Here is a 144,179-nt window from a genome sequence, read left to right on the forward strand (position 1 = left end):
TACTGTATAAGAACATACATTTTTTTTTTTTAATGAAATAAGAAATTGATTGCAATTATTGAAATACACGTACCTTGTATTTTAATTCAAATGGTTCTTAATTATCTTAAAAGCACCCCAAGAAAAAAAAAGACTTGTTCCAAGCATTAATTTTTAAGAAAACATCAACTGTAATTCACTAATAGTCAAACTCTGTAATCATATGGAAACAAGGGAGTCAAGGAGGCCAGTTCAGCAGGAAGAGGGGACGCTAAAAAGCTGTCCCTCGAACTCGCTATCCCGCTATGACACAGTTGTTCATGAGCACCTGTTCTAGCTGCTGGATTGACCGTAACAGGCAAACAGACAGACTCTGGACAATGAGCACTACTATACAAGATGTCTCAAACAAACAAAGGTTTTACTATTCAGATATCTTTATTATATACTTCATTTCTCTCATCAATAAACCCACATTGACAAAAATGTCAAGAGCATTTATTCAACACAAAACAAATGAAAAGGAGACATTAATGTTTGAATTGTAAATTACAAATAATATGCTGTAGTTAATAACAATTAATATTGCTAATCCTCTCCCAGATATAAAGTCTTAAATTAAACATCTACTGTGGATGATAACAAAATTGTATTCATAATCCTGTCACTATATTATAAAATGTAGTGAAATTTCTACAACAGTCACTCACTGTACATTATATAGAAGGAAGTTACACAACCACTGTATTTTTTAATCTTGTAATTATTTTGCAGGAAGATAATAAGCTTTAACCTTGTTGACAAACTCTTTAATATAGAGACAAATACTCAAACACATGCATAACTATATGGGCTATAGATTAAATTTGACAACTGATCATATATTTTCAAAATACCAGTAGTGTACATGTATTAGAAAATCTTACGTAATTTATAATTAGACTTCAAATATAATAAAACTGTAAATAAAACAAGAGGTGTCTGGAGTACTGCAAAAGGAATCTTTTAATGTATTTCAAAAGGACTTGCAGTTAATTTCTGCATTCCGCACTCTTGATTGATAAATCAATACTAGTACTGCAAATGGTTAGAGACAACTTCTGTACAAAACCGTATCTACCCATATGATTGGCTTTAAGAGTTCAGAAACAATGCTCATTCAAACCAGGTGGAAAGTATTTGATTGTCATAAATTATTTCGCTATTACAATGCGTTTGTGATGTGCAAAGGGAGATAAATCTGGTTATAATTTTTATTGTGTCTCTAATATAATGTGACATGAGATTTTGACACTAATGGAAACAGCCATCTCACTTGGATTAATAGATGTTATATAATATCTTTATCAATCAACCTATCAACAAAATATACACTCCAGCTATCAAGCTCAGTTTTGTAAGAACAAAAAAAATCAACAAATATCATAGAACACGACCAAGAGTTTTAACAGTAGATTACACGGAGGAATGTATACATAAATTCATCTTAAAACAAAATAAGTGTATAAAAGTAAACAATACTTATTATGCAGGACAAAAAACTTAGGGAAATAGAGTATCTAAAACAAATATAAAAGTTACCCATCATATACAGGTGCAAAAATGCACCAACATTTCTCTTAAAAAGATATCCCAAAACTTTAACAAGAAAACAATTATCTTTGTGCAAGTTTTCCAGCAATAACTATTCAAACAGCTCCTATAAAAATATCATGGAATGCATAACAAAAAAAGTAACAAAATCACACAAGAATTATGTAAATAGTACTAAGGAACACTCTATATCCTAAATCTGGCTGGATTTCATTTTGTATACCAATCTTAAAATATGCATATCAGTGTAGAAGTCACAGAGTAATGGTACTAATAACCTTGTATAATACATTAACAACCTTAAGGTAACAATCACAGTTCTAAAACAGGGAAATAGTCAAGATTCACTCAATTTGGGAGGAAATCTAAACATGTACATATATTAAGTAGAGTACATTTACATGTATTAAGTACATGCATTAAGTATAAAATGTTCAGAAGTAAAGAGCTGGAAAACAAGGTTACACTGTAGTATATCTGTGAATTTGAATTGTGCCTTTTTTTTATCACTATACATAGGCGTCGGAACCGGGGGGGCTTAGCCCCCCCACTTTTTTTTTTTTTTACAAAGTTAGACCTAACCATTAGGCATATAGCATGATAGAGGGTTCAGCCCCCCCACTTTTTCTCACAGGAAAGATTATTGTTCCAAAATTTACCTTGAAAGATTGAGAAGTTGGATTCAGAGGCATACTAGCCCCCCCCCCCCCCCCCCCCGGGATAAAAAATTTCATGATTTGGGGAAAAAAATTACTAGCCCCCCCCCCCCCCCCCCCCCCCCCCCCGGATTAAGAATTCCATGATTTTGGGAATTAGTTTTTTTCTCAATATATCTGAGGATTAGTCTACCTCCCCACTTTCAATTTGCTTCCGACGCCAGTGCTATACTGTGGAATCATTAATTTTCTTGGGGGTCAATTTTCGTGGATTGCTAGAATTTTACAGGCTCGTGGGGACGTAATTTCGTGTATTCTCTTATATCTACAAAAGGAAACATGACTTTATTACTTCAATTTATTAATTCGTGGAGGATGTAAATTCGTGGATAAGAGCTACCCACGAATTCCACGAAAATTGAGCCACCACGAAATCTAATGATTCCACAGTACATGCTAATACTGATAACTTTAATTTCCAAACAAGAATCACATAATCACATTATTAAAGATGTAGTTATCTGCAGCAAATAGAATACCTGTTTAAAGGTGTTTGAACACAATCATTATTTTTTTGAGATTCCAATGTATAAATAAACATCATGAAAAAGGGCATTTCCAATGAGTAACGAAGATATTTTCAACAAAACACTTGATATTTTAAGTACAAAGGGAAGAAAGCATCGTGCCTCTGGATGAACACAAAGTCAGAAGTAAGGGTAAAAGGAGAGTTTTGTTCCAATTCACTGCTCTTTTGGAAGTTGTTTTATCCACCATCTTTAACACTGTGTAGCCAGAAAGCTAGGACTCCAGTAGTATATGCCAGCGACAAACTTGATCCCCCTTGGACTCCCTCATGTCTGTCCAGTGGGACTGCTCCTCCTCTCCACTGCTGTTTAACCCTACAAATCATCATCATCATCATCATCATCATCATCATCATCAAAGGATTGATTCCCTGATTTTTTCTTCAAAAAGTGTTTCATTATGTTAATATGCAGCAGCATGTACATGTAATACAGTAAAACACGATTATAACAAAGTGCCAGGGACGGGCGATTTTACTTAATTATAAACATAATTTGTTATATCTGTTTAAGTTTAAAACATGTAAAAAAGTCTCAGAGAATGAAAATGACTTCGCTGTAAGCGTCAATTTGTTATAAGCATGTTTGCTATAACCATGTTTTACTTCATAAACTTTTTAGTACGTATCCATATTGGATGATAACGCAGATATAAGAAAAACCCTTACCTAGGGCAAACCATCCAATCATGTCCTTTTTCTTCATGCTCCGCTTGTTGTAGACGGACACCATTAGAGTGACCTCTGCCAACTGGAACAGCGCCACCTGGAACATGAATGCTTCCTTAAACAATGGATTTGGCTGACCGCGCCGAATGGATGTCTTGCTCCGGGCCACTTCCTGTCCAGTCGGAGACATTAGGGTCAATTTGACATAGGTATCTGAAATAAGTGCAACAAATACGAAATTATGATTTATAATTGTTCTCAAATCATCGAACACTGACTTCATTAATGCAATGACTAGCGTCTCATTTAACTGCCATCATCTTAAATAGTGAAACAAAATGGTAAGACTGCAGATCTATATAATGCGTAAGAGATGCCTCAGTAAGAAACAGATACATCAATCATTCATACAAATACCTGTATAGGTATTCAAATAAGGATCTCTGAAAGTGTCCTAGTTGTTTTACCCATCTGTTTACTGTTTATCTGTCAGTAAAACACGTTCACATGATGTTCAATAGAAATACATGTACTGCAGTTTCTTGCCAAATGTTAAGGATTCTTTGACATTAGTTTTACTGTAAGTTATGATTACACAAGAGATCAAAGATGTGAAGATTCTGATTTATGGTATAACTAAAAATAACATATACCCATTACATCTACAGGTATCTAATCTGTACGCAAACCATAGATAAGAGCCATTAGAGCGTTTTGTGGTTTCCGCAGTAGAGAGAATTCTTTGAGGAGTCTTAAAACCATGTTTCCTCCTTACAAATGAAATGTAATGGTGTGTCTGTAGGCTGTAAGGAGTGCATGGAAAATGCAATTTCAGAGTAGAAAGGCAGACAATTATCGCAAATTAAATTTGGTCAATCAAAGGAAGGTGGAGTTCTTAACCTTCCTCTGCCTTCAAAGTAACAATTTTGTCACTCTACAAATTGCTACAACTCAAGCTTTTTATTCAGGGTCCCCTGCAGACTGTGCAATATTTTTTATCATTGATGTTGTAGATTAATTTTTAATTCAAGGTTACTAAAAGTCAGGAAAAGATTACATGTATACCCAACAATTATCTTTCAAACTCAACACCCTTAAAATACCTAGCATTCTGTCCTGTTTTCTAATCAAAATAGTTATCTCTCTTTTGTATAGATTGATTTCAATATCCATTAAAAGTTGTCCTTCATGCATTGAGGATGTTTGCATAATCAATACATAAAAAGGTGCCATTTTGACATAGCTCAAGAGATTTTTGGTTGGGATAAAATAATCAATGGGAGCACTCTATGAGCTGAGATGTGCTTTCTTATTGTGTGTGCCTACAGAGAAGTTAATCAGTTGGTGCTTGATGGTCGGTAAGTACCCTGGCCCTGTAAAGGAAGCCTCTACTCATGCACCGTGTCTACCCTCCTAAAGACTTCACTACTGCAGTGAGATGTACACTCCAACACTACTCCTATCCCCAACATGCATTTGGCCCAACAAGCTACATGTATTTTTAATGACAAAAACCTAAGCACCTAGCTTTTTAGTGCTCTGACTTGTCAGCTTCTGCAATACTGAAAATAACATCTCAATTTTATCTCTTCTTTCACTTTTATTACATTATTTTATTCAGTAAAATGTGAACAAAATAACTATTTGAACAAAATAACTACCGGTAATAGCTTCCTTGCACCATTCAAATGTTGCCGAATTATGTCAAATATTTGTTCTATATAAAATTATGTATAGGAAACTGGAAGCTATATAAAGTGTAGTTTGGTGTTAATGATACCAAAACACACAAAAATCGATGGAATGTTGCTAAATTTACATGCAATTACTTGTTCTTCCTAAAAAAAACCCCAACAAACAACACATGTTTCACATACTAACACAACCTACTGTCTTACCTGGTGGTCTGGTCATAGCCATGTTCTTGAAGTTACTTCCCTTGATGACCTCCACCTGGAGTCGCCCAGTCGTTCCGTTGTAGGACAGTCCCAGCAGAAGTTCCGGCATTCCACCATGCTGCATGGACTGGGTGGAGGAAGCACTGTCACTGCGAGATAAACTGGCCACGTCAAAGCGCGAGTCTCCCGCCTACAAATATCAACGTTCATACAGTAATAACTGGCCACATCAAAACGCAAGTCTCCCACCTAAAAATATCAATGTTCATGCACAACTGGCCATGTCAAAATGATCGAACTGGCCACATCAAAATGTTTGAAAAATTTGGCGCACATGGTATACCGGTATATATAAGATGTGCATATTATAAAATTAAAACTTTTCTATTTATTTCAAAAATTTAGATATATGTTGCCATATATCAATTAAAACAAAATTTGAGGCTCTTGCTCGTATTTATTATCAACTATTCCATGACAATGTTGTGAAAAACATTTCATGAAAATTCACCATACTGTTTTATATAAATGTAGATAAAGATCTTACACTCAGGTTACTTCTAGGCTCCAGGATAATCCAGTGTGTGGAGGTGACATCTAGATTCAGTGACGCAAACCCAATGATTGTCTCCCCTATCATGCGCTCACGACGCATCCTCTCCATGCCATACAATCGAATTCTCATCCCCATGTCATGGGCCTCCTCTGTACAGATTAACCAAACTCACATTGATAGTTTCATTATCTTTGATAATTCTCTTAAAATCCAAAATATATATACATATATATAAAAAAACAACAAAACTTGAATTTCCATTTTTTCAATATTCATGAAAATCAATACCGGTAAGTTTGACAAAAAATTAAATGGAGATTAATAAGGAGCAATTCCATACCTTGTGGAATTTTGTTGAAGACAAAGTTTTCATTGAACACTGGGTTTTCCCCTGTCTTGATCTTTGTCTTATATCTCTGTTTCTTGGTTGGGAGGAGGAGTATTCTGACCTGGGTACTGCTGGCCCCGCCCCTCTCTTTACTGGGGATGTCCTGGGCTTGATGAATCGTGATAGCCATCTTCCCTTTGGCTGGGTTGTACTTAAACGTCATCTCCAGACTGCCACATTTTGATATCAAAGATGGCTCCTCTCTGTCCATGTCACTGACGTCAAACAGGTGCTCCTAGAAAATAAAAGTAAGGACACATATACTACAATGACTGGTGCTTTATTACATCACCTTTCCACCTCTACCTTATATATCTCAATACAAGTACAAATATATTACTAGTACCTGCAGCGAAAAAAATCAATGGAAAATGAAATTCAAAGTAGAAAGTATATTAAAAGGCAATAACATCGCAGAAAATTACTAATTTAGTTTCTATAAATAATTAAACTGAATAATACGACTGTATGGAAAACCTATGTAATTATTTATAAATTTGCCCGGAGATGTTAAGCCATTTTCAGGTAATTATAGGAAAATTAACAAATTTGTTTGCTTTATATTTCCATATGAAAATTCCAAATACATGTGTACTGAGTATAAATTTTCCAGCTGTATCACTTTCTATTGAAAATATTGCTTGTGGTCAGAGTTTTACGCTTCTTACATCATCCTCATCCTCGGCCCCGGGTAGCATGCTCTCGCTGCGGACCGAGGACATCCCCTCCTCTTGAGTTGACATCCTGTCCTCCTGGTCGTAAGCCTTGTTTTCATACACCAGGTGTTGCTGTGACCCTGTGGTAGAGGTCGTGAGGGACTCTTGTGACCCCTCCCCGTGTTTGACCACTGGTCTGACTCTCTCCGGGCTCACTGTACCCCCATCCTCCTCTCCACTGGATAATGCTGCTGGACTTTCCGATTTCTTCTGTTTAATCAATGAAGCCTGACTCTCAAATGTTGAACCTGGTTAAAGAAATTTTGAATATTAAGAAAAGAATTATTTTGTAATTGTTGATGAATAATTATATTATATCTTAATGAATGAAAATAACTATACATGTATGATCTCAAAAAGTCCTTTTGATCTCCCGATACATGACTGTCAATGGAGAAATCAACCAAGTCTTTGACATGCAAAGGGAGAAAACTCTTTGTAATCTGATTAACAGGCTTTCCCAGCCAAAGAAAGATAATTCATTCCTACTGGCTCTGAATATACAACTAAGCATTGGAAATCAGAAAATAATCACTAGTGTGATCAAAGTGAGAATTCTCCCTTGTATAGTCAAATGGGGTTAATAATTCCCTTTATATCACAGTTTGCTTCCTGGGTCAACAAGTTAATCTGATGATGTAATTGAAGCTGTCAGAACATAGCTTTACAGCTCACTCCCTTAGGCACTTTATAGATTGAAAAAGCAAGCTCCCATCCATTTGAAATCCTTCAAATTTTCTATAATTGCTTTATAAATCTCTTTTAATGGTTTCATATGGACAGGTTATTATCTGTTATAAATGGAGCTTAGCAATTGCAAAAGACCCAAGCTCAATACAAAGTGTTAAAAGTTTTTGAAATAATGAGTGGAGAATAATGGCTCTTCACAAATTTCAGTGAACTCATAAATTCATCCGTCATACAACACACAATTCTTTCTGTAATATTCCATGGACAATAAAGAAAAAATAGTTGTTTTTGCTTCATAACACTGGTATGCTTAAATTTATACAACCTAATGTATCAAACAATGTGTTTGAGGTGATTCAACAAAAAAAAAGGAAGGCCAGCTCCCCATCTCACCAATAAACAGTTACACTAGATCACACATGTCAGCAAAAAAAAAAAAAAATTCCATCAGAAAAAGTGAATAAATATCCCTAAGTTTCTATACTTTCAGGTCTAATCTTCTGGTCAAGTACATCAATCATGCAAGAAAATTTCCTAATTATATTGTTAATGAGATTTTATTGAATCCTGAATTTATACCGATATTAAATACTACTTTGATACTACATGAATTATTTCTGAATATCATCAAGTCTTTGACCAATGGTCAAAATGACCACGAATTATTGATTTTTCCAAATAGCTGATCGTGAGACTGACTGGGATTGCCAATTCGATACACCTACTCTTCTTCTTTGCACCAGTGCTGTGAGATTGTCACTCTGTCACAATAGCAGTGATATTATCATTTACCGTGATTATATATGCTTACTTCTTTTCCTTGCCCGGTGCTGTGAATTGCCAGTCAGTGAGTTATTGACTGTGATCATGCTACCTCTTTTTTTTTGCCCCAGTATTTTGAGTTAGCAGAGATTTCTTCTTTGCACCAATGCTATGAGATAGCTGAGATACTGACTGAGATCAAACTTACTTTTCTTCTTTGCGCTGGTGCTGTGAGATTTACTGATGCTCTGTCGGGTGTCAGAGCGCTGTATGCTGCCTCTTTGTTTAAGCGTACTCTGGTAGCGCTTCAGAACCTCATCGTCGCTATCACTTGAAGAGCTGTCATCATACGCATAAGCATCCCCTGTAAAAATATACAAACTGTCAACATACGCATAGGCATCCCCTGTATAATTATACAAACTGCCATCAAACACATAGGCAACCAATGTATAATATACAAATTAACATAATATGCATCGACCAATATACAAATTGTCATCATACGCATACCAGTAAGCATCCCCTGTAAACACATCAGTGCAAACATGGACAAATCCAAGGCTACTTAACGAGGCCGGGTCTAATTTGTTCTGCCCTAGATTTTTGGATGAAATTTTTTACATGAATTTCTACTGATATAATTATTATTTTAAGATTAAAAAATAAGACATTTACCACACGGTTTGTTTAGGGGGTCATCTCAAAATTTGTTAATCTTTAACATAGGCCCCTATGGGATTTTGCATGAAATGTATCAATTTTGCACATTTTTTACATTTTTTAAAAACTTCTGCCCTAGGGATTTCTTTTTCTGTTCTACATATTGAAGTTATTTCTAAAAGGCATCAAATGGTCAAATAAAAAAACCCTTTTACCTCCTGGTTTGTTCAAGGGGTCTTATCAAAGTTGAATTTTGTATGCCCAATTTCCCAGATTTGTCAGGTAATGGCTATTTTTTATTTGACAAAGGTGGAAAAGGTGATCTATATAGTATTATTAAAACATTCAGGCATATTTAAGTAATAAAAAATATATAACATCACATATTAAGGGTCATTAATATAAAATACATGGTTACTGTCTTGAAATATATGAATTAAGCTATATTTAGGCGGGTTAAGAAAACGTGACAGAGGGTTAGGCTTGCTGAACCCTATTCACGTTTTCCACCCGAGCCCAAATATAGCTTATACTTCGAGACATTTATGTTTATTCCACAATATAACATGAATTTTACGCATCAAACGAGCTATTTTTAACAAACTTCGCTGAATATCTGCAGTTGAAACTATCACGCCATGGCGTCAACCAAGCAAAAAGATGACGTCACAATACAAATGAAACGCTGCGCGAAAGCGTGCGTACTCGTTCTGTACTCGGCCTCGTTAAGGCTTTAACAGTGTGAACATGTAAACCATCATTACAGTTATTACATGTACTTGTTTATGTGAATTTGATACTTCTTGGACTTGTCTTTTTCTTTTCATACAATGTCATGTAAAACACATTATAAAAACAATAAATTACAAGTAAATATATTAGTTTCATATCCCTAAATCATGATACCGAGTTCTAATGCTATGTTTGGACTAGCAACCCTCACATCACACACTCAAAATTTCAATCAGTTTCAAGTTATTTGTTTCTTTATTCTAAACATCCTCAATATGAATCATTCATTAGTTATACCGGTAATTGGTACGAGGTATGTATTTGGTAAGTTACCGGAACTTTTGCCATTATCTTGGAAGAAATTGGTGTGAACTGGAACATAATTCATCAATACGTGAAACCCAGAACAATGGAAAGAAAAATATCAGCAAGATATTAGCATTCCAATATTGATAGCTCTCTGAAATGTTTAATTATTCAGGATACTGACAGGGGCACCTTACATCTCAGACAGATTATGACAGAAAAACACAACGAAGGAATTAATGTGTACAGACAATATAGTTACAGTCTTTCATTGAAGGCTTCAGGTCTTCCCTTGATGGTCTAATAGAATTAATATTGGAACATGTAGCAATTACCTGGTAATTGCTTCTAGTATTAGAAAGTGGTAGGCTTCTCAGTACCCAAGAAATGTCAAATTTTATTAATTTTAATACCTGTACAAGAATGTCATCATAAATGAATGAATATCGGCGAGATTTGCAAGCTACCTCTTGTAATTTCAAATTGATCCATAACATACTAGTATTTGTACAACAATACGATTTGCAATATTTATGACTCCTTGCAAGATGCATTTTGATGAAATTCATAGGTATGAAGCATAACTGATGAAATACATTTTAAATTTTTAGAGCTAAAGATAAAGAAGAGAACCATAATGGGTAACATTGCTTACCGAGGCCAAAACAATCCAAAAACATTGCACACTGTAAATCATTCATCTGATTCACTTCAGAAAATGTGCGAGGTAAAATGATTTATTTTCAGTTATTTAGTTCATTGCAATTGAAAATCCTTTGATAAATCTTCCTTTTTATTCAGTTTCACTTGATCTCTGTTTACAATGACCATATCCATGAGGGTCACAATAACACCTTCAGGTTAGGCACAACCTTTATGCCAAGGATATGAGAACAAGATATTTCTTCTTTTCTAATGCATGGACAGACATAGCATTGAGATGGACAGAAAGATTAATAGACATATATATACCAATTGATATGGTGAAGACCCCCCCCCCCCATTTCCACCCTTTTCTAAACCTTTGCATTAGCTGTGATAATCTTAATTAAATCAATTTGAAAATTATCAAGTCCTTAAAGTTGAAAATAAAAATTGTTAAATGAAGAAAAATTATCCAATCATAATAAAAAAACATCAGGTGCAAAATTTTATATGGTGAATAACTATATAATTATAAATTTTCAGATGATGTTATGCACGTTTTCTAGGAGCATGTCTCAACAAAATCATATCATGGATGTAGCTGCAGGTCTGTAGCTCCCGGTCTGGAAAAATTCGGATGGACGGCCTGGGAGCTACAGTGCCTCCCATAGTAAAAATCTGCAATTTACGGCGCACAAAAATGCGCTAGTTTTGACTTATCATGGATGTTAAATGTCTACAGACATTTAACATTCTAATACTCTTTATCCTGTTATTTTTCTGATGTCTATATTTTGTGATTTATGGAACATTTCTTGAGTGTGACAAAAACCCCACATAGAATGTCATTTTTTGTAAAAGATTGCAAGAATTTTTGTAATATTTATCATACGCACAAAACAAAATCACCAACCCATATACAGTGCTGGTTTATCTAACCCCCCCCCCCCTTCCCATCTACCCAGTATTTGTGGGAAGCCCAAATAAAGCTACAAAAACTGAAGGCTAATCAAATAGATGTCAAGCAACTGCATCAGTTTTTATCAACAAATAGTACACACATGATATTTCCCTCAAGGCCATCTCAGTTACTTTGTTAGGATCGTGAAGGCCATTGCATTAATCCCAGAACAGAGTATTGGAGAAAATTTGCATTAAAGCAACCTACTTACCATAGATTCTGAAAACTGATAACAAACTAGAGACTAGCTAATTAGGTCACCGATTAGACTGTGAGCTACATGACCCTCAGCAGATATCTATATGTTTAACAGTCAGAATCCAAAGATTCCTTTTTCATTCCTGCATGCATCAATACTACAAACAATTTCTTTTACTATAAGCTACTAGGACTTGATAATAACTTAAACACATGAACAAATTGACCACTAAAACCTTACTTTCTTTGCTCTTTTCAATGGGACAAGACCCATTGGTCAATTTCCTATTTCCACCAGTATCCTCTTTGGAATCCGTTGTGACTTTGGTGCCATTGGTGCTCCCATAGTTTTCTGATTCCTGTTTTGTCCCTGACAGGGAGTCACTACAAGACTGGGACTTCTGGACACAACAACAAAACAGCGAGGATTTCCCCTGCCTAGCTCCACCCCTAACGTCTAATCCGTCTAACTTCTTACGGAACATCCTCTACCCAGTCCACAGTAGAAGAGCTATTCCAATTTTCTTTCATCAGTTGAGATTAGATGTACATGTTTGATGCAGCTAGTGCACTCTACCAATTACTTGCAATGAAAGCCTTGGCAAAGGAAGAAGCTGTTGAGAGTCTGTCATATAATGCACTGCAGTCTTGTCAGACACCACACAAATCAGGGCCTCCAGAGAGAAAGCAGTCACATGCAAAGATCCAATACGGCAGCTTATTTATGTCTTCCATAGAAAACCATAGCTAGCTTTAAATGGTCTTGGTGCTGATAAGCAGATTTGACATTTTTCCTGTTTACAGAGTCGGACTTAATCCAAGGGAGCATTAATGGTGTTCTGCATCACTAAAGTGAAAGTTAAAAGTGAGACGTGGGGACAGGAATTGAACTTAATGACAGAATCACCTCAACTGGAACCTTCTCCATGAGGGTGTTGTAAATATAAAGCTAAGGACAAGTTTTCATTAAATTAAAACTTCACATATTGTTCTCAGTTTAAGTTCCCCATACACACAGTATAAGTATTTGTATAGTCTTCTTAAATCCCTTGTCTGGAATCAAAGCCATTAAAAAATAAGATTTCACATCAATCCTTTCCACAAAAATTTTGTCTCATGAATCAAAACAAAAATACAGGCACTGGTAACATCACATGACACACTGTTTACTTGATCCGGTTTCTCATAGTTTTCTACGCTGACACAGAAAGTAATATACTGTAACAGTTAGAATTAACAATCACTCTTTGTCATAAAACCATTGACTGATTGAATTAGCAAAATCACCCAGGTTTAAACCTCCATTATAGAAAAATATTAGCTTTAAATATCCTCTACACAAACAGCCATAACGATTAGTGAACCATGCATGTAAATATATAAAAATGTTCCATTCTTCTCACTAAGGAATCAAAATAAAATACATCAGAGTCCATGCTTTAGGTCTCAGTCATATTTCACAAAGAGCATATTGTATCCATCTGTATTGATCTCATATTCCACCTGTAACTGTAATATTTTAACACGTCAGACACAATCCTTAAATATCTGTATATAATCTCACAGACATTTATCAAATATATAACTACTGTTTTCTTAGTTAACACTGGAATAACGTCCCTGCCTCTGGCCCTGCAAGCTTTTAAGTTCACTGACACATCGTGTCGGAAGTCAACTGTTTCTCTATCCTTTGCTGAACACAAAAATCCTTGGATTCCCTTGATACCTGTAATAGCCGCATCAATGTAGAGAAAATTCTGGTTAATGATCAAGCAGACCTTCACTCTCCCATTTTCTCTGATGAGATAATTCAATGGTTCCACTCACCAAAAGACAATTCAGTCACTGATCAATAGTCTGTAGTATATCAAACTACAGTCCTCGTACACTGTGATACAGATAACGTATACATCCACAATACTACCTAAATTATAGCTACTACGACAGTAGTCATCAAGCAGGGGTCTGAAATTGAAGCCCAGTCCCAAATTACTGGGAACTTAAGATGCTTTGTCATCTTAATTAATTACCATGCACCATGATAGATTCTGTTCACTCACAATAGGGATATAAAATATTCATTACAAATTATATTCGAAGTAATGCAGGGGTGTCAAAAATCCAATCTTTGTGAAATAACCAGTCATTTTACAAATATCTGAGGCAATCAGCTTATAAAAATCAATAAATCTCAATTTTAGAGATTAATTATCATGATTATTTTTCATTTTTTGCTTTTATTATATGTCAGAAGTGCATTCCCCATGAAATACCATAAATAATGATCACATTTTACAGGAATCAACTGAAGCAAAAAGCTTATATTGATCAATAGATCTAAATTTAAGAAATTAATTATCATAATTATACTTTTAGTTGCTATGGGTGTCAGAAATCCATTCTTTGTGAAATGCTGTAAATAATATAATGACTACGTATTAAAAAATATAAACTGAAGCAATAAGCAATTCAACGATACAGTGGCCTCCGGGTATAACGAGATCCTGGGGACATAGTTTTATTTCTTGTTATAACCGATTCTTGTTATATTCGAGGTTGGTATTTCCCAAGGTGACATGTGATCGTTGATCTTTACATTTCAAATAACGTTTATAAACAAGTGATAATTAAATAAATACCTATAATTTATTCAAACTTTGTTGAAAAGTAACATACTTACAGCGTATTCATGTTAAATGACCATGAAATAATTACGTGTACAATCTTAAACATGTGTTACTTTCACTTCAAGAGAGACAAAAACTGTGTGATTGTCAGTAGCTTTTTCTTTATATATATTCCTTGGTAAGTTTCAATAACGTCAATCAGTTTTAATTTTGTAAAACACTTAATGTGGAATCTTTGATGTCTGTTTTTTGCATGAAAAAGGTTTGAAAATCGTTACCGCATTTTATGCATATTTTGTAGAAAATTTTCGAGTTTTTGCCACCTTTTTCGGTTTCTGTCTGGTCATCATCTTTTATTTCACTCTGAATATTACTAACTTGTATCTCTGTCGATATTTAATATCGTAACCAGTGAATCAACACTTACATAATATGGGAAGGCCCAATTTCGGTAACGCTATTTTTAGAGTCACACGCTTTTCTCAACAAGTCCGCTAACTCTTCCAAGCTTTCTAAATCTTGTTCTTTTTTTAAATTATACTAAATGTACTCGAAGTTAATCTATAGTCCTTTGCAATTTCACTTTTAATTTTTTATTCATTGTTAACTATATATTTCTAAATAAGTCCTATTGTTTCTAGCGGAATTACTTTCCTTTACTAGGAGTACCTTGTTATATCTGATAGCGTTTACAACTAACGGGCACAAATTATATCTGAATAAGTCCTATTGTTTCTAGCAAAACTGTTTTCCTTTTCTTTTACTTCGAAGCCATGACTGTGAACATTGCAATAAAAACAACTCTGACATAATTATTTCTGAATACTTTTAATCTATTGTCCTGTGTGTACATACCTGTGAAAATTTCATACCGTTAGATACCTGGAACCAGCGGGTGTAATGCAGCGTGTACCTCGTTATATCCGATAGCGCGTACAACTAACGGGCAGAAATTTTTACCTCATAATATACTAAGTCTCGTTATAAACGATCTCTTTGTATCCGGTATTTTTAATAAGGAAATAATAAAGAAATAATTTTGGACCACACAATCATATCGTTGTAAGCAGTACCTCGTTATATCCGAGCTCGTTATACCCGGAGGCCACTGTAGATCTCAATTTTAGAGGTGAAGTATTCTATCTTCTTGCCAATTAACATTTTTCAATAAGCCACAAGTTAAAAATCAATATACCGGTACATGCACATGCTACACATGCATAATAATCCTTATTGCATTCAAAATTTTTATATGCTTTAGTTTTAAACTAGCTTAATTCTCCTGAAGTTTAAAAGCGTGACAAGGAATGCATCATTCTTAAGACAAAAGCTGTTGATGGTTTATAATGATGAGAGAGTGGTGGTACTTTAAATACCCCACTGAGAGCTGTAAAGACCAAACTGGGAACACTACCACTTAGTCCAGGCCTGTAGCTCTCTCTCAAGCACTCCCAAGGCACCCATATACCGACTAAAAACAACATCAAAATCAACTAAAAAGATGGAGAGGCAATTCCAAAGTAAAACAAACAATAAACTCACTGCCAGCTATTACCACTAGTAAAAAATTTTTTGTGTACTATCCAATTTTGACAAATGTGTTCAGGAGTGCTTCAGACCAAAAAATAATTCTTCATTTGGATTACCAAAAAAAGGAAGAGAAGTCCATTTAGAATGTAAGTTGAGAAGCGGAGCCAATATGATAAGACACAACTTCACCTGTTTAGTAAATTCCTGTCAACTAAAAGACTAGATACTGGTTACTAAGTTGTTATTTTTATACACCAGAATATTTCTAAATAAAACATAAACCTCATTATTCAAGTTTAATCCTTTGTTGTTAAAACTTAATCCCCTCACTTCTGCAGGGCAAAACTTGATACATATATATACAAACTTCTCTTATAACAAAAGTGCAAAGGAGGTATTAGGACAATATTAATCGTGTATCAGTAAGTGGGCATTTCTTTCCTTGAAATGGTCTTTTCAGGTGTCAAATATTCAATTTGGATAAGTTTCCTTACGTTGAGATACCAGCACCCAAGCTTTATCTCATCATTTACCATTACACTCGGAACTCGGTTGGTCACATGATCAAATCCTATGAAGCCCAAGGGGCTTCTAAGAAGATTTGATCATGTACCAACCAAGTTCACATCCCAGTGATCTTTTTAACATGACTGTTTAATATTTATTCAGTATTGAATACCCCTCCCATTTGCCTGGATCATTTATTACATTCTCCTCAATGCTCTACTCCCAAGTCTGTCCGTGTGTCACTAAATGCTGGGTCAATGTCTATTTAGACCTGTATGTCACCACACCTGTACATCAACTTACCCAGTTCATTCTTCTTTTTGCCTTTCTTTGGGTTATTTTCCAGACAGGGGAATCCCCCACAGGCGGAGAAGCACAGGAGCTTGTTCAGGTAACAGAAGAAGATGATGAGGATGACCAGGAAGAGGATCACAGCTCCCAGGAAGGCGAGGGCCTCCGTCGGCACTGTAAATATAACCAATAGGGTCAATCACGTAAATTAATCGAGACAATCAATAAAGTACAATCATTAATACCTATGGCCTCCGAAGGCGCTGTAAAATGTAACCAATAGAATCAATTGATCAATCAATAAGAGGCCAGGGCCTCTGGCAAAAAAAGAAGTGTATTAAATTGGTAAAAGTTCATGGTCTTTGTCAACACTGAAAAAAAAAATTAAAAATCTCATTCCTTTATTTAGAGTTCAGGTTTTGTCAATAATGCAAAACACAATAAACAAGTGAAAAGCTGTCAATGTGACAGCAAACCGGGTTTTCTTTTATGTAAACTGTATCCATAATCCATGTCAACCCGTATCCAGTGAAATGGAGTACCCTATATGCAACATTTTGCCAAAAAATGACTAAGTTCAAAAGCTAGTATTTTTTACATAAATTATCGGAAATCAAAATGTTAGCAATTACACACCTCTGATATATGTACAATTGATCTGCAAAAGAAAAACTTCCTATCTTGAAAACTGTAGGAGGAGTTATCCGTACAATGAGGGTACCCTATATGCAATATTTTGCCAAAAAATGACTAAGTTCAAAAGCTGGTATTTTTTTCATTAATTATTAGAAATCAAAATCCTAGCAATATGCACACCTCTGATATATGTACAATTGATCTGCATAAGAACAACTTCATATCTTGAAAACTGTAGGGGGAGTTATCCGTACAATGAGGGTACCCTATATGCAATATTTTGCCAAAAAATGACTAAGTTCAAAAGCTAGTATTTTTTCGATAAATTATCGAAAACTAAAATCCTTTTGCCAAAAAATGACTAAGTTCAAAAGCTGGTATTTTTTCGATAAATTATCAGAATCAAAATCCTAGCAATATGCACACCTCTGATATATGTACAATTGATCTGCAAAAGAACAACTTCCTATCTTGAAAACTGTAGGAGGAGTTATCCGTACAATGAGGGTACCCTTTTGGCAGCCGCCCGCCCACCCAACCGCCCGCCATTTTCACCATTTTAATAACCGGATTTTTCCGTTGGAAAACCCGGTTAAAAATCAAAGTTACTCAAATACAACCCGGGCTCTCTATAAGCAATAAACAGGGTATATCATTAAAGGCCTGGGCCTTTGTCCTAATTGCAGATTACAATAACAGTCAATCAATTTCAGACCATGTCTGCCATAAAGTGTAAATATACATACAGAACTCAGTTTTAGCACATACAAAAATTGTCACCTTTCTTTTTATATTTCACAAACAGAGGCAGGTTGCTTATCTTTAGATTACTGGTATGTATTCTGTTTTCCCAAAACATAAAACTGAACAATGTTAAAGTAACTTCCATGAGATAAACATTAATAACAGTAATAAATCATTGCACTTTAAGTGATTATCATCTGAAGTATGGTTGTATTTTTTGACAAATATCCTTTATCCAACAATTCCAGAAATAAGTATCTAAGGATTTAAACTATTTGTAAAATAATAAAAATTGCCCACCAGTGAATGTAGTTTCCACCGAATCAGTAACACTAATCGACATGGTACTTATTACAACTGTACAAGGATTCAGTTATTTATAATACAAATCTTATAGCTCTGAAGAGCAATGCCATCTTCCAACTTAATAATACATGGCAATCGACTTGACAAAATACAATCTGTTGAATGCTTTCATGAGGTTTGTAAATACATCATGACAGATATGAATAGATGCGATAGAAATATTGAAAAGTCCCCGATAATACCACTCCAGTCTGACAAGGCCCAGGACAAGATACACAGCTGTCAGCGGAGGTACAAAGGGTCGCTACAGGAGTTATTGATCTTGGGGGCACAATGGCATGCAGAGGGTGATATACTGTGTCTCCTTTTGATGCAGTGATTATTCTATAACTGCCACATCACGTGTGACAGTACAATCATTATTGTTTAAACAGATTCACAATTAATTACAAGTGACAAATTATGTGGATTTAAATGAACTGACTTGAAAGACAAAAGTTGAGATAAAAAATGTCTATTTTACATGCTTTTGTTTTTTTTTATTTAAGAAGTAAAATATTCATATAAGTCATGTGCGGATCTTAGGAACGAGGGTCCTAATCCCCCCCCCCCTTGGAAAATTTAAAAATCTTAAAATAACACAGTAAAAATAAGCCTTTTAACCAAAGGCAATATAAATATATTTATCCTGCATTAGTAGAAATTTCACTTAACATTTATTTCAACTGCAACAAGAAGGGGGATGTTAATAATGTACAACAAGTCAACATACACCAAATAAGAGGCCCAGGGGCCACACCACTCACCTGCAGAGTAATAATAGCTATAACTCAATCAAATTAGCTTTATGGAATCTAAAACAAAATATCATGATGATTTATTTGAGTAGATCTTGTCTAAAATGATTTTCATTTTTTTCCCACTTATTCTAATGTTAATTAAACATTGAGATTCTTTTGTTGTTTCTGTTTTTGAGAAGACATTTCTCTCTATTTATTCCTATGAACACAATGACATTAATCCATCCCCCCCCCCCCCCCCCCCCGGGGTTCGACACTAACCGTAGCCCGCTAGCGCTGGGACAACTGAAACTTGTGGTTGGGCTACCAAACCAGTCATAAAGGTTGTCCTGTGGGGCTACTGAAATTTTAAATACCATAATATCACTCAAAGCAATGTGTACTGTTAGTATTTTTAAAAATGTTATATACAAATTCAAAATATTTGCTACCGAGAATTTGAATCATCGGTGTGAGATAACTTGGTCTCTCTACTATGTTATTGTTCGACTTTGTCAAAAATCTGGATTATCAAAGTGTTTGAAACGTCAGTAAATTAACAGAGAATGCAAGCAGTGCACCGACGTAGACAACTGATCTAGGAAAAATATGGCATTACCTGGCGGATCAAGAATATCACCAATGGTTCTACCGCTGTTAACGTAACCTGATGTCAATTTTCTTTAAAGATTTGGCATTATTGTGGGTTCTAACTCTTTTGAATCTCTTTATTCGGGGACAATAGATGGATTCGCATGATAGAAATCTTGGTACCCGTACTTTTTTTGAAGTAAAAAATTGACAGATAAATATAGGCCTACTTGCCTAAATAAACTTTGTTTTTTCCGTTAAGGTGAAAAAATCATTTTACTTTTTATTGATTACAATTTTGCTAAATAATACAGCCAAAATGCAGAATTTGGCGTATTTATTTCCAAACCCCTCCCGCACCTACCCCCTCGTCGTTCCGCAACTCGGCCAGCAGCCTTTGGCTGATGGGCTACTAATTCACGGACAGGGCTAGTAAGAAATATTATTTGGTAGCCCTGCAGGCAACCATGGCTTTTAAGTTAATGTCTACCGCTGCCCCCCCCCCCCCCCCCCCCCCCACCTTAAAATAGGGATGCTTTGTGTCAAGTTTAGTTAGAATTAGCTGAATGATTCTGGAGAGGAAGATGAAAATGTGAAAAGATTACATCTGCGACAACACTGACAATGACCAAATTTTGATCAGAAATGCTCCCTTGAGCCTCTGGCTCAGGTGACCTAAAAACTGTTAACATAAAACCATTGTATCTATAGGGTATCACAACATGCAACAAATCAAATTAATGCTTAAATTTGAACTAAATTTTGTTCCATTGTACTTCAGATATTCAATAAAAATACCAAGTCTGAAGCAAAATCATTTGAGAGCCATTTTGACAAGAGCTTGAACTTTGGACAATACCTGACAAACCACGATTTGATGAACGTGGGGTCTACTGATGGTTAACTGTCTAGTCATTGGCTAATAGATATGAATATATTGAACGCAACAACGCTTGCCCAACTTAACCCTGGGCCATAAATTTCAGTTTAAACAGTGTCAATTTCACTCAGGAGAGCAGTTCTTGGGGGGGAAAACCTTCTGATTTCAACAATCTATGAATATTCATGAGCTTCTCTTAGCAAATTAGAAGAAATGAAGTTAATATTTGACAGCTTGTTTTGATGACCAAACTATATTGTAACCTCCAACCAAAAGTCCAAGCTCTTGTTAAAATGGCTCTAAATACCAGTACTTAACTCTCATGCTTGTAAAAATAAACCTCACAAGTACTGTACTATAAATTAAAACTCTGGGCAAAAAACAACAATAATATACAAGGTACATGTACATATCTATGTCACAAATGAATTGACTATTTTCCTCTCAACAAAAAAAAAATCTCTTACCTGATCACTCTAAAGAACTTGCAGGGAATCAAGCAAAGCAAACTGCACTACAGTACTTATATAATACATACATATACAAATAACAGATCTTGTATGGTTCAAAACACACTATATTTATATAGATACATACCCCAGTTGGCAAACACTAACAGTATTAAAGAAATGATATGAACAGAATTAAACATTTATAAAAACCATTAAAGAAGTACATGTATTAAAAATCTTAATTAATATTTCATATATAAATTAAATGTGACTTAATGGAACTTTTAAATACAGTAAATACAAGGATTTATAACATTTCTACATATCATACACACTTGCCATGCATGTGTCTCTTGTGCGATATACCGTAAAAGGTAAATATATATTACTCATAGTTACTGTCTTGAAATATAAGCTATATTTGGTTGAGAGTAAGAAAACTTGACAAAGGGCAAGGCTTGTCCTCTTCACGTTATCGACTTGAGCCCATATATGACGTATATTTCAAGAGAGTTATCATGCATCTTGTTTATTCTGCAACAAGATATCACATTTTACGCCTAAAACGAGCTATGTTCATCAAATTTCACTGCACCACTGCAGATGAAACCATGATGCCATGGCAAAAACAAATAAGCAAGAAAGATGACATCATAATAAATCTGAATGTCATATAAATGCACGAGGCTTTACTGGGGCATTGAATGATTATAGCTTTGGTTTATTGGGCTACCTTTATTCGGTCAATGTAAGGGGTAGTTGCAGGATAAACTAAGTAAACGCTGGCTATGTATTTTTTAGACGGTGGCTATAAATAGCCACGGTCTATTGCTACGGTCCTGACCGGAAGAGTATTTCTCACGGGGACCCTAGCGGATAAGGAACGATAACTCTGTTAGGTATGCAGTGTTACACGCAATGTTTTATCTATGTGTCGATTTCAGTATGAGAACTAATTTTAATCTTTTCAGATGTTTTAAGCATTATAGGTGCTAATTATTTTGTACATATATTTAAATAATTTATGAAATTGTGTTTTATTTTAAATGAGCCGTTACGCTGTCTGCTTACGCGGTATCGAAAATTTATGCACCAACTGCCACTTGTGACGTTAAACTCGATCTGTATCAGGACTGCATAAACTATATCACTGCGATAATTGGCTAACAATAATCGCTTCTTTTTGTATGATGTAAACAATTGTAGGAAACACACTGTTTAAACAGGTTTGCCATTTCATATTTCAGCAATTATGCTTCATCGATAAATTCAGTCATTTTCAACGAATTAATTTAAGTTGAGGAAAAATATTTATTTTGATGTATCTTATTCCAAAGAATTCACAACAGATACTGACAATATTATTGAATATAACATAAATTACATTTTATTGAACTTTAACCGATCAATGGCACGCTTTCTTCTACAAGTGTGCATGGTTTTTTTTTTTTAACTAACAAAAAAATTGAAATTTACTATACAAATGTGTTTAATTTTGGACTGACCTGTGATTTACCTAATTTTGTAACCAATTCAGTCTATAGGAACATTAATTTTATTACAGGCACCTCAATATTCATCAGACAATATTTACTACTGATGTTAACGCTTTACTTGCTGCTGACTTTCTCTCAAACACGCTAATCGATAGACCTCGGATTGTAAAATTCACGTGCAAATCGAGTCGTCATTTTACAATATATATATACATGTATAAACAAACCACATTTTACGATGTTTCAAAGAAATAAGGAATTAAAGACATATGCTGTAAAACGTCTTATGGATTTCACGCCGTGTCAGCTCCTATATCTCTAGTTTGCAGCAAACGCTAGCTTTTTTATAAGAAACAAGAGGCCAATTGGCCTTAACGAGCACCTGAATAGCATATATCCAAAACACAAACTTGTCATGGAGTCTCATATATGCATCTAATTAATTAGGTTTCATACTGGAGTAGAAAAATTATAAATTTGTAATGACAACCACATTTAATTCAAAAAGAACTGTGAAACCTATAATGTTGGTGAAAAACTAAAAGATCTGGTCTACAAAATAATGAATTCAGTTTTCCTTTCAGGTGTGTGGGAGTAAAGAAGATAATTTTTTAACGTTATATGCATTAACATATATACATCCATTTTGGCCCTGCCCTAGAGTCAAAACCCATACCCCAGGGGACATGAAAATTAAAATTTCAGTAGAGGACTTCCTGGTAAACATAATTATTAGTCGGGTTTTTTTTATACAGATGTGTGAGAATAGAGAAGAAGATTTTTAAACATTATATGCATTAACACTTTATTGCCATATTGCCCCCTCATGTCCTGAACCCCTGACCCTGGGGCCATGAATTTCACAATTTAGGTAAAGGAGATTGTGGATATCATAACCATGTATTCAGTTTTTTGCCCACATGTGTGGGAGTAGAGAAGAAGATTTTTTAAGATTTAAATCATTTTTACTATATGGCCATATTGGCCCCACCCTAGAGCATGAACACCTAACAAAAGGGTAATGAATTTCACAATTTTAGTAGAGAGCCTCATGGACATCATAATCATGCATTTAGTTTTTAACAAAATAATATATATGGGAGTAGAGAAGAAGATTTTCTAAGATTTAATACATTTTTACTATTTGGCCATATCGGCCTCACCCTAGACCCTGAACCAATGACCGGGGGGTCATAAATTTCACAATTAAGGTAGAGGGCTTCATGGACATCATAACCATGCATTTAGTTTTTAACAAATATATATGGGAGTAGAGAAGAAGATTTTCTAAGATTTGAAACATTTTTACTATCTGGCCATATCGGCCCCACCCTAGAGCCTGAACCCCTGACCCAGGGGTCATGAATTTCACAATTTAGGAAGAGGGCTTCATGGACATCATAATCATGCATTTAGTTTTTAACAAATATATATGATAGTAGAGAAGATTTTCTAAGATTTAATACATTTTTACTATTTGGCCATATTGACCCCACCCTAGAGCCTAAACCCCTGACCCAGGGGTCATGAATTTCACAATTTAGGAAGAGGGCTTCATGGACATCATAATCATGCATTTAGTTTTTAACAAATATATATGGTAGTAGAGAAGAAGATTTTCTAAGATTTAATACATTTTTACTATATGGCCATATTGGCCCCACCCTAGAGCCAGAACCCCTGACCCAGGGGCCATAAATTTCACAATTTTGGTAGAGGGCCTCATGGACATCATAACCATGCATTCAGTTTTTTCCTTACATGTGTGGAAGTAAAGAAGAAGATTTTTGAAAATTTGGCTTTTTTTGCATATTTGGCCCCGCCCGTGGCACCCCAGGGGTGGTAGAGCCATAAATTTCACAATTTAGATTCTTCTTACCATAGAGATGCTTCACACCAAAAATGGTAACGATTGGCCTGGTAGTTTTCAAGAAGAAGTTAAAAATTGTAAAATTGTTAACGCACGACGCACAACGCACGACGACGGACGAAGACCAATTGCAATAGGTCACCTGAGTGACTCAGGTGACCTAAAAACAATCGGTTCAACTCATGCAATATTCCATATACATTTATGGTACATAGTGAACGGTAATGTAAGATATAATAATTTTGTTCACTAAACAGTTTCTGACGAATTTTTTCACAAAAAAACCCTGAATAACGCAATTTGATGAGCGAAGTACGAACTGTGTACAATCCATATGCGCCCGTCTCTGCTATTAGAGAACCTTTTCTTTGGTTTTGGGGGATTTTTTCACTATCAGATAACATTATTTACACATGTACGTAAATATCGCCCCTTTTGTTCTCAAATAATTTTTAACTCGCGAGTACAACTCTATTGTGAGCTTTCTTCGACATTTGTTTCCATTTACAAATAGGCGGGCCTATATAAATGCGTCAGTTTGTTGCGACTCGGAATCGAAATACACACCAGCTAGAAAGTGTCATCACTCAACGAAATGCTACATTGACCGAAGCGTATACATCTATTCTACATGTATATTTGCGATAAATAATGAAACATGAAGGCAAAAAATGTGCTTCATAGATGACTGTAGTATTCTGCTGAGCTACAGAACTATAGCTTTCCGGAAATATTGCCGGGATTTTCGAACTCTAGCCTTAGATATATTGTATAGTACATGCAAAGAATAAAATGAAATTTATATACACAGATGAACAAAAAACATGCGTTTAATTTGTTTGGATTTTGTTTGTTTGGTGTTTTAAAAAAATAATTTTGAAAAGCTAGAAAAGTTTAATGTAGCAAGTAAATTATGCCTGTTAAAGTGTACTGAGAAGCGATAAAATATACATGTGACTTTACTAAATTCATTCAAATGATTTCAATAAATCTATAGCTAAATACAATATATAAATACAAATATACTTTAAAACGTTGATTAAAGCTGCTTGGTCCGATTTTTTTGTTATTACAGTATCAACATTTTTTCCATACAAACCATTTATCTTAGAAAGTTATGGACTTTCTCCTATTTACACGAGCAGAATCAGTCTCCTTTCAAAGTTAGAAATATTCAAAGTAAATAAAAATAATTTCTGTGTGGGCAAACGAAAAAACAAACCAAAGTGCATCACGGGAATTTTTGGAAAAGGAAACCGCCTGGTTTCGTCCCCCGGATGATTGTAGTTACTAGTATTCAACTCGCATGCTATGCATCGATTGTAAAGAAAGCAAACTTCAGAAATATTAGCGAACAAAACACATGTTTATTTGTAATTTGTCTCATTATTTCGACCTTTATTTAATATGATGTCAAAGTCGTAATACAAATATGACACCCGTCTTGTCGTCAGGGGTGAAATTTAACATGAGGCGAAATAACGCGGTACCCTTTTATATCGTTTGTTTGTTAACAAATTTTGTACGGTTTTTTTCTTCATTGAAATTTGGCATAATTGACTAGAAAAAAATACTGCAAAGTCTATTATTATAAATATACTAAGCATAACCATCGTTTAAAAGCGTGCATAAAATTTGATATAAAATCAGACCAAGCAGCTTTAATGAAACTGCCGCGACTGAATATTGTATGATTTTTTTTTTCAAATTTTTATTCACTTTCGTTGTGAGCAAATGGAAATAATCCACCACTTAAGTCGAAGATAAAATATTGATTGACTCTTCTGTTTCATGATGACGTGCATTCCTAAAGCAATACCAGTTTTATCAAACAGGTTCTTGTAAACCATTCCGTTTTCTGTATACCTAAATGTATTAACTGACTATGAGGACAAAAGCAAGTGTGATGGTCCACGAGACTGCAACTTTTCCCCCGTGAAGAAATTGAGGGAAAATGCTGTCGAGAGGGACAATAAACATACTACATGTATGCCTAAATAGTTAGTAAAAACCTGATAAGTATTTTATCATACCAAAGCCTTTTTTGTTCTCGTTACTTTGAAAAATCTACAATATCTTTAAAGCACAATAATCCAATCCACACTTTTCAAAAGTTGTTCCCCTTTGCGGTGTCAACCCAAAGGTCAAAAAGGAAAAACCAAAATTCCTCTTCTTTATACAATATGGGCGTACTGTGATGAAATCGCTTTGGATTTGATTTATTCATTCAATATGTGGTGGCAACCCACAAATTTAATGAGTCATTCTGGGGCAATCAAAATACATAATATGTAGTACATGTATTAACGAAAACGGAGTTTTAATGTCAATATTATATAGATGCAAACATAATTATAGATACAAACATATAGATACAAACATATAGATACAAACATATAGATACAAACTTCTATACTACAAAGGCTACTGTGATAAATCTATGGGGTTTCCCCAAAAGATGACGATAAAGAGACACAACATTTGTAAAGTGTGGATTGTAATCACAACTACGATTTCCACAGAATTATTCATGCGGGAAACTCACGACCAGTTGTGCGAGTATGCGTAAAGTATTCGTACATGTATGAGATACTGGCTGTGGATTTTCGACAACAATAATTACCATACATGTAATCTGTCACTTTCGAACGGCACCACCGTCTAACAGTACTTTCAGTACTTTGATTCTGCATTGTCGCTACCTTCATAACCCGCATGAATCACGAAAAAAAGCATTCTATTGTTTACATAACTACCAAAGAAGCATAATGATTCTACTATCTAGGTAAGTACAGTCAAATCAAACATTCCAAACCAATGCCTGATTAGTGCAGTGAATCGAGAACAAAAAGAGAAAATAAAGCAGGTGCTGTAAACTTCAGTTAAACTGAGTTTTACTTATTTTACAATGATTGATAACTTCAACTTATATTAAATTAATATCTCTTATTTGCATGAATATAAGTGTAAGGGAGTCATTGACGTGGGAGGAAGCCAGAGTGCCTACAGAAAACCCATGTGTCTAAGTGGGTGACCTGTCATACCCTTCCACATACAACCACTGCCAATCATGGGAATCAAACCTGGGTCACATCGCTGAGAAGCGAGTGCATTGTCCACTGTGCTACTTTGGACAACCCTGTGAAGTTCTTATTATTATCAATTTATTCTATTAAACTGAGTTACAGTATATCAATTTGATAAATTGTATGCAACTTTTCAAATGAAAGTAACAATTAATGCCTCTATCTGTCTATTGAATTTCACAGCATAAAGCCCGTTTAATTGCTCTATGAATATTTGATATTCATTTCCCCCTGTGAAGTTATAACTATCGCTATTTATTTATCATTTAAACTGCATTATCAGATGGATTTCTGAATTCTAAAATTCACCACTGTTCCAATTTAAGCTAACATCCAACTCAATGAAAGCAATGGTAAGAGACAAACTACTATGATTTCAACAATAGTTGTTGAATAACATTACCAATTTTGGTGGATTTTGTTGTTAAGTTGATCAACAAAAGTTAATGTTCGTATTGAAGTGCAATTTCTACTAACATTTTGTATTGATAGGAACATTGGCCATGAAATTACGTATCCTTGAAACTGTGTTTTTCATTGAACCCACCAAAGTTGATACCATACCCAAGATTATTAATGAAACTACAGTACATGGAGCTCTTCAGCCTTTCAAGTTGAGAGCAACAATCTGCTGCATACCCATAATATGAACTTTTCATCTAACCATGGTTATATGAACCATTTGGGTCAGAACAATATGAAGGGTCCTTATGTCATTTATTTAACACTCAATCCCTAAAAAGCACATTTCATTTTTTCCTTCTTGACTTTTAAGCCCACTTCTGCAAGTATGAAACTTTCACCATTGGTCATAAGACCAAACACATTGGTAGAAGGTTGACCGTCACCAATGACTTTTTCCTTTCACCCAATCCCTTTTATCAATTTTTGTGAGTCAGAGAGTAAATAAAATGATTACTATCAAATGTAGCAATAAGTATCTAATAGCTAATAGCTAAACAATCACAGCTAAACATAACTTCTAAGAAAGGTCTTATAATCTTTAAAATCTAATAACCATTACCGGTATACATGAACTTCAATGTAATTTTATAGTTAAATCTGATATGTTGTGAGCATTTGATAAACAAGAAATGTTTTAGAGACATAAATGAACCCTGATGTAGCAAAATTGAAATGAGTCAACTTGAATGGACAAGCAACAGGTTCTTCAAAATCACATTCAAAAAGATGTTTCTGTGTGATATACTACAATAGTACTAGCTAGATTATTTCTACTTGTGTGAAAAGTACAAAAAGCATCTACAGACTTAGTCCTAAATACCTGACGTTTTTCTGGCTTTTTTAACGATTTTGATATTTACTTGCCAGTAAATATCAAAATCGTTAAAAAAGCCAGATAAACGTCAGATATTTCGGACTACTACAGACTCTGCAGACAGTAAATATGTGCTAGTTAGTTGTTAATAAAACCACACTCCATAAATCAATAGAACAAGTGAAATAGCTTTTAGTATGGTGCATATTATAATGAGTTTTAACATATGTCAGGTCTGTCCCAAATTAATTGATTTCTCCAAATATCAAGTAATTAGTACATGTACATTATAGACAATCCAACTTGTGTATACTATACTGGCGTGCGACCAGTTCTCGCCGAGTACCATTTCTGAATTCTCGCCAGTACATTGTGACGTCATGTTATCAACACATAAAATTATAGACGAAAAATGACGTCACAATGTACTGGCGAGAAATGGTACTCGGCGAGAACTGGTCGCACGCCAGTAGACATATAATTAGCAACCAAGTTTTAGTCTGGAAAAGGATTATTATTGCCCTTTAACATAATAATTACAAATTGAATGAATAATCTGATTTTGCAATGTATTGACCCATGGAAGACTATTATATGATGTACAAGTATGCAGAATTTGTCTCGCTGAGCATTAATACAATGTACATGTAAATAAATGTTATAAACATAAAGAAAGAGGGCAAAAACATTATCCATCAGATGGCATAACCAATTAAGTTCTTAACACGATAATTAATGTGTGTAGATTAAAATAAGTGTAAAAGCCTATGTGTTACACATTTATAACATTTTGAAATTTATTTTCAAGACATACCAATTATTATTCAGTAGCCACTCGCCACTGCATATATAGGCGTGGGTGACAGGAGCCTGACAGATGATAAGAATCTCTTTGATTAGTATCTATTTGTGTGCTGCGTTATCTAAATAATCTACGTTAATCTGATGATGTATTGATTTTAGTATGTCACCTTGCATTTCGACCATTTTCTTCGTTTAATGATCTAGTACTGCAAAAAAATACACAAAGTTTAAGCATAACTGAAGGAATAAAATATAAATAACACGCTCAAATACTAAAAGAAACTTACGAAAGCTCATAGTCTGCAAACGAGCTCAATAGGAAAGGGGACCTCCGACGTCGTCTCCATTTATAAACAATATGTTAATTTCCTGGGTGCGTTCGAGACACCAGTAGTCAATTCGTACCCAAGCGAACTCGTATCCTGGAGAATTTGTACCCAACAATGAAGAAGAAGAAGAAGAAGAAGAAGAAGAAGAAGAAGAAGAAGTTAGAATGATATCATTACATGTCTTAAAGTTTTTTCATCCACAAAAACTTCATCAAAATGCATTAATTCAGTAATATAACGTTATACTTTGTCCCGAGTTTTTGCTTCCTCCACTTTTCGCTTGATATTTAAATAATAATAAATACCTTTGTGCTCAAACTAATTTCATCCACTAATATGAAAAAAGTACAGATTATCTGTTTTCAAACTCCCCTCTACCGCTTCGGGTTTCAATACACATCCCAAAATAGAAAGTCGACGGGGATTTAGCATTGCATCAGCCATTAATATGCCCGGATGATAACGTTGAAAAATTGCGCGAGGTGTCCTGAGTACTCCCGAATGGAGAAAAGGTGTAAACATTTCTCATTGTAAATCTCCGTAAGAAATTTGTTTTCGTTCCTGTAAACTTTTATGAGTGAAAAGGGATAATTTGTTAATGAAGATATCTTGGATATTTTCCATTTCATCGATTTCAACTGTACTTCTTTCAAAGGTATGTGCATTTTTATAAAAATCGTCAAAAAGTGATGGAAGCAATAACTTGGGACAGACTCGAAACTACGTGTTTGTCAAATCTTCAAGATACAATATATCAATCATTTCATTTCATTTTGAAAGAATCAAATGTTCATCAGTAAGTGTGCGATGGTGTTCGATTGTACAACTCTTTACAACTTCAACAACTTCCACATTTTGGTTAAAACTTAGTAGTTATTTTGGAGTCTTCAGTCTTTGTTTGTTTGTATGTGAATATGTATCTAAATCTAAACAGTAGTAAATCAAATATGTATTCCAAAATTACCCTGGTTTGCTTTGGTTTAATTAATTTTGATGTAAATAATCTATAAATGGCACCCAAAGCCGCAGGCTTAAAGAGGTTCGATCCTCTGATTTTGGGTAGCCATTTTGGATCACCTCTAGTCTGCAAATTCTGTGTCATACATGAATTCTAATTATAAATTCTTTTTTTACAATGCCAAATAAACTATATTGAATAAAATAGTGGAGGAAAAATTATATATTTAGAGAGTGTGGTAAGGGACTATATTTTGTGGCGGAAGGTTTTTTGGAAGAAAATGAACATTTTTCAGTTGTTTTAGAGTACTGTAATTTTAGCTTTCTTATTTTCCGTGCAGACCAAATTTTCAGATAGTTTATGCATTGGGATATCTTTGTGTTGTTTCAAAAAACATATTTCAATATTTCTATCGACAAATATTGGCATATTTAAGTGATATTTCATAAAGGTAAAGAAAAAATCAACTCCAATTTTCCCCTAAAATTAGCTTATTTCATGCCATATCTCAAAATTTACATTATAGACCCATACTTTTGGTTTTATTATCTGAATATTTAAGTTTCTTTTGACAAGTCTGTCATAATTTGAGAAAAAGTTTGAGACTTTTAAATTATTTGATTGCATGTTGATTATGAATAATGAATATGAATATGAATAAAAATAGTGGGGTTTTTTTCAGTGCAAAAAGGTCAAATTATCAATAAGGTGATTTCTTTATGATAATTTTATTAATTCTAAATGATATAAATTTGTATTTGATACCATGGTTAATTTCGATAAAAAATCATAGAGGGAAAGTTATTTATGTGCAATTTGCACTTTCAGTGCAGAAAGGTCATATTAAATACACCGTAGCATCGAAAGGAGCATATAGACCCCAAAATTTTGTTTTGAGTTTTGGTTTAGATTTGTGTGTACGTGTTAAAAAAATAAAAAAAATACTTTATATAGAAAAAAAACTAAAAGACTTTTGATTACAGGATCCCGAGATGATTTTGCACCACATTTTAATTTATCATTGAATATTCAATAATATCCGAGGATCCAAACAATTTATCGACTTCATGTAGATTTTTTGTTTAAATCTTCTTTTGCAATTTCTTGATGCATATTGGGTACGAGTTATTTTTGTCAGAAATTGATACGTGATCGGGCTCGGCATCCCTGAAATACAAAACACCAAAACCCGAGAGCGTTGCTGCTCAAGATTGTTCTTTTATTTGCCGGTTGATTCTCTTTGACTGAATTTGCAGAATGTCTCGTCGTCGAAGAGACTCCAGCGATGAGGAAGACGGTAACTGCAAATAGTGTGACCTTTGTATTGTTATAAAAAGAATACAACTAAACAAAAATTTACGAGAAAATGCAGACAAATTATTCACAATTGCTATTGTAGAAATTTCACCCTCAGTCTCATATGATTTTTATTTATCATTATTCTCCTATTTAAGGAATTTATTGATGAATGTTATTCATATTTTGCATGCAACGTGGTAAAACTTTTTCCAAAGGTCTTACCTGTTAAAAAAAAATTAAACAGAATATACAGATCAGGTTCTACCAAATTACTGCTTATTGTATACCATTGCCCTATGGCCATTACTTTCTTTGAAGTTATCATGATTATTATTATAACTTTATCATTCACTTATACAGACTGTGATTGTTGGATGGAGAATAATTCAACTTTCTCTTTTAAATTTCTGTCTATTTGGCCCTCAGCTTATTTGTGATTCGTTATGGTACTTTGTTTAGACCTATTCTCTTTTGAGAAGTGGACAGGCATAGCCTACATCCACTTCTCTTCGCAAGCCCTCATATTTTGATTCTGGAAAACGTGTAAATGTCGGAACCAAAGACGGTTTACACTTCGACCCATGTTTCGACTCCAGTTTCCCTGAATTTTTGTAACAGACCTATTATTTCTACATTTTAAACATAAATGCATCCATATATTACAAACAAATCACCACTAACCCGCTTTCAAATCATTTTCTCAACTTCTACATTCCGGTTTTAAACTATGAGATCATTCGCTATAGGTGGTTTAAAAAGTAGAAAATTTAGAGTCGGAAAAAATGGAAAATAGTGTTTCGATTGTAGACTTTAGATTAAAGGTATTTTTCTTAAAATTTACAAAGCTATATAGAACGGTTTTACAATTTAAGACAAATTAACAAAATGCATACGATAAAACAAGTAACTTTGTCACATAAAACAATGAAAACTCTTTTATTTTAATCTTTCTTGTATGCTATATTAATCAATGTTCGTTTTATTGTTAAAAACAAATGTAGAACAAAATTTGTCACCATAAGAGATGATTAAAAAGGGAAGAAATACCACTTTGTAATTATTTAACTCAGTATTTGTTTGCACATTGTAAGATTAAGTTGATTCAGTTACGTTTTCGACATTATTGTTTTAAATATGTTTCCAATTTTATCCGAAACATAAACATTTAATCTGCACTGACCTAGATAAACAATGTGATGCACAAAATTTAAACCCGGGATGTAGAAGTTGCGAAAATGATTTGACAGCGGGTTATTATTGATTTTTTGTGATATATGGATGCAATAATGTTTAAAATGTAGAAATAGTAGGTCTGTTACGAAAATTCAGGGAAACTGGAGTCGAAACATGAGTCGAAGCGTAAACCGTCTTTGGTTCCGACATTTACACGTTTTCCAGAATCAAAACATGAGGGCTTGCGAAGAGAAGTGGATGTAGGCTATGCCTGTCCACTTCTCAAAAGAGAATAGTTTAGACCCATTGCGATATATAAAAAAAGGAATATTGTAGTGTTTCTGATTCTATTGTAACTGAGTTAGAGCTTCCTGTGAGCAGAAACTGGTGTATTATGAATTCAGTGGAGATGCAATAATGCTAATGCAATTGTCATCGATATCTCTTTAGTTGGTCATTCTGCAAGAAAGCGCAGAAGGGGATCGGAGAATATAGACATTGAAGAAAGACTGGAATCCCTCATCACCCGAGTAGGAGAAAAGGTAAATTACCATAAACCTTAGAGTTATCGTCTTCACCTTTGTATATAATTGGATTTTTACACTGCTTTTAATATCACTTGAAATTACATGACACAATATTATAAAATGTAGTTTTGCCTGTAGCTAAAGTAACATTCAAGTACATGTATATTGATCTTTCCTAGAGTACTTCTTCTCTGGAAAGTAACTTGGAAGGACTAGCAAGTGTGTTGGAGGCAGATTTGGCGAATTATAAAACAAAGATAATGAGGATTTTATGTTCATGGTAAGTAATTGATAGAGTGTGATGAGCAATTTCCATACAATTGGTTTTTTTTTTAATATTAAACCAGAATAAGCATTAGAGGATGAAAAGGAAATGTATTAGACTATAATCTAAAAATTTTAATTAGGAGATGACAAGCTGATTAAAAAAGGCAATAACAGTACACAGCTGCAAATTATTCATGTTAATTTTTTGTTGCTTTCTCTTTGCTAGCTTTTATGATAAATAAAATTTTACTTGCAGTGTTGTTAAGCTCCCAGAAAAGATGGCCGTCTATACCACTTTAGTTGGACTTCTGAATGCCAAGAACTATAACTGTGGTGGAGAAGTAAGTTACCTTTAAAATTTTAGAGAAAAAATATCTTTTAATTTCATAAGTGGATTATACAGTTACATTATGCAATATTGAGCATCTGGATGATTGCAATCCAGTTTAAACCACTGGTATTTCTGGAAATTTTGTAGGAATTCTTGAAACTTGAAGATAATAGGTTATACTCCATCATATTATTGTAGTTATTCTTTTCAGTTTGTAGAAATGCTAATCAGAAATCTAAAGGAATCCTTGAAGACAGGAGAATATGACAATGCAAAGTTGATTGTAAGTACTGGGTTTTTTTCACTAAAATTTGTAAGTAGTTAAAAAAGCATGTGACTACCATGAATGAAGTTGATTAAGGTAACAAAAATTGAGAATTTTCCTCAAAATTTTGTTTTTATTCTTGACAGTGGCAACAACCATGATCTTTGGTTAATATCTAAACAATAAATATGACCTTTTAGATACAAACAGAACTGTTTTGAACTTTAGAACATCCTTGAACAGAATTTGAACATCATCATTAAGGCATTTTGGCCATTTTTGAACCTCAGAATGTTGGTTCAAGGTCAAAGATAACTTGGGTTGACTAAATCATATATTTGTTCAGTAATGATGTTGTGTTCACTCTTCTCTTGCAGGTTCGATTTTTAGCTGATTGTGTCAACTGTCATGTAATTGTAGCTGGTTCCCTCCTCTCCATGTTCGACAATTTCATAGAAGTAACACTGGAAGACAACATTCCTCAGGTAAATGAGCAAGTCATCCCTATTTAAATATATGTGTCAATTTTAAAAATAACATCAAGTTAGTGTTTTTATGCTTTTGAGTCATCATTATTTAAAATATGATATTACAGGATTTTACATTTTAAATTGTTTTGTATAGTACTTTATGTAATTGTTCATAAGTGATAACAAATGAACTTTGTATATCTTACCTTGATTCTTTTGATTTCTTCACCTGATACACCTTGATTTTGTGAACAGGTGCGATCTGATTGGTATGTGTATGCAGTAATGTCTGCCCTACCCTGGGTAAGTACCAAGACTCCCAAGTCATGTAATATTCTAGTAGTTGTAAGGAAAATGATGATAATGAATAAGGATAAATGATTAATGGTAAAATTTTATTGACCATTACAATGATACAGTGAAGAGTATGTATTTAACAGTGAATAAAGATAAGTATTCAGGTAAAAATAATTCTGTTTTCTTGGTGAAATGGATTTTTGGGCTGTAGGTTGCTAAAGAACTGCATGAAAAGAAAGAAGCTGAATTCAACAAACTCCTATCAACCATTGACAACTATATCAGGTTTGTAAATGTAACGTCAGGAAATTTTGTTTTCAAAGAGTTAAAAGTAGAAAAAAAATTAAGTGAGTATACTGAGGTATTTTAATCAGGTGAAAATTTCTTTCGATTGTATAAGGCTGAAAGAAGACTTAATATTCAGAATTCTCCACATCATAACATACATGTTCAGTATATTATAATAAGGTTCCTCAGTGGAATATTAAGATTGTATAATAATTGGTTTGCTTGTCAACATCTTATTCCTGCAGCAAGAGACAAAAGATCCATGTCCCGGCCCTGAGAGTGTGGACATCTGATTTTCCTCACCCCCAGGAGGAGGTTTGTTTGCTATTTCATTTGTTGTGATACATGTACTTGTTTGATTGACCACTGAGGCAAACATTAAAAGTCTTTAATCTACTTTAAGATAACATGTTTGTCTTTGGTTCAGTATGGTTGGTTGTAATTATTATTTCCTATTGCTCATTCATTGTGAATGAAATGTATTTAAAAACATGCGTGGTGAGATATTTTTCTCTTCCTCTATAGTATCTGGATTGCCTCTGGGCCCAAATCAAGAATCTGAGGGCCAACAAATGGTCAGAGAAACAAATAGTGCGGCCGTACCTGGCCTTTGATGGAGTGTTATGTGAGGCTTTGCAGCACACTCTTCCCCAGATTATACCCCCCTCACACAACGAGGAAACTACCTACCCCCTCCCCAGGGTCGTCTTTAGGATGTTTGACTACACAGATGTACCTGAGGTAGGGGCTTGTTGACAGAATCACTTGAATGTTGGCAAATGGTACCAATATTTAGACACATGTATATGTATTTCAACTTCTGTTCCATGACATCCCCTGTAGTACTGTAATTACTAGACAGAAATACCCTCCTGAAGTGGTTAGGATTTTTGACTCTTGCTGTTTTTGTCTTAAATTATTCATATGTAAGTATCTGTGAAAAAAAATTGGTGCAGCAAAAAAAATGGTTACCGTTAATTGTTTAAAGTAAAATATACTTTATTCCAATCTATTGTACAATAAAAACAAAAGTTTTTGAAGAGTTGTCAGTGCAATGGTTTATTTATACATGTACTAAGTGTGAATCAGTAAACGATATCATACTAGGTCTTATTTCTTAAGATGGAGTGTTCTTTTATTTCAGGGTCCTGTGTTACCCGGGAGCCACTCCATTGAGAGATACTTGATTGAGGAACAGATTGACAGGATACTCCGTACAAACTTTGCAGAGCGCAAGGATTGGTAAGTCATTCTAATGGATATATTAGTACATGTACATGTAAATGATACATATTGATACAAAAGAAGCTTAGATTTGATGTGCTAATTAATGAGTAAGCTAAACTATGAATGAGAACGTTTGCAATAAATTTCAAGTGTTTTAATTTATGTACGTTAACAGTACGGTGTATATTTCAAACTTATTGTCACATGTAAATTTTGAGCTTTGTATGTCAGGCATGTTGCTAAATGTTATATAATTTACAAAAGCATTGTGATTTGTAATGTACAAATGTACATTGTACATGTGTTTGTGAGATAAGCAGTTTTATTCTTATTATTTCAGTGCTGCAGCATTACTCAGCTTTCCTTCTAAGAACAAGATTCCCCTGAATTACATGATTGTAGAGGTATGACCTACACTTGTCCATTTATCTTATTGCTTATATATTTTATATTTACTCTGTATGATGTGCATTACATTTCTGGGGTGTGTTTTACAGGTGATGTTTTCTCAGCTGTTTCTGCTGCCAGTGCCCCCCTACCTAGAGATCTTCTATGGCTCCCTACTGATTGAACTCTGTAAACTACAGCCAGGATCCATGCCCCAAGTTGTATCCTTTTTACAGAGTTGCATTATTTTGTCACAAAACATAGTAAATAATTCTACAGTAAAAGTAGAAGTTACGTTATTGAAAATACAGATACCAGCAAGTGGTCTGACTCAGTAAGAGAAAACTTTGTGTGGAATATTACGTATGAATGACTTTTTCTTTGATTTTCTTAACCGTCATAGTTAGCTCAAGCCACAGAAATGTTGTATGAGAGAATTGACACCATGAATGTGACTTGTATTGAGAGGTATGTAAATCTAGATCAGATGTGGTGTTATTCATATACATTTATCAATAAGTTAGCCAGTAAATGGGATACTGTTAAACTGAGGTGATATTGATATTAAACAAATATTTGATTATTCTCCCTAGATTTTCTAATTGGTTTGCCTACCACTTGAGTAACTTCCAGTTCCGCTGGAGCTGGGATGACTGGTCCACCTGTTGTCAGATGGACCCAGAGTTACCCAAACCCAAGTTTGTGAAGGAAGTGCTTCTCAAAGCCATGAGGTATAAAGACATAGTTTTGTTGTACTCACCTCTTATATGTTAAATTTAAAATTTGATGTTTTTATAGTATACCGGTAGTTATGTTCAAGATTTTATTTACACTGGGAACTGTTAATATTTATTATCATATTTTTATTCAGCTTCAGTCATTAAATTTTGCAATTATCTGGATCATGAAGAATTTTTACTGCTTGTAACTTGAACATGCACAATGTAATAAATTATGTTTGATTTTATTTTACATGCATGCATTGCAGATTATCATACCACCAGAGAATGGTAGAAACGGTGCCAGAGAGCTTTGAAGCCTTGATCCCTGAGAAGCCTCACTCTGAGTTCAAGTATGAGAAGGAGGGGGCGGGGTCCATGCCGGGGACCATGGTGGCCCATCAGCTGATCTCCGCCATCAAGTCCAAGTGTACCCCCGAGGAAGCCATGGTGCTGCTCAAGGATCTCCCCAACCCTCTGAGTGAGGAAGAGAGTAAGTCAACATGATCGTCCTGTTAACAGCTGTGGAACCTTGGTGTATAGTCTCTAAACTACAGTGAACATGATTGGAGATGCTACAAAATATTATTTCAATTTTAGTACATATATACGGTATATAGTTTTGCTCTGCACCTTTTAAGAAATAATTGCCATGTTTAAAATAAACCATCAAACCCTCATGTAATAGATGAGGGTTCATATTAATCAAGTATTTAATCATTTGACTGTGTTTATTTTTCCAGGTGACCCCGCTGACCATGTACTGGTAGTAGATGAGGGTTTCATATTTCTCGAGTTTTTTAATGATTTGACTATTTTAATGATTTTCTTTCAGGTGACCCCACCTACCATCCACTCAGGATAGATGTCTTTGTCTCCGTCTTACTTCATCTTGGCAACAAATCTTTCAGTCATTCATTTGCAGCCATAGCCAAGTAAGAACACAGAAAATTAGATTTCTCATAAATGCCAATCAATGACTGATATCTTTATAAAAACATCATGGTTGATAAATTGAATTAACCTGAACAAATTTATCAAAAGTAATTGCGGATGATATAGAGATCATAATGTTAATTCCGTTACTTTGTCAATAGATTCCATCACATTTTGAAGCTTCTAGCTGACACAGAGGAGGGACAGATCTGGTTACTCCGTACAATGTTTGAGGTCTGGAGCTCACATCAACAGGTAAAACTTCCACACCTACCTGTTAATTCTGAAGATGTACACCAGTAGGAAAAATTCAGGCTCTGACAAATCTTCATTGATATCAGTCCACTTCTTCACAATATCTGCATATTTCTGAAGTGAATACAAAATTGGCATGTACCCCTGTCCATGTGAACAGTCTTGATTATTTTGTTATAGATGATGGTAGTGCTTGTTGATAAATTACTGAAGACCCAGATTGTGGAGCCATCAGCTGTTGCTAATTGGTTGTTTTCCAGTGAAATGCAGCCAGAGTTTACAAAGTATGACAGATTTTTACTAAGTTTTACAACTTTCATCTAAGAGATATAACAACCTATGGGTTTTTACATGAACATGTACCTTAGATGTTTACATCTTCTGGCAGATTTTATGTTTGGGAGATCATGCATGCAACAATTAGGAAGATGAGTAAGCAAGTAGACAAACTACAACAAGACGTGGAGGATGCCAAGGATAAACTGGATGCAGCCAAGAGAAAGGTTAAAAAAAGATTATTTTGTTTTAAACCTCAATGTTCAGGAAAAAAGGGTATGTTGAAAAAGTGTCATTTTAAAGACCATAATATTAAGGGGTGAGGAAATGGAAGCTCTAATTTTATGTTTAACTAGCCATTGTACTTATTGTTGTAGTACATGAGAATTTTCATATTCAGGACTAACAGAATATTAAAGTTGGTTTACATTTATTGCAGCAAGCAGATGGTTTGATGGATGATGAAGATGAGGAGATTCCTACTGATGACATCATAGAGAGAATGGAAGAGAGACTTGAGGCAGCTCAGAACCAACAAAAACGCTTGTTCCTGATCATATTTCAGGTATGAAGGAACTTGAAATAATTAACAGGATTTTAAAAAAACTATGCAAATAAAGGTTATGATATACCTATACTGTGATAGTTAATGTGCAGAACAAAATACAGTGTATTTGTTTCTGAGTGAAATAACTTTAAACCATGTTTCTTTTCTCCATGCTGATATGGCATATTGTCGTTGACAGAGATTCATAATGATTCTGACGGACCATTTGGCAAAGTGTGAAGGAAATAGCATTGATTACAATACACCTTGGTACAAATGGGTAATTGAACGATTGCAACAAATCTTTTTACTGGTATGTATCTTCTTCAAAACTAGAAAATGTTCATTACTGTGCAAAAAGTTTGAATTTTTAAACACTGTTAAACCCTGTGCATTGCTTCTATTTCAGCACCATGAATTGGTTTTTAGATACATCAGCACCCTGGAGTCTCTTTTATTTACAAGTGACATTGACTTTCATATTTTGGAAATATTCCAACAGTTTTGCGCCCTTCGTTCGTAACTTGGCCATGGTATCTTTGCAACAAGAAATGATGAATAATGTGGTTATTCCTCGATTATGGATTTGTGAATGAATATGAAAAAATTGTAGATTATCATATTTTCCAGCTTCAAGACATCATTGTAAATCAGGAATTAAAACATGGATTTCTTCTGATGAATGATATAAAGTTAATGTACATTTACAAATTGGTTGTTGTCCAACAACTTTGAGGCTTATTTCAAAATACATGTACTAATATCGAAAGGCAGTGCATGTACATGTAATTTGCTGTCTCCCATGGAATATGTGTTAAACATTGTCATGATACTTGATAAGGAAGATTTTAAAAGATGTTATATATAAATCAACTTCCATGCTTTTTACTACTAAATTTCATTAAATACATTAAAATTTGTAAGTGCAGCATTTGAAACAATGTCAAAAATGTATCAATAAATTCATTTTATATTATGAAAACTCTTCCATTTTCTTTTGTTTGCTTAATAAAGTTGAAGTAAAAGCAAATTGGTTGTTCCTGAAAATACTGTATATCAGTAATTAAATGCAAGGAAGTAATTTCAGCGTAAAATCACAAGAAGAAACCCTCACTGATTTTAAAATCTCACTATATTAGTACTTTTCAGACAGTTTTGAACTATATGAAATTATAACAAAAAATTGGTGATTGCGATTTTATAATCTCACTATTTGATATATACAAAACAGCAAAATTGCAGAACTATGTACTCTATAAAATAAAGCATTTACTGTCATCTATATAACTAAGAAAAATGAAATTTTGTTATCAGTTGGTAGTATGATATTTAATGACTAATGAAAATGCTGTCAGGTAGTGGTAACATCATATGACTCAAATAATTATTGGTTCCGGACAGTTCAATGAAACAGTTTCACCCCTATAACTTGTCTTACAGGCACAACAAATCTTCATTGTAATTTTTAAACCTTCCTTTAATGAAAAACATTTATGGTAATATACATGTACCTGCAAACATATTTGATATGTACAGGGTTCCATTCTTGCGAAAACACACAAAGAGCTATATCAAACAAAGAAAATCAATCTCATATAAATATTGATCAGAAGAAGTGTTGACTTGTGGTTATCAAAACACAGTTCAGATCCACCAAAAATGAAAGACACTGCTATTAATGTGCTCTGAATATTGCATTATTGTTCAAAAGTCTGTCACACGCCCCTTTCTTTCCCAGTCACCATAACGAGTAGGTTCAGGTCCCCTGGGACCTCCGATTTCCCCAGTGACTGGGTTCTTGTCATCAGGGAACCTCTCTAGAGGTTCCTGTTCAACTGTCATGTTCACCACCTCCTCCGTCTCTAGTTCCTGGCGAGGATCATCAAACTTTCCAGCAGGAGTTTTCCCCTTTTTACGCTTGCTTTTCCCTTCATCTGAATGATTACGATACACTGACCAAGATATTCCTGACTTTCCTGGGTTAAGTACACCTAAAAGAAAGAAATAGATTCCATAAATCGCCAACTTTCTGAATTGTTTTAGTTATATGTAAGAAGCAAATTGATAACTATTTTGGGAAAAGTTCAAACTACTGCACAGTTTAAACTTGTGAACTATTCAATTTTTTGTTTGTTTTCAATTTGTTCCGACTTGACATTAAAGATAAAAGAAGGATGAAAACGATGCAGACGTAACGTTCGTCACAAAAAGCTGTAAAATTGCGTATTAAACCAAGCTTTGGACCAAAGCTTGGTTTGATACGCAATTTTACCAAAGTTTGATTCACATTTTCAGAACTCATCCTACAACTGTTTATGAGTTGCAATATATTCCAAAGTCATTTTAAAAAATAAAACCTCACCGTAAAACCGCTGGGCTATAACTTTTGTGACCGCTGACATCCTTCTTCGAACTTAACGTCTTAAGTCTTGTGTAACCTCTAACTGAATGAAATTGAAAATAGCAAATGTTAAAACCAAAAGTAGGTATTTGTTAAATCGTAGTCCAACTGTTTCGACCCCTAACACGCTAGCTTATCTGCTTTAACATCAATTTTACTATAATATGTTTATTTGATCAAAGGCAAATACGTTGAAAAAAAAGAACTAAATAGTTTATAAAATAAAATGATAAGGGTTAATTTCATGTGAAAAGCAACACCCCCCCCCCCCCAAAAAAAGAAAAAGAATGGAACGCATTGAACTCATTTGTCGGGAGTTCGATTCTTTTTTTATCAATAAAGCCAAAAAACTTATTTTACTGACTGAACCATGAGCTATATGTAAGCATAGCTATGCTTACGCATAGCTCATGGTTCAGTCAGTAAAGTAAGTTTTTTGGCTTTATTGATAAAAATTCGAACTTCTGTGGTACTATAATAGATGTACATGTTCGATCCTCTGATTTTGGGTAGCCATTTTGTGTCACCTCTAGTCTGGAAATTCTGTGTCATATATGAATTCTACTTGTAAATTCCTTTTTTACAATGCCAAATAAACTCTATTGAAGAAAATAGTGAGGAAAAAATTCCATATTTAGAAAGTGTAGTAAGGGACTATATTTTGTGGCGGAAGGTTTTTAAGAAGAAAATGAACATGTTTTATAACTCAGTTGTTTTAGAGTACCCTAATTTTAGCTTTCTTATCTTCCGTGCAGACCAAATTTTCAGATAGTTTATGCATTGGGATATCTTCGTATTGTTTCAAAAAATATATTTCAACAATATTTCAATATTTCTATCGACATATATTGGCATGTTTAAGTGATATTTCATAAAAGTAAAGAAAAAATCAACTCCAATTTTCCCTAAAATTAGCTTATTTCATGCCATATCTCAAAATTTACATTTTAGACCGATACATTTGGTTTTATTTTCTGAATATTTAAGTTTTTTTTGACAAGTCTGTCATAATTTGAGAAAAAGTTTGAGACTTTTAAATTACTTAATTGCATGTTGAATCGTTTATGAATAAAAATAGTATTTTTTCAGTGCAAAAAGGTCAAAATATCAATAAGGTGAAGAAATTGCAAACTTTTTCATTATGATAATTTTGATTTTATTAATTCTAAATAATGTAAATTTATATTTGATACCATGGTTCATTTCGATAAAAAATTATAGAGAGAAAAGCGATTTATGTGCAATTTGCACTTTCAGTGCAGAAAGGTCATATTAAATACACCGTAGCACCGAAAGGAGCATATAGACCCCAAAATTTTCTTTTGAATTTTGGTTTAGATATGTGTGTAGATATTAAAAAAATACTTTAGAAAAAAAATTAGAGACTTTTGATCGCAGGATCCAACGTCCTTAACCGCTAATCCTTTCCGCGTTACACCATCGCGGTCCTCGCTGCAGTCATGTTTAAACCGTGGCGGTGTGACCTACCGTTGGACAAGTGATCAGCGATTTTTACCTGTACGCTATTAGACAATAAGACGGCCACCTAACAATAAGAGTCACTCTATACTGGTCATGTCTGATGTATTGTTTTCATTTCACTTAAAATGATTACGTATTCAATGCACGTTTTTAAAACTCCTTGACAATTATTTTAAAGAAATTTTAATTAAAGAATTATCTGCACCCGTGATAATTTTCATGTAACTGGATGTGTTGAACATATTTTATTGACTAATGCCAAAAGGATTGGACACAAGTTCCAAAAACTTAGAATGTCCTCTCCTTGTACATAATATATTACAGTGCCATACAATGCCAGTTAACATTGATAACAGTTATAGAACATGCAATGAAATACAAATAAATCATTAGTTTTAAATCTAGAATTAGAATTAGGATGGATAAGAAAGTTATGCAAATGATTTAAAAACTTAGATAAATCTACCACACTTTTGTATAAATGTATGAACTTCTTTAAATATTTTTATGTTTTCATCATAAGATAAAGTGTTGTCACCCCAAAGTAACAAATGTACATCAATTATATTCAAAAAGTTCAGTGATAAAAGATTATACATAAATGATTGTCTTAATGATGAATATTTTTTACAAACGAAGAACAAGTGATGTGCATCTTCTAAACTTCCACATGAACACATTGGGTTTGCTATTATGTTACACCGATAAAGATCACAATTGAGAACACAATTATGCCTTAATTTCGTATGAGTGATATTCAAGAATCTTTTACCAAAAGAAAAATACTTAGGAGGTTTTGTATAATTGCTCTGTAGTGATTTCTTAAAAATATTTAACGAAGTAGCTTCCTTGGTATTATTATTCAGACTATTCCACTTACGAATAGTGTCAGGAAAAAATGACTTATTAAAAGCTTCTAATCTACATCTAGGCAAAGAATAGTTTGAGGAGTTTCTAGTATTATAGTTGGAAGTGACATTTCTAATTTCAGGAGTTATGTCTTTTAGATAAGAAGGAACAAGATTGTTATGAATTTTGAACATAGTAGATAATTTAAGGCGGTCTCGTCTCGTTATTAATGGTTCCCATCATGTTTCCAAATATAGAGAATTTCTTGAGGCTATGACTGAAAGACCTGAAACTATTCTTGCTGCATAAAGTTGAACCTTTTCAAGCTTATCCATATCAAATTGGGTACATCCAGACCAAACTTCAACAGCATACTCTAGTTGTGGTCTTATAAATGATACATACATTTGTGCTAAAATATCTCTAGATACAGTAAATTTAAGTTTTTTAAGTAGACCAAGTTTTTTGTAAGCTATTTTAACAATGATGTCTATGTGATTAGACCAACTTAAATTTGAAGATAACAATACTCCTAGATGCTTGTGTTGTGAAACATATTCCAAGGTACAATCATCAAACATCAAATTAGGAAATTTTTCAACATTTTTAAAACTAAAGAATACAACTTTTGTTTTTTGTGGATTAAATTCTAGAAGCCATTGCTTTGACCATTCCTTCAGTACATGAAGATCATAATTAAGATTATCTTCTATGACAGAAATATTGTTTGAACACTGTTGTAATGAACTATCATCAGCATAAAGTCTACATATTGATCTCATGTTTTCAGCCACATCATTTACATAGAGTAAAAACAATAATGGGCCAAGAACAGAGCCCTGGGGAACACCTGCATTTATGAATTGGCTGGAAGAGAGTTTGGATATAACTGGATATAACTATTATTTAAAAAAAAAATTAATCATTTTTATTGTATAATCTAAATGAAGGAGAGGGTAAGAACTATAGAATATCATTTTTCGATTTTTTTACTGATTTCAAACAGTTTCAACTACATAAATGTTTTTAATCCATATCAGTTTGTTGCTCGTTTTACGGCAGTTTCTCGACGCTTAAGACAATTAACCTAGTCCGTGACAGGCACATGCTACACGGAGAGCGTTTACCTACGGTCACCGGCATGATATGAAAATTTTACTCAACCCTCAAAATACTTAATTATATTGATATAATTTTATGTGTGTTCAATATGAAGCTTGTACAACACAAATATAGTATCAGCTGCAAATAAAGTTTTTCGTAACCGCCCCTTCACCTCTTTCAACGTTCTGTGACTGTCAAAGTAAATTGTATTTAAGTTAAGTCCCAACTGTTTTACACAAAGGTGTGAAACCATCTCATTGACAAGAAATCACTCTTCGCTTGAACACACAGAATACACGGGTATACACTAGGCATAATTGCTAACGCACCACCTACTACCACCTACTACTTCTTCGATTGTTTTAGATCAACAAAGATTAATTATATAGTATATTATTTTAACAGTTTATAATAATACAGAAAATGAAACATCATTTGTTGTAATCTTATTGACCAGTTGCTTTGAGTACTGTTTATGAAACATTGGTACCCCCCGTTATGTGATTCACATATCAATATCAGGTGTGGGCTCCATTTGCTCGTGTAAATGGGATCTGTCTGTCTTTTCGCCTAGTATTTACGCGACGCTTTGGAATTCTTGCTCGGTCCCTCACACTTCCGGTTTGCGCAAATTTCCGGTACAACCTTGCAATTGACGTGTGGTGCCTTTTAAACACTTTGGCTACCTTAAACGACATTTTTTTAAATTTGATAATCATGCTGTGTCATGTTTTAGCAAATATCACCTGTAATCGTACAATTATTAACATTTTTTCTAACCTCACTAAAGGAGCATTCTGCAGAGACCATACCAACTGTCCTGCCACGCTCTTCTGCGATCAAACGCGCCATACCCCCTTACTTATAATTAAGGTGACTTATTTAAACATTAAATATATCTTTAAAAAATTCTAGGATGTAAATATTATTTTATTTCAAGTGGTGCGTTAGCAATTTTGTCCAGTGTATAATGAGACATGTGGATAACGAGTGACCATCAGAAATTCCATCTGTTTTCAAATTATTTTACTATCAGTAATAACAATAAATAATTATTAATTTTACTGCGATCTGTCAAACTGTTAAACGTGTTTAAAATGCACCCCTCCGCAAAACCCCCCCTAAAACCTTCAATATAAACTAAACGAGAGAGAGAGAGAGAGGGGGGGGGGGAGAGAGAGAGAGGCTGTCGATCTTCAGGACAATTAACCAGGTCTGTGACAAGCACATGCTACGCGGTGTACTTATACCATACGATCATCGGCAAAATATGAATACTTTACTTTACCCTTAAAATATAAAAAGATATTGATATCATTTTATGTGTGTTGAATATGAAGGTACTACACATATGTGTATCAGTTGCAAATTATAACGTTTGTACCCCCCCCCCCCCTCTTTTCCAGAATTTTTTTTACTGTCAAAGTTAACTGTATTTGACTTATATCAAGATATGGATGAAAGAAGATACCTCTAGTTTTGCGACAGAAAACGATTCAAAGTCAGTCAAATCTGGATGAGTTCATTGTTTTAAAATTATGAATGGTTAGATATTGCAACTACTATAATATTCAAACTTCCTAGATTCATAGATTTACATCCTAAATGTTTGCGATTTATCTTAAAACAATACTGCAAATTCCTAATAGTACGCAAGTACTTAATTCCGCGATCCCGCTGGTTTGTATCAAATAGCAAGAATGTAAAATCGTGAACGTGGAACTTTTCTCCTTATTTCTTATAGTTCTGAACTTTAAAAAAATAATGGCGAGATTTTAAAATCCGCGAAGGGTGCTTCTCGCAATTTTACGCAGATATTAATCCCTAGCGTTTAGTTAGGAATCTACAGTAAGTATACCTTAAATTAGCCAACAAGACCAGAACAGTACATGTAATTATAGGACACAGAAATAATGATAATTTACAGTAAATCCCAACCGCTGAACAGCAAATTAAACTATTCGGATGCATGACCAAGTTGTCCATTTGAATTTTTCCAGACCAGGAGCTACAGACCTGCAGCTAAACCTTTGATACTGCAGTTTCATCAATGTTTAAAGAGATGAATTTTTGTGGATTTAGTAATTCACACTTCAAAGATAAACAAATTTGTGGTTAAAGAATTTTATGATATTAATAAAATCTGTTGTCATGCACATTTGTATTTCATTTCATGGATCAGCTCTACGATGAAAACCAAAAAAATGATGAAACCGCTATAGTTGATAAAACACAAATATAAACACAAAGTAGTAAATCAAGTACTTTATTAAAACTCATACTTTAATGAAATAAAATAAAAATAAATTAGGACGGATAAGAAAGATACACAAAATGCTATCTCCATCAATATCAAATGAATAATTAAAAAATCAATCAATAAATAAATCGGTAAGAGATGTCATCGCCTAGTTAATGCATTGACTTTATCTAAAAATATATCCTATTTAGATACACTGTGTAATTGTAAATATGTGTTTTTCTATGTTTGGTGGTCATGTGAAGTAATGCAGTTTACAGACCCTTTCGCAGATGTACATTAGTTAATTCTATTCCAAATATACAATTTAAGGCAAAATACTACAATTCAATCAACAAACTTTCCATACACTGACTTATACATACATATACTCAGTCAACTGGACACACATATTTTTTTAATATCATGTATAACGTCTCAAACACTGGAACAATAGCACCACAGGTAAACCAACAGGTTACACATCACCATCACTCCCATCTCATCAACAAACTATCAATAAATGCTCTAAGAATGACTGTGGATTGTGGAATGGTTTGATTGGAATCACCTGATCAGATGAGTGAGTATATATTTGGTTTGTGTAGATACAAGTACATATCACAGTAGACGATGTGGAATGTTCACCCTGTAGAGTTATCTTCCTTGGTTGGCTACCTCCCGTGAGGCTCGAATGCTTTAGGTCGGATGTTGTTAGATCGACTGGATCTGACTGGAGTCTGGAACTTGGGAGACCTTGACAAGATGAAAAGACAGGTTATATGTAGTTATGATGTTTACAAATGATGATAGGCAAAGTTTTTTCTCATATCTCTCTATTCATTTCGTTAATTATGGTTGAATATCAATTGAATTGGTTATACAAAAATACACTAACATGCAAATTTAGAAAAAAACTAAACCATGCACATGATTAAAAACATACAATAAAGTTCATAGTAGAATACTGTATAAATGACAAAATATACATGTTCAAAAGGACTTTCAAGATGCATTTGCACATCTTGTTTCTTTTTATGAACTTCTACCTCATCCCTCAAATTAATCTTTTCATTCTTTTGTCACCTTAATTATGGCCAAGGAAAATCAAGATTGAAGGCTGCAAAACAAATCTAAACAACCAATGATCAATGACTTCGGTAACCACAATATCAGTAGTCTGATTAAAACCACCCTTTTCTTTTGCGTCTTTACACTCATCAGGTGAGTGAAAAAAGAGTGGTTTTAATCAGACTGGCTATCAGTATTACCGGTACTTGAGTCTTGGTTTTGCCAACAGGGGTCATCCAACACATAGCATACCAAAGTATCAGACAAGGGACTCAAGTAAATAAAGACATCTACGGTACATTTATGGGGACCTGCTGGCTTATATATCAAATGGGTTCATTACACCAATAAATTGAATTAATACTGTATCAATATCAAGCAAAAATTAGAGAGGACAATTTGAATGTACTGGCAGTTAAACTAACAACACACTTAGCATCAAAGAATGCAAAATCAACAATAAATTCTCCTGTCGTAAATAAAGTACATGCAACAACAAATGATCAAAACTCTAAAGGAAAACTTAAAATGAGAGAACTATTACTCACTACTGAAGATCACAAAGCGCAGGCAATCGAACCAAGTCTTCAGGACTACCGTAATGATATCAAAAAACAATGACTCAAAGCCCCACAATTTAATCATTTTTGTTGTTAATCAAATTAGCTTGCCTCATTATTGTTTTATTTGTACGTTTGCATTATGAGCACATTTGATTAATAAATACTAATAAATCACCAACACCATTAACATTACAGTATAAACACTGTAAGTACACACAAAGTACCGGTACTACTGTATGCACAGTACATTTTATTGGCTGTAAATTTCTACCACACACGTTATACAAAGAAGTTTATGGTAATGATAAACTTAATCAAACTATCAACGGTCTTATTACATGTACTAGTATTATTTACACACTTATTTGAGAAAAAATACTTTTATTTCATATTTTGTTAGCTACCCACAAATTGTTAAACACATGTAATGGCAGTAATTAATAGCTGTTTCAAAAACAAGTACCATTTTTGAATGAAGCGCTTGGCATCACTAAAAATGAAAATGACAGATTTCTTTCAAAATCAAAAAGACAAAAATATTGAAATGAAGTGAATGAGAAATCCGCAACAGCACACTTGAAATCTTGAGAGCATTTATAGTGTCTGTACCTTTCTGATCTCCTCAAAGAAGAATCCATTCTCTTGGATTTTGGTGTGGCTGCCTTTGGCATAGAAAAAGAGATTTCTGAGTCCTCTCTGAAATGTTCGAATGTAAAATCACTAAATAAATAAACATATTAAACAAATCTAAAACACCTGTAAAATCTCTCAGTAAATGTACCAGTAAAGATTTTTAGCAAAATATCATCTTAATCTTTAAAAATTTGTTTGATAAAATGTTGGGACCGTACAATATCAAAGTAAATATGTATGCATTGTATACATAGAAAAAGTTGTCCATTCATGTTACAATTTTTGTGTTTCAATTCTCATTAAATGAATACAATAAAGCTATTTGACATACATGTAGCAACAAAAAGAGCAATACCTAATTGGCAAGAAACTCTCAGATTGAGTCATGTCCATTTCTTTGTTATGATCTCTTGTAGGGATCTCAGCCTAGAACATTAAGAATAATACCATTGTTACAAATCACCATTATACAAATACACCTGACTTGGTGAAGTAATAATAACATACGTATAGAATATATTCATTTACATGTATTTCATAAAGATATTGAAAGTTCACAGTTCACATAATAACGTGCCTATCGCTAAAGTAGGACTGGCATGAATTAGGTTGGGCCAATTTCTCACGAAGATCTGTGGATTTTCTTATAAATGTATTTATTTCAGAATTTTTTATTACTTTGATGTATACTCACACTCTCGTCATACTCCCGTCGCACGGCATCGCTCAATTCTCGCTTGAGCGTGTTGATGTGCTGTTGGTGAGTATCAATCTCGTCCTCCAGAGATTTGATCTTACTAATGGCCTGGTTCTGGGTCTCCACAAAAGCTCCTACTAAATTCTGCAGAGGAGAATCTTATTATTTACTCTAAGTTTATCATCTTATATTGCTATTATCTGACTGTACAAAGATTATGACAATTTTGTCATTTTGCCCTACCCATATACAAACTGTACCAGGTATTTATCACAAATACTTATCAATATTTTTAAGCCCAAATTTAATTCAATTTTATCTCTAAAATAAGATTTTGTTGATTCAGACATCAACTTTCCAGTTATTAATTTTTCAGAAATCCTAGGACTCACCTGAGCAGCAATAAGCTCGGGTCCAGCTTTCCCAACATCACTGGGGATAAAATCAGCATTCAGTAACCGCTTAGTCCAGGAGAAATCAGTTACCCCCTTAGCCAGAGTCAACTCCTTCTTGGCCTAAAATAGATGACATTTACCGTAATCCGGTGAATATAATACGCACTTTTTTCCAAGCATTTTTAACCGTGAGAAAGGGGTGCGTATTATACATCCCTATAGGATTTGGACATATTTTTCCCTAGGTGAAGCACGGGATTTCGTACTACAGTATTATCTATGCTGTTCACAGACAAGACCGATACCCCGCTATACATCGTAACATTACTTCATTGCCAAATATATATTACTATTTAACCCTTAGGAAATCATTGTTATAGCATGTAATTAAAGAAAATGTATACTTTAAGTCTGTTAATAAATAAACTGTTTCAAAATGGCCTTTAAAAATTAAGTTGAACTGTCTATTCTTTATCTCCGTGTACGCCGCCATTACTGCTGTTATTAATAGAATGCGGGCTTGGATGGCCACGTGCTCTTTGAAAACAGCTTACACTTCATGTGGCTCATTTTTAACTATTTTCATGTAATGTTAATTGATCTATTGCAAATAATTATGAGTATAAATAATTCTATAACCTATTCCGGTAATTGAAGCCATTGTTATGCCCTCTACCGCTAACGCTTGACACCTTGGGTATCTCTAACACTCCCCTTAGGCTATAAGTGTACTATATACAACAACTATTTGTGCACATATTTTATTATGTTCCAGGGCTCTAATTGATCACTTTGATCGGAATTATTTAAGAATTTAATTAGGTCCATTATCTTCATACCTGTACACCGTCCGTTTTTTCACTACACAATTATATATATAACGCTTGTTAAAAGTAGTTGATTTTATTTACGGTAGAACATTTAATACTAGGTCTATTTAAAACATGATTATGAAATAAAGATATTACCGCGATGTATTAGTTACAATAAAATCAGTATCTAAGAAAATATTGTGTTTTTCTTATTTCCGGTATCGTATTCCTGCGATGAAGTTTCAAGCGTGCATACAAAGTATAACTGCTTTGTTGATACTCAGGATTACCGTTTGGTCAATTTTTTTGATGCGTATTATACATCCCAACAAGCTTTTTTCCACCACTTTCAGGTCCAAAGTGGGGGGTGCGTATTGTACACTACTGCGTATTATATTCACCGGATTACGGTATGTAGATTGCAGTGTAGGAGATTCAATCAGAAATTGTGATTCTCATTAAAACCAACAAAGCAAGTACCTGCTCCAGTGCTATTGTCACTGCTTTGAGATACTGAGCCAAAGTTTCTTTGTCTCTGAAATGGCAAAATTCATACGATCAAACACATTTAAAAAAAATGCAACCAATACATGTAGCAAGAGATTTTAGGTTTACCTTGTAGGTTCCTTGTTTTACATGAGTTAAAAATTCCACAATTCTGCCTTTTTGTATGAAATGATGAGAATATTAGTATGTACCGGTAATACATGTAGTTTCAAACCGTTAAAAAAAAATGCCACTGCAAAAAATAATAGCAAGAGGTGTTTCTAATAGAGAAACAATTCCTCATGATTAATTAGGCATACCTGGCTACGGTCCTGAGGGCCTTCTCGGCGTCGGCTATGTTGGTGAGGAAGGCTTTCTTCTCCCCCTCCAGAGATATCACCTGTCGATTCAGCTGCCGCAGGGTCTGCTCCTTCCTCTTCAGTTCCCCCTTTGTCTCTGTCAGTCCCTGGAAGATGACATATACATGTAGAATGTACTTGAAATAAAGTTTCTCAGCATCAATTTCATAGATCCAATAGAATATATTCCTGGTTTATTTCCTGTTAATACTGTGGTTCCTTTTTTCCCCCAGTGATTCAAGATGTCAAAATAGTAATGTTTAAAATACAAAATCATAAAAAGCTCAAGCCCATCTAAAGAATAAAGAGGTATACACAAACTGTTAGTATACTTAAACAAACTTGTTTATTATGTTGATTCACTGGTTCCCTGAGACTTACATGCACGGCCTCTGACAGGGTCTGTTCCTTCTCCATGCCCTCCGTGGTGTACAGGTCCAGTCTGAGGGTGATCTCCTCCAGCTGACGACTCTGCTCCACCAACAGCTGCTGGGCCTGCTGCTCCCGCTGTAGGGCGTTGTTCAGCTCCTGACACACGCTCTCAAACTTGTCAATGGACACATAGTCCAGGTCCTACCAACAAATACAGTTACTATTAAAGCCAACAAGAGGTATTATACAGGAAATCATATATTTCAAAAGGACTACAGTACACGTAAAACACAAAGTGAACATGCTTTTAATGTATTAAAGCTCATAGCAAAGCAAGTTTCATTTCCCCTAATCTTAACATTATTATATATGGGATGCTATATAAAAAAATGATATGCCATGATTTTTATAACATATACCGTACTTACAGAAAATATTGAAGAAGCAATATCAAACATTGCGTGATAAATGATTACTGACAACAAATAACTAGGTATCTATTACTTGTCTCTTATAAACTTTTCTGACAATTTGCACCAAAGCTTGTTTGCTAAGTTGAAGTAATTGTTTGTAATTGTAATTGTTTGATGTCATACTCTGACATCAAAATTCAATGACAAATACCGATTTATTCAATGTACCTCATAATAGCTAATGATTCAATTTATATTGCACAGGGCAGAAAAGAGGATATTTTCTATATTTTATACCTGTCCCTTGATGGTGCTGAGTTGGTCCTGGAGTTTCTCAATGTCTTCTTTCTGAGGGAGGTCAGAACACTCGTCCTTCATCCGGTTCAGTTCCAGAACAAGCTGACGTCTCTCCACCTCCACAGTGTGCAGTCGCTGAGTGAAGTCCAGAATGTGGGTCTGTAGGGCCCCCAACAACTCCTACATATAGCAAGCAACACTATTTATTACCATGCAGATAAATAAAACTAAAATATGTGTTGATAGTTTACTATTCATAAAACCTAGGAAATAAACTGATGTTTATGTATATTCCATTTTACCATTAAAACTGATTTTTACAGCAATACAATAGAGTTCTTTGCATGTTAATCCTGGGGGGAAAAATTGATGTCTTGTGTTTATTTTAGGAAAACAAATTAATTAAACCCCACACACCTGAGCTGGCACAATCTGCCCTTTCTGATCCACAGATTTACCCACACAAATCTTACTGAGGCCACGTCCAATGACCCTGACCAGAGAGTTACGGTCCCTGCCCCCTATGCCTGGGTGAGGAGAAACTCCCTCAAACTGTCGACACAGTTTGTCCACTAGCTTAGTGAAGGAATTCCGAGCAGCATTAACAACAGCCCTCATCTCGACTGGTGAAGCTGAAATAATGACATCAAAAAGTAAATCAAAGAACATGTGTTTAACTGACCTTATGAATCCATGACTGGTATATACAGTACATGTAGCTAATGTGGCATCTACATGCTAGTTTAAAGGTTATACCAGAGACCAGACAATTTGAAAATTTATGGTCTTCGTTGTGAAATTTATCACATATATGTTTTAGTGTGTCTGTACCTTTCTCTTTGCCTTTGACCTGGTCAGTGACCTCCAAAAGTTCAGACATGGATGTGGTCACTGCATTAAGAAGCTCACCACTGGACAACCATCGCAAGATGGAGCCATGCATCTCTGCAGTGTCTCTTTCTTCTCTATCACCTGAAATAATTCCTAAAGTAACCATTTGTTTTTGCTGAAGTATCAAGCATAATAAATCATTCATAACATGTGATACATTAGTATGTATCAACACAGTGCATATTCATATGAAGAGTGACTACTTGTACTGGTACTTTCAATGCTCACCTGGGAATGCTTTAGGTGTTGACTTTCTTCCTCCTGTGCACACAACAATTCCATTTTGATTTGAAATCACAGTATCATAAGTCACAAACATCCTGCTACAGTTCTGTCCAAAGTACCTGAGCCTGTTGGCCGCTAGAACAGCAACCACCCCAACCCTGAAAGTCAGCAGAGGATGGCGTTTGGCCGGTTTCTCCAGTTTACTGGGCTCTCCAGCAGCGGCCTTCATTTCTGCGCTTAGAGTGCTGACCAGAAGCTCCATTCTCTCCCTACAGAACTCCCAGTTTGACATCTGTTCCTCCAGCATGTTGCGCTGAATGGCCAGCAGAGAGGAGCGTGTGAAGGTGGGGTATAGGGCGCCAGCCAGGAGGCTGCATGTGGCCAGTAAGGCACGGTTCTGTCGCTGGGACTCCACTAGGTGGGTCCTTAGATCAGAACACTCAGTCTCCAGACCTTGCTGGACTGATCCCGTCATTCTGATCTTTTCCCAGGCCTGGTCAGCCATTGACTGACTTTTCTACAAAATAGAAATAACAGAAAGTACAGAATAACAAAGAGTTGAAATGTAGATAAGCAGCATTAACTGTTTGAGTTCATGTACTGAAAAATGATATTTTAGACTTGATTTCCCCTGTATGACTTACCTTTGATCTTGACTGAACCTCGGCCAGTAGTTGTGAGTAGTGAGCCTCAATCTCCTCTTTCTGTTTGTTCCAGGCAATTTCTCGTTCTTTGGTCAAAGCAGTGAGCTTGTTCAGCTGGTCCTCATGAGCTTTTTGCATGTCTTCTAGAGCATCTTCCTTCACCCTCAGAGCCTCCTCAAGATGTCTTATCTGTGAAAAATAATGAACAGAAAAAGAAATTACTCCTTAATTCATAATCTATATTTTTGTTTTCACAGGATAAAAATTTCATTGTCTCTTCACATTAAGCAGTTCATGATGATTTTTAATTAATTTATTAACCCTAACTGCATAGTACTATAAGGGTATTTTAAAACATAGGATGATTTTCCCTTTACTGACCTTTTCATCAGTCCTCTGTGATGAGGTCACTAGGTTACACATCTGTTCATACACCAGACTGGTGAGGTCCGCCCAGGTAAACTTATGGATGGAGGTGTCTTTGGGGGGTACCATCACCCGGCCCGCCAACAGACGCTGGTACATGCCGTGCAGGAATGCCAGCTTCTCCTGAACACAGACAACAACAAATTATAAAGTAATAATGTATCCATAATATGTACTCATACTGCATTAAGATCATGCTAGACAGCAGTATTTCAGTTACACGTAGATAAAATCAATTTTATTATTTTACCATAAAATTAAAACTTTTCCCTCACCTCATCATCAGCTTTATGCCTTTTAACCAACTTCATGATCTGTAAAAAAAATAAATTTTTAGATATGTTTACAAAACTAAGTAAACTACAGATTCGATAATAAATGTTCTTTGATATGATTCTCCTTTTACCTCCTCTGAGAGCTCCTGGACACGTCGTCGGTCTTTGGTGGAGTTACTGCTAGAACTCTGCAGGGTTATCCTCATCTTTGCCATGCCATTCTCCATCTCGGAATACTCCGATCTGACACGGTTCAACTCTTTGGCGGTCCTGGTGTAGTTCTTCTGGGCATCCTAGAGGGAAGAACAACAAAACAAAATTAGCTACCCATAACCATAGCTCTTTATGAATCTAAGGGAATGTATCTCCTAAGATTCAAGCTTTTTTTTCTACAGCACTGACCTCTAGAGCTTTGTCCTTGGCCCAAATCATCTCCTTACACTGGTCTATCTCTTTGTTCAGAGCATCACTGGATTTCTTCATTTTGCCAAGCTAGTGTAAAAAGAAATAAAATGATCATGTGGGGATTAAGATTACCGTACATTATAGGATATCCTGAAAGCTTCATTCAATACTTTATCTAAATCTATCAAGCCTGTAATACATGTACATATTAAATCTAACGCTGTGACTTACTTCCTCTGTTGTGTCATCTAGCCGTTTTTTGTACTCAGACAAGGTCACACGCAAAGTTTCCAGAACAGAGGAGGGAGCTGGAACACTCTTACCATCCTTCTTACTCTCTGTGAAATTGAAATATTTCCATCAAACATTATGTTACAAAGTTGCACTTTAATCATAGTTGTACATGCACACCCTGCATATGTGTATATCATAATGCATATTATAATAAAATAGAAAGCATTGGCATATATTAAGAAATTGTTTTACTGTTATGAAAATTTTACGCATGTGAGTAGGTACCAGAACATAAAGGTGTCTTACTTGAGGTGGAGGCCCTTTTGGGTTTCTCGTCTACTTGGAAGTTACTCAATAAGAGCTCTAGTTCTCTCATACTCCCTCCATATGTCTCCTCTAGATAGATCTGTCGCTTTTTGGCCTTAAAAGAATACTTTTTCTATATAGGCAGGACAAATAAATGAGTACCAGTAAGTCCAGTATCATACAAAGATTTCTGGAAGAAGCTTGTCCTGAAACAAACAAACTCTGCAACACTGCCTTTCTAAGGGTACATTTATTGGACTATTTCTACACTAATGACTTTCATATATCTCTCTATCTGATGTATCCTTACACTTAAAACTACATTTCTTGAAAACCTTACATTTGATTTCAATAATCATAAAACACAGTAACACTGCACTGACCTTGGACAGCTCGTCCTTCAGTTCGTTGAAGTTTTTCTGATGGACCTCTAGCTCCTTCGACAGGTTTCCTATGACATTTTTCTTGTTCTCCACCTCCGACGTCAGCTGTCGTTTGACGGAGCTGTACTCCTTTTCCACTTTGTCCAGCTTGGTGTTCACATCCTTGTTGTTCCTGCGCTCCTCCTCGTACGACTGCTCCAGTTCTCGGATCTGTCTGGTCAGCCTGTCTATAGCTTTATTGGCCTCATCATTGGCCGACTTCTCCACCTCCAGGGCTCCCTCTAGGTCCCTTACTCTTAACTAAAGAAAGACCAGCCAAATGATTGACAGAATCATTAGATAAGGAATACAAGTGAGAGGAAGAGTTACTATTCACGTCCATGACACGATTTACAAGTACCTGTATGATTTCTGAGTTGAATTTGGTTTCTAAATGAGCTGCTCTCTCTGCTTCAATATTTTCCTCTACAGTGCGAAGCCTCTGTAGTGAGATCTAAAAAACAAAATTACACAGAGATACAAAATGCAGATGTGTTTAAAACAAAGTTTTATCCCTAATGACTTTATTCTGATATTTACCTCTAAATCTTTTTTTAGTCTGTCTTCTCTTTCCTTGGCATACTCAATTTCTGTTAGTAACCTTCTCAGATTTTCTGTTTGATTTTTTCTTTCACCTAGGGGGAGATATTTTTAATGCATATTTATGAGATTTTATCAATTTTATATTGGTTATCATGTATTTACACTGGTCTATGTTCTTACTTTCTAGATCCTGAATCTTCTCAGTGAACTCTGATATGGCACTGGAAATAAGAAATACAATAGTTTTTCAGCTGCCCAATCGTAAGCATAAATTCATTGATACTTTTATTCTAAAGACTGGTACAGGTAATTATGGTATTTAAAATATCTGAATTTTATCCTTGGCTGTAATTTACCACTTTGTGAAGTTTTAACAAATATCAGTTACCTCTCATGTTGCATCACCAGTGAATCCAGCTTGTCTCTCTCTGCCCTCAGTATGTCCATCTCTGTGTGACATTTAGACACCGAGTGGTTCTGTCAGAGATACATGTAATACATGTCATGTATGGTCAACAAATTCAATAAAAGCATCTAAAATTGACTTGACAGTAAGTCATAATTCTTAAAATTAAAATTAGCGTAGATTAGTCTTGAACTTACTCTCTCTTCAATACTCTGCTTGAGTCGTGTCTCTGATTCTTTGGATCCCTGTTTTTCTACAGACAGTTGATGCTGAGCGTCTTGCAAGTCCCTTGTCAGCTCATTGACTTTGGCTGAAAAAATAAACTCTATTCAGCTACTTGCATAAAAAACCAAGTAAGAAAAATTATTATTTTATTCTGTATTAGGGTATTTGAACCAAAGAGAGAAAGACAAACCTTGCAGATGATCCTTGACTTCACTCAGCTCCGATTCCTTATCATACACTGCACTCCTCTGATGGTTCATTTCTCGCTGACATTTTGTGAGCTCAAACTCCAAGTTCTGTCGAGTGGCCTCCCCTTTCTCAAGCTGGGAACGAAGCTTGGCCAGCTGACTCTCCAGCTCAGAAATCTGGTGAAACAAAAACAACATATCACATCACTGCAAGCATGAAATTAGAAGAAAAACTTGCAACCTTACTTTATTGCTTAACATCACATAAACACATAATAATGTTAAACTAAATCCACACCTCTGCATTTGATCTGGTGGCTGCCTCTAGTCTTTCCTTTTCAACCCCATTCAACCTGCGACGTACTTGAGACAGAGATTCTACAACGATATAACATATGATATCTTAAACAAAGCATGCATATTTTCTCATACACAAGCTCAAATAGCCATTCCCCAATACAAGGATACTATTCACAGCCACTGAAAACAAAGTACATTGCCTAAGGTCCATTTTCAATGCTTGCAACACTGAAGTTAGAATAATTCTTCAGCCTATGAGACTAGTGTAAACTTGATTTACTGACCTTGTTCAGACTGAAGGTCAAGGTTGAGTTGTTTGACCTGTAGACGGAGTTGATTGTTCTCCAGCCTGTACTTGTTGATGTCATCATTTTGTAGCGGAGACCTGGAGAGCGACATCTTCCAGTCAGCGGTCACGTTTCTGTAATTGTTGGAGGTGTCCTCAGGCTTGGGCTACAAACAGTAACATTACACTAGATATCAATATAGAAAAACCGTGAAATCACAAAGCAGTATTAATTACCAAGATCATTCTCACAAGTAGACGCCTCCGCTTGTGTAAATCTTTCCTATTTTCCATCAAATCAATGGTTATTTTTTCCATGAAACTCATAAAATATCCAAGAATATACTAAATTAATGAAATCTACACATAAAAGTGAATGTCTGGGATTGGTAACAATAATTAATGTCTATCAACATTGTATTTGCAGAACTATTTGCATAGTTTGGGGTGCCATAGTTCAGTTTAATACACATTACTTATCAACAAATTTTGCTTTCAAAGTTCCTTATCAAATAAGATAACAAAATAAATGAATCCAGGTGTCAGTAAGTCAGCAAATCACATCCCTCTTATCATATCAATAAATTATGTACAACAAAAGATTTCACACCTGTACAGGTGTTTCAAATACCGACTTAATATTATTCAATCCACTCTGAGAATTCCAAACATTATTGACAAGCATTGGTTTTTCAAATCAGATTTTATTGCTTGAAAGCATTATATTTAGTTTTCAAAAATTGAAAAATAGCATGCAAGGATTCTGTAAAGCATTTAAAACATATGTAATTGTAGTAAACCAATTCAAAAAATTTAAGATAAACAGAAAGCAGAAAAAAGTAATACTTGATAGAACTCTGAATATCAAATCTAATGGTATGAAAATACATGTTTGATATTCTTACATGATGTGAAGCAGCTGACAAATAGTATATGCCAAAGAGGGAAGAATAAGCCCCCACCAAAAAGAATACTTATTACTCTCAATGCATGCATACATATACAGGGAGAAGAACACGGCCAGCAAAACAAAGATGCTGATGTCATGGTTTTATGAGATGCCCTCGAAAATGAATTCATTTTATACATATGTAACAAAAGTAGCTCCTTGTTCATAGTGTACATGTATAACTCATTGCAACACTGCCCAAATGTATAGAGCAAACAATGTTTAGAAGTTGCAGGCGGAGTCAAATTATAGCAAATTCACAATGTGATAAATACAAAACACTGATGGTGAAGCTTCAAAAAGAAATCCCTGTTCCCAAAGATTGCCAAGACAATATAATGAGATATCGTAAGCCACACAATAACACATGTACTAGTAACCACAACTTACCCGATGACCATGTACCCTACGCTTATAAGGATACAGGCCTCCCGTGTACTGTTCAAATATTGCATATTGCAAAGGTAAATTAATAATTAAATTAGAGCACACTTTCGTATCAGTTTATAACTGTATTTGAGTTATTATGCTGGTTCGTATAAAATTATTATTTAAATTGACAGGTAGTTGAGTATGGGTAACAAAAACATAGCAATACTTTCATCATTATTACAGGTAAGCAAATTTTGTATGTGAACAACAACTGAATAAAAAAATTCATGTCTTACTGAAAATTCTACTGTACATCCTTTAATGATATGAAATTTCAAAATTTCAAAGAGAAATCTTCTTCAAGATTCTTTGAGTGATATTCTTCTGTTTAGTTGTATCTTTTGTGCCAAAAAAAAATGACGAATCACAAACACTGCTTTAAAAATTCAATGAATGCTGAGGATCTGAGTCAAATCTACATAACTAGGTACTTCTGACAGTAACTCAAGGACCAAGAACGTCACAAATTAAATCCCCTGTATGGGTACTTGGCCTAACTAACCCCCCTCCCCCCCTTTAAAAAAATGTACAACAATGTCACATTTGAAGGCTAGTAAATTAAAAAGAATAAAGTTTTTAAAAATAAATAAATTTAAAAAATACATCAAACCAACAAACAAAAACTGCACATATTTACACTTTCAAGTGTAATTAAAATATATTTTTGTGAGGTTTGTGCAGAATTGTGTTCATCCGTCCAGACCAGATCTACCAGATCAATAAGTTGGTTGAGCACTCGATAGAAGATTATTGGAATAACATCATCTTTTCTCCGATCTTGTTTCAATGAAAGAATGTTAATTTTGGATCGAACCTAGGCTAGATAATTTCAAAGCAGTGTGTAGGGATGGGACGATCCACCGATGAGTCACGGTATTTATTTTGACGATATTTTGATTGATACATTTACCATTAATACAACGATACCTAAGCAACCTTTTTTTTATTTTCCAAAAATACCCGAGCTTCATATATAGTCTATTTTTAGTCCGCTCGCCTAATATGAAAGTACAAAGATGGCAGAATACCTAGTAAAGTTGTCAAAAATAAATCTGGAGTGTGGAAAACTTTTGGATAATACTTGTTTGTGAAAAAGTAGAGTATAGGAGACTAAAGTAATTTGTAAATTGTGCAATGCTCATTTTAAATATAATAAAATAACTTTGGACATGCAGTGTTAATACATCGATAGATTGAATAAATTTTAAACCCTTATTCATGTTTTTATTTAGTTGCAATGTATCGTGATATGTACTGTATAGGCTAAGTACAGTATCGTCCCAGCCCTAGCAGTGTGTGGTATCAAACCTTGCTATTTATCGGAATCATCTCCCTTCTAATCAGTTTGAGATTACATTTCTGTCATTAAATATAATGCTGTAGTGCAAATATATCATAATGATTTTTTTTATTTTCCAAAACCTACCAGTTGTTCATTAGAACTTGGAGATTCCTCTTCGTCAGCGTTCACACTCTCCTGAGAGACCCCATCTTGTTCATCCATGTCTCTCAACAGGTCAAAATCATTTGTAGAACTTTGTGGGTCTTCCATTTTATATTTCTAAATGCAAAACGTTGTTTTAAACCTTAATACTTGGTCGTGTACAGTGCATTACTGCAACACTTCTGCATGATTTGTTTGACAGGTTGCACGATCCAGAGTGTGAAATGGGATGCAACAATTTTTTTCAAAACTCATCAGCTTTTCTGAAAACATTGAATCTTTCACAAAATTTGAATAGACCTACACGCAACGATAAACAGCAAACAATAATTTGAAAGTAAATGAATTGTTTTGGTGATAAATGAATTGTACCGTTAGTATGTGAATAAGCGGCATAATCTATCTTTCAAATGCATGCATATAAAAATAATTTAGCAGCATGCATAATCAATCGTTATTTTAAACAGGAAAATATGGTTAATTGTTGGTAAATAAACCTTTTTCACGATGAAAATCTTAATTTAGGGCCTCCAGATCGCCATGTTGTTTACAAGTGCTGACACGGACAGATAAAAATTGTGGGCGTTGATTGGATAAAATTTAAATGTTTTTGTTGGCGCGAAAACATGTTTCAACAGCTGCAAACAAACAAATCTAACGTTCATATCGGCTTTTAACACATTCTTACTAATTTCGCCCAAGACATTTTTATCATTTCACATTTCAAACACCATTAATTTTTGTATTTGTAGGCACGCAACCCACTTTTTCGCAGCAAAATAGTGATTTATCAAGGAGTTGCCCCCTCCCCCCTTTTCGTAGACCATGTGAAATTCAATAATTAAAGTAAAAATAACTAAAAATTCATAGATGTACGCTCCATTATTTGCGGATGATTTTGGAAAGGTCCCTTTTTTGCTTGTCAATATATTTGCTGATTATAAAACGATGCTACGTGCCTGCATGTCTACCATGCATTTGAAGATGAATTATAAAATTTTGCCTAGCTTGAATCACAAAACTGTGAAAAATTTATTCATCTTAATTAGAACAGTGAAGTTTTGAAAATATAACATACAAAAGTGAGATTTTTGGGGTCATTTTCAAGTCGAACACATACTAAAAATATCTTTAAGTAATTAAGAAGAATCATATATATATGGCCATATCTAAGAAGAATGGGCTTGTAGACAGAACTCTTCCCAGGTGTGTGGAGGACCCTTAAACAGTTACAAAGAACTAAGTTTCAGAAGTACTAACAATGATCGACACACGAATTCATCAATAGGCCTAAATGTTAGTAGCATTACCAATAAGGGACATCCCTTCTCCCTCCCCCAATTGTTTGGTCCTATATATATAGTGACATATCAACATTTTTATTTCTATTGATTTAAAGAAAAAATCCATCATTTTAAAAGCTTTAAAGTTTTAAACACTGTCAGATAAAACGATCAAGCAATGGTATATATTTCTTCACTTTGCTATTTTTCGATATGTGTGAAAACATTAAAATTGGACATTTGTCTAGCTATCGAATATCAATTCAGATGAAAGCTAACAACCCCTCCCCAAAGACAGGTTTAGCTCCATGAATTTCGGAGTCGGAGGGGGTGTCAATATCGGCACTCGTATCTCTAAATAAGATATTCCGATCTTCAATCAGAATTCTTATTAGCTTTCCTTTTAGTATTTCATTTAGCCAAATAACCAACGTCTTTTCGGTGGTTGGATGAATGTGTATGGATGACAATTAATAAGCCAAATTCACACAAAAAATGAACTAAATATAATTTCACAGTTGATAAAACTATATAGGTTTCATTGGCGGATCCAGAGGGGGGGTTCCGGGGGTCGGAACCCCCCCTTTCTCTGGGACATATGAATTTTTTTGAAAACGTTTAATGCCTATTTAAAGACAATTTTTCCCATTTATAATAGAAATACTGTAATTATCTCAAATAAATGCTTTTAAAATTGCTTATTTAAATAATTTCGTATTACGTCCCATAATTTTTTTCTTATATAAAAAAAAACCCTATCGATTTTTTATCGAAATAAAGTACATTGTACTCCCCTTTAGCATCCGGTGTTTACTACACTGAGTAAACATGTGGAAAATTAAAGAAAAAATACATAAAATTAAGCAGTATCATAGATTTATAATAACATTTACAATGTATCTTCTACTCTATTTCTTTTTTTTTTAATCGAATATAGTTCGTACAGTTTTGAACTGACAAGCCATCGAGTAAAACGACTTAACGGTTCAAATACGAGTACACGCATTCGTTTTACTTTAAAAAGCCGCTTTCAAATGTATTGTTTAGTTAATTAACCTAAATAATTATAATAGATGAGTTTTACTTCGTTTCATACGAAAAATACAAAGAAAACTACATGACCCGCTTATGCGGGTTATGCTATTTTTCTGGAATGCTAGCTACCTTCATACCCACTTTTAAACACAAAAGAAAGCCTTTTTTGTTTTGTTTCCAAGAATAGGAAATTCTGTTACAAACATACCTTGTAAAGGGTTTATATGTAAACCATTATGAAAATGCACAACTTTTCAAACTTTTCTTTTTTAAAATGCTCGCGTCTGTACCAGTCCGGATGATGTAGCGCACCCATTACAGAGGTCACATCAAGTTCCCTGGGACGACAATTGCTTTTACCATTGTATTACACACGTACCATATTTTCAGCAGATAAATTATCCCCATTCTTTTGTCATATCATGTCATTTAGACCTTTATTTAAGAAGGCAATCAATAGAAATCAAAATCGATAAATAGTTCAGAATTTAAAAACATCAAAGACATAAAAAACATTACCAAAATATCCATTTATTAATAGTTTGTCATAATTAGTCTGAGTTGTGTTTTGTTTCTTAGTGTTTCTTTTCTATCAAGCAAAGACGCACTGAATTTATCATTGCTGGAAAGTTGGGTTTCTTAAGGCTAGATATAATGCAAATATTCCTTATCTAAACCAAAAAGGCAAAACACTCAATAATGCAGTGCACTCTGCTGTTGATATAGATGTGAAATAGATGGTGATGAGATAAATGTTTATTAAATACAGTTGTATACGCACGGAAAACGTTCAAAAAGTCCTTGTTTATTGACAAATGATGAATTTTGCACATATTGATTTTCATCAAATGGAACCCCCCCTTTTCCAAATTGCTGGATCCGCCTCTGCGGTTTATCGACTGTAATCTTTACGAAACGCAAACTAGCTGTAGTTAACGATTCGTTAACTGTAGTTTTCATTTTTAAAACTATTTAACGGTTGTAACTTGAATAATAAATTACGAATGCTAATCCGTCAGTAAATAAACAGATAGATAGATAGATTTTGCCGGTAAATATACATTCACATCTGTAAACTATAAATTAAATTCTTAAACTATAGTAAAGAGTTGTTGATCATAGTTTCACAAATCGTAAAACTATTAAAATTATATCAGATAGTAAACTGTTTTTTAGGTGCAATGATTGTTTTCTGCGCCATGACACTTCAAATTAACAAAAATGAGCTAAACATAGTTTCACAGCTCATAAACTACGTTTATCTACTGTTAAATATAGTTTACGAACCGTAAACTACAATAAAAATTCGTTAAAAAATAAGCGAGTTAAGTTTAAAGTACTGCAAGGACAACAACGGAAACTTCTTCCAAGATAAGTAATGGAGGACCGATATTGACATCTCTTTTGTAATGCAAAGGAATCTCAAATGAGGCTGGAGAACTGGTCCAAAATAATAGAAGGCAATTCAAACGCAATCAGAGAAGTTGGTGGCTACCTTCAAGTTTATCAAGATACAACGCTTCGGATTAATAATCTTTAATTGTCAATCATTGAATATTAAAAATTGTTCATTATAGTAAACGACACAGGTTTAAAGTTCTAGAAGACTTCTAGTAAACTTCCAAACTAGGTTGCAATGCGTCTGCATCGGAAAGATCAGGAAAGCATTGCTACAACTGGTGGCAATCCATCCTTCTCTAAACTTGTCGATTTTGTCGCTAAAGGAGACAGTATTGCTTGCAATCAAGTGTCATCGTTAGACTTTGCTCTCAACGACACCTGTATGAGACCTGCCAAACATCACAGGAAGTCCAGTTGTGTAGTGAATGTCCTTGCGACAACCTCAACCAACCAATCAGCAGAAGGTTATAGGAATTGACACAAGGCCCCACCTTTGTGAATGTTGTAAGATAAGAAAAGTTCAACAATTGTTTAAGTGTGAGATATTTGATGCATTGTCTATGATCGATAAACAAGATGATCATACTCAAGAGACACCTTTGTTTTGGATGCACAAAAAATAAATGCACAAGCTAAGGGACTCAGAAACAACGATTGCAAACGGACACATATGTGACATATGAAAGGGAAACATCGAAGTTGTCTTCCTGAATAAAAATCACCAGTGAGAAGGCAACAGTTTGAATTCCAGCAAGCCATTTCCTGATAATAAAGCTTTTCTAAATAATAAAACAGTAGTGAAGGAGGTGCACGGCTATACACGCAATGTTGTTATAAATATTCTAGAAAAGCTCTTTGCACGTGGTAAGAATGAAGATGGAAAGACATTGCATTTTTTACTCTATGGAATAGAGCGTATAGCAGCAAGGAAATATGCATTAAGACTTGCCTTTCAATAGGTTAAAGGAAAACTCTTCTAATTCCATTATTATTACCAAACAAACAATCAAACAAAAGGAGATGCTTTCATGTGACAAAAATATTGATTCTCTTGACCTTAGTCTTTGATATCTTCTTAACTTAATCTCCATGCAAATTAAATAATCGTGGACATTAGAAGAGCTAAATTCATCTTAACAGCTATATACGTGAATGTTCATTTTTCTGGCATGACATTATCATTTTTTTGTTATCGAAAAAAGAGCAATGCCTGTCAAAAAATAAGTGTGAGAGAATGGTTTAAGATCTGGAAGAGAACAGTTGGGCTAACTGTGCTGGAACCCCGCACGTTAGTGGAGTATGTGAGATATCGGACTAGCTGTGCTGGTTTTCCGCACGTCATTGTCGATGTCATATTTTTAAAGATATCAGTTAATCAAGAATTTCAAAGTAGTACAAGTTACATTAAAAGACGCTTTTTTATGTAAAACTAAAATCATTTTTTTTTATCAATTCACTATAGTATTCACAATTCACAATTAACCATGGCAAATAGTCAACACATTTTTGAAAATAAAACAATGAATAATCAACACTTACAGTAGTCTTATTATTTATATTGCACTTCATCACAGTATAAAAAAGTGTTAAAATGTTCAGGCATATAAAGACATAAGGTGCTTTCGCTTATCAATTCCTATGTTCCCTCCACAAGCAACCACAACTACTTTCTTCCCGCTGAATCTCTCGGGGTTCTTCATGTAGGCACCAAGTGTCATGCCAGCCGCTCCTTCCACAACCTGATGGAACCAGAGCAAGATTGTGTTGAAAATTAAAAAGAAAACATCAATAGCATCAAACTAACAAGAATGTCCGAAATATTAAAGAACAGTCCACAAGCGAACATATTTGTAGGAAACATTAATATCTCTGACCAAGATGTCCATATTATAGAAGCATAGGTAATCAAAGATTACAGAGCTTATATCACCCACATGAAGCGAACCCAACATCGCCCCCTTTTCTGAATATTAGATGGAGAGAGGATCAATTCTTACCTTACAACCCTCACCCCTACCCAAACGATAGACCCATCTTGTGGTGATGTTGTAACATGAAGATTATGGCTTTCCCTATTTCCTCCTCATCAACCAAAATCCAGTCATCCACGTATTCAGCACAAATAGGAAAAGTAATCTACATGAAGAAATATAGGAAACAGAGCGTATCTTTCAAATTCAAAATGAATATAATACAATACACACTATAAACTGCATGCTACCGAGTTTTTGTCTACTCCTCCAGAAGTTCCGTCAGACAGCGTGTCCAGGGATTCTTTAAACACCCCCCTGCCTGCCTTCACACTCTCGTACATCACTTTGGAATTCTTGGGCTGCCATCCTATTATCTACAAACAATGGCTGGATTTAAAATTATGAATTTATGTATTCATAAACGTTACTGAAATAAAGATGACTTCTACTTACTTCTACAGATGTTCGGACTTGTTTGACGTATCTGGATATTCCAGATAACAAGCTTCCGCCCTCCGACAGGAACTAAAATACAGCCAACATCAGGACAGCTCTCTAAAATCTCTATTCTGTAAAATTTTATTTAAAAGATCACTTGCATATCATTTTATTGAATTGAACCTTTTAAGCCTTTTCAAAGCTTTTTATTACATTTGCTGTTTTCCAGAACAGCACGTGAACTTTTTACACATGTTTTATTGCAAACTCGTTTTTGAAGGAATTTTTTTACAGTAATCAGTACACACCTTGAGGTTGTTCTTCATATCATGACTTGTTAATTGCCGCAGTATTTCCAAGTATATTGAGTATTAAATCAACATATATCTGTTATGGATCAAAATTCATTGAATCTGGGGCTATTATGGATCGGATACCTTAATAAGGCCTTTGATAGTACACAGTTTACTACAGAACAACTTGCCCAACGGTTCCACAGCCAGCTATGATATCTACGTCATTGTATGATGACACAAATTCTTTTTGCTCCCTCTAGATAAATATAAACAAAAAAGATTATGATAATTATTCTGATTTTCTAGTATTCAGTATGTTTCTGCATCTTTTGGCACCAATACACGTGGTTCACCTTTGCGTCGGCTCTAGCCTCGTTTTCAGCCTCCACATAGTCGTTTCCACGTAGCACCACTTGAACCCCTCTGTCCAGGAGAGCCTGCTTCTTGTGTTCGTCCACACATTGCCTACAGTATACAGTCAATGGAATACTCAAGGTCCCTCTGGCTTCAACCTGTTAAACAAATATATTGGTTTTGGGATAAGATCTGAGGCAACTTGTTATAGAGTACACTGTTAGATAGCTGTTATGCTTTTGATCCGTTCACGAAAATTACTTTACATTGTAAAAGCTTTACACTAGCAGGTCGCAGGATCTAAGAGTTCTCAAAGCAAGTTCGCTAGAAATATTAGGATTTCATTCCAGTTATTCTTTTATCAATAAATGATACTCGTTTCTTCACTGATTTTAAGATAATTTTCAAACTAATACATTTAAACTTTAATTGTTGTAAACCATTTCATAATTAGTATCAATATCAGACAAAAACAGATTAGTTGTACTGTCCTTGGGTGTTCCCACTGATGTCCACCTCTTGATCGTCATATACATTGTATAGGCCTATACAACTGTCTCCAAAATGTCTTATGCCATCCAATATTTCCGCAGAGTTTTTATTTTTAGATAGAAAGGCGTTTCAAAGGTAAAATCTTGGGATTGTTTTACACATTTATGAATGAACATCGTTTTAACCCATGGGTAATTATGAATATCAAATAATTTATGAAAATATTGCATAAATATCTTAAGACAGTAAAATCATGTGCATAGCATTGTATAAATGTTGATGTGCCTGCCTTTCAATCTTGCGTCTATGGTCTATGGGATTCCATTACAGCGGGCACAGCTCTACACCTTTTTCCGGGGATGATGGCTCCTCCTCCAGATCTATTCCTGATATGAAGACATCAGTGACTTTGGATGAAAGGTGTCCTCACTTCTGGACGCCAAGAATGCCGTTCACTGGTGAGCAAATGGTTTCGCATTGTTTTGTCCGAGACGTATTCCAATAGATACCGATATCTTAGTTCAGACAGTCTAGAGATTCCTGATTCTGATATTTGTGTTATTTATTTATTTAAATAAAACTAATAACTTTTAGAGGATACAGCTTATAGAGGAATTAGAGGATACTGATGGGTTATAAAGGTCAAGTAATTCATGTAAGTTTAATAGCCAGTTTTTGAAGACAAAACTAAGAACATTTTATTCTTTTATTTTTTAAACATGGCAAATAGTCAACATACATTTATGAAAAAAAAATAATCAACAGTAGTCTTATCATTTATATTGCACTTCAGCACCAATATAAAAAATAAAGTGTGTTAAAATGTTCAGGTATATAAAGACATAAGGTGCTTTAGCTTTTCGATTCCTATGTTCCCTCCACAAGCAACCACAACTACTTTCTTCCCGCTGAATCTCTCGGGGTTCTTCATGTAGGCACCAAGTGTCATGCCAGCCGCTCCTTCCACAACCTGATGGAATCAGAGAAAAATTGTTTTAAAAATTTATAAAAAACAATAGCATGGAATTCAAAATAATGATTACCGTAATTAAATAAATGGTATTTGCATTCATGCATTTGGGAATCTTGATCCCAACTTTAATATAACTTCAGTATTTAGAATAAAATTTGGTTTATTTCAATAATTCTAATCTATTGATCTATTCATTTCAAAATTTTGGACAGATAGGTGCTGCCCACTACTTATGAACTTTTGAGGGAAAGGCTCAACTCATATTTCACAACCCCTTATCCCTACCAAAACAATAGACCCACCTTGTGGTGATGTTGCAACATGAAGATTATGGCTTTCCCTATTTCCTCCTCATCCACCAAAATCCAGTCATCCACGTATTCAGCACACAGAGGGAAAGTGATCTAAATAGGGAAATATCAGATAAAAAATCTCCCTTTAAAACAAATACATGTAATATAGAAGACAAAACAAACTATAAATAGAATGCTACCGAGTTTTCTTCTACTCCTCCAGCTGTTCCTTCTGACAGGGTGTCTAGAGATTCTTCAAGCACGATCCTGCCTGCCTTCACACTCTCAAACATCACTTTGCTATTCTGGGGTTGGCATCCTATTATCTACGATAAAAGATTAAACTACTGTTACAAAAGGATTGTGACTGGTTTTATACTGAAAATAAAGAAAATTACTGAAAATATGAGAATATTATTGAAGAAAAAGAGATAAAATGGAAAACAAAAAGTTAAAAAGGTTCCCAGTGACCTCTACAGAAGGTCGGACTTGTTTGACATATCGGGCTATTCCAGATATCAATCCTCCACCTCCAACAGGAACTAAAATACAGTCAACATCAGGACAGCTCTCTAGAATCTCTTTCCTGTAAGAATATTTAAGATTATACAAGCTTATATTAATACTACGTTACACATAAATTCCTTGATATTTAAAGATTTTAATACGTAAAATTTTGGATGTACATGTAGAACATTTCTTGAGCTTATCAAAGTTTTTATATATGTAGTCAAAATGCTAGTAAACAGAATTTTTTTTATTGATAATCAACATATGACAGAAGAATGTTTTAATCAATGACAGGCTACTAATTAGACACTTGTGCATTTTAAGGTTGTTCTTGACACACAAAAAAATTGTTTGGTTTGAAAATGAATATAATAAAAACTTAGACAAAATTCTTAAGAAATCTTTGGAAAATTTTGCAATTAAAACAAATTCTTTTATAAAGAATATTTCAAATTGATTTCATGTCCTTCAAATTGTTTCATAGTTTAAAAATGTAACAATACATGTACAAAATGACACAAGTGTTTGAATGAATTTATTTCTACATAAATCTTTTATTTACAATCTGATTATTTTAGAAGTTTCAAAGAAGGTATTTTATTTCATGCCTCAATAGCCACAAATGGTAGTCATGAGGAAAAATACATGTATATAGGGAATTTGCTATGCTTATTATTATGAATTTGTTGTATGGAAATAAAAAATTATGGGTATAGTGAAGTAAATCTAGTGGTCCCTAGGACTTCACTATATGTATAACAGTTTTTTACAGCAAATATATTGTATTTATGTGAAGTAAATCTAGTGGTCCCTAGGACTTCACTACATGTATAACAGAGTTTTACAGCAACTAGATGAATGTCCTTTAAATTTTCAATTATTAATTGCAAGCAAGTTTTTTAGTCTAAATGAATATTTGAGCTTTATACTGATTTTACAAAGTTTACAATACAACAACTTACCCAATGGTTCCTTGGCCAGCTATGACATCTACATCATTATATGGTGACACATATTCTTTTTGCTCCCTCTAGAAAATAAAACAAAGGATTACAAAAATAACTCTGATATATTTCATGTTTCTGAATTTTCTGGCATCACTCCACATAGTTTACCATTGCGGCGGCTCTAGCCTCGTTCTCAGCCTCCACACAGTCGTTTCCGTGTAGCACCACTCGAACCCCTCTGTCCAGGAGAGCCTGCTTCTTGTGTTCGTCCACACCTCGCTGACAGTACACAGTCACCGGGATACCCAGGGTCCCTCCAGCCTCAACCTGTCAACACCAGTGAAGTTGTGTCAGGGTATGATTTGAGGCAATTTGTAATATATCAAACTGTTAAAATACAGTTGTCAGACTTCCTTTGAAAGGCACACAAAAAACAATATATAAAGAATACCATATGCTAATCAATGTGGATCTACATGTAATTATAGTCAGACCAAGTTCACAAAAATTGTTATGATTTAATATAACATATGTCACCAGGTTAATAGGTGTGTGACTGTCAGTCAATATATCGGGTCTTAATAGCTCAGTGGTTAGAGCGCTAGCACGGTATGCCAGAGGCCCTGGGTACAAGTCCCTGTTGAGACTTGACTATTCACCACCTGTTACACATATATTACAGGCATGGATCTAGCCCCCCCCCCCCCCATCACCTTTGGGAAATCTAAATTCATATCAAAATAACCAAAAAAGGCCTTGGTGCCCCCACCCAAAGAAAAACATTCTGGGCCAAAGAATGCATTTCTAGCAGTTCTCCTTATTCTAATAAATGGGGCATCTTCACTGATTTTAAAATTTATCATCAACATGATCAATGTTCAAACTTGAAGATTATGATTCAGTCGGTGCGAGTAAACCATTTTACAAATAGCATCAGAAATATTGAATTTACACAAGCCATGCCATGGTTTCCAGAGGATGCTGTGATTATTCCTGAGTGTTTGACTACGTCTCCAGCAGATGACAACTTCAACAGCTTGTTGAAAGCACCACGAATCTTAAATGATCCCGTCAACTGTTCACTTTCTAAAAGGATGAAAAAAATATGCTTTTCTTAATGCATTGAAGTGAATGCCAAGTTCATCATGTTTGATACTAAGAAATGCTTTAGATGACTTGTGCCTGGTGAAAATTTTTTGGCTCTAGTTCAAATGTCATCAACTCAGGTTATGTACATGTATCATTTCTATGTAGACATTTGGAGGCATCTCATTTATTCTTTTTTCAGGCATTTCATATTTAAAAATTATCTAGATTGATCATTTATATCAAAATTATTGCATATTTAAAATCGAAAGTTATAAAAGGGTTTCATGGAAATGTCTTTTAATTGCTCATGTTATAGGAATTTAATTCTCATCAATTTTTTTTAAAAAATATGTCTGCTTCAGTATGGTATGGATGAATAATTGTTCTCTCAATGTAATAAACAGACCTACATATAACTGCTGTTTGACACAAACTGATCAAAACTCAGAGTCTTATTAAAATGGCGCTAAATCTAATACAACAGAATGCTTACAGGAGAAACAGACAATCAAGGAATGCATACTTTCAGCAAGGGCATGCATAAAAACAAACAAGACTAAGATATAAACTAAAATTCATAATGTTGACCCACCTGAATCAAAATATTAATTACAGTATAGCAGAGAGTACATTCCTTAAACAAGATGCAATTAGACATACCCAGTTTGATGAAGACTTTGCAGTCAATGCTTTGTTTACTGAGGGGAATGGAGTAAGTGAGAGGCGTCTTGTAGATATATTGTTGGATCCTCCCATGTGCTTCCAATGTTCTCTGAACCAAACTTTCCATAGTCTCTCTGTAAGCCGTCAGCTAAAATAGATTTCAAAAGTATGGTGAACATTGCCAAAAACAACATTACTTGTTATATTTGTATTTGCCTATCTATGGAAATACATGCATATTGGATTGATAATTCTCATTCACAATGTAGATTTTAATAAACAGTAGGAAAACTAATTAGTAAATGTAATTCATGTTCTCAAAGACAACAACATAACAGACAGAAATTACACAAAAAGTGATTATCATTACCAGCTTGGTATAGTGAACATAATTCATTCTATCATTAATGTTTTTTAATAGTCCTGTTTTTTGACAAAAATTCAGATAATTTTTAACAACAGTCAACAGTGTCACCAATTAACTGGCAAGAGCTTTCTTAGCAACAGACTACAATTTCAACTTTTGGACAGTGAGCATAAAACCCACCCAAAACTAAATTGTTCTGTTCCTCTCACTTAAAAGATTTTTTTTGTGTTAATAAAATGTTAACAATACTTATTTTATGGTACTACATGTATTACAAAAATAAATTGGTTTTAATAGTCTCTTCTGTTTTACTTGTGCATCATAATCTGTAAATGGTGGCTCTGTCTTTATACTGGTAGGATCGCATTCCATGATCTGGGCTTCACTGTGTGTTGCTACTGCTTCTATCTGCGATGTCTCCCAAGTGGTTGTGGAGCCAGCTATGATAGTAGGCCTATCTACCCTTGAAAATATCAACAATCGGGGGGTAGGTACTGGATTTACACAGAGCGGCTGGATGATTTGTGTGTCACTTACTCGACGAAGAACATATTCACTAATGCTCTGAACAGGCAAGTGTCCTGCGCCTGTCATTGTTTGCGAGTCATGCGTACACTTTGATTGAATTGATGCCCCGGTCACTCTTATGGATTGGTTTGAATACACTCGAGACAAGTTGGTGGCTCTGCTCAAAGAACTGAAAAATGTGCTTAACTTCTTCTCACCGACTGGGAGATTGCAGTACCACACTGATTCAGAATCTGTGATGTTTTCTTTAGGTCGCTGCCAAAGTCTGTAGATGAAAAATATTCATCCTTTAAACTTGACCTTTATAACATATCACAATCTAATTAAACTCTTACCTCGCTCTTTGTTATCTGGTTGCCACTCGCAACAGAGTGAGATAAAAGGTCTGATTTTAATTCGATTGTATGAGATCATGGACCCCCTCTCAGTTACTACAGTACTGCTCTTTTGCAACAAATTGAAAGAGTATGGTATCATAATACAATGACAATTGTTAAATCTTTGATTTAATTATCTACCAAAACACTTCACCATAATGAAGTAAGGTATGATATGAAATTATGACAATTGTTTAATCTACGATATAATTATCTACCAAAACACTTTACCAAAATGGATCAATTTGCCCTTCAAGAGAGCAGTATTCCACAGTTATCATAAAAGCATACTGTGAAAGTATCATATTTAGCAGGTTCAATATTTGGCAGAAATGATTTTCAGCCAATTAGCGTGGATTTGATTTAGAGCGTTTCAGCATGTACCTATTTACCTACATGTACTGACAGTATGACATTTGGTGATGTACTTGATATAGCAATTCCAAGCTGCATTCTGCCAAAAACACTAAATACAGTGTCATGAGATTATTCTACTGGTTTTTCAAAGCTGATCAACTTACTTATCACAGTTTGGATGTAGCTTCGATAAATACATCTCAAAAGAAAGAACTGGGCAATATTTGGATCCTGCAAAAAAAAAAAAAAAATTATAGTGCTCTATAGTCACAAATGATCTAATTTAAGAAATTTTCTGACTCAATTCAAAATTAAAATATAACCAACAATATAAACCTTGAATTTCTGGCATTATCCCCGAGGAAGCTTCTTTGTTCACATGACAATTTTCTGTGAAATCATTTAAGTTTTTTGTTACAACTTTACGACCAGTATTCTCATCTATTTCTACTCTGAATGTATTCTTGGTCATGGTATGCATGTTTTCTATTCCCCTTCGACAGAAAAACATTCGAATGTCAAACTGCACTTTGTTGAAGAGACCCCGTGGTGTGGCTATAGAAAGGTTATTACTTGTATACAGTAAGCTTAAGTCAGTGTCCGAAATAATAGGGTGATGAACTTCCACCATCCCCAGTCTTTTGGCTTCAGCTAACACAGCTTTAAAGCAAGTGTTGCTCTCTATAAACAAGGAATCCTTCACTATGTCAATTTTCCTGTTAAAAGGGGGCGATTTTAAATATCTGCTGATTCCATGGCGGATCGTCTCCATTGAATTTACTTTGTAGTATGTTCCATCCTCTCTTCGCAAGTCCATGTAAAATCGTCCCAACATCTCATCCAGTTTGGCATTGTCAAATTCTTCAAAATTCTTACTTTCGCCTTGTACCTGTAGATAATCTTTAAAAATCTTTGCAGCACCTTTGTTTGCTTTTAATGTTTTCTTGCTGTTTATTTGCATACGTTTTTTATCCCTCTCCTCCGCAGAGGTTTGAGCGAACCTGGACGCTGCCATTCAATCTGTTGCAGACACAAAGGGACACTACTCCAGTTTATCAAATATTACGGAACGCGGTTTCCGTAATAAATGTTTTGTTTGGTCAGTTTTAGTAGCCGAAAGGAAAACGGTTACGTTAGATAATTGAATTCAATAAAATTGTTTTTTTGTGAAATCAAGAATATATAAATCACATTTGAACCGTTGAAAGTTTTAAATTCAAGTTTTTATAAATATATTTCTTTCAATTCAATTCAGTTCATCGACATCATCATGTTGGCACTGTATACTCACTACAGTCAAATGAAATCAAATGACAGACAAAAGAATATTATAACAAAAAGGTTATTAACATAAAGGTTATTATATAGTTATAGACAAACCAATGATACAGAAGTCAAGAGTAGAATGCTTTTTGGTGTTTTAATTCGGTCTTTGTCAGTCAACATTGTTATAACATCGGGAAACCACAATTATCTAATTATACCTGATTATACTCTGATTATACAGAGACACTTGCCTTAGATTATGACCGGATATAGCCTATACAAAAACCAAACAACGCCTTCGGCAATAACATCCTGAATAATGCAGCCCATAACGCATGTACGTTACGCCGGTCGCCGGGAACTTGAAAACAACTTGAACGCACCAATTCACGCAACTGAACAAACGTTCAAGCATCACGTGTTCGCGAATACAAGACATCACGATGTTTAGATCTGTTGCTGTTCCGAACAATATAGATTGAATGATTTATTTTTGACGTCGTCGTGTCAATAATTAACTGCCGTCAGGTGATGAGCAGACAAATTGAATAACGCGCGTTAGCTGACGGCAGTTATTGACACGACGACGTCAAAAATAAATCATTTAATGCTTATATTTACATTCCCTTACTGATGAAATCAATTGTTTAGAAATAAATCGATATAAAGTGCAGATCACGGAGGGAGTAAATTAGTAACAGCAAGAACAGCTGATTTGTAAAACCGGTTTAAACTGGTTTTCCCAGGGACCGTTGAGCATGAAAATATAATCCATAACTATTGAAATGTTGCTTTTAACAATAAAGTCAACTGTTTTGTTGAATAATTATAAAACATGGTGTTTTGACAACATTTATGAAATACATTTTTAACCGATAACATAGAAATCACTGTTTGAGAACTAATTATGTAAATTACATGTAAATTCATACGCAGTGAATAGATGTTGCATTTAGAGGCATTTAAACATCACGGAATCTAATGGAAAAACACAGTAGAATGTAAATATTTTTGATTTGACAGACCACCACAGTTCCGCAGGCATATTTCGTTTCTGGAATCAAAGAAAATTAAAGTTCCAGGCACAGTGATAGTGTACATGTATTTTACTACAGATGTCGTTGCTTTCCTTGCCACTGAAAGTCTTTTGATTGTTGCTATATTATAAAATACTTAAAACACTTACTCTAAAACTTACATGTACATTTACTTTCTTTCCCCAGTGTGCTTTGTTATAATTGGTAGTTATAGTGATCTGACGTGAACTTTCACTTAATAATTTAGGGGTAGGTGAAGGTATATTACAGCAATAAGATGCTTTCTTTTTTGGTGTTTCATGCCGATATGAAGGTAACAGACTGGAGAAAAAAATCCGCTTACGTCAGTGCTCTCATTGTAGCTTTAGTTTCGATTGATCAAGAATAATCCACACAACGGTCAACAGTTAAAGTACAAAGAAGACATCAATGAACGAGTTAAAAATCATTTATCATAGCTACTATAGATAGAATTAAATTTGTCATTTAACAACGCCAGTTTAGAATGCGTAATATTATTCTTACGCCGACTGCTGGATCGCGTGAATTTCTGTCTTATCATCGACTATCGTAGAAAAAAAATATAGAGAAAAACTACTTACATGTAATGGATGTCAAAATATTAAATTTAAGAGTTAGTCTTAGTCAAATAAAGAAATAAGTTCAGTAGCCATGTATGTTTAATGAATCATTCCGTATCATTTTTAAAACTTATGAATCCAAATTTCCACGAAGAGCAACAGATCTGCAGCTAAACTTCCTGCAATACACTGGTTGTAGCGCAAAATCGAACATACCCAACTTCGCAAAAACGCAGTCGCGCAAGACGTCGCTGCGTTGTCATTGCACACAACGCCAAGTGGTACGAGCGCAATGGCGTGTTCTGTGATTTGTGACAGCGTGTTTTCCTCAACTATTGAAAGCACTACTCCATCGTCGGAACCCACGGGTTTTGTACCCGTTACACTGCTTTCAAAGAAAAATCCGTGGGTTCCGACAATGGCACTACTCGTTCACCATACTTTAAAAGGCTTTTTTAGACCGTCGACGACTTGACAGGGACGAGTTGTCTATAGATATACTTTTAAAAGCCGCCGCTGCGCCTCGTTTATGAATCCAAAACAAAGTGCTACATTTCATTTCTACTGTCTGTCTTACGGTGTGTAGTCACATGTCGTCGAAGTTCCTGTCACTTACCTAAAAAAGATAGCAATATACAAACCTGCTGCTCTGTCTATATCACCCGCAACGATCAGATACCTATGTACACTAAAACTTTTAACTAGAGGCCCATGGTCCACATCACTCATGTGGTAGCAGTGTACATAACTAGCTTTATATACAATTTATCAAAACATTGAGAAATGTTCAGTTGCATTTTGATATTTTAAAAAATGCACATTTGTGAAATTTTTTTTATATGATCTACGAACAGTGGCGTAGCTAGACCAGAATCGAAGTGCATGCTTAAAATGTCAGTGGGTCCAGGACGAAGCCTGGTGGGGACCCAGGGGGCGAAGGCCCCGGAAGCTCATGAATTCTGACGATTTTTAACACTAACAATCATCGCAGAAATTGAAAGGAATGCTCACTATTTAAGCATTTTTAGGCAATTAAAATCACAAAACTTATTAAAAGCTTATTAAAAGAAGAAAAAACTTTTGACGCTTGTTTTTGACCCACTCAAAGCTTTTATTCTTAAGTTCATTTTCACCTAGTTTATGCTAATGAATATCTCAATAAAGCTGTGATATTCTATTGGGGGGGGGGGGGTTTAAAAGGTACATGCATTGTGTACTGTTATTTAATAATTATATTATAAGACCACATTGCGTGTCTATATTTGGTACTTAAGACGTCTTTGTTTAGCATTGATTCCGGATAAAGTAGGACCGGGTGACGGAAACCGTTGAAGAGATAACTAAGTATGGACCTTAATACTTGAATTCTTTTTTTTCTTTCTCTATTTTTTTACTGAGTTTTTTCCTTTTCCCCCCAAATGATGTGCATGCTCAGGCATATAAGCATACATGGTAGCTACGCCACTGAGTCGAAAACCAATTGAAATCATTTCGTAGCTTAAAATGCGACACTTTCTCGAATAAATCCGAGTAACCTTTGCCGAGTGACTGAATTTCATAAGCCATTCCTATAGTATTTCATAAACTTAAGAAGTCTTATTAAACAAAATAATAAAACATAGAACAATGTCAATAGCAGGCTGTGCATTTTGCTAAAGTTTCGCATTAATTGGCGACATATACGCGTTTATCTGATAAAGTAACACGATTATTTCAAATTTGCGCACGTTTTTTTCTTTAAATAATTGCGGAATTTACGTATTGTTTATTCGCGAAACAACGTTTTCCTAATTATACGAATTTAATGCGCTAAATGGGCTTTAGTTTTGATCAACACAAGCCATATTTTTTATAGACGTTCGAAGTGGGAATTATTCAAAACCAACAAAAACTTCTATTTTATTTATTTATTCCTCATATTTCTGTTTATTTTAAACACTTTTTGCATGTAACATCTGTAGGTTATGACGGCGTATAAGTGCACTTTCAAATTGGCAGAAAAAAATAATATAATCGTTATTACGGTTTTCTAAATCGTTTGACAGAATTTAAAAAAAAATCGTTTATAGAAAATCATTTTGTACAATTTAAAAAAACGTTTGTACGATTTAGAAAATTGTTTGTAAGATTTAAAAATTCGTTTAAACGATTTTTAAAATCGTTTGAACGATTTTTTTTAAATTTTACAAACGATTTTCTAAATCGTACTAAGAGGATTGTGAAATTCACGACTGTAGTTTAATTAGAAAACCTCTGTCAAAGTCGCAATTTCAAAGTTAATCTTTCGATGGCAATTTGTGCGTAAACGAATACTAGTAGCTTAGATATGTACGCGCGTAGTATGGTATACATTTGTACATAGCACAAAACATAAACAGAAATCAAATGTTATAGCAGGATATTTCAGTTGTAGCTATTAATAAAAATATGTTTCTATGTCACCAATTTTTTTTCACTTAAAAAGAAAGTGAAACTTATTTTTACTTTTGAAATTATTTCTCTCAAGTTTCCAAATTGATTTCACACATCAGCCTAATTGCTTTAGTTAAAACAAGTACATTTTTAATATTAGTTACATTCAATATTAACTTCGTTTTTTCCAGTTCCGGGATAGGGAATGTATCTATAAATTACAAACAAATCTATAGTCATATAAATTATATAATAGCATTTACATCTCCGTTAGAAAATCATGTAGATAATTTGTCATTAAACTGCAACTCACTTTATGACAATAGAAGGCTGAGTATAAACAATAAACACTTTCTAGGTGTAAGGGACTATGCTTCTGTGTGCAGTGAAGATTCCAGCACAAATATTGAATTACAAAGATGAATGGAAGGTTTAGCATAGGAATACAGGTATTTAGAAAATGTACACCAATGGGTATCTTATATATATATGTGTGTCAGACATCTTTTCAGGTAGTATGTTAATTATATTAATTAATGTGAAAATAAATTAGGAGCATTAAAATACAATCTTCAAACACTCACGATCACATTTCAAGGAAAGATTTAAAAATTTCAAACCATCAGGCCTTCAAGACAAGGTGTTTATTATGATTAAAATGAAGTCTAAAGGATAAACAATTCAATTTAAATTAATTTTATTCAATTCTATAATATCCAGGAATATGAACAATACAATTCTTGACATACTGGTATATTAAATGACTACATACTTAATTGTAAAGCATCAGATAAAATACATCTACAGCTCTGTGGTATGTCAAGCTTGATGATATTCTGCAAGCTTTTTTCAACATACTCCAAATTGACATGTTTGATAAGTATTAAGCACTGGGTACTCAGCTCCTCTAAAGTATGTACAAGTTCAAAGTCATACATTTCCTTGGATGAAATGTCAATTAGCAATCTGACCAAGACTTTCAAAATGAAATCCACATAACGAGACATTCGTGGCCATGTGGCAATGATCACTGATTTCATCAGTCTTAAAATCTGTGGTTTAGCAGAATGTCTTTTTCCATCATAACTCTCTAAGTATTCTTCAATCACTTTGAAGAGAAGGTTTGTGTGTCGTAGGGTAAGAAGGCCTAGTTTTTCCACAAAATGAGTTAAGTATCCAGTAAGAGACATACGCAATGCCAAGTTCTGCTCCCCATAAGCATCTGCAAGAATAGTGTGAAATATCTCATCATACTTGTTTGGCACTCGCATGAGTCCCTTCGAATCAGTGCAGTACTGGGGATCTTTTTCAACCACTGATAATATATAAAGTAATGCAGGATGCAAAACATCAATTAGTTTTGCTTCTCTAGTATACATTTGATGTTTCAAAGCCTCATAAATGACATCCGCCTGTCCATACCAGCGCAGTTCTTCCCTGCTCGTGTTTTGCATGATGTGATAGAGACAGCTGACACCTAAGATCTTGTTTTCCAAAACATGATCATCCGTAAACAGAAGAGCGGTAGGAAGGAACTTTGGGAAGACTTCACTCATGTTTGGAAACCTTGTATTGGAAACACACCATTTATACACCATTTTGAGGGAAGGAAAGCACACCCATGTGTCTCTTTTAAGCTTTTCACTGAGGTGTTTTTGAATATGTACCAAAATGGATGACAGATGGTTTTGTGAAATCTGGTACTGCAGAAGTTCTTCATTGCCACTTACTGAGAGTACGTCCTTGACCTTTCTAAGCACTTCTTTTGACAAAGAAAGTGATGATTTTGATGTCCACAAATTGGGCTGCTCATGTTCAATCACCAAAATTAAAAGATGTGGTAAAGCTCCTGCAACCAGATGTTTCACGTTATCCTCGTCAGTATCTAAGGACAGTAAAGAACAAACTAATTCTAATACGAACTCTGCTCTTTCAGGTAAATTTCCCACATCCTCCTTGTCACATGGCTTATGTTCAAGTTCTTTAATGCACGGAACACATGCACGGCCAATCAAATGCTGCAACTTTTCTTTGACGTTTGATGATTTTAATATTTCACAAAAGTAGTCTTCTAACCACTTTTCTGGAGCAATTTTGATTAATTTTGTAATTCTCTTTATATTTGTAGGAAATTCTTTGTCTGGAAGGTCTCCTACTACTTCAATTAACTTCCCAAGGCTGTTTGCTGACCTGGAGAAAATGAGGTCCTGAAGTTTGGTGTAGTCATTTTCTGAAACAAGGCTTTCAAGCACAGCTTTGGCAGATGACATATTTTTACTTAAATGTCAGTTTCTAAAAAGGAAAAAAAACCTATGGTTATTGTTATGATAGAATTATGAGTTATTATAATGTTAGTTTAGTTATATATCATAAAAGATATACATAATACAACATTTAAATGCAATTTTGCAATATACATAGCTCCTCTAGCCAATCTTAGGCAGCAAATTCATAGTTTTATAATGGTGCTGGTTCTGACATTTTCCTTGCTAGTGAAATATCAAAATCATCAAAATAGCCAGGAAACATCAGATATTTTGGATTAACACTACCCAAGCAAACCAAAGGTCTAAATCTTATTTTAAAATATGTTGGGCCAATAAAAAAATTGTGTGTTTAGTGTAACACTGATGAAGAAATTAGGTTAGGTAAATAGGGATTTAAAAAAAAAAATTATTATATTTTTTTCTGGATGAATCCTAAGAATGTTTGTTTGTGTCATATTTAAAAACAGTCTTTTTAATAGAATTAATATAAAATCCACAATTGGATAAAAACAGACACCTAAAAATGGTAGGATCGGGGCATTTTTGTAGGTAAGGTTGGGTTACCCTAAACACACAACTTTTTTTTTTTAGGCCTTGTCAAAGTTTTAAAACTAAAGTCAATTTTAAAAGATGATTGCAGAGAAGATGTTCCATTAACAGATGGTGGCAGAGGAATTTTTTTTGGTCGAGGAAATGTGAAGAAGATAGTCAGATAGTAATCACACTGTCAGTTCAATGCTTGTCAGTTTACCATTTAAACAATTTAAGAGTTAAAAATTATCTTTAAGGTAAATATTTCATTTAGGAACAATTAAAATTATGTATTCTCTTTGAAAAAAAATCAACAATAATTCTGATTTATTAGTTTGGACTATCGATTAACATCCGGGGCTTATACATACCTCTCACCTCTGATAAACATGAAAGATGAAAAGAAAAAGGCCAAGTTTTACTTTTGGTGTCCAAAGTGAAAGTAGACGAAATTCGATCTCTTTTGTCTTTGTCAATTTGTACCAGTGTACATTTCGTGTATATCTATTTCATTTGTCCAATATTATAATGTTTTTCTTCTGATTCTGTTTTTCCTTTTACTCTCAATGATTTGCTGTTTATTTCCTTTTTATTTTGATATCATTTTATGCACACTGCTGTCATACGTTACCATTAAATGAACGAGTTATTCTACATTCTTATGACGTCATCTTCAACGACAACATGGCGGAGGCTGCCATTGAAAGGCAATCCGAGACGAGCAAATTTTACTGCCATAGCTGCTCAGAAGAAATAAACCCAAAACCAGTATGTACAGTGTCCATATACACAAGGTTTAATTTATCTGTGTATGGTTACCACATTGTTTAATAACTTCGTTACGTATAGTCTGACCTATCTATTATCTTATTATTTTTAATTACCAGAGACGTAAATAATATAGTTTTCTGTCATTTATGACGCTCTTGGGATTAAAAATAAGTAGGGGAATTGGGTTGTTTGTTCAATTTCAGCGTTATAACCTTAAAAACTACAAAGCGATGTTCGAATGAATCATTCAAACTTGTTTTATGATTTGACAGTTTGTCCCATAATAAGTTTATGTAGAATATTCTAGACTGAAAACATGCTTTTAAAATTGTATAATGGGGCTTGCTGTTTTGTTGTTCCACTGCTTTTATATTTATGATTGAAATAGTGACTGAACAACTTGTGTAGAATGTTGCTTGTTGGGATGGATACTTAAAAAAGATGAAACGACACGATGCCGATGCCATTATACCAATATTTTTAAACAATACAGAACTATTTAGTAATGAAATACCTTAATAAGAGTATTTTTTATAACAGAAGAGCTTTCACTAGTCTTCCAGCTTTATAAATGAGCAAATTATGTTTGTATGATTATTGAAACCTTAGATAAGAGATTACAAACAGATTTTAAAAGAAAATTACTGGTAAATGTTTAATATCTGGTTAATATTGTAAAACAAAATCATTCTACTAGATTCATAATAACAAAGAAATTTGCATAACCTCCTTTTTCTACTTTCTGTTTCAATACATTGAACATGGAGCATGGGCTTTATATCTATTCCATGTTTGATGCGTACATGTAGATGTTTGAGTAAGTTAATTGTGTTTCCCTTTTCTTTGGCAAAATGTTTGACAAACCGTTTGATTTTCATGTAAAGTAAGACCATACTTGTTGCTGGTTCACACATTTTGCAGGCCCCATGTTGTTCGAGTTTGGTTATACTGCACAAGGAAACATCAAAATGCATATTTCACATTAAAATATCTAGCATCAGTTTCATCGCTTCATACCAGTAACCAACAAAATTGGTTTCTCAGTGTAAACTTTATAAAAAATCATACTTATTGATTATCAGCAGTTGGAAACCTAACACACAAGTTACTTGCCTCACATTAATTGTTGATTAGCCTGTCCTTACAACAAGGTGTACTCAGATAATTGTTAAAAATCTGAACTACTTTGTTGATCATTTTTAATGCATTACAATAGTACTCAACAGATTATCTAATTGCGTTATTGGTGATTTTTTCAAATGAAACAGTATTAATCCAGTTATTTTAAAGCAGCTTTTTACACCTGGATATTTATTAATAAGGTGATAATTAATAAAGGTGAAAATGTAGAATCCTGTAAATTGGTGAATTTTTATGCTTTTTTCAGTTCTGCAATATTTTTTTTTTTGGCTATCAGTTTGTGTTTGATATTGACTCTCTGGACTTCTACAAAGTAAAGAACTAGGTTAATTGCAATGATTGTGGAAATAAAGCAAAAAGTAGCCAATTAAAATTAGGACATCATTGAAAATAGGCTGTTGCACAATCAATGAATATAATATTTAAACACTAAAGTCTACCGTATATATTTTTTTCCATCTTATTACAGGATTTTACGTGTCCCAAATGTGAAAATGGATTTATAGAAGAACTAACTGAGTAAGTGTTTCACATAAATACATTAACATGGGTGATTCTTAAAAATTTGGATTCTTACCCATAATGGGCCATTGCAACCTGAATATTGATTTTGTAAATGCAAGAATGGCTGTATTGACAAGTAGATTTCAATATACATTACCTGTATTTAAACAAGGTTTATTACTGTTGGCCTCCATGCATTAAGATTTCTTCATTAATCAAGTAACATTAACTTTTCATTGGTTTAGATAAAACTAAGTACATTTTAATGATTAGGAAATCAGTATTTGTATCCCTAAATTGGGAGTGAAACTCAAACCCACTCAAATAGCATCATTATATTGAATCAGCGTGTAGATTGATTAATCATTGTGACTTTGGGATGTACCAAATTGAGCAACTCGACCATGTATTGTAGAGATTTAGCTGAGACCCCCAGTCCCCAACCAGCTCAACAGCTTGATCCTGCTGCACAGTTTACAGAAGTGAGTAAAAAAGGATGAACAGAGTGCCTACAAAATGAACATACCGATTCTTGATAAAGTCAATACCCAAAGAAGGAATATTTTAAATGAATTTATGAATAATGAATTAAGAAACTACAACCACCAAAAATAAATCAGAAAAGGAACCTTTTTCTTGGTTCAAAGGGAGGATTTATATTTACACAAACTTTTAAAACAAATCCAGTTTTACAAGAAACACTCAGGAGTGAAGATGTATCATAACTAGCATTTGAACAAACATGCAATCATATGCAAGTCTGTAAAGTACATATTTGAAAAAAAAATAGCTTTTTTTTTTTCAGTATACCTTTGATTTAATGGTGACAAACATACATGTATATAATGTAATTGGGAATAGAGAAGACTGCCTAGTTAATACTCATCACTGTAGATGTAGTGGTGTTTATCATTTAGATTGGCAAGTTCTGGACCAGGTTAACATTTCAATCCTTGACATTGATCTCAGAATTTGTGAAATAAAGCTCCAAGATTTCATGACGTCTGCACTCTTTTGAAATTGATGTATATGCCTTCATTTTATCTTTATGTGATATTTACTTAAGGTCGAATTCACTTTTTTCAAACACAATACCTGCATCAATTGACCTAGATATGAAAAAAAAAATATGAAAAATCATCTTTTAAGTGAACTGCTCTCATTTTTATTTCACGGAATATCTTCTTTACCAGCTATGGGGAAGAGCCTTTTTAGAAAGTTTTGAAAATCATTCTGGATCTGGTTCCTCAAACGCCACACAGAATGGAGTGGAGTCCGAGTCGGAAGAGGAAGAAGGGCGACCGAGGACGCGTGGCCATGGCCTGAGACCACTGACCCGGATATCTGTCAGAACAGGGGCGGGGAGGAACCGACCAATGAGTCAACCACAATATTTACATGGGTAAATGACTGATGTAGTCTTAACCATCTTAAAGCTGAACACCGCTCATAAATAGGCACTGTCCGCCATATTTCTTTTCCATCACTGCTGTCCCTACAACCCCTTTATAAGGCACAGACCTCTAAACAGTTCAAAGTACTTTACTGTAGAGGTCTCCCCTGTGTGGATGTACATCTTGCCTAGCTCGCTGTGTTAGTCGGTCGCTATGATATTAAATTTTATGCAATTTTTTTTAACCAGGAGAATATTTGCATCAAATAAATTGGTCAATGCATTATTTACAAACAGATTATGCATATAGAATAAGAGATAAATGCATTAAATCGAAAGACCACGAGAGTTATACTACATGTTGGCCACGAGTTTCAGTGGTGCAATTGGGTGTAACGAAATCGAATGATTTATATACAAGGTACCGGTGTGACGGTGCCTATTTACAAGCGGTGTTCAGCTTTAACTCTTTAAGAATGAAGTTTTTATCAGCTGTTTTGAATATATGCACCTTTATTGATATTTATTTTTAAGTCCTTGATTAGAGATTTTGTAATTGTTATGGGGAATGTAATTCACAAGATTGTTGAAACTTTCAGTGCAATGATCAGACTCATCAGAGTATCCCTGATATATGATCATCTGAATATTTTAGTTTACAATATGATGTATAATCCAAGGATAGAGAGACCTTGGCAACATTAAGATAAGACAGAATGAGCTCTTCCTAATTACACATACAATGTATTGATAAAGATATTCAAATCAGTACACACCTGTCAGATTGAAGTATTTATGATATCTTGGTAATTGAGTACTGATATACATGTACATTTGTATATTGCAGGCTTTTGCAGTTATTTGTTGATAGATTAACTGGGGAAATGGGACAACCCATGTAAGTATAGCTATAAACCTCATCTGTGCTTGTAAAGAAAGTTCTACAAAATGAGAAATTATATAATTTAGACAAAACATTGTATGCTCCTTTTCTTGATTTAGGAACTTTATGACACTTCATGGGAACCCTGCTGATTATGCTTGGGGTGTAGGAGGTCTCGACAACATTATAACACAGGTAGGTTTTATTAAAGATGCTTCATCCAACATTTAGGGCATTGAAATGTTAATGATTTAACAGTGATCCATGTTAAATGTCTAAATATAAAAGGGAAATGTTTTTAATTTTTGATTCATCATTTATTTCAGTTGCTTAATCAATTAGAGGGATCTGGGCCAGCACCAGCTGAAAAGAGTAAAATAGATTCATTACCAAATGTTAAAGTAACCCAGCCTCAAGTTGGTAAGACAATTATGAAACATTACCAAATTACATTTTTTTAATACATTTATTCTTACTTGATTATTTAAGGAATGAATTTATTTCTATGTACGTTATAAGATATAACATAACTATGGGCAGTTTACGCTTTATAAACTGCAAAGCGGATTATAAAAAAAGCATAAACTCTCCCAAGTTATACTCGTATAACATTCGTAGAAATTAAATTTATTCCTCATGATATAATTTTCTACGACTACGACTAAAATAAGGCACATTATTAAGTAAATTAACATTTTTTAAAGACAAAATTTAAACGTAACGTCAAACGGATTAATACGTTTTGCATGCGTGTCGTATTGTGACACAGGCAAGTTATGTTATACGATATATAAGAACTTGTCTACCCAATCAAATTAGATGTTACAATCAGAATTAAATTATTCTCAAATAATTCACAGATGGGAGATTGTTTTTAATGCTGTCACATTGATAATGGTTGTGTACATTTTGTAAATTATCTGAAAAATAGCATTGTATTAGTTAGTGATTAATAGTACTAAGGGTATAAACACTGTAATAGAGGAAACAAATCCTCAGACCCTCTAGGTTAAAATAAATCAGGCTCACTGGGATTCCAAACATGTTCCGTCTATTCTCATTAAATTCTGTCGGATGTTTATTCAGTAATTAGTCAGGTGTGGATGGTAGGTGTGTAATTTCTAATAAAAATTGAACCAATGAATTCATTATAGGCTCATTTAATAATGATGAATTTACAAGATAAAAATGAATTTACTAGATAAAACATCTTTTTTTTATTACAGATAACATTTTACAATGTTCAATATGTATGGAAGATTTTGAGTTACATGAAAACGTGAAAAAATTACCATGTGAACACCATTATCACAAGGTGTGCATTGTCACCTGGCTAGAAATGGTGAGTATAATGATGGCATCTCTAGGCTCAATGGAAAAGAAATCATGATGTTAATGATCATATGATTTATCTTCAAACTATTTAATCAATTAAGCTAATAATATGCCTTCCCACTTCCCATTTGCCAAAGCAAGTTAAATTGAGCTTTGTGGTATAAGTTGTCAACTTGTATCAAATTTCACCTCAATATTAGAATTGTAGCAATATGCCAAATGCAGATATTGATCTGTTATATTAAAAAAAAAAGATATTAACTATATTAAAATGGAATGATTTAAAAATATTCTTTCTTAGAAACTATGTACAGAATAACTAAAACATAACAATGTGTTGGTATTTAATTGTATTGTTATTTCATCATGGCAAATTTAACACTAGCTGGAGGTCTGTAGCTCGAGGTCTGAAAAAAATTCAGATGGATGACCTGGGAGCCACAGTGTCACCCATTGTAAAAATTGTGTAATGGTATTAATTGTTTTCACAAAATTTGCTTATATAGATTAATCAGCCCAAAATTAGCACACGTTTTTGTGTGCAATAAATATACAGCTTATGAATGTTTGATTTAGGGATATCCATGTTCATTTGTGTTGTTTGCTCGTCTGAGCTTTTTCAAAGGAACGAAAAAAAAAATTGATTGGATATGATATTAATTCCCTGGGAGACACACACTATGTTTGCCCTGTCACACACTGTGTACACCAATCAAATGACATGTTATGTAGAATTATCATATTGAGGTATAGGGTAATAATACATGTACATGTTCATAATGTAAGTTGACCATACACTGTAAAATGAAGATACATGTACCTACTTGCTAGATGTAAGTAAGTTTTATAACTAACTGACATGAATTGTAGTGATATTCTAATTGTGATCTTTTTTATTTCTTTTTTTGAAGCATGGAACCTGTCCTGTGTGTCGAATTGACCTAAATGGTGTTGATAATTCTCTAAAAAATGACGACAATTTACTCTCAGAGTTGGAGAACATTCAGAATGACCAGCCCGAACCACCAGAGTGATGGCAAATTGTGTTAAACATTTTACTTCAAATAAACTGTGATTATTATTTGTCATGTAACAATTAACAGAAAGTACTGATAATTGACTGTAAGGGCAGAGTGGGTGTGATGGGCGACAGTGAGGGGCCACCAGTCTCGGGGGGCACCAGCTACCACAGACTGGGGATGGATTGGGAGGTAGATAGATTGGAAGAGAATGCAAGGCGGAGTGTCTTCAGTATGGTTGATTGTGAAGGGTGCAGGAATGAGATATGATTGTTGAGTGGCTGATGACATGTCTTCACTAGTTAACATTATACAAGGTTGACTTTGTTGTCTGTATGATCTAAATGAATTTATTATTCCGAAGGATTGCTGAGGTACCGGTAAAGTAGTAGATTTGCTAAAATAATTTTAATGCATTTTTTAAACTGTGTGCTTAGGGAAGAGACCAGGTACATTTACTAACCTCATCCCTTTTGTAGCAAGGTTTATTTTAAGGGTGTTTTAATACTATGGTGTACTAGTTTCAATTGTGGAAGATACAGACATTATCACATATCTAATACCGATAATATAGCCACCAATATACATGTATCACAGGAAAGAGTTGTGTAGGTTTGCAAGATCTTTTCTAAGATTTGGTAAGAAAACTATGTCCTTGACTTTCAGCTGGAGCTTTGTCAAGGTAACAGTAGTTATAAAAATACACTACCCTTACTTATTTATCTTTGTGAGTTGGACTTAACAGTATTTTTGTGCTATTCGAACATGAATGTTGCAAGTAGAATGAGAGAGACTAACATATTTAGATACATGTGTCTGTAATATGTTCAGCTCATTGGCCATAATTGTAACAATAGCCTCTTTTATAAGTGAGTTCTATTCCTTTATTCTGTGATTCATGTAAAATTGCTTAGTTTAAATACCGTTTATATAAAGCATGGTTTTATTAGTCATAAAATCCTCAAGATGGTAAGTTTAAGTGGAATCTTCTTCCAGAGCAATTGATAGTCTGTTTCATGCCATGTTTAGTGTTGTTTTGTAATATCAAAACTGATGATTTAGTTGCTTATGAAGTGTAATTTGCCAGGGCTCCTCCATAGAAAACACCTGGGTTTTTTTTTCAGCGTGATGCTGAACAAGAATTGAAGATGGTGATTCTCTTTGTATGATTTCATTTTGATATAATTATTCCTACTGTGTGTTGCGTACTGCAAGTTAGCTTATATTGATATATCTGGCATGAGAAATTTTATTTCAAGTTAAAAATATCCTGAAAGTATTATTTAATGAAATAACCAGTGGCCCTGTTTGCAATCTGGGCTTTTACAATTTGTTTAATTAATTTGTACTTTTCTTCAATTTCATGTCCGGATATTTTCTCCTGGAATAGAGTGTTTCACATGCAATGTTTATAATTCATAAATGACAGCCATGTTAAATGTACACAAATGTACCAAAAGGATATTCATTGAATGAATAAACTCTTGAAAATGCATCATAGGAATTTTTTTTTTCATTTTCTCATATTAGGTAAAGTAGTTTTATTTAATTTAAGCAGTTTAAAATTAAAATTCTATAGACCCCCCCCCCCAAAAAAAAATATTTTACTGATTAAGGATTTTTAAAAATAATCCTTTTAAAACTTATTTTCAAAGCAGGAGTAAAGAGATACGTGCACAGAGGCTTAGAATACTGGTGTAAACATAAGTATTGTATGTCCCTGTATTTCTGATGGGAAGAGAGTATATATACTTAAATAAGAGCAAGATTTTTGTATGGATGACAATGATTTTTTATCCATTTACTAAACCAGTCCTTTTTATTTTTAGAATTTAAGAAAAAGGAATTATCCAATATTTAAGAAACTTCCCCGGAGATACATGTAGCTGTAACAAGTGACACTTATTCCCCCCCCCCCCCCCGAAAAAAAACCCCAAAAAACAAAACAAACAAACACCAAACCAAAAAAACAACAACCCCACAAATGTCCTGCATTCTTAAAAAAAAGAGAAAAGAATATTGATAAATTAAATACTAAAACGGCCCGCCGTACGAAACCGACTTTACGAAGAAATCAAACCGAGTAAGTCTATGTACGAGTTACTAATTCACAAAATGTCGGAGTGGGAGGATTTCCTAAACAAAAGCAGACAAATTGTTTCTTCTGGAACATGTGAGAAATTATTTGATGACAACTATTATGTTTTTGACGTTATTAAGGTACGTAGATGTTATACTTTTGTTGTCTTTCTACATGTTTGCATTCTAAAATAATAATCGAGAATTCCTGTCTAGAATCGTCTGCTACGTATCTATAAAAATATTAATAGCAAGAATTAATTTTTACAGCTGTTATATAAGGAAACTGCGGATGAAAAAACAAAATTGGAGCAGTTGGTTTTAATAGAAGAATTTAGTCAGCAGGCAGGCGTCCAGAGTTCAAAGTAAGCAATAAATTAGCGAGATATTGATAGTCGCTCGTTCTGAGCGTCGTAAACTTACGAACGGAGGCAGTATGCGAACCCCGAACCAAGTCATCCCCACCCCACCTCTTTCTTTCCACTACCCTCGCCAGTACTTAAACAGGGACAAGGTTTACCTATCTATCATAAGATTTATAAAATATTATTAAGATTGCTTTGAGCTTAATTTAATTATTCTTTAATTAAAATATTTGATTAACATTGTATATTGTGACGGTCAGATTACATAGTGTATTGTGATGGTCAGATTGATTCGAATACTGGCGCCAGAAGCTCAGTTTGTAGAGCACCTGATTAGAGATTCAGGCGGCCCTGGTTTGATCCTGGTCCATCAATATATCTCCCATGCATCCTGTTACAATATCAGGGCTGTCACAGCACCTTTTTAGTACAGGGACTGAATCCCTCTCAATTGGGAAAATTATCAACATTTTTGGTATTAAATTGGGAATTTGGGGGGTTTTTCCCAATTGGGAAGGGTCCGTTTATCAGACCCATTTAAAAGAGATTGACGGCCCTGAAAATATACATGTACATATGTCAATCAGTACTGGCCTTGGACCAGTTCTCGCAAAGTACATTTTTCGCCAGTGCATTGTAACATCATTTTTTCATGCGTAATTTTACTTGTTGATATAGTGATGTAACAATATGCACTGACAAGAAATGGTACTCGGTGAGAATTGGTATTTTGCCAGTACATTATTTTCCTTCCAAAATTATTAAGGAGAATTTCATTTATTTATCTTTGATAGCATTGACCAAATTGTGGAGTCGCTGCTAGATGTGTTTCATCAGTTGATAAAGAGAGGCAGAGATGTCAATGTTTCCTGCCAGATTCTAACAACTTTAACTACAATACTTGTTCTCTATGACCAGTTGGTATGAATTTCATGTAATATGAAGGTTCTGGCAGTATTAATATGGAACATACAATAGTCATGATTTAAAGAAAAGTTATAAGAATCATTAATGTGAATACCACTGACTTGGACATTGAATATATTTTTGGGGAGTGAATTCTGTTTACATGAAGTGGCATCTTTTAGGTTTGCATTTTATCAAAAGCATTAAGAATTAGAATTTTGACTTTATAGATTCAAAATATAGAAGTTTTAAGCCAGTGAGATTTATTGTTAAACTTTTAAAACTCACAAATAAATAAAGAAAATATCTATAGAGGAATATTTTACAGGAAACAGAGACTTGTCAGTCTGTTGTACAGACTCTTCTTGCCATTGTTTGTAATGGTATTAACATGACAGAAAATCGGCCTCTACGTTCCACTGCTTGTCAATGCCTACTGCAGTTAGAGGATAGCAAAGCAGTAAGAAGTCAATTGTCTCGTCATTCAACTCTTATCATGCATATTCATGTTACATTATCACATGTTTTATTCATATAGAGGATGATTGAGTTTTCTTTGGATATGAAGAATATTTGTACTGATAGAAGTCATATTTTGGTTTTAGATACAAAATGCAGATTACACGAGAAACAGTAAATGATACTTCAAAGTGCTTGTTTTTATTTAGATCAATGACAAGGCCAGAATAAAATTATAATTGTTTTTTGGAATTGCCTCCCGTCTCATTGAAATACCCCCTGCTGATAAAATTTCATTAGCAAAAAATACAGAACTTTTTTTTATATGGATATTTTTTTTTTACAAATTTTTAATAAGTTAAACTTCAAGTTTGAAAAATAAAAATAAATTCCCTCCCTCCCTCCTGGGTCTAGAGACCACCAGGTGGCAATTCCAAGCAAGCATTTTTTTAAGGATGGCCTTAATGCTGTTGACAAATCTGTTTTTTATCAGCCAGGATCAGTAAATTTTTAAAAAAAATATTTTTAACTTTAACACTAAGTTTCTTAGACAACCACCAACCACTTGAACTGGGTCTATAGGAGAGTGTAATGCATGATTTATTTTAACCTGTTGTCAGGGATTGCTATGGAAGGAGAAGGACTCGCTGATAAAGTTGATGAGACAGGAAAGAACAAGTGTGTATGAAGATTATGTGATGCTAGTCACACAAATTCTTCAGAATGGAATCAGGTATGGTTCAATGCCTTATTAAAAGCATCCATTATCTTGACAGATATACATCAGCCTGAAATATACAACTAATATGCAGCATTTATTGTATGCAAATGTATTTGTTACATTTTTATGTTTTAGTACACTGTACAAGAATTCTTTGAATTATTTTTTTAACCCAAGTTTTTATTTCTTTATTTTAGTGCCCCTGATGATATTAGATCAGAGGACAGGGTATGTGTATGTAATAACAATATCTTTTATCATTAATAAAAAAAAGTGACCATTATAAGACATCTCTATCAATATCAGTCTAAAGTATTGATTTAGTTTAATGTAAGTTGTAATCTTGGTGTTCAATCCTTCACAATGAAAAATTGGAAAGTTTTTGTAAATGACACATTGGCCCATAGTGAAATTAAAAATCAATCAATATGATTTTTTGGACATTTGTAGGAGGTGGACAGAGTTGTGGCCCATGATTCCTCTGAGTACAGGCAGCTGGTGTCCCAGATAATGGACAATACCTCACTCTTCTCCCAGGGAGGACTGTGGCACATTGTGCTAGATCTTGTGAATATTGTAAAGAATTACCATGAAATTTCTGCCACTGTAAGTCTCCAAAATCAATTTTTTTGCTGAAGTTTATTTTTCCATGAAGACAATTTAAATTTGATGTTAATTTCTTGTGTTTACCCTAGATTTTTAAACCCATGATGCTTCATCACATGTCAACATTTGATACACCATTACTTCACTTAGTGGTATTTATACAGGTCAGTGAACATAATTGATAACTTTTAAATAGTTTTTATGATGTGTTATAGTAATAACCAATGGGAATGATTAACATTTATATGATTTTTAGAAGGTAATCAATATTCTAAATACATTTGTACTTCTATCAAAGAACTTTGTAATGGAAAGCCAAAATGAAAATATATAAAACACTTTCTTGTCCTTGTTTAAATGTTTTGATCATCTGTATCAAGGTTGAATACTGAATTGTTGACCCCCCAAAAAACAAATTTTTCAATACATGTACTAGCTGTTGTACACTACACAGTCCTCTTACATGAATGTCTGTCAGATGCAAAAGTTTAAAATTGTGAATATTTTGAACAGAATGAGTTTGAGAAGGAGGTTCTGACTGATATTGAGGAGAGACAGCTTCAAAACAGAATACTGGCAGGACTGAATCACCCCTCCCTTACCCCAGCCCAGAGACTTTTCTACTGTCACTGGATAGAGAGCTTATCCAATGTAAGGGAAAGCTGTGTACAACATAAAAGTTCACTGACCCTCAGATAAAAGATATAGTTCTTACTGCAGGGATAAATGACATATGCTAATTTGCAAATTCTGTCATATTTTGCCAGCAAATTTTGTGCATTTTAATTATAATATTTATTGATAAGATCTGTATCATGAAATCATTATTGTTAAAGCAAATGATGTATGCATATGCAAAAGTATTTTTAAGTAAATGTTAAAATAGGCTGCTCAAGATCAAGTTATGAAAAGTATGTTTTACAACCTGAAAATTAAACAAAAGGAAATGCCGGCTGAAATGAAATTAGGAAAATACTTTAATATATTAATAGATAAACCAAAAAAAATTAGTTGCCTTGAAGAAAATAAAATCCGAGAAAAATTGTAAGAAGAGTTCTTATAAGCCTGTCTTTGCTTGTACCCTGGTATATCATACAGGTGCAGTTGGATAAACACGAGTCTTGCATCAGAATTAAAGATGACCAGCAGCTTGTCTTTTTCCCTAGTGCTTTTGATCCCATTGACTGCCAACTTGCCAAGCTGGCACTTCTAAATTTCTGTTTTCCATCACTGGTAAAAGAGGAAAATGGTAATAACTTTATCACATACTGCAAGATTTGTTGAACACAGATCAAGATATAGCATATTTACTTGTACATGTACATGTATTATAAAGTTAGAAGATCGATGCAGATTGCTATTTATAAAGTACTGTCAATTTATAAACCATATTCTCGTTTGTGAAGAGCATGAACTAGTAATAATGAAGCCATACAATTAGGAACATGTTTACAGGTCAGGCTGCTGCCATGTTGTTAGGTGGAGTGGGATATCTACATAAATTGGTCTGGCACACTGGAAGTCAGAGGGCTGCTAAAGCTTTGTTTCGAGCTTTATTTTCAATGTATCGACGCCATTGCAGCAAGTCTTTTTCCCAAGATATCAACAGGTACTAAAACTTATTACCATACATGTACAGTGTATACCAAAATGTAAGGATCTAATTTAATTTTATGTTCAAAGACAATTATAATGCATGTAGAATTAAACTGGGATCTAAAGAGGAAAAAAATAAAAATAAAAAAATCTTTTTTGTATGCAATGAATGACTGATAAATCTTTATCCATTATCAATTTTTTTTACTATTCTGTTGAGTCTTATCTTCAGAATGTTTGGTATGATATTAAAATGTTGACTGACAGGTTTTAGATAAACTGACATTTGATTTAGACGGTGCTTTCTAACAGCTAATGGACAAAAAATTGTACTGCTCTCTGTGTGTGTTTGCTTACATACTGCTTTGATTTCGTTGTCAGATTTTTGCGTGGACTGATATCCGGGTTCCCATTCTTTATTCCTCAGGCTTTGGATTTCATAGAGAGCTTAAGGGAGATGACTCCTGAAAGGTATGGGATTTTTTTTGAATTTTGTCTATTCAGCTGATTTTGAATTTGATTTCATAGTTGGATTTTTTTAGTCATAGAGGGAAAATGTTTGTGAATAATTTTTTTTAATTTGTGAATAGCTTTTATTGCAATGCATATTCCTTAGACTGAAATAAATACCTGGTAACAAAATACTTGTGCATTTAAAGGATTATAATCAAGGTTAGGACTACACGTTTTATAAAAATTTAGAATTTCTCCCCAGATTGTAGTCTAAAAGCATCCCACATGTTGTGTACATAAGTGTTTGTCAATTTTTTCCCCCAGATTTTAGTCCTAATTTATCTTACAAGTTGTGCTCTCAAAATAAGAAGTTAAAGGCCCAAATAGTGGAGAAAATTGCCGATATGAAATACATCAAACATAAGATAATTACTCAGAAGATGTCTTTGCTTTTTCCTTAGTCCTGTTTATTTGGAGATTCTGCAACTTCTTCATCAACAAGTTATTAATACCCCTCAGCAACAGGCTGCACAATATTGCTATTTTTACCTGCAAGTATTGAAGAGGGCATCCCTGCAGTCAGAAATAGTACCACAGGTAGGGTCTTATACCAGTACATGATGATATAGTAATAAAATGTATACCAGTACTAGCATAAAATAAAGGTTAGTTCTTAAAATACTTATGGGGTTTAATCATAGTGATTAACTCAGCATGTGCTTGCAATGATATAATGTTGCAGACATAATTGCAATTTAGTCAACAAAAATTGATACTTTAGATAGTCTCTCAAGGGCAAAATATCTAATTCTTATGGGTTTTACAACAAGAGTTGTGTATCTTTTTCTTTTCTACAGAAGTTGAATATAAATATCATTGAAATTAATTAATGTGGTTGAATTTAACTAAGTTTAGCAGCTCACAAACAATTAAATCAAAACATAAATTATGTTAAAAAAAATGCATTTATTCACTTCATTTGTTTGAAGAGATTCACAAATTTCACGGCAGTATCAAGTACTATCTTATTCCTTTGTTTTATTCATTCAGGGTACTGTGAGGTTCCTGTCTTACCTAGCGGAAAATTCTCTCAGTGTAGATGAAGGAAGCTGGAAATTAGGGATTGCCATTTTATCTGTCTGTCAAAACATCTTAGTATGCCATGGAACAAGAGACCTGTATGTAGGTAAAGGACTGTTATTTGACAGCATTGGTTTTCAAATATTTTGGTCACCTGGGTCACTCAGTTTCCTTTATTTATTTAAGGGGTAACAGGACACTGATCACGTGACTAACATTGCAATGATGCTTTGATGTGCTAACTCTATTATAACATCATAATTGATTTGATTGTATGATGCTATGATATTATTTATCCATTATGACGTCAAACATGATTTGATAGATCTTTTCCCCATACTTTACGACTCAAAAGTAGTCATTTTCACAACATGAGTTGGGAAAAATTTAACATTTTCAATTTTTGTTCATGTTAATTAATAAATCTTGAGAATGTATTACTTTTTTGATGGTTCAAAAAAGAAATTGTCACAAAAACTCATAATTCCAGAATAAGGGGTAGGGGTGATTCCGATTGTAGTATCTCCCTTGATTACCAAGAAAGTGGCCATGAAATTTTTTAAAAGTTATAAAACAGATGTTAAGCTTGATATATGAAATTAAAAAAACAAATTCATTGAGAATTTTTAATGTGCCATCACATTTTGTTAAAATTTAGAATCAAAAAGTACAAAACTTGAAGTGCTGATTTTAGCAATATTTTGACAAAATTATGATATTGCTATGTACAAAAGCCAAAGATGTAAATAATTTTGAAATTTGTTTCCGTTCTTAAAATCAATGAATATAATTTGCAAATAAATTTCATCAAGTTATATTTGTATAATTTTTAGCTATTGTTTAATTAAATGTTAAATTTTTGACTTTGCGTCATTAATGAACTGTATTGGACTATACATAACAAAATTGATTTGTAGTGTTAACACAGACAAAGACACAAAAAATGTAAATACATAAGGTTGTTCCTCGAGACAATAGGCAATTTTGATTCAATTGATAACAATAAGCAACATTATAATTATATAAATGTATAATTTGCATTAAAATCCTTCAATATTTATTGTATGGTAATGGGTCATCTGTTTTAGCACTTGGGAACACACCACAGTGAAACACAGTAACTGTTATAACAAGCACTCTTATAACAAAGGACTATGTGCAGTATTATGCATTTTTTTTATTTAAAAAATTTAAGTTTTTTAAAGATCTTTGAAAATAAGGTGGCAGATAGTTGAAATCATATTGAAAATAAGTGTGTAAAAGGTTATAACCACAGTGATGTCAGAAGGTAGATGAAAATTGTATTATTTTGATAAATTGATTTCTTTGTAGAAAAAGAAGGGTGTTTTCGGATGATTTTTTGACTGGGAAACATCGAGCGCAGGCTTGATCAATTACCATTTTTGAGTATGATGTGAATAAGTATAAAATGAAAAACATACGTTAAAATCGTACTTGAGCAGACCTGCGCTCATTACTTCCGAATGCAAAATATAAAGAAAAAAATGACAATATTTTGATTTTTTTTGCAAAATTGCAAAAATTAGGTCATCTAGATGACGACATAGATGAACAGTGAATGAGTAATGATGACTAAAATCAAGATTAAAGTGATAGGCATCCTCAATACAATGATTTATGGAGATTTGATTTTTATACGACACTATTTAAAAAATGGTTAAAATAGGGGCAGAAATGTAAACATACCAAATATAGTCCTTTACACATACAACACTCCTAGTTTCATATCCCATAATTTAAAAAAAAAGTATTATACACCTATGAGATATAACAAATTATGTTTATAATGAATCAAAATTGCTTGTCCTTTGAGCTTTGCTATTACTAATTTTTTTTTAATATTTGACTTGCAGAGATGGGGGACTTGTTGTTTTACTTAATGACACACTACAGAGACACAGACATCAGGGACAAAGCCAGGTTCTACTATATGTTAATCACATCAGCCACAGATGAAAAGGCAGGTGTTGGGATATCAGTTGAACCAAAAATGTACTCTACAGAAACTGTAATTTGAAATATGTATTCAAAAATGTATTAAAAAATGTACTCTACTGAAACGGTAATTTTAAATACTGATAGCTTCACATGTTTTATGCAGCATAACTCTTGCTCATTTCTTGGACAGGTTCTTGCTCACTTTATTATGATGGGTTTTAATTTTTTTCAGATATGCATGATTATACAACCTACTACTGACTCACACTTTTTCCATACTGAAGCCATTTCTACTCTCCTTCCTAACAACAAGGCAAAAGGACACAGTAATGTTAAAGAACTTGAAAAATCTATCTTGAGCCTAGAAAAGTAAGTAATTTTTATATGATTTAGCCTTCTTTGTTTACTCCATTCGGCACTTACCTATGATTTTTCTACAGCCCTTTCAGATCCAAATTTCGAACCTATCCCCTTGAAAATACAGATTTTTCCCCAATTGAATCTTTAAATTAACTGAATATGATTTTCTAAAAGTTAAAGAGAATAACACTAAAAAATAATAATGCAATGTTCAAAAGATGGAATTAAGCAGTTCTATATAATTTACTTATTAGCCAAATGATATATACAAGGATATTAGTTTCTCCCAATTGACCAAAACTGTATTAATTGACTTTCCCAATGTAAACACCACAGGTCCATTTTTAAAAATAGAGAATAATCACTGGTTAACATTAAAAGATCAATTCTATGTAAATATCAGTGACATATCAATACCTTTAAAAAGCATTTCGAAATTAATTTAGAATTGCTAGTTGCACTTTATATTTCATATCTGATCATAATTAGACAGACTGTCTAAGATCCACAAGCCAGTGAATTTTACCTCATTATTGAGACTATGTAAAAATTGATGTTTATATCTAAACATTTGGCAACATGATTAAACAATTGTCTAAAAGCTATCCCTAGTTTTGGTAACAAGGGGTAATAAATAATTTTATCCAAAAACTAAATATTTTACTGGAATTGAAAGGAGGTCTTAAAACTTGTCAAGGCTTGCGTGATAGTTTGGAAGTTAATAGGGTGAATGTAGATACATGTATTGCACATTCCATTAGTGTAAACATCCCTGGTAAATATCAAAACTTAGTGGCCACGTATAGTCACAATTTTTTTTTATACTTTACAGTTTGAAAGACTTTGATTAGTAAAAAAAACTAACACTATTTCATTGTTGCAATGTGATACTGTAGGCTGAGTCTGTAGGCCTCTTGTTGAAATACACTGGCTGAAGCAAATTTCTATGTATCATATTGAATACATTGGTTTTCATCAATATTAATTAAATACTAATTATCTTGGGTTTCATTGTTGAGTTGATCTGTGAATCGAAAGTCAATTGAAGTGTAATTTCTAAAAACATATTGTATTGATAGGATCATTAGCCACACAGTTCCATACTCTTGAAACCGAACTTCAGTATTTATAAGACTATTCATCTTTATTCATATTTTCATTAATGATGAAATTGAGATCCATAATGATTCTTTTTTTGTTGTGTAGATTGAAGGTTCAAGCTGAAACATATCTTGATGATCAATATCAAGATGCAGACAATACGAGCTCATCAATTTGTAAGTGTGTATCATACATACTGTAGATAAAGTGAAAAGGATTCGATTAATATGACTAAAAATCTGACATTAAAAATAAAATGCTGAAACTATAACAGCATTTGAATTAATTAATGTAAAAAAAATCTGTTTCATTATTTACAGGTGATTTAAAGACTTACTACAGTGTCCTAAAGAAATACAAAACAGTATTAAAAACAGTCCACAGACTCAGAATGGTAAAAGTTATACTCCTATTTTTGTTCTCATATAGCAAAGTTTAGCATTGATGGTCATTTTTTCGTATGAAATTTTGATAAATTTTTTTTCTTGAATTCATTTCTTATAATTAAAAGTATTTAATAACACCTTTTCAAACTATGAAATGTGAATTTTCTTACAACCAAAAATTGAAATAATGCAATAGAAACGGTGCGTAGGAATTCTCAACAAAAATGAAAACAAATTGGGCTCCAGCTGATGCAGAGTTATTGAGATTTAGATTGTTCTCCCTTTGCATATAACCATTTCTGATGTCTTGACTCAGAGAAATTCTATCAAACCACTCCTTGTCATCAGTAACAAAATCTAATTCATTTATGACTAATTTATATCTTGAAAATGATGCAATATTGCAAAGAAATTCAGTTGTCTATCTGACAGCATTGATTGTTTTAAATGTCATCGATGGCACATTTCTTTTTAAGAATTTTAATCATGGTATTCTTTTTTCATTAATAATACCTATTCTTTTTTCGTGAAAGAGTTAAAGCCATCTGAAGAATAGAGGTTGGAACACTTGATTTGATACACTTGTCTTTGTGAAAATGTTAAACAGTTCCCGAGTCATTTTCCAAATTTAAGACAAAATTTGATATTGTTGCAATAGAGAACATTTGCCCCCCAGCTTCATTTTTTGCATACAGCCATAAGTCTTTATTCATGCAATTGACCATAAAAATCCACGGAACGGTTGAGTTGACCTAAAAATTTGCAGCCCTATGTAGTTATTGTATGACATCATTTTTGTAAATTATCACAAACCTTTGTTGATGGATACAATTACCATTCCTTGATTATTATAAATGCAAACAGAATACTTGTGTATAATTTTGACGTAACGCCTTGTCAATGCAATACCATTGTTTTACCGTCAATAAAATGTTAAAAATACATGAATTTAATCAATAGGTGCACCCTTGTTTTCAACCAATCAGAAAAGCCTGTATCACATTTAACAGATATCAAATGATCATCTCTTCCTGTTATTGTCAGCTCTGCATTGGTATGATCCTGTTGATACTTGATCTTTTAAAGTTTAAATTGTTTATCAATAAATGTCATCTGCTGTTATATTCACTGAAGACTAATCCATTTATTGTTAAATTTCTTATATATGTATTCTATTGGACTCTTCATAATGTTATGCATTGTCATAATTATTTGAAAACAATGTCCTATGAAGACTAATCCATTTTCTAAAAATTCCTTATGTACAGTGGGGCCTCAGATATCCGGACGCCAGATAACCGGACGCTTCAGTTTACGGACGATTTTATTTGGGAACAGATTTTTTATACGTTATTTTGTCTCATTTATCCGGAATTTCGCGTTCCGGATCCGGACGGTCTGTTTTTACCACAAAACACTAATTTACAACTAATCTTGCTTCATTTAACCGGACGGTAAAATTTGATGATACCCTACTCAGTACAAAAGATTACCGCTGTCAATTAAGTTTCACACCTTTTTTACGTGCTAGACCCTCATGAGTAGCTTGTATAAATACACTGACTTCCCAAATCACTTTCAAAAATTGGAAAATTGCGAACAACAGTGTATCACACACATATCACACTTGGACAGAAAGAATTCATCTAGATTCGGTTATCATTATTGTCCGGTTAATATTTCATGACAAAAATAATGAAATAAAGCAGAGTTCTTTATCTCATAAAAACGTTCACTATAGCATGTGTTGCTATATGGTATGAAAAGCAAAAAAAACCTAGTATCAACACTGGGAGCCATTGCATACAAATACATTATCATTCATGACAACAATAGACACATTTCAGATATCCGGACGCTTCACCTATCCGGACGATTGGACTTGGGAACGAAAGCGTCCGGATAACTGAGGCTCCACTGTATGTATTCTATTGGAGTCTTCATAATGTTATGCATTGTCTTATGTGAAAATAATTAACAGGATTGAAGGTGTGATGTTTGATGATGATGACAGTAAAAAAGCTTGATTGTGTTAGAGAAGGACAGCATGCTAACTCAACAGCTTTGCTCAAGAGACTGGTAGACATTATATCAGTATCAATTAAAAATTGAAATGTATTATATTCCAAATACCTATAAGGAGATACGTGTTAATCTTCGCTCAGACATGCAAGACCAATAATGTTGGCATATTGATAATACCAAGGTTTTTTTTAATTTCAGATACCTTACATCAACCAGTAATATATGATAGCTGTAACAAAAGTGTTAAATGTAATAAAATGATTTGTTTGAGTACCTTTATTACTAGACAATCTATATTTAAACTTCAAAAGTTAAGAGTCATGCAAACATGAGTCTCCCGGACAGGTTCATCTAAGGGCTATGGTACTCAGGTGATTGTCAAGACTTGTGGTCCTCTTGTAAAGTAAAAATTGGGAGGAAAGAGGCATGATTCATTAGAATTATATTTTCAGTACATGAAATAATAAATTGCAATGTGATGAGCCCAGTTTTTTAAATTTATTTAAAACTTTCTGCATAGCGTCATAATGATGCCCTACAGATAACGTATGAACAGATAAACACACGTCTATTTACCCGAATGGGCCCAAATATACCCAAATGGACCCAAAGATGATGAAGGAATTAATTTTAAACTACATGTACTTGTTTTTCATCACTGATCGGGTTTGTCCTTTTTAAAAAAAAATCTTTAATCAAATTTTTTCAAATTAGCATGTAAAACGACAGTTGTTTCAACATTGGGGGTTGACGATAGGGGACATGTATTGCTTATGCTATGCATATGCTATACTTTCAGAATGATTGTATTGTTTGAGTGCGGTTTACCCCGGACATTACCTGTAGCTGTCCAATGAGAGAAAATTATTGGACAGCTTCAGAGTAGCTGTTCAATAACAGATGAAATATTGGACTGGGTATAGGACATTATTTTAAACTTAAGTATTTGTTGTTTGTAGACAGGAAGTCCCCAGGAAGTTCTAGCCCTGTGTGTATACTTTGAAGAAGATCCTAATTGCCAGCCTTTAAAAGGTAAATGATTAATAGCCAGTTTTTAAAAATTGAAGGAAATTCCAATGATGAGGCTTGATACACAACCAAAAATATTCAGTAATGTTTATCTGAATGTTAACTATAAGGGTGTCATATTGTTTTAAGGCTGATTCAATGATAACTGATGTAAAGGTTAAAAGTGTAAAGAAGCGAAACTTATTGAGAATATTTTTTTAATGTTTAATTATTGAATATGCATGTATGTATGATTGAATGCATTTTAATTATCTCTTTTTAATATTTCTATACAGAAATAAGATTCTCTAAAATTGATGCACAAGGTAACCCAATTTAGTACACTATAGTGAATTACATTCATTTTTGTAATAATTTTGTAATAATACTTGTAATAATTAAAGTTGATCTTGCTTCTTTGACACCCTAATGATTATATTCTGTAAAGTATTTTTAAATTTTTAACATATATAAAACTTAATGTTACATATGATTGGTAATATCTGCTTAAGTAATTTGATAACCTTACTATATGATAATGGTTAGATAGTAATCATACAAAATTGATTATTATTTTTTTATTTTATTTTTATACTGTGCTCAATTGAAGTATAAAAGCATCCCAGGAAGCAAAAATTTTTACCAGTAATTTGATCAGTGAAAGTGAAAAAGAAGCAGGATCAACTGGAACAATGACAATTTTATAAATATTCTTTTTTCTGTCTATTTTGTACAGTGAATTATGAATTTGATGTTGATATCGTACCTAAAATTCCACTTTCAACAAGAATAGTTACAAGGTAAGGAACCAGAATATTTAAATAGTACATAAACTATGACCACAAAATTTAACTTTTCATGAACATTAATGCAAAATTTTCTGACCTACATGTTTTAAGTTACAATAAATCTGCACTAAATAATGACACTTTAAGAAGCACTAAAGCAGTTTGAAGTTTAGAATTTATTGCCCTTTAGTATCTTTATTTCTGTTGGCAGGCAACTTAGATCCTTCCAAAAATGTGTAATTTTGAAGTATAAAAAGTAACTCTATTGTCATTTTTTACAATGTTAAACCAATTGTCCTTTCTTTCCTTCTATACAGGTGTGAATTTGTTGATGATAATCAAACCTTTAGATGTCAGTTGGCTGATACAGCTATCTCCACAGAGGACTTGATCATGCCCCTACCGATAGAGATTGTGTCCACAGGGGACAGGGAAAAAGACTTCCACACCCTGTGGGACTGGATGGAAGAAGACACTAAAAAAGATGGGTATGGGTTCCATAGCTAGAGGGGTTGTTGGCTTTCACCATGATATCCTATCTTCTTAAGTGTTTGTCTATTGCTTAAGGTTACTCCAATGCCAAGATTTTAAATCTATACTTGTATATTCTTTATCCTGATTAGTACCCTGTCCTATGGGAGTCGGTCTGTCATAGTAAATCACTGTGTTAAATTCTTGTCTTTGACATATTTTCTTTTCCACTGGCAAAATCAGGCTCATACCACACCCAAAAAGTGTTTTTGGGTAAAACTATAATTCTTTTCAAATATCTGTGTAAAATCTTTGCTCATTTTCTCTTCACCATCATGTTCTCTACAAAAGCAGGCCCTTTGAAATAGTTACCACATAAGTTAAATATAGTTTCACAGTTTTTATTAGGACCTCACTCTGTGGGCACTCAATTGTGATCGTCTATCCTCATTAACCCAATTTGGCTCATAGTTTACCCACAGAGTACTTTTCAGCAAAGGGTAAGGGGTGTGCAGTAACATTGAACAAAGGTTTTAGGTCAAAGATCAAGGTCATAGCAGATGTGTGATAAATCCTTGCTAAGACTCTGTTTCCTCTCTTCATGGCTCTATCTTGCTCAGACATTGTTTCCTCTCGTCATGGCCCTATCTTGCTCAGACACTGTTTCCTCTCTTCATGGCCCTATCTTGCTCAGACACTGTTTCCTCTCTTCATGGCTCTATCTTGCTCAGACACTGTTTCCTCTCTTCATGGCTCTATCTTGCTCAGACATTGTTTCCTCTCGTCATGGCCCTATCTTGCTCAGACATTGTTTCCTCTCGTCATGGCCCTATCTTGCTCAGACACTGTTTCCTCTCGTCATGGCTCTATCTTGCTCAGACACTGTTTCCTCTCTTCATGGCTCTATCTTGCTCAGTCATTGTTTCCTCTCGTCATGGCCCTATCTTGCTCAGACACTGTTTCCTCTCTTCATGGCCCTATCTTGCTCAGACACTGTTTCCTCTCTTCATGGCCCTATCTTGTTCAGACACTGTTTCCTCTCTTCATGGCCCTATCTTGCTCAGACATCTTCATGGCCCTATCTTACTCAGACACTGTTTCCTATCTTCATTGCCCTATCTTGCTCAGACACTGTTTCCTCTCGTCATGGCCCTATCTTACTCAGACACTGTTTCCTCTCGTCATGGCCCTATCTTGCTCAGACACTGTTTCCTCTCGTCATGGCCCTATCTTGCTCAGACACTGTTTCCTCTCTTCATGGCCCTATCTTGTTCAGACACTGTTTCCTCTCTTCATGGCCCTATCTTGCTCAGTCATTGTTTCCTCTCGTCATGGCCCTATCTTGCTCAGACATTGTTTCCTCTCTTCATGGCCCTATCTTGCTCAGACTTTAACAAAAAAATTTCTGTAAGTATGGAATGTTCAGTGTCCTTGAATCAAGATTCTTTTTGAACTGTTAAGGTCATAACAGACCTCTTTGTAGACCCTAGTTTTGCTTTCCCTGTCTATCTGCCTTATATTCCACCCATAAAGTGCTTGTTGGATAAAGGATGCGCAGTGATCTGAAACAGAATTTCTTAGTATAAGGTTATACATGACTGTTTTTATGTCTTTTATAATATCGGAACCCTTTGAGATGGGTTCCAACTCATTGAATCTGGTTCTTCGTACAAAAAATATTTTAGGTAGAGTTCAGGAATCATATTTCGTGGAATTTTACTTTTTCACAGGTGGCCAGCAAAACCTTACAAACATTTGTACTTTGTTCAATGTTTAATCAAAATAGAAATAATTCATCTTTCACTAATGAGACAGTAAATCGAATGCATATCTATGCCTTATATTACTTTTGAAACCTTAATGTAACATGTAGAGTTAACCTTTTATATTTACATTCTCCAGTGTCTTTGCCTGTGATAACACTACGTATCGATTTTGTACTATATAACCTATAATACAAATGATACCAAATTGAGGCCCCAGCGGGGTTTGCTTATTTATATTTAAATATTTAATCGTACGATGGCTTAAAATTATATAAATATAAGTAATAAGGAATCATTCTTTGAATATTATGAGGTGATAATTTCGGTCGGGGCGTGATCAAATCTATCATAAAGCCCTTCGGGCTTTATTGGATTTGATCACGCCCCGACCAAAATTATCACCTCGTAATACTCAAAGAATGATTCCTTATTCCTTATTTAAAATTTTGATCTCAGGTCTTCTTGTGTCGAATCTGTGACAACTGTACAGAAATCCTTGGAAGACTTTCTTTCTTCTGTGAGACCATGTTTGAAATGCTGTCAAATTTCTGCAAGTAAGATAAATTCAAATTTCAAAAGTCATTCTACTTATTTAACTGTACAAACTTTCTTTCTTTTAAAAAAATTCTTTTGGGCATTTACTTAAAGGTGCGAAGTGTGTAAAGTATGGAATATTCCTACCTCCGAGTTATCATCTTTTGATGAAAGTGACTTCTCAGCGGGACTATGTTGTAGTGAGATTAATGACAGACTTCTACCAGAGCTTATTATATATCAGAGAGGTAGTCTGAGACCGTTTGATAAATGAGAAAAAATTGAAATCTATATTTGTAAATTTGACATTATATCATTCATCATTTGCTGTTGTATTTCCCCTCAAGAACTTTGAATATTATAGATATAAGATGAACTCACATCTATTCTGTCTTACCCAGTCATGATTTATGAATGTTACCGCATGTATTTGATTGAATAACAAGCAAATTGTCAATTTGTTTTGTATATTTTGTGTATTTGCAATGTGTTTACATTCAATTGTTATTCTTGCAGCTTTTAAACTAATTCACTAATGAGGGAACTAAAATAATTCATGTCTGGAATACAATTGTTTTTATCTTTTATCAATTCACAATATTTTGCTTAATGTTGATTATACTATCCTGTGGATGAAAGTCAAAGCTCCCGGACTGTGTGTGAGGTAAAAAATTGTCTGTTACTTGAAGAAAATTTATATTTCATTATTTTTCAGGGAATTTTGCCCTTTAAAACTAAGAAGCTTTGGTCATTAAAAATATGTTACTGAAAAAAAGTTTTTCAGTGCGACTCCTTTGAAACCACATGAAGCACATATGAAGCTCTGAGTTAATTAAGATACAATATTAACAGGAAGTTCCTATTTCTTCAATTGTCCCCTATCGATGAAACCAGAAAGCACTTTATCGTGTGTCGGTATTTCTGTCTTAACTTCGTGTTCCATATTTTTCCCTCATAATTTGGAGAGTTGGAGTAAATTGCTGTGAAGCCTCTTTTATGAGAAAGTACAAATTCTGTTAAGGTTGATCAACAGATGGATTAAGAAATTTTTTTCCCTATTCGGGTTCGTCTTGAAAAAAAATCTTTCACCGTTTTTTTCTTGAAAACTATTCAGCACACAGAATGGCAATCCTTTTTAAATGGGGGTGCAGGTAAAAGACGTGTATTGCTTATGTAATATTAATTCTCTCAGAATGCTTATTTCTCCCGGAATGTGGCCTATATTGGATAATTTAGGAAATACTCTGTCAGCGCAACGCCTCTTAAACCACTGAATAAAATTAGAAAAAAAAACTTTGGGACAAATAAAGAAAACATAGAAAAAATTATTTTTGTGTAATTTATGCATGTCCTGTCATATTCATCATGTGTAGTCTTGTCAAATAATGTGGGAGCTCTGGGTTATATGTGCTTCATCGCTTTTCTTTCATATTAATAATGTTACCTATTTGTCCTCGCATTTTTCGGGTGTCAGAAGGCTGCATCAGTTGGCCCCTCATTCAATAACGCCTTTTCAAATTAGGAAACACGAATTTTCTTACAAAAAAATTAAATAATGTAATAGAATCGGTGCGAAGGGATACTCAGCAAAAACAGTAACAAAGAAGATGGATGAATAAGGCGTGTAAAATGCCCATATGAGGAATGATTAGATACTGCAAAATTAAAATATCATTAAATCTGATCATTTTTTGAATAATGATTAAAAACATTGTATATTTAACGTAACATCGGTTTGTAACCCTTAAATATTTTAAATACATGTAATAGGTTGATTTAAATTGGCGTATTCGTGTCAAAACCTCCAAATAGAGTCATTTTTAGACGGGGTCACCCCGTCTATTGGTTTACTGTCAGCCGAAGTCTCAAACCGGAAGGCACGCGTAGAACACATGAATTGAGTATACGCGTAAGAATATAGTGCAGAAAGTTTTCATGCATTTCAGTAAATATGTATTATAAAAACATGCATTAAATCTTTTTAAGTCCTCTGTGTATAAACAAAATTCTATTTAGAAAATAAACAAATAGTTTTATTAATCAAAATATTCTTCTTGGGTTTAAATGTGGAATGAGTTACGTAACTGAATGCACAGCGCCGTTGACGATCCAGTTGGTGTACGAGCTCATTAATCAATAGAAGAGGTTGATGGTGGAATCGAAATTAAAGTTCCCAAACGCAATGTGCCATTTTTGAAAAGTTGTGAATTTTATTTTGACAATCTTTCACCTTAATACTACCAAACTTCATGCGCAAGCCGAAGTTAAAATCGGGACGGGTTATACACAGATGTTTTACAAATTAGATAGGTGTTTCATTGGCTTCCAGTCTACTTGCGGTATGGCTGCTGTTCGTCTCTAAAGGAATTTTGTACAAAGAAAATACAAACAAGTCTGAATTTGCCTTCTCGTTCGTTGCTCTTTAGTTGATTAAACTGAATTTAAATTTTAAACAATGCATTGTAAGCAAAATCTATAATAGATTATAGATTTTGGAAGACTTATACATCATATAATATATACAATCTTATCGATTGAAGAACCAAGTTAAATGTTAATGTTCATGTTTTCCGGCTAAGTTGGAATCAGGCTTGGGGTGAATTACATTGTAAAATAATGCATTATAATACCATTACTTCATGAATTAGGGCATTAAATTACCATTACCATTACTTGATTTTCTTGAAGTAATGCATTACATTTCCATTACATGAGTAAGGTAATGCAGTACCATTACTTTGTAAAAAGTCAGTAAGTTTTAAAAAAGTAATTTAAAAACTAATTAAGAGTTTTTGTAAACATTTCATAAATAAAACATGCTCAAAATATTTACAGGTTCATGTTCATTATCAGGTTCAAATTTAATGACTTATACAAGATTGCTGTTGCACGTCTTGTAGTTCTCAAAGTAAGGTTGGTCCCGTAACATTAACACGCTAATGGCGGAGTTGACAATCTCTGTTATATATGTCTCTGATTTTCGGAGTATGATTTTTAGCTCACCGAGACGAAGTCAGGGGGAGCTTATGCTATACCCTCGGCGTCGGCGTCGGCGTCCGGACCTGGTTAAAGTTTTTGTTGCAGGTCCTGTATCTAAGCTATTACTTGTCCTATCTTCACCAAACTTGCATGGATGATGCATCTGGACCTACTTATGGACTTGAAAGACTTGGATGCTGAATCTGAGTCCTAAATTTCAGATGCTGGAGGAGGTAAAGGTTGTTGGACCAGGTTAAAGTTTTTGTTGCAGGTGCCCGTTGATAGCAATATCTAATTTACTGCTGGTCTGTACTTCACCAAACTTGCATTGATGGTGTGTCTTTTGATACTGATGCACCAGACAGGCTTGAGTGCTGAATCTGAGCTATAGGTTTCGGATGCTGGAGGAGGTTAAGGTTTTTGGAGCAGGTTAAAGTTTTTGTTGCAGGTGCCCGTTGATAGCAATATCTAATTTACTGCTGGTCTGTACTTCACCAAACTTGCATTGATGGTGTGTCTTATGATACTGATGCACCAGGCAGGTTTGGGTGCTGAATCTGAGCTATAGGTTTCAGATGCTGAAGGAGGTTAAGGTTTTTAGAGCTGGTTAAAGTTTTTGTTGCAGGTGCCCTCTGATGATTATATCTTAGTTACTACTTGTCCTAACTTCACCAGACTTCCATTGATGGTGCGTCTTATGATACTGATGCACCAGACAGGCTTGCATGCTGAATCTGAGCCATAGGTTTCGGATGCTGGAGGAGGTTAAGGTTTTTATAGCTGGTTAAAGTTTTTGAAACGGGTGCCCTCTGATGATTATATCTTAGTTACTACTTGTCCTAACTTCACCAAACTTGCATTGATGGTGCGTCTTATGATACTGATGCACCTGACAGGTTTGAATGCTGAATCTGAGCCATAGGTTTCGGATGCTGGAGGAGGTTAAGTTTTTTGGAACAGGTCACATGTTTAATAGATAATAGTACTATTTCAAACTTGCATGGTTGATTAAACTGTAGTATGAATGAATCACAGAGGAAGCCTCAGATGCAGAGCTTGATCTCCATTATCAAGGATGCTAAAAAATATATCTTAGTTATTACAGGTCCTAACTTCACCAAACTTGAATGGATGGTGTGTCTTATGATACAGATGCACCTGACAGGCATGGGTGTTGAATCTGAGCCATAGGTTGCGGATGCTGGAGCAGGTTAAGGTTTTAATTGCTAGTGCCCTCTGATGATGATATCTTAGTTATTACTGGTCTGAACTTCACCAAACTTGCATGGAGATGCGTCTTATTACGGGCCGCCGGAAGGCGGTCCGTTATTTGATACACATTTAAATATTGTTACTGCGTTTCTGCGGGATAGTTCTTTTTGATAGAATTAATACTATGCATATTTTTATGAGTTAAAAGTAAATTTGCATGTAGAAATATGTGTTATGCCTTTTAGAAAATATCACATATTTTTTGTTTTACTTGTAAATGAATATGACAGAAATGAAAATTTGAATTTACTGAAAAATTTGAACTAATCCATTTTTATTTTATTATGAGGTCCCTTTAAATCATATATTAAACTAATGCATTAAGTTTTCATTCAATACAATGCAACAACCAAAAAACCAAAATGGTTTGAAATACATAATCTCCAAGAGAAAAATGATGAGTTAAACTTTGTATTAGAGTTATGTACAAATCAATGTGTTCTCCATCACTTCATACTGTGGCAATGATCATACAAATTCCGTTAGAAATGCTTACAGTAACGAAATCGATTCTTTATGATAATAGTAAAATGTTAAACTTCAAAACAATTTGCTGAAAGTATATTAAAATTTACCATAAAAATTAGTACAACCAACTCTTATTTTCTTCTTTGTGGTGTGTTTTTATGTAAACAACCAATGATTCATACAACAATTATATTTTTGCGGCCCATTTGACGCTTGCGTCAATATGATTTCTTGTGTATACTGATGCACCTGACGGGCTTGAATGCTGAATCTGAGCCATAGGTTTCGGATGCTGGATGAGGTTTAGTTTTTTTGGAACAGGTCACATGTTTTATAGATGATAGCTTGCATAGTTGATTTAACTATATTATAAATGAAACGCAGAGGTTGCTTCAGATGCAGAGCCTGGTCTCCATTATCAAGGATGCTAAAGAAATCAAACCTGCTCGATAGATAGATGTGTTTGTTGATAAATGATATAACATGAATCCTATGATATAGTATTGTTTGGTATGAAACAATATTGTTTAATATGACACAATATAATATCATATGTAATATTATAAAAAGTTATATGATACGCATCTTCGCTAGCCAAGGGTTTTCGGTCCACTTTGCTCCCCACAAACCCTTGGCGGATTTCATTACGAAAACTCGGTGATGTGGTGGCGCTATCTAGCGAGCAACTTGAGTTGCGCCCCTTGCATATTTACATTTTAATCGCATTATACAAGTATTATGGCATTAATACAACTTGAAAACATGTTGACTACCGAATATCAGAACATAATTAACGATGTTATTAAACACGAATTAAGTTATAACCTAAGGAAAGCACGGGATGTTTTACTCATAGTGTTTTGTAAGGGCCTGCACCGGGAGGGAAAAAGTCGCCGATTCATATGAAAGCTTTCATGCCATAAAACCAGGTATCGTTGTCGTGAATACTGCGGAACAAAGAAATTAAATAAAACGCAGCTCATTGAACCTTTAAAAGCAATAACCATAAGCATGAACGTTATATACTAACGGGATATGCAACTTCTACATTCGCCATGTTTACTTCCCATGCTACTACCACGCAAGCCTTGACAAGTTTGTAAAACTATGTAAAATCCCAGTAAAATATATAGGTTTTTACAGCCAGGCACGTAGCATCGTTTTTGAAAGTGGGGGGGGCCAGACTCATCCAAAAAATTTTGACAAGAAAAAAAAGAAGAAGGAATTTTCAAAATCTTCAAAATCCTAATCCGGGGGGGGGGGGGGGGGGGGGTCTAGCGTAGTATATAACTTCACTAATTTCCTTATTTTCATATCAATTTTTTACATCCTCCCAAAAAAGTGGGGGGGCCAACTCCATGATAATTTTTTTTTTATATGTAAATTTAAAAAAAAATTGTTGCTGTGAGAAAAAGTGGGGGGGGGGGGGGGGCAGGCCCCCTGGCCCCCCCTGATGCTACGTGCCTGACAGCGATCTGGTTAGACCATCGTTTGGGGAGGTACTGTACTCGAGAACTTGTGTCTCAACTTGTTAAAAGCACCGAATGTTTTACCAAAGATCACACATGTGGTTTATGTTTACAAGCACTGCGATTGGATCAGCTACTCGCAGCTGCAGCCAATCATAAAACGGAGCTTGTCACCGAGTTTTCGTAATGAAATCCGCCAAGGGTTTATGGGGAGCAAAGTGGACCGAAAACCCTTGGCTAGCGAAGATGTATGATACGATATGATATTGTACCAATTTTTTTTTTTTATTTTATGTTATGATATTGTATCATGATATGGTTATGTATATTATGATACAATATTGTATAATATTATATTGTATTATTAATTAATTATTTTATCACATGATGCTTTTACATAAGATATTGCAAAATATAATATTGTATCCTATGATACAATATTGTATATTCTATAATATTGTATCATACGATATTGTATACTATGATATTAGTTTCTGTAATATAGAATTATATCACATGAAATTGTATAATATGATACTGTAATATTATATAATATTGTATCATACGATATTGTATAATATGATATTGGTTTATAATATGATATATTATCACATCACATGAAATTGTATTGTATGATATTGTAAAACATATTATTGTATCATATGATACAATATGTATAGTATGATATTGTATTATATAATATTTTACTTTATCACATAATATTGTATCATTTGATATGATACAATGTAGTCTCAAATTATATTGTATCATATGATACAATATCATATTATGTATTAAAAATGATACAGTATCATACAATATCATACTATATTATACAATATAATATCATATGTTTCAATGTTATGATGTATTATGTAATATGATATTGTATTATAATACTATATTGTTTTATTTATAATGATATTGTATTATTTGATCAAATACAATAACGTATAACACAATACAATAGTCATATCATACGTTACAATATCATATCTCATCATTGTTTATTATGGTATTTTATTGTATTATATGATATATGTTGTAAATATGATAGGATGCAATATTTAATGTTATATTATTGTATTGATTAACAAATGAACATATGATTATCATACAATTTTTTAACAGATGATATACGATATTGTGTCAAAACAGAATCCATGAATATCCAAGATCATAAAGTATAATTTTCATTTAATATGATAAAGATGGTCTCTTAAAGGTGAAGTCTCATAAGAGTGATGTCTCGTCTCGGTGAGCTTTGTAATCTGTGATTACCTATGTTTAATGAAAGGAACGGTTGTATCGTAATTCTTGTAGGTGATGCACGAGTTTACACAAAAAAGCAGTAAGTGGCGAACGGATTTATTTTCACCTAATAATTTTGCATGAATCGCAAATGAAGAAAATCGTGTCAGATAAGTCGGTCTTAAAAATCAAAATGGCGACCGTGACAAATCTTTTTATTGTCAAAGTCCTTGGAATCTTATTGTAAAAAAAAAAATTTCTAACGTCAGGTGCTTGTGTTTGTTATAGGTATACAAATGTTCACTTTGTTTGTTAATTCAGCAGTTTTAGAGTTTTCGGGGTTTTCATAAAATTTTTATTACGGATACCGTCCGACTTGTGGATTTTCCCTTGGATCACAAAATTGAATAAATCTAATGATTAAACTTATCTACTTTGATATAGTTGTTTGATTTTCCCGGTAAGTAGTAATTTAAAAAAATTTTCCTTGGGGTCTTATTATGCGTTTATCAGTCCGTCTGTCTGTCCGTCCATCTGTCTGTCCCACTTCAGTTTTCCACACTTTTTTTCTTTATGCGTTTGGGGAATAATATGAAACTTGCTGAACAGCTTCAAAATGTTACACTACAGATCAAGTTTACACTTTTTTAGCGTCTGTTTGACATATTTTCGAGATAATTAATTTTTTTTGTTTTCCTTCGGACTGAAATGTCACATTTTAATTGGTATAAACATGGCACGTGATTGCCTCATATATCTCTATATTTGTTCTATGAGAAATAATATTAGGCAATATGGCCGTCATTGGTCGACGCTTCGCTTACTCATTTCGACATTTCATAGTATTTAATACATAAACCGCATGCCGTAAGTTCTTAAAGTATTTGGAGTAGTTGCCCTTTGAAATTCTTTAAAATTAGAGTAGTTGCCCTTAGAATATTGACGTCACATTGTTTTGTTTGGAGCAGAACAAAATGGCAGCGTCGAAATTTGCTCAAATTTCTGCAGAGGAAAGGGAGAAAACATTTAAAATTGAATAGCAACAAAACATTGTAAGTAAACATGGGTGAGATTGAAAATTTTGAAGAGTTTAAATGAGTTAAATTAGACGAGATATTAGGCATCTTGTACATGGTTTTACGTAGATCATCGCTATTTGTGAATAAATATGTCGCTTGATAGTCCTCGGGAAACAAAACACTTATTAGGTTAGTTACTGACTCACTACGGAAATATATTCTTCGCCTCGCCATCTATGAGATTGATCAACCCAATATATTTCCGTAGTGAGTCAGTAACTAACCTAATAAGTAATAATATTCCAATTTTTTAATGTTCGGGTTCGATATTCTGCATAACAGTGCATTGTTTTCACAATTTCCACAAACCGGTAGGGGACGTGTATTGCTTATGCAATACTCCCAGAATGCTTGTTTTACATAATATACCGTTGTGTCAATTTTCTACAATTAAGAAGGCCAGGATTGAGTAAAATTTAGACAAAGTATCAGACAATAGCAAAAAAGCCGAATTAACATAGATTGTAACAACTTATTCAAACTCATAAATTTTGGAAGCATATTCGAGGAAATCCAGGACAATTACAAATTCAATCTTTCAAGACCCCGTCTTTCAGTACTCTCAGTACTTTGATTATAACTTCAATGCCTTTTCTTACATGTATATAGAGTGGGTCTGATCTTCATATTTTTGTCATAGTCTAAATGAATGGAATTTAAACCGATTTTCGTCAACAAAAATGTGGAGAGATGACCCACTATACTTTTAAAATGTCATTTTGTAGCCCAACAAGTTAAATAATACAAGTCCGTAAAACCATGGCTAGTGTCTCATATAGCATTTAAACAACTCACTTTGTTGTGAATGAAATGGCTCAGTGGTTAGAGCACCAGATATTAGGTAAATTTATAGAACTTGGTTTTTTAGGTTGTGGGTTCGATACCACCAAAAGCTTAAGGATTGGATTTTTTTCTTATCGTTTTTTGAAATATTTCAAAGTGAATATAGTAAAAAATTACCCTTTTGTAAACTTGTATTATAACATTTCAATTATATGTAATTGAAAAATGTACATTTGGAATTGCATTTCATGACTAAAACAAATGGGCAGTTGCGCCATCTTATTCCCCCATCTTATTTAAAAATGGTAGCAGCTCCAGCTGATGCAGAGTTATTGAAATTAAGAGTATTCTCCTTGGGTTACAACCATTTCCGATGACTTGAATCATTCTATCAAACCACTCCTAGCCATTAGTAACAAAATCGGATTCATTTTCATGACTTATTTAAATCTTGAAAATGATGCAAAATTTCAAAGAAATTCAGTTGTCTACATGGCAGCATTGATTGGTTTTCTATTTTTATGTCATTGATAGCACATTTCTTTGAAAGAATTAAGATACTTGCCAATTTTTCGTCATTTATGAAACCTATTATTTTTTCATAAAATAGTTTAAATCATATGAAGAATAAAGATTGCGACACTTGATTGATACACTTGTCTTCATGAAAATGTTAAACAAATCCTATGGGCCATTTTCCAATATTAAAACAAAATTTATTTATCCAAACAGAGCAGTAAATAAGTTAAGTTCCAAATTTAATCAATACTAGTAAAAAAATGAACAATTTTCCACGAGAACTTATGCAACTAATGATAGTGATAACCAATGTCAGTCTCCCAGCATTAGAACCAAATACAAGTTACATAACTGTTGAAGTTGGTAAGAATCTGCAGCCGAGGGCAAATCGGACGGAAGACCTCCTCGTTGCTCGCAACGAGATCGTGTCTAGTTAAGGTCTTCCGTTTTCCAACGGAAGACCTTATTGTTTTCGTACGGTTTCTTTTTCCCTATTATTATTAGGGTCTTCCGTTTTCAACGGAAGACCCTCTTGTTATTCTATTGGTTTTTTTTATTATTATTAATCTTCTTGTTTTTCCTTGTGACTTCTTTTTTGCTTTATATCTCAAAAACTATTCAACCGATTTGCAAGAAATTTTCAGAGATTATGTTAAATTCTTGTCCCTTGAAGCTTTTACAGTTTCAGTCATTAAATCACTTCCGTTTTCTAGTTACGTCATTTTAAAAATTTTCAAAAAGTGATTTTGTCCAGGACTTTTCTAGTAAACGGTTGTTTATAAAGACTTGAAATTTTCTGTGATTGTAAATCTGCGGATTTACTTATGGCATTTGACCAAAAAAATGTATTTTGTCACTTGCAGTCGAAACAGGAAGTGAAACAAATTTTTCGAAAAAATGAATTTTCTGATCAAATCGAAAAAGAATATGTGTTTTGTAAAGCTTATTAAGCTGAATCTAACACTGAAAGCCGTTTTCAAATTGGACGATGTATTACAGAGATATCGGGGTTTAAAAATTGATTTTTCCGGAAATTTTGATTCCGCGGCCTTGGTTTAAAAAATAGCGTAATGTTCATAGTAAAATTAACTCGTACCAAAAATAATTGCTAAGTCGTACCTGAACACATTCGGATTTTTTTGTTCAGTCGTTCTTAAAATCGGAAAGTTTTTTGTTAAGTCGTACTTAAAATCATTCGTATTTTGTTAAGTCGTACCAGGAATATTCGATTTTTTTCATATTTTTATTTTAGTTACTCTTGTTATTGGTTTAAGAGCTCTGCTTCTTACAGGAACTTCCAGCTTTACTTCCGACATTAACGGAAGACCCACTCGTTGCTTTGCAACGAGCTTTGCTCTAGTTATTTTTATTTTTTTTTCTTACAAATTTTGTGCCCGCGATATCTCAAAAACGGCTCGGCCGATTTTCATGAAACTTTTAGATCTAATAGATATTGATCTAAACTTAATATACATTTTTTTATTTTGATGACGTCATTTCCATTCTTAAGATAGTGACGTTTTAGCGATTTTCAGAGGGTCGGCTTGTCCAGGGACCTCCTCCTAAACGGTAAAAGATATTGAGTTCAAACTTTCAGGGATTGTAGACAATAAATTGTAGATGTGCCATTTGGCATTCATATTTGTCATGCTTAAAAGGCGTTAAAGCTCGCCTGGTCCCGAAAATTGAGACTAAAAAAAGTCATAATTTTTCATGGTTTTCTTTGTTTATCTCTCTTCTGAAAAATATTTTGTTAAAACATGTATTGTAAATTTTTTTTATATTTAGGCCAGCATTTTTTTATTTTTAGGTTTACAAACAACAAAATGATAAAGTTCCGTAGGAGGAGGAAATAAAAATAAAAATAAAAATCTCTTTTGACCTACAATTTTTTTATTTTTAGGTTTACGAATCAAAAAATTGTAAAGTTCTGTAGGAGAAATTTTTTTTTTTTATGACATCATCTTTATTCTTATAATATAATGAATGACAACTTCATGATACTAGTGGTGTGTAACTGCATCAAGTGTAGCATGTGAAAAGTATGTCATCTGTGTAACATATCACTGAAATAGTACAATAGAATATTAGACATACAGCTTTGATATTACATGTACATATAGCAATGTCAGGGGTGTGCAATTACAAAATTTGGCCACAAAGTTACTAGCCCAAGATTCAAAGTTACTTGTCAGACTATTGTCGGACATGTCAACATTTCATTTAAAAAAAAAAAAACAACTAAATTTTATGTTCATAAAGTCATAATGTTTTTCTCCTGTATGATACTAGTATATAATTATTAATATACAAAATATTTATTACTTTCATGTTTTCTGCAGTAGACGTTAAAAAATATTCAACTTCATTGATCTCTCACATTTTATTTACAAAATTGGTTTGGGTGTTTAAATGTGAGAAAACTCAAACATAACTTTGTGAATGTGAACAGACTCTATAAAATCACTGCAACTATATGTGTGCATGTATTTTATCCTGTTGAATTTCCATGTACAAAGTACAACTATGCAATTAATTATGTAATGGTAAATTTTAATTGAAAATAACGGAAAAGGCACAAACAGTAATATGCACACTATGATTTTTTTTTTAATTCACTAGGCAGGTCACTTTAAAATGTGTTCATGAGAATAGTTACTGCAGAAATTTATAATATCTCTAATGCATCTCTCTCTCTCTCTCTCGCTCTCTCTCTCTCTCTCTCTCTCTCTCTCTCTCTCTCTCTCTCTCTCTCTGTAAAATAATTTTTTTTAAAAGCCAATGAATACATATGCCATTTCAACACAAAAAGAAAGTGAATCATTTTACAGTGATGTACTTGAAAACAGCTGCACAGGTAACTATCGAAGCCATGTTCAGTGAGGTGTGACTATCTCGTCTAGCCACTGGTCAACACTGTCGGTAAAACTTCAAAGTATGAAACTAAAGCAGAGTGTTTGTAGAAGTTTCTCTGAGAAATGTAGCGCGAGAAAAAGATGCGTAAGAAATTTTTAGGCTATCATGACACAAAAAGAGCAGATTTTATGCCTCTGTGATAACAATGACGATACACTTTTCCTACTAGGAAAAATTTGCTGTCGGGGAGAAAAAAAGATCTTTTTTTGTAATTTTATTTTTTTTCTAAAAACTCAGAAAACCGAGCGGCGGGTTTGTAAACCTAAAAATAAAAAAATGCTGGCCTTACAAGACCTTTCATTTGATATCAAGAAAAAGGGACTGGTTTCTCAAATTAGGGGACAAAAGGGCCCAAAAGTCTTTCATCTGTAGCCGTTTACCGAGAGATATTTTGTGAAATGTTATAGAAGCAAATATGTTTATCTCACAGTTATATATCCAAGCAATGTAATTATTTTATTAGGTGTTACGTAATTAAGGGATTATAGGGGCCAAAAGTCCAAAATTTTGATCACCCATATCTTAGAAAGGAAAAATATTTTGTAATGCAGTAGAGAAGAAAAGTTGTTTAAAATTATGTTCTTAACAATATGCGAACTTCAAAATTTCGTCAAACGGCCCCTATAAGGAGTTAAGGGATCAGCCCCTTAAACCTTCTTTCCCATATATCTCCAAAACGGAAACGAATTTCTAGACACTTATTAAACAAAATTTGTTTAGAATTAAATGACCTTTCATTTGATATCAAGAAAAAGGGGCTGCTTTCTCAAATTAGGGGACAAAAGGGCCCAAAAGTCTTTCATCTGTAGCCGTTTACCGAGAGATATTTTGTGAAATGTTATAGAAGCAAATATGTTTATCTCACAGTTATATATCCAAGCAATGTAATTATGTTATTATGTGTTACGTAATTAAGGGTTTATAGGGGCCAAAAGTCAAACATTTTGATCACCCATATCTCAGAAAGGAAAAATATTTTGTAATGCAGTAGAGAAGAAAAGTTGTTTAAAATTATGTTCTTAACAAATGCGAACTTCAAAATTTCGTCAAACGGCCCCTATAAGAAGTTAAGGGATCAGCCCCTTAAACCTTCTTTCTCATATATCTCCAAAACGGAAACGAATTTCTAGACACTTGTTGAACAAAATTTGTTTAGAATTAAATGACCCCTCATTTGATATCAAGAAAAAGGGGCTGCTTTCTCAAATTAGGGGACAAAAGGGCCCAAAAGTCTTTCATCTGTAGCCGTTTACCGAGAGATATTTTGTGAAATGTTATAGAAGCAAATATGTTTATCTCACAGTTATATATCCAAGCAATGTAGTTATTTTATTATGTGTTACGTAATTAAGGGTTTATAGGGGCCAAAAGTCCAAAATTTTGATCACCCATATCTCAGAAAGGAAAAATATTTTGTAATGCAGTAGAGAAGAAAAGTTGTTTAAAATTATGTTCTTAACAGTATGCAACCTTCAACATTTTGTAAAACGGCCCGTATAAGGAGATACGGGATCGGCACCTAAAACCTTCTTTCTCATATATCTCCAGAACGGTAACGAGTTTCTAAACACTTGTTGACCAAATGTGTTTAGAATTAAATGTCCTTTCATTTGATATCAGGAAAAAGGGACTGGCCCCTTAAATTAGGGGATCAAAGAGCTCTAAAATCTTCTATCTATAGCCCTTTTAATGAGAGCCATTTTGTGAAAGGTAAATAAAGCTAGATTTGGTATAAGATGTTAATATATCCTAACAATATAATGATTTTCTCTTGTGTTACCCAATTAATGTTTTTAGGGACCAGAGGTAAACAAGTATAGTCTTTTCTATCTTCATTGGAAGAAATGCAAATATTTAAAAAAGCAATGTCAGAGAACTTATAAACAGCGATTCAATAAAGCAATAGTACTTCACTCCTTTTTCCATAACATGTTTTGTTGTCGAAAATCAAAGCCGATGATGTCATATTTCCTTCTAAAAATCGGACGGAAGACCTCCTCGTTGCTCGCAACGAGATCGTGTCTAGTTCTTCTTATTCTTGTTCTTCTTCATCCAAATTTGTCCAGGCCGTAACTTAAATGCCCTTTGACATTAAGACTTAAAACTTGGAACATAGGTAGATGGTATTGAGAAGGAGTGCACGCCACCAAAAGTTTTGACCTTGACCTATTTTGTTCTTCAATGTCAAGCTTTTCATAAAAAATATTGTCCAGACCATAACACAAGACTCCTTTAACATACAGACTTTTAACTTGTATCATAGATAGATGGTATATAACCTAGTTAAACCTTACCAAAAATTTTGACCTTGACCTAGAAATTTTATTTCAAGGTCATACTAGAAAAACTTCATTGTTCAACTCCTGAATATACTTTGACAGAAGGACTTTGAACTTTAAACAAAGAACAAAAATATTACACTTAGGTGTACTATTGAATAATATTTGACCTTGACCTTGTTTTACTCAAGGTCAAATTAAGAAAAAAATAATAAAATTTTATCTGGGTCATAACTTTAATACCCTTTGACATTAAGACTTCAAACTTGAAAGATAGGTAGATGGTATTGAGAAGGAGTGCACGCTACCAAAAGTTTTGACCTTGATCTATTTTGTTATTCAAGATCAAGCTTTTCATAAAAAATATTGTCCGGACCATAACACAAGACTCCTTTAACATACAGACTTTTAACTTGTATCATGGATAGATGGTATATAACCTAGTTGAACCTTATCAAAATTTTTGACCTTGACCTAAAATTTTTAATTCAAGGCCATATTAGAAAAAACTTCATTGTTCAACTCCTGAATATACTTTGACAGAAGGACTTCAAACTTTAAACAAAGAACAATAATAATACACTTATGTGTACTATTGATTTATATATGACCTTGACCATGTTTTACTCAAGGTCAAATTAAGAAAAAGATATTAAAATTTTGTCTGGGTCTGGGTAACATATAACTGACATCATTCTTTTTCAATTGTAAAATTTGCCCCATATTACAATCCTTGGGGAGAAGGGGAGACGTGTTTTTTTGTAAATTTTTTTTTACAATACCCACTAGTTAATATACCTTATTACTACAATCATTGAAATGGTTATACGCTGAACAAAAAGAGTTTTGGACAATCCTAACTCCCATTTCTACTTATTCATATTATGATGAAAATTACACAAAAACCTAAAAATCCTAATCCGTGGGGAGGAGGGGGGGGGGGGCAGGTATACTTTTCACTTCTTTCCTTATTTTCAATTCAATTTTTACATGGCACAGGGAAATTCAAAAGACAAAATTTGTTTTCGATGACGAAATAGACAAAGACACTGGAAAATGTAAATATTTGATCACAATATCCGTTTAATTGACGTCTATGCGTTTTCCTGTTTTCATTCTGTTTATCGGTCTATATAAGATTTTATAACAAAGAAACAGCAAAAACTAATTTTTTAGTGCTTTGTTTACTATAATATTAATGTGCTCCGACCATTTAAGAACGCTTGCTAAAACATGTAAACCTATAATTAAGTGTTTGTGTATTGAGATATATTTTAACTTACAATGCTGAAAAAATATTTCGGGTAGTTCGTAGCTAGGTTTTTTTGGTAAAAAAGACATCCTTAGTTTTGTTTGGATTGAATTTAAGTAACCATAGATGGTAGATAATTGTTGTTAGTGTTAAATATGATTGGTTATTGATTGTATTTATTGTTACAATATGTACATATGATTGGTAATTGGTATAATCCAGGCACAAAACATCGTTTTTTAAAGTGGGGGGCCAGACTTATCCAAAAAATCTTAACAAGCAAAACTAGGTTACTTTCCAAAATCCTGAAAATCTTAATCCGTGAGTGGAGGGAGGTGGGGGCAGGTAAACTTTTCACTTCAATTTCACTGTTTATTTGCGTGGACCCTGAGGTCCACGCAGAAAATATATAAGCGAGGTTAAACCGGATGCTATGGGGAAAATTCAGCCTGCACATGAGCTAGCCTGGTTCCTGTGCGTAATGGGTAGCTCAGGGAACCAGGCTAGCACACGTTTATCTGAATCGGGATCGGGATTCCGTGCCATATGCACACATAAGTTCAAAGGCGCTGTAATTGTAAAGTTGTCGGTAAACAGTACACTTTTAAAAAAAAATGATTGGCATGTGATATGAACTATTAGTATTATGAAATAACTTAATGTTTTGCCGAAACTACAATATGCATCAAATAACATAATTTGCAATGTTTTGTTGTTTTCCGAATATACAAGTAACTTAACTATACTTTAATAGTAGGCGAGGCTATAGAACTTCCCGGTTAAATTTTTTAAGCATTTACGTATGATTGAATAATTATGTCACTGTATAAAAGTTTAAATCTCAAGAAAAATACATCATATGAATATGAAATTTTTAATTTAAACAAAGCTGTCACTGCATAGTTAACAAAGTAGTGCGAATCGTAATGTGTGCGCAAATAGTAGAATTCACCGAATGCCTGATACTATACATGCAAACTTCAATCATAGATAGATCATAATTATTTTAGAAAAAAGAATCCTTTAAATTCTATGAGAAAAAGTCAGGGCTATACATACTCCATGTTAATTCAATTTTCTGAATGTAAAATTCAGAAAAATATTTGCTCCGCAAACATGAAATTATCTGGCATATTAATTTTTTAGGCATGATAGCACAATTAGTAAAATTAATGAATATACTCTACATTCTCGCAGCACATTTTGCTTAATCGTTAAATAATTATGAAAAACCTATGGATTCAAATGATGTTCATTCAAAACTATGAAATCCCCAAGATATCTCTGCAACGCAAGCGACATGAAAGTACCCAAATGATAACGTTGAAAAATTGTGCGAAGGGTTCCGAGGGACTTTCAAATATTTATTTTTGTTAAAGGTATATATTTTCATTTCTACTTACATAAAATAACCAGAATATTCTATAAATGCCAAAGAATAATCTTGTGCATTCATCACAGTGTTTTTTTTTCATACAGATCATCACACTGACAAAGTTTGGGTCGGGTTTCCAACATAACAAAAACAGCGTTTAAACGGCATAGATACCTTTAACAATTGTCATAAGTGTCGGAAACGGTATTTTAAATCTGCAAAGAGTATAGTCTATACTAAACATATTCACAGACAGATGAATGAAAGAATAGAAAAAATATTATCAAACTATACATGACACTATACACATGATATCGACATACAAAAACTATTTGAACCGGGATCAAAATAAGATATCAATTGTTGAAATGATAATACCATACATAAGCTGTTCTAAAGAAGCAAAAGAAAAGAATTGCATGATTCCTATTCAGGCTGCTGATTCCATAGTTGTTGATTCTTTAAATGACTGTTTATTATATTCAGTTCGTGGTTTTAGAACATTTCTAAATAGCTAGCACCAAGTGTTCTATTTACAAAATTATTTATAGTCATTCACAAGTGCTAAACATCTCTACAGTAGCAGTATTTGTTACTTTTATAATGTATAATCAATAATTCTGGATGCATCCAGAATTATTGATAAATTAATCAATAATTTATGAATTATATACATAAATTAATCAATATGTTTTAATAAAAATATTTATTTGGTCCAGCATGGTTTTTAACCTAATTTGAGTATGCAGCTGAATACCAAAATATGCTTTAAAAAGGTCAAAACTGGCGATTAAAAATGGCGAACGTGACTTGCATAATTCTTTATTTGACTTATATAGTCGGATTTGTAACGATAAAAGAAAACAAAGTGTCGTTCACATAATAAGAAGATAAAACTAGACACGATCTCGTTCCGAGCAACGGGTGGGTCTTCCGTTTGATTATGAATAAATGATAAGGTTAAATCAAAATGTTGACATTTGGTATGATCGAGTTACTATATTAACTTCCTTTTAAACTAATTTTTTGGACCTACACTGCAATATTGAGATTTCCGGAAAAGGTAATTTAAAAACTGCAATATCTCTGCAATGGGTTGTCCGATTTTAAAAACGATTATTAGTTTTGTTTTCAGTACAAAAAAGTGTAGGCGAAGCTTGTGTAGCACGACCTGCGCATTATTAAGATATATATATATATATATATATATATATATATATCTATATATCTATATATCTATATCTATCTATCTATCTATCTATCTATATATATTGATTAAAAGTTACAAAATTCACACGATTATGAATTCAACTTTACTAATTCAGTTCGTATCTAAAAAGTCAGTTGTTTTATGTTTGTGCGCCCTCCCCTCCCCCGTGTAAATTGTTACCTACATGTATCTTGTTTGCAAAGTCCAATAATTTCTACAATATTATAATTACCATGGATAAAAACGTTGGAAAGTTTTTTTTTATCACGTTTAGGAATAGTTAAAGACATTATAAGTCAATGCCCTCCAGTCATTTAGTGATCGAGCGAACTTTATCAAACAAAATGGCGGTTTCGTATAATTGAAAGTATTAATAATCAAAACATAGCTGAGGCAAAATAATTCCCGAATTCCTTTTTGAATTTGGGATGTTTCCGCCCTGGACAGTAGCTCATTTTTATGCGATGAAAAACAATATAAGATGTCTGACTATCCCAGTTTTGTAACAATACGAGGTCATTTGAATTTTTGATGCATGTTGTTTCCGGAAGGGGGTGAAAAGGCCCGGGCAGATGTGTAACTTCGACGTAAACAAAGTCTCATGCCTTGCGGGATTCACGTGTGTTTTTGCTACTAGATTGTACATGAAGTGTAGTTGAAAAAAGATGTCAGGAGGATTTTCCCCAGCAGTTCGTTTTGAATTTCTATATAAGAGCAGCACCGAGAATTAATTATTAAACCAAAATTATGAATTCTACTCCACTGTTAGAAATTATTACTCAAATGATATACATGTATCTATTATATCTTAAGCTCTAAAATACTTTTTCTGTTTCACTTAAATAATATATGAAAAATTCACATAAAATAATTCAAAACCGACATTGGTCTCTGGTTTTTTTTTGAAATCACATTTCAAATAAGATTTGTAACAGGGCCTGACGGTTGTGGCCATATTTAGACTGTATAAATCTCCTTTGAAGAAAAGTTTTGTATAAAGTGTTATGGGTCAGAATTACCCTAAATTCCAGCAAAGATCAGTCACAAAGATTAAATTTTAAATATATATATATATATATATAAAGAAAAAAAGCAACACTAACTGCAAAACATAAGCGCTTTCATTGTTTAAAATCTTCAGACGTTTTACAATTTTAACGACTGTAAAACGTCTGAAGATTTTTAAAAATGAAACCGCTTATGTTTTGCAGTTATTGTTGCTTTTTTCTTTTATTATATTTGTATGATTTGTGTGTGTGTGTGTGTGTGTGTGTGTGTGTGTGTGTGTGTGTGTGTGTGTGTGTGTATGTGTGTGTGTGTGTATGTATGTATGTATGTGTGTATATATATATATATATATATATATATATATATATATATATATATATATATATATATATATATATATATATATAAGAAGCACTAACAAACCAACAACACTCATTATCTATAATGCCAATAAATTCATGGGTAATCTAGAGCGCAACCTACTAACACAGTCACTTTTCAAACCTCTTAGTTGGTTGCGCTTCATAGACGACATCGAAATGAAGTGGGTTGACAGCAGAAACAACCTCGATGATTTTATTACCTTTGTCAATTCTTTCCATCATTCTATCAAATTTACGACTGGAATTTCCTCATTCAACAATACGTTTCTTGACACTACATCAACTTTAGTCGATGGTAAACTCAATTTCAATCTTCATACTAAACCTACAGATTCCCACCTCTATTTAATGACGTCTAGCTGCCACCCACCTCACACGTTTAGAGGCATACCAAAAGGCCTAGCCACCAGAGTCAGACGTATTTGTTCAACTCAAGAACTATACTCTGAGCAAAGTCAACTCCTAAAATCCCACTTATGTGCCAGGGGCTACAGCTCGCACTCTGTACAGAATGCAATTGATGATTTAGCTAAAGAGGATCGTTTATCCCTTTTGAAATACAAACCCAAAAACGAAGACAACAAAGACCCATTTGTCAACACTTACCACCCTGTCCTTAGGGGTCTAAATGCAGTTCTAAAGAAGAACCTGCCAATCCTTTACAGCAATGATAAAATGGTTGAGGTTTTCAAAAACCCCCCAATGGCAGCTTTCAAGCGCCCTAGAAACCTTAAGGACATGGTGGTAAGAACCAAATTAAAGAACCCTCTACCTAATGGTGGCTTTAAAACTTGTTCTGACACCAGATGTCTGTTGTGCAAATACAGAGTTGATGCAGACGACTTCACTAGCCCCATCACTGGCCGTACTTACAAAATTTTCGTAAATACTTCATGTCGTACTGACAAATGTATATACCTCATCAATTGTAAATTTTGTCAGAAACAATACGAAGGGGAAACAGGAGACCTCCACAGGCGCATCAATAATCATCGTTCCACCATCAAAACTAAGAAAATTAAAGAACCCGTCGGGGAACATTTTAACTTAGATGGTCACAAATGGGAGGGCATGATGGTTTTGGTTATTGATCACAACCCAGACTGGACAGATGCGGAGAGAAAAAATAAAGAAAAATTTTGGATGCATACACTGAAGTCATTCCGCCCTGACCGTATGAACAAATTAAGTGACTTCACCAAAATGAACATCAACTAAGCGTAGCAATATCACCATCATCATCCTTTTGGGTACATGTACAAACGTTCATTCATGTAATTTATTCAACTTATTAGCTCTTTCCTTGGTTTTGTTATTTTTAATGGTTTTTTATCCATTTTATTTTCTTTATTTAACTCCCTTTAGTTTTTACACTCTTATGTATATTTATGCGGTCTTTTACAGAGCCTATCTTCCCTACAAACCTTCACTACGAATTTTCTTACTAGTATAACTTAATTAACAGCAACCCCCAATTAGCAAATTAATTCGTTCGCGTTATCTTCTAGCACTTCTTCACAGACCGTCCGCTGCGTCGGACGGGGTTTTTCTTTCTCGGGCTTGAAATCTTAAATACAAAGATGTAGCTGCCACGTTTCGATCCGGTGTTTATTCATTTTTTAGTTTATTTAGTTTTTATATATTATTTAGTTTTTAGTTTAGTGCTAGTTTTGTAGATGTTTTTCTTCTCTCATATGTAGTTTCTTTTTTTTGTCCCGAAAATTTGACAATAATTTACTTTATTGTTCGTGTCGTTTGTTATTTTTAGTGCTTTTATATATATATAGAGAGAGAGCATAAGACCAATTTCTATTTTTTTTATCAAACATAATACCATGGGGTTTTAAGATCTTTTAAATAACTTTTTCCAGTTTGCACTGGTCCAATCAATCTTAGCACTGGCCCATCCTTTATGTAAATATTTAAATGCGCTAGATTTGGACTGATTAATCTTATTTACACACAAACTCTCTGGAATTTTTTTTTAGTACCATTAAATTCTTCATACAATTGACTCCTGATATCGTCTCTTTACTTGCCTCGGACTTTCTTCATTTTACGGGGCTTGTGATGGTGTAAAGTGAAGGACGATATCTGTAGTGAAATCTCCGAGAATTTTTTTTAGTTCAAATAAAGAATGTGTTCGGAAATGAGAATAAACAGTCCAAAACTAGCGCAATTTTTTGTGCGCCGTAAATTGCAGTTTTATACTATGGGAGGCACTGTAGCTCTCAGGTCGTCCATCCGAATTTTTTCAGACCGGGAGCTACAGACCTGCAGCTTGTATAGCACAAACACACACACATACACACATTGACTTACAGTGTTAAGGATGGAAGACGGTCAACAAACTTCCTAAAAAGAATTATTTTGAAAAAGATATATTTGGCCATAAACTTTTATTACCAAAGAAAAGCATTTTAAATTTGAATATTTTGTTATTAATGTCGATTAGCTCTCCGTCACATGTAGGTTATTATTGTCTAAAGATGGTCAATACCATCCAGACCACTGAATACTAGTAATTTGATAAAAGTGCACACAAGATGTAAAGGGTACACTTGTCTTTATTTCATAGCTTATCGATTTCACAGATGTAAATGTTGATCAAACGTTTTCTTCACGCAAAATGTCAAACTAATTACATGTGCGATCATTGCGAGACTGTCAAATTGAATACTATTAGTAATGCGCGACTGAAAAATTAACACTTGGTAATGATAAAGATATTAACCTATCCCAACCCGGTATACGAAAAGAGAGACAATAACAAATTATATCTGACAGACGACAATTCGCTCAGTTGTTGAACGTGATATTATTAATTATTAATTAATTAGCAAATACCATAATACCGCCAATTGTATATTAAAGATAATAAGTATATTTTAGATTTTAATATGCTTTAAAATAAATTTTTGCTTTATAAATACCATTACGTTATGAAAAGGTTAACCGTCATTTAATATACATAAAAAGTTATTTGGGTATTTCGAATCACCATTCGGAATTGAAGTCGCTATGCAATTTCAAACATCAACATATAAAACTACCCTTCAGTCATAATCAGCTATCATTTTACAAAAAAGTAGATGAAATATCGTACATTTATAAAATATTTTGTGATTTAATTAATGTACTCGGTGACCTCAATGGAGAAAATTTCCATTGTGAACACACAGTTCAATTTTTCTTATTTTTGCTGTAGCTTTAATAATCAAAGAAAATTGACAAACTGTATATTGATAAACCAGCAATTTTATACTTTTAAGAACTGTAAAGTGTTTTTTAAAAACAGAACCTATCAAATGTGAACCTAACTCATGCATTTTTAGCCCCTTCAGTTTGGGGTATATCGGATCACACGTGTACACAATGACCGCACTCGAAAAATTAGGGCCTACATGTATGACACATATGTATTGAATATTTTTCGTTAAATTTACAAACAAAGTGAGAGTACAGTTGTGTAAGTAAGACAGTTGTTCATAACAGTCCATGGACAATCGGGGCATTTTAGAAGCACTAACTAAATCACCATTACATATTAACTGTTTCAATAATTATTTTTCTTTATATTTTAACTGATGATGCAGTGAAATAAAATCAAAAAATGTTTTTGAGAGCACCTAAAATATAGTTTTGCCAAATAACATTATTAAATGAAATATGTTTGAAAAGTGGAGGAGTAGTTTTGTCGTAAGAGAAAGAGCTTACAGGGGCATGCTCACAATTTTGGTCAAAATTTATTTTTTACGTTTTTAATGTTTAAAATTCTTCAGTATGCTTTTCTGATAGTCTAACAATATTTGAGTGTCAGTCGTCGAGTTGTAAGCGAGATACAGAGCTCTAAATTATTTGTTATGTAAACAACGCCCATGTCATGTTTTTGTTAACATTTTGAATGTTGAAAAGAAAATTTCAGGTTTAGACCTAAAACGAATGTAACAAACGCTAGGAACTGTTTCTTTATGTTCAAATTGATAGCACATAGAAAAATCAGCTTAAAAATAGAACTTTTACCGGTATATTGAACCAATGTTAACATAAAATGGCTAGCCTTTTTTCATAACAAAGAATTGAGAGTTCTGTATCTTGCTTACTTGTATAACTCCATGACCTACACCTCAATTTTGGTTGATCATTAGAAATGAAACTACGAAAGCAAACCCAAAAAAAAAACTAGAAAAATAAATTTTGACTAAAATTGTGACCATGCCCTTTAAATGAGTTTTGTCCTGCATTTTTTAAATTTAAAACTTTTCTTTTTTTCTGATGGAGGCAGTTACCACTGTGGCTTTCCAAATCCAAGCCTGTCATGAACCTAAGATTTCTCTTTCCTAAGATTTCACTAAGTAGTTCAGTCAGCTAAGTATGGTTTTGTACCTTGTTACAAAGTCATGGTCTTAGATCTTATGTCTCTCTATAGTCCTTTGGAGCTTTCAATCTTCCACAATTGTTAAAATACTTTTACCAGATTCTAATTTGATATAACATCAAATTTCCCCAATGATTATAAAAAATCTTTATTATAGCTTTATCCTGTAAATGTGCTCCCATAGGATCAGTTTTTGATAAGCAGTTGGGCTTTTTTTATGTTTTTGTTTTTAAACTAGTGAAGAACAACAGAATATTAAGTTTTCTATATTTAATTCACTTCTTCCCTGTCCTGTATTACACGGAATTATAGAAACTCGAGGGGGAATTCCTGCCATCTTGTACAGATGTGGACCAAGTTGTAAACATTCTTAAACTGACTTTTTTTAAATACCAAAACTGAACAAAACTGTTGTCAAAAGATTTTAAAAGGCAATAAATATGCGGTTTTACATGTTGGTTTGCATTTAAATTGTGCTAAAAAGTGCAAACTAATACCTTTTTAATTGGGAGTTGTTTTTAATTAACTCTCCTATGCAGTTAATCTGACAAACCGAAAGTGAAACAGTGTTTGGACCAAAGCACAAATCATCGCCGCTGACAAAAATTAGTTCTTGAGAATAATTGATAAATCCGAAATAATGTATGCTTAAGCATTGTGTTTCAAGGAAACATGTTCATAAATACCTTGAAAATAGTCAGATTTTAAATGGTACGAACAATTTAGATATTTTTTGTAGTTGTATGTTTTCTTACGCCAGAGTTCAATATAGTCTCGTTCAACTCGACGCTCGGCTAGCTGTCTCCGTAAATCTCCGACAAGCAGAGAGTCTCTCTTACTTATCGGAGAGCCGAGCGTTTGGTTGAGCGAGACGAGAGTTCAATATTGCTTGGATCCATAAATTTTCAAGAAATATTTCTATCACTGATACATAGTTTGATTGAATTTATTATATCTTTAAATATTACTTAACATGATTCATATGGGGTTTTATCAACATTCTTGTGTCGAAAAAGTCCGAAAATTCATATTATAAAAATGTGCGTAATTTAAATACAGATAAATAGATAAATCAACTCCCGTCAGTTCTTCGGTACTTTGTTTAATCATTGAGAGCAGCTGTAGGACCGCTCAGGTGCAGACTTATCTTGAAGATTTTAAAATCTGAAAATATGAAAGGGGGTCCACTCTACAATCATTTGTGAGAAAAAGGTTGAATCTTGCACATTTCTGTTATAGCTTTGTCTCAAATTTTTTTTCCTGCATCTTTGATATCTACCACTTAAGCTGAACAATAAATCGCAGGAAAACTGTAAAATGATAAAAATGAAAATCACTTTGATTTTCAATTGACTTTTTTCTGTCAACAATGAAAACCTTCTATGAAAGGAAATTCCTTTATACTATTTCTCCTAAAGACCAAATAAACGGTCAAGGCCGGATTTATGAAACTCAGTATGCCTTCATCATTACGTACTCTCGTAGTCATAGAAATGTTCATGATAGTCTTTTGCTCATTACTGATATTTAAGAAGTGTATCATTCCTAATAGTTAACACATTAATGACCGTTACAGTATATATCATCCTTTTTCTAAGATGAATAGACCAGGCAAAAACATAAATTTACGGATTCAAAATATTTTTGTAAATAATGTAGAAAAATTAACGCGTTAATATGATTGGTCTTTGTACAGAAAGTTCACATTCTGTTTTTATAATATCTTCCTGTTGATCGTTTTTTACACAATTAAGGAGTGAAATTGTCGTACCAAGTTTGTACAAAAATATTTACGGTTGTATTTAACCAAGAATTTGATTTCATAACTAAATGATTAATTGAAATACATTATTCCCTTTTCTGATTTAAAAATAAATCATAAAGAATTAAGATCTCTCTATCAATCTATAAATCATTAGTTTTCACCGATATTCAATAAAGATTTTTGGTTTGCTTTCTATCAAGAGCTTAAATATAATATTCATGTGTAGATTTGAAGTGAATATTTATCCTTATGAAAAAGTAAGAAAACTTCTGAGACCATAGACATCTATACTACTATATTAAAATAATAGACTCAAATTTTTGGTCTTTAATACCGAGAAATCGGAAGCATACTGTCTTTTGTTTTATATATTTTAAACATCATTGGGACTTGAAGATTACCAATTTGTTTTTATTTTTTCTCAGTTACGCTTCGCTAATTAATAATCAACAAAAATTCCTCAAAAAATCCCGGAAATCACCTGGATTTTTTGGATTTTACAATCTTGCGCTTGCGCAATACATTCACGCTAACGGGATCCTTAGTTTATGTTTCCACAATATCACATCTGCATGAATAAACTCAGAAATGATAATACAAATACGCGTAAATTTTCATTGGACTTCTGCTATATATTCTGTTCATAATTATAATAGTTCTTATGAAAGAAAGTATAAAATAACAAATATACATTTCAACTAAGTACTTACTTTTGTCTTCGTGATGACGAAAAATATTTGATTTCATGCAAAAAAGTTACATTATATTTGTTAGGAGAGTGAAGATGGAATATGTTTTATCGTAAAAATGAATAATGTCCTACGGACACAGTTTTACAAAGAAAATACGTGTACGTTGGTGAAAAGGTGTTGAATTCTTCCATTCTATGGATTAAATTTTTTAGCTGAAAGGTATTTGAAGTCTCAAAAAGGTTCTTTGTGATGAATTTGACTGTTATTTTCAAGGCAACTTCATTAACTTTCTGCAAAATCGTTCCGGAGCGATTCTGCAATTTTCTGCTACATTACGGGTACATAAAGGAGGCATTCTAACTGTGGTGAGGGCCTTTCCCGAGACACAGTTAGATTATTCAAACTATGGAAAGTGTAATGAAATTAAAAGCATTATTGTAGGCTTAAAGCTTTGTTATGTAAATGTCAATACTAAGGTGTGTCGATGTACCTATTTCGTAAATGTCCGATATGCAATGTCAACCCGTGCACGCACGGTTTAAAGTCTAGTCACTAAAAAAAAATTAATAAACCTCTTTTATCCTCTTGCGTTTCGTGTTGTGTCGGTATATTTTATGACTTTCAAACATTCTGCTTTTATTTAGTGTACCTATATTTTGAGGCGGTTCTCTTTTTGTTTTATGTACCTACAGAATTTAGAATACAAGATGTTTTGGCAAGAATCGTGTCGTGCTTATGTAATATTCAATATAGGAACTTACGTACATGTATGCAATATAATGTGAAAATTCACGCATGCAATTCAGACATCCTGTTGTATAGGCTCAATCACTTAGCTGGATAATCCTACTAAGAGTATGATAATATATAGATTGACATTTTAAGAGTAAACAATGACAACTGTCTACGACTGAGAGTAAGTTAAAAGGATGACATTTTATTAACAGGAAACGAATTTTTTTGTAACAATCTTCTGAAAATCGCGTTTTCGTTTACCTGGGGAACTAAAGCTTTACGGCTGGTCAGTCTGTTCTTGTCAAGCTACAGATCTGCAGCTAATTATCTCTGAGTTTAACTTAGTGTAAGTTTTGAATTTGCACGAGTTGAAAAAGTAATTCTGCATTCAAGATTTTCCCCTTTTATATTTTCCTCTCCTTTAGGATGACAAACAAATATTACCAAAAAAAATTAACCTGGCCTTTTCAGCGTTATAGTCATTTCATGTGTTTTATTTCACGTTATGACATTTAAAATCTTTCTTACAAATACCTTATCTTTAAGTAATATCATGATAAAAATATAGAAATGCATAGTCTTTCTTATGAAGATTGTTCAGTAATCTTGGAGTGGAGAATTTAACTTAACTTTATTATGCTCAAGTTCACTGAAGTCGCCTCAAAGTACAATGTAAAATGTTTAAAAAAAAAACGTAAAGAAGGATTGAAGCGAAAAAGCCAGTAATTTTCATAAACATTATATGATGAATAACTTTCATTTTCCCAAAAAATTAATGCTGCAGGAAATTCCTGTTTTTTTTCCTAAACACCCATATATCAAAATTTAAAGCGATCTTATCAAAACCTACTGGATGATCATTATTTTCAATATCAATAACAAAAACAAATTTCACAGAAACAAAACAAATTTCACAGAAATAAATATATGTATCTATTTTTGAAAATTTGCAAAAAATAAATATAAAACAATAATCATAATAATCATAAATAAAAAAAATACATAGATAAAACGCTGAATATTATATTTGTACGACATACCCACTACCTTCTTTGAAAACATCCTCTCATCACGCAAAGCAGAATAGCTGCCATTGAAGAATATTGATATAAACATTTTTCAAAACATGTACCACAGTTGAGCATCAAAATAATTTTGACGTGGATTGTCACTTACTACTGAAAGCCTTGTAACGAGAAGCATGATATTGGGCACCCGCGGAGCGATTTATAGAAAACAGTGTATGTTATTTTGTATTTTATATCAAATATTAGATTCGTCTTACATTCGTAACTATACAAAAGTACACTGGAATCAGTGAGCGTTAAATTGAGGGTCCTTAAACAGCAAAACTATTTCCCTAAAAAAATCTCTCTAAAAGATTTTTAAAAATTCATTTTTTCAGAAATACCACATTGATTATAATGAAAAAAAAACCCAACACTATATAGTTAAGCTTTTCTTAAAATATCTTTTATGCAAAATCACATTACATATATTTGTTCATCTAGACTTTCAACAAGCTTTAGCGTATGTAATCGCAGTTTGTATTAAAATGGAAATGAACAATACATCAAACAAAAATATAAAGAAACCTGACAAATATAGTTTATTATACATGTAATTGCAAAAATTGAAAGTCATCTTGTGATGTATTACAGATTGAATTTTTAACAAATTACATGATTTAATATTTTTATGATGATAATACACATAGAGACGAAGACAGCAAAGTTTGAATTATATTTTGATTGGTCGTAAATGTCCACCTATTTGTATTACTTTCCTTGTTTAATAACAAAGCTACTGTAAGTTACATCCCAGATGGCAAGTTTCCAAGCTACATACTGAAATCTGATTGGTCCTCGCCAAACTGATAATTGATATAGTTGGAATTCAATTATCAAAAGCCAATGATAATGCTGAGTTCAAAAATCAGAAAATAATTAAACTGTATACATATATCAGAGTTTGCAATTTTCTACCATATTTCGTATTACAATTTCAAACTTTCATTGGAAAATCAGAAGTTCATACAAAGATGGCGATTGTACTTCCTCGTCACTTTGACGTTTTGCAGCTTGGACTTGAAAATGACAGAGATTCTACATTTTGTCTGACGAAACTCAGCACTGAAAGAACTGAGGGAGGAAAGAAGTCACAACTCAAGATGAAATTAGGACACGTTCTTTTCAAACAAGAGTCTTTCAGCATTACCTCTCTATATGACGTCACGACAAGGAATGACACCGGTATCTGAACTTCGGATTCCAAGAATTGCAAGGACGTCTGGAGGCGGATGATATTATTGACGCTCTGACCACTAAAGTCTATTGAAAAGGTCCGAAAAAGAAGTGAAAAATATCGAAAGGAAGACAGTGATTTTGACGATATATTGATGTATAATGTTTTTGTCAATATTATAAAACTTGAATATTTAATGTCCATGTATATAAAATAAAATAAACTTGTTTAAAGCACACGTAGATGTCTTCTATTTTTTTTTTATGTCAACGTTACATTTACTGTACAGTAGTTGTGTGTAAGAAGTTTGTTAATTGCTTTATTTGCTTACATGAGACTTTGACCTTTAATGTAAAATACATTTATACTGCAGTACAAAGAGGCATCATCGAATGTGATGGTATTGAGGAATTTTGAGATATGAAGTTAAACAGTAATAGTCAATAAAACATGTAGGTAGATGCGAAATGTATCTTTCTTGGACACGGAGAAGAGTGATGACTGGTAAGTTGTAAGAACTTGTGTTAAAAACTCCTGTATACCATATTCAATAAAATATGTTAAAATTATTGAGAAAAAAATATTTCGGTAGACTTTTTCACTCTCAGACGTTTGGCCAAGTTACACAAAAAAGATTACTGATTTTTTTTTTCATATTTATTATAATAGGATTTTAAAATTGATAAAATTTATCTCAGCATTTTATCAATATGTTCCTTATTTTTTTTTAAATATCCTTAATTCCCGAAAATGCTTTCTTTAAAAGAAAAAAAAATTAAAACTACTTTTTAAACGAAATACAAAATATACAGTAGAACTCGTTTTGTACGAACGCGGATATTGCCAATTCTCGGATATAGCGAAGTTTATTTGAGTCCCCGGTAAAATTCTTAACAAATCGTTGCAACATATTACGGTTATAACGAATTCGGATATAACGAATATACATATATAGCGAACTGATTTCCAGTTCCGTGTAGAGAAATAATAACGAAATTTAACACTTTTAAAACGAATTTTTACAGTTTAAAAAGTTTGCACTGACATTAAACATAATAGTTTGAATGAATTTATTTTCATATAAATTTTCAGTTCACAATCCGATTATCAAGGGGGCGGGGGGTGGCTGCCACTTTAGACAATATTTATCTCCTTTAAAAGAAGAGCTCCATATAAATAAAATAGAAAATGATAAATTTTTATATTAAAATATATGAAATTTTTCTTTATCAAATAGTTGTTGATTTAGAAATCGCATATAAAATTTTCAAATAAATCTGATGGTTTTATAACATATTTTATTTTGACCCCCAGCCTCCTTAATGGTAACGAAAGAATGTAATTTTATTTTAAGCCTCAGTTAGGGAAAAATATATAGTCTGGTAGAAGAAAACATGTATATAGTGAATTTGCTATTATAATAGTTATTATTACGAATGCGTTATACAGATATAACGAAGTTAATCCATTGGTCCTTAGGACTTCGCTATAACCGAGTTTTACTGTATTTATTTTTTGAAAGGATTTCCAAGGAATCAGTATTATTTGGCACAGACAGTGCTGCCTTACTTCGCATGCACATCGAACACTTGTGTCGCCCATACATGTACAGAGTGCCTAACGTCTGCATCTTTTGAAAACCCCGACGACACTGCATCCAACACATTAGCTAAATGATAGTAAATCCAAGAAAATAATAACGTAACGTCGTTTCCATCTGTTCATACAAAATCGCCCAGTTTCTAAAATGCGATCATGGACATTGTCGATCTGCTACAGAATGTGGTTTGCGCATGTGCAATGTTATAACATAAACAGGAAAACGGTCTACAATTATCGAGGAATTTTTTAAGTATCTGTGCCTGGATTTCAATCGTTTATTGGATATATCTTGCCCGTGCTTCTACACGTCTAACGTCTTTTTGTCCAAGGTAACGTGTTCGGGTGTATAAAATTCCTGAATGCGGTGAAGTGTGAATAGTGCTCTCGGCCTTATAGTTGGTGTGTGTAGCGATGAGAAATCGACAGCTAATATGTCGGTAGTGGGAAATAAAAGGGAAAAAATGCGTATTTATGAATTCATTTCAGCTTTAATTTATGTCCTATGTTTTAACAAATTGTTAAAAACAATCATAACAAATCATCATAACAATCAGATATTTTAATAAAATATAAAACAAAATGTCATTTACAGTAATCCAGAGGTTTGACAAAATTGTTCATTCCTTTTTTGACGCCACTAAAAAATTTCCATTTCCCGCCTTTCCCCCCCCCCCCCCCCAAAGACACGAAAACAAATTATCATTTTTTCCTAATATTTTACAGAATGAGTTAAAGAGCGCAAAGTTGCTTCAGAACCATTTTCACCTTAATATGAAAATTGGTGTTTTAGCAAGCTTGTTTTCGATATTTCTTTAAAAAAAACTTGAAGGAAATACCCCATTTTTTGCTTCATTGCATAAATTAAAAAAAAAAACCAGGACCGTCATCGTTATATTATATCTTTACATGGATAAAACAATCTTTCTGAATAAAATATGATTTTATATATCTTTTAGCAATTTTTTAAAGCTCTTTTTCAAAACTTTGATTTTTGGGGCATAACAAAACTTAAAGCTGCACATGCTTTGAAATTTTAAAGACAATTTGGTGTTGGTGAGACGGCTATAAATTCGGTTGGCTAAAAAAGAGTAAGAAAAACAGTTAAACGATTTGAAGTCATGTCACTATATATAGATTTGATATTGCAATCAATATATATGTATTGTTTTGTGATGTAACAAAACGGATGTTTGGCCCTTATGCTTAAAACAGTACCAAACAGTACGTGATTTTCCACATTGTATACTTATCCAATTGCATAAGGCTAAACATGTATGTTATTTGTTAAATTATGTATAAATGCACAGATGGCGGCTGTGGTTGTGAGTATGTTTATTGACAGTGCAATAATATTACCAGACTATATCTTCCCTGCTTAATAAAATTTTATTTTAACGTCATCTATTGTTTGCATTTTATGTCATCAATATTACTTTAACGCCATTCTTCTTAAGTTGGATGAAAAAAAAATCAACATATTTGGCCTCAAGAAAAGAAAAAGTGGATCACATGTGGTGGACACAATTAAAATAAGTTCTTCATTATTTTTATATAAGTATAACAATATTATTTTGTTTGAGCCATGTGGCTTTTAATTGTAGTCGACAAATGTGTCTTGTTGACTGCAAATTTCGTTGGGTTTTATTTTGTGAAAATGTCAAATTTTGTGACATTTTTCTTGATGAAAAAAGGGGTTTACAATCCAATTTTGGTTTTGACCTATTGAAAATTGAAGGTCATAATTACTAAAAATAATGAAGCATGACAATTTCTACATCTGCCATAAATGACCAATTTTGCTCAATTTCGTTTACAGAGAATAATACTGCTACATATATGTTTCAGGGGAAAATGATATTCACTAAAGAAACGTTGAAATATCACAACCGTGTCTGAAGTCATAATACGCAGAATTGTCATCAAATTTAATTTTAAAACTTCATCGCTCAGGTCTAAAATTTTATTTGCTAGATCTTGAATATATTATTTAATGTAAGAAGAGATTACATTAAACAATAGACGATAAATCTGACGAAATAATGAAAGATAGAGTCTAAACCTGTATAAACGTTCGAAACTTTTGAATGTTTGACGTTTGAAGCATACGTAGTCATGATTCCCACGGGTAAGAAACGTATTTG

At 33.5% G+C, this 144,179-nt stretch overlaps 8 protein-coding genes across 20 annotated transcripts; 3 read left to right on the forward strand and 5 right to left on the reverse strand.

The window, feature by feature from the left end:
- Positions 1-2,659: 2,659 nt before the first annotated feature.
- LOC105318088 (synaptotagmin-14) lies at positions 2,660-30,274 on the reverse strand. Of its 7 annotated transcripts, none has more exons than XM_011415013.4 (11): positions 30,164-30,262; positions 30,044-30,082; positions 16,966-17,127; positions 8,702-8,857; positions 6,994-7,289; positions 6,278-6,560; positions 5,929-6,086; positions 5,382-5,571; positions 5,007-5,045; positions 3,484-3,696; positions 2,660-3,130 (listed from the first exon to the last, which is right to left on the reverse strand). In XM_011415013.4, exons 2-11 carry the CDS (start codon positions 30,057-30,059, stop codon positions 3,030-3,032), a joined length of 1,614 nt encoding a protein of 537 aa, XP_011413315.3. In that variant the 5' UTR covers positions 30,060-30,082; positions 30,164-30,262; the 3' UTR covers positions 2,660-3,029. The 7 variants fall into 7 exon arrangements, with proteins under 7 accessions (XP_011413315.3, XP_034318055.1, XP_065943033.1 ...); XM_034462164.2 differs by lacking the exon at positions 30,044-30,082 and adding an exon at positions 21,487-21,501 and having other exon boundaries at positions 30,164-30,254; XM_066086961.1 differs by lacking the exon at positions 30,164-30,262 and adding an exon at positions 21,487-21,501 and having other exon boundaries at positions 30,044-30,074.
- Positions 30,275-32,301: 2,027 nt separating this feature from the next.
- LOC105318090 (nuclear cap-binding protein subunit 1) lies at positions 32,302-41,409 on the forward strand. The gene is made up of 23 exons (XM_011415016.4): positions 32,302-32,460; positions 34,086-34,177; positions 34,342-34,442; positions 34,686-34,770; positions 34,972-35,043; positions 35,403-35,510; positions 35,751-35,798; positions 36,004-36,077; positions 36,326-36,395; positions 36,606-36,821; positions 37,225-37,322; positions 37,648-37,711; positions 37,805-37,915; positions 38,098-38,162; positions 38,288-38,425; positions 38,683-38,906; positions 39,249-39,348; positions 39,511-39,604; positions 39,785-39,888; positions 39,993-40,107; positions 40,320-40,445; positions 40,627-40,740; positions 40,837-41,409. The coding sequence occupies exons 1-23, from the start codon at positions 32,421-32,423 to the stop codon at positions 40,948-40,950; spliced, it is 2,373 nt and encodes a 790-aa protein (XP_011413318.1). The 5' UTR covers positions 32,302-32,420; the 3' UTR covers positions 40,951-41,409.
- Positions 41,410-41,883: 474 nt separating this feature from the next.
- Positions 41,884-42,934, reverse strand: LOC105318091 (succinate dehydrogenase assembly factor 4, mitochondrial). The gene is made up of 2 exons (XM_011415017.4): positions 42,790-42,934; positions 41,884-42,418 (listed from the first exon to the last, which is right to left on the reverse strand). The coding sequence occupies exons 1-2, from the start codon at positions 42,827-42,829 to the stop codon at positions 42,132-42,134; spliced, it is 327 nt and encodes a 108-aa protein (XP_011413319.1). The 5' UTR covers positions 42,830-42,934; the 3' UTR covers positions 41,884-42,131.
- Positions 42,935-48,515: 5,581 nt separating this feature from the next.
- On the reverse strand, positions 48,516-63,838 carry LOC105318092 (coiled-coil domain-containing protein 171). 4 transcript variants are annotated; one of them, XM_034462158.2, is made up of 32 exons: positions 63,699-63,838; positions 63,184-63,318; positions 61,716-61,763; positions 60,375-60,543; positions 60,089-60,168; positions 59,793-59,967; positions 59,575-59,687; positions 59,360-59,448; positions 59,152-59,192; positions 58,969-59,063; positions 58,790-58,882; positions 58,390-58,689; positions 58,007-58,121; positions 57,698-57,804; positions 57,464-57,553; positions 57,193-57,354; positions 57,062-57,100; positions 56,742-56,909; positions 56,361-56,549; positions 55,720-56,233; positions 55,432-55,572; positions 55,018-55,232; positions 54,601-54,780; positions 53,900-54,091; positions 53,480-53,625; positions 53,154-53,208; positions 51,859-51,981; positions 51,464-51,610; positions 51,125-51,195; positions 50,746-50,832; positions 50,122-50,166; positions 48,516-49,258 (listed from the first exon to the last, which is right to left on the reverse strand). In XM_034462158.2, coding segments are annotated over exons 2-32 (4,116 nt in total). In that variant the 5' UTR covers positions 63,310-63,318; positions 63,699-63,838; the 3' UTR covers positions 48,516-49,257. The 4 variants fall into 4 exon arrangements, with proteins under 4 accessions (XP_034318049.2, XP_034318046.2, XP_034318048.2 ...); XM_034462155.2 differs by lacking the exon at positions 50,122-50,166 and adding an exon at positions 50,600-50,626; XM_034462157.2 differs by lacking the exons at positions 50,122-50,166; positions 61,716-61,763 and adding an exon at positions 50,600-50,626.
- Positions 63,839-71,165: 7,327 nt separating this feature from the next.
- On the reverse strand, positions 71,166-77,655 carry LOC105329260 (uncharacterized). Its single transcript, XM_011430453.4, has 11 exons — positions 76,914-77,655; positions 76,742-76,808; positions 75,628-76,108; positions 74,946-75,096; positions 74,149-74,282; positions 73,365-73,523; positions 73,212-73,279; positions 72,211-72,325; positions 71,940-72,065; positions 71,749-71,850; positions 71,166-71,443 (listed from the first exon to the last, which is right to left on the reverse strand). The coding sequence occupies exons 1-11, from the start codon at positions 77,590-77,592 to the stop codon at positions 71,300-71,302; spliced, it is 2,226 nt and encodes a 741-aa protein (XP_011428755.3). The 5' UTR covers positions 77,593-77,655; the 3' UTR covers positions 71,166-71,299.
- A 4,898-nt stretch (positions 77,656-82,553) lies between these two features.
- On the reverse strand, positions 82,554-85,053 carry LOC105329259 (TELO2-interacting protein 2). Its single transcript, XM_011430451.4, has 2 exons — positions 85,043-85,053; positions 82,554-84,165 (listed from the first exon to the last, which is right to left on the reverse strand). Exon 2 carries the CDS (start codon positions 84,141-84,143, stop codon positions 82,638-82,640), a length of 1,506 nt encoding a protein of 501 aa, XP_011428753.3. The 5' UTR covers positions 84,144-84,165; positions 85,043-85,053; the 3' UTR covers positions 82,554-82,637.
- A 235-nt stretch (positions 85,054-85,288) lies between these two features.
- LOC105329258 (E3 ubiquitin-protein ligase RNF115) lies at positions 85,289-91,909 on the forward strand. The gene is made up of 9 exons (XM_011430450.4): positions 85,289-85,439; positions 87,052-87,101; positions 87,502-87,568; positions 88,280-88,488; positions 89,327-89,377; positions 89,482-89,557; positions 89,689-89,782; positions 90,589-90,704; positions 91,609-91,909. The coding sequence occupies exons 1-9, from the start codon at positions 85,356-85,358 to the stop codon at positions 91,729-91,731; spliced, it is 870 nt and encodes a 289-aa protein (XP_011428752.1). The 5' UTR covers positions 85,289-85,355; the 3' UTR covers positions 91,732-91,909.
- A 1,887-nt stretch (positions 91,910-93,796) lies between these two features.
- On the forward strand, positions 93,797-111,707 carry LOC105329256 (AP-5 complex subunit beta-1). Of its 4 annotated transcripts, XM_034469560.2 has the most exons (24): positions 93,797-93,936; positions 94,066-94,160; positions 94,955-95,081; positions 95,395-95,526; positions 96,146-96,258; positions 96,444-96,474; positions 96,697-96,852; positions 96,942-97,016; positions 97,366-97,503; positions 97,951-98,101; positions 98,308-98,461; positions 98,830-98,919; positions 99,363-99,498; positions 99,952-100,087; positions 101,856-101,962; positions 102,173-102,309; positions 103,507-103,577; positions 103,722-103,795; positions 106,772-106,844; positions 107,117-107,146; positions 107,557-107,620; positions 107,926-108,096; positions 110,302-110,399; positions 110,494-111,707. In XM_034469560.2, the coding sequence occupies exons 1-24, from the start codon at positions 93,808-93,810 to the stop codon at positions 110,634-110,636; spliced, it is 2,631 nt and encodes an 876-aa protein (XP_034325451.2). In that variant the 5' UTR covers positions 93,797-93,807; the 3' UTR covers positions 110,637-111,707. The 4 variants fall into 4 exon arrangements, 2 of the variants coding, with proteins under 2 accessions (XP_034325451.2, XP_065943878.1); XR_010714718.1 differs by lacking the exons at positions 107,117-107,146; positions 107,557-107,620; positions 107,926-108,096; positions 110,302-110,399; positions 110,494-111,707 and adding exons at positions 104,748-104,841; positions 105,769-105,866 and having other exon boundaries at positions 106,011-106,844; XR_010714717.1 differs by lacking the exons at positions 107,117-107,146; positions 107,557-107,620; positions 107,926-108,096; positions 110,302-110,399; positions 110,494-111,707 and adding exons at positions 104,748-104,841; positions 105,769-105,866.
- Positions 111,708-144,179: the final 32,472 nt, after the last annotated feature.

Source organism: Magallana gigas, chromosome 6 (genome assembly GCF_963853765.1).
Source record: "Magallana gigas chromosome 6, xbMagGiga1.1, whole genome shotgun sequence".
Lineage (NCBI taxonomy): Eukaryota > Metazoa > Mollusca > Bivalvia > Ostreida > Ostreidae > Magallana > Magallana gigas.

Bases quoted from the DNA above. Each gene is read 5' to 3' on its own strand.
- LOC105318088 (XM_034462160.2), bottom strand. From the start codon at position 12,483: ATGTTCCGTAAGAAGTTAGACGGATTAGACGTTAGGGGTGGAGCTAGG. The intron at 6,087-6,277 runs GTATGGAATTGC...TAATCTGTACAG, and splicing joins CTTCAACAAAATTCCACAAG to AGGAGGCCCATGACATGGGG. The intron at 5,046-5,381 runs GTAAGACAGTAG...TGTTATTTTCAG, and splicing joins GGCTATGACCAGACCACCAG to TATTGCAGAAGCTGACAAGT.
- LOC105318090 (XM_011415016.4), top strand. From the start codon at position 32,421: ATGTCTCGTCGTCGAAGAGACTCCAGCGATGAGGAAGACG. The intron at 37,916-38,097 runs GTATCCTTTTTA...TAACCGTCATAG, and splicing joins CAGGATCCATGCCCCAAGTT to TTAGCTCAAGCCACAGAAAT. The intron at 39,889-39,992 runs GTATGACAGATT...ATCTTCTGGCAG, and splicing joins ATGCAGCCAGAGTTTACAAA to ATTTTATGTTTGGGAGATCA.
- LOC105318091 (XM_011415017.4), bottom strand. From the start codon at position 42,829: ATGTCAGCGGTCACAAAAGTTATAGCCCAGCGGTTTTACG. The intron at 42,419-42,789 runs GTGAGGTTTTAT...TCTTTCTTTTAG, and splicing joins TATAGCCCAGCGGTTTTACG to GTGTACTTAACCCAGGAAAG.
- LOC105318092 (XM_034462155.2), bottom strand. From the start codon at position 63,309: ATGGAAGACCCACAAAGTTCTACAAATGATTTTGACCTGTTGAGAGAC. The intron at 58,883-58,968 runs GTAAATATCAGA...TTTGTTTTTTAG, and splicing joins GACTAAAAAAAGATTTAGAG to ATCTCACTACAGAGGCTTCG. The intron at 57,554-57,697 runs GTAAGTCACAGC...TTTTTACACTAG, and splicing joins TAGATGACACAACAGAGGAA to CTTGGCAAAATGAAGAAATC.
- LOC105329260 (XM_011430453.4), bottom strand. From the start codon at position 77,592: ATGGCAGCGTCCAGGTTCGCTCAAACCTCTGCGGAGGAGAGGGATAAA. The intron at 73,280-73,364 runs GTAAACTATGTG...TTTATTTTCTAG, and splicing joins AGGCTAGAGCCGCCGCAATG to AGGGAGCAAAAAGAATATGT. The intron at 71,851-71,939 runs GTAGCATTCTAT...TTCCCTATTTAG, and splicing joins GAGGAGTAGAAGAAAACTCG to ATCACTTTCCCTCTGTGTGC.
- LOC105329259 (XM_011430451.4), bottom strand. From the start codon at position 84,143: ATGTCATCTGCCAAAGCTGTGCTTGAAAGCCTTGTTTCAGAAAATGAC.
- LOC105329258 (XM_011430450.4), top strand. From the start codon at position 85,356: ATGGCGGAGGCTGCCATTGAAAGGCAATCCGAGACGAGCAAATTTTAC. The intron at 88,489-89,326 runs GTAAATGACTGA...TGTATATTGCAG, and splicing joins CAACCACAATATTTACATGG to GCTTTTGCAGTTATTTGTTG. The intron at 89,783-90,588 runs GTAAGACAATTA...TTTTTATTACAG, and splicing joins AGTAACCCAGCCTCAAGTTG to ATAACATTTTACAATGTTCA.
- LOC105329256 (XM_034469560.2), top strand. From the start codon at position 93,808: ATGTACGAGTTACTAATTCACAAAATGTCGGAGTGGGAGGATTTCCTA. The intron at 95,527-96,145 runs GTAAGAAGTCAA...ACCTGTTGTCAG, and splicing joins AGTTAGAGGATAGCAAAGCA to GGATTGCTATGGAAGGAGAA. The intron at 97,017-97,365 runs GTCAGTGAACAT...TATTTTGAACAG, and splicing joins ACTTAGTGGTATTTATACAG to AATGAGTTTGAGAAGGAGGT.